Genomic DNA, 130,716 nt, shown 5'->3' on the forward strand with positions numbered 1-130,716 from the left:
TCTACTCCAACCCAAGGACAAAACTCTAGAGAATTCCCCTGTCCTCGAAAACAATGGGCCCACACACACGTCTAGATTCAGAAAATCTCCTTCCCCCTCAAATTTTTGGACGTTCGTAGTTTCTAGCTTTTAATTTTGCCAAGGGAGATCATTTGAAAAACAAGCACCAGCTACCAATGCCACAATACTGAGCCTGTTTTCATAGCTTTAATGATAAATGGACTAGAACTTACAATGTATGAAAGATCTTCCAAGAAAGAACAGTTGGGGGCAACCCTCTTGGGCCCTCTCCCTCTTTGGGAGCTTTGTACTATCGCTCAATAAACATTACTTTGCTGCCCACCAAAAAAAAAAAAAAAAAAGAAAGAAAGTAAGAAAGAAAAAGGACAGTTGGCAAACTTACACCAATGTGGTACATATCTGCACAACTCATTTGTATTTTTGTCAAACTAACGAAAACTTCCTCCGTGCAGGGCAGTGCTATTTACAACGCTGGTGGAGAACACTTCTTTTGGAGTCTAATGCTAGGACTCTCTCAACAATGTTCTATTTTTCTTTGTAAAGTATTTTATTACAGTCCAGAGAATTTGTTTAAAAAGAATCAAAAAATGAAAACGTTTATATCACTTCAAACTCCAGAGAGTTTTCCTTTCTACCTTGAACTGAGATCCCACGAAATGGGCAAAAGGAGCACCAAAGTGAGAAAGTCCCAGTTAAAGCTGGTCCCAGCAACGGTAAATCTTATCCTATGTAGTGAGATAGAATTCACATACCATAAAATTCACCCTTTTAAAAGTGTATAATTCAGTCATTTTCAGTATATTAACAAAGTTGTGCAACCATAAGCTTCATCCAGTTCTAGAACATTTTCATCACCCCAAATGAAGCCCATACCCGTTAGCAGCCACTCCCCCTTTCTCCTCCCCACAACCCCTTGGCAGTCACTAACAAAGTCTCTAAAGATATGTTATTCTGGACTTTTAACAAAAGTGAAATCATACAATAATGTGACCAGTGCTTTCACTTAGAATAATGTTTTCCACGATTCATCCATGTTGTAGCACGCGTTCTTCATTTTATGGCCAAATAATACTCCATTGTATGAATACACCCTATTTTATTTACTCATCAGTTGATGGACGATTGTGTTTCCACTTTTTTTTTAAAGATTTTATTTATGTGACAGACAGCCAGCGAGAGAGGGAACACAAGCAGGGGGAGTGGGAGAGGAAGAAGCAGGCTCCCAGCGGAGGAGCCCAATGTGGGGCTTGATCCCAGAACGCTGGGATCACGCCCTGAGCCGAAGGCAGACGCTTTAACGACTGCGCTACCCAGGCGCCCCTGTGTTTCCACTTTTTAGCTAGTATGAGTAATGCTGCTAGGAACATTCTACGAGTTTTTATGTGGATGCATATTTCATTTCTTTGGGTATATACAGAGATACTTAGGAGGAGTGCCGGGTCAATGGTAACGCTAACCCTTTGAGGAACTGCCAGGCTGTCTTTCACACGAGCTGCCTCATTTTAGAGCCCACCAGCAATGTTCCAATTTCCCCATATCCTCGTCAAAACATACTGGGTTTTCTGCAATCGAGACTCCAGCCTTCAGAAGATCCTGATTCTAGCTACAAGCAAGAAAGGTAGCTTCTAGGACCAAACCCTAAGCGCAAGCGCGCTGGCGGACGGGCTCGGCGCCGGAGGCGGGGCCACGAAGCCGTTAGGGGCAGGGTTGCGCTGCGCGGCTGCGTGCGCGCTCCGGAAGCGGAAGCTAGGGCCCGTTTCCGGGCGGCTGATTCGAGGACTTGTTTTGTCACAAGCAGAGACTCTGAAAAGCTCCCTCAGGTGGGCCATGCCGTCTGAGGGTCGCTGCTGGGAGACTCTGCAGGCGCTGCGCAGTTCCGACAAAGGTCGACTCTGCTACCACCGAGACTGGCTGCTGCGAGGCGAGGTGAGTCCCGGAGTGGGCGGTGCTCTTCCGGCTCCTGTCCGTGGGACCCTGCTGTTCTGTAGCGCGTCCTGCGCTGGGAACACGTGCGTTTTTTCTGACAACCCGCATTTGTTTCTTGCCTCCCGTGTGTGCGTCTCCGTGTCCTAGAGTTTCTGTTCTCTGCTGCCTGTTCTACCCTTTCAGGGAGCTCCTGTTATTTCAAAGGTGCTCCTCTCTCTAAGGGCTTCGTTGCCACCTCCAGAGTTAGGCGTCTCCGCTGTGTTGTCAAAGCAACCCTCTTGGGGTCAGTTATTTACTGCACGTCTCTTGTGCTAGGAGATCCACGTTTAGCGGAAAACGATTGATATGACCTAACCTATTGAAAAGACCAAAATTCTAGATGACATTGGGCAGACTTGGAAAGTTTAATGGGGGTATGGTCCCTGTACCGAGAATTTGCAAACCCAAGCACTAGACTGCAGGGCAGTAGACAAGGTTAAGGCATAGCTCCTGTACCCAAGTTGCTGATAATTAGTTACAGATAGGATGTTGTCCTGTCACTTTAACTTACATGTGGAACAATTCTAAAGCATTTCCCCGTCTTTTAATATCACTGGCAGTTTTAAGGAATACCTACCTTGCATTCGGTAGGATGAATCCCAGCATGGGTTTGTCTGGTGTAGAGTTAAGCTGTGCATTTTTGGCAGGAATACCATAGAAATAATGCTGTGTTCTCAGTCATATCAGGAAGCATACATATGTTGTAACCCACCCCAGTGCTGGGAATCCTAACCTTGATCACCTGGTCACATTGTTACCTGCCAGATAGCCACACTTAAAATGCGTCATTTTTCCTTTTCTAACTGATTAGTATCTCGTGGGGAGGTAATCCAAGATTGCGCCAGTATCCTTTTCCTCGTCAAACCTCCACCGTTGGCATTCATTATTTCTGCCTGAATCAGTCACCCCGTGAGGTAACCATATGGTGTTTCTTTAATGTCCACCATTCCTTCTACGCGTGCTCGTTGGCATTCTGTAAGGAAGAGCGTCCTTTTCTCCCCTGTTTAATGATATTTATATCATCATGTACTCCTGGGTTCCTGTTTTAGTCAGTGAGTTGTAATCCATTTCTTATAACCTTGTGTGTGTGTATTTTCCTTGTGTGGGAAGTGTGTTTTCAGGATAAACTCTGAGACTTGAGATTGCTGGGTCAAAAGTTACACATAGATGTCCCCCACCCCCCATTATGGATGCATCAAATTGCCTTCCAGTCAGCAGTGCAGGATCATGCCTTTTTGCCTGCAGCCTTGCCAACAATGTATTGTTACACTTTTAATTTCTGCTTGTCTAATAGGTAAGAATGAGATCTCAGGGTTGTTTTACAATGCCTTTTTAAATTCAAATTGAACATTTTTTTCATATATTCAGGAGCCAATTTTAATCTTTTTTTTTTGAAAGATTTTATTTATTTGTCAGAGAGCGCGAGCGCACACGCACAAACAGAGGGAGTGGCAGGCAAAGAGTGAAACAGGCTCCCCTCAGAGCAAGGAGCCCGATGCGGGGCTCGATCCCAGGACCCTGAGCTGAAGGCAGACGCTTAACTGACTGAGCCACCCAGGTGCCCCATCGGGAGCCAATTTTATATCTTTATTTGTGAATTGACAGTTTATGTCTTTTGTTCATTTTTCTATTGGAGTTTTTCTTCACCCCAAATTTTACAAGTTCTTTATGTACTAGGGATGACAGTAGCCTTTTATTTGTGCTATATATTGCATATAGTTTTTCTAGTTTGTCAGTTGAAATTTTTTATGTGTATGGTGGTTTTTGTATGTATGGTTTTATTTTTTACATTTGCAACTTTGGCCCTGGAATATATTTTGGTGTAAGGAATGAGGAAAAGGGTGTTGTTTCACCGTTATTTCTATTATGTCTTGAAAATGAGTCTCATCGCTTTATAAAGTGTGCATATAGCCTGTTTGCTTCTGTGTCCGGATTATTCTCCATGGATTGAGTATCTGTTTATTGCACGTGGGATGTGTACCTATGATCTAGGTCAGTATCTCTCAGCTGCAGCACTATTGACACTTTGGGCTGAGCCGGATAATTCCTTGTTGTGAGGGGCTGCTGCTGCTGTGTTGCAACAGCAAGATGTTTAACAGCATCCCTGGCCTCCGCCAACTAGATGCCAATAGCACCCTCCCAGCGATGACAACGAAAAATGTCTCCAGACATTGCCAACTGTCCCCTGGGGGGTAAAATTGATCCTGCTGTAGAACCGCTGATCTAAGTAAAGTAATAACTTGCACTTTTTGAGTAGTTATTACGTGCCAGGTATTCTTCTAAGCCACTTATAGCTATTATTAATCCTCTCCAAATTTTTTGAGGTGGATCCTTTATTATTCCGTTTTAGAACTGATGAAGCTTAGGCACAGAGTGGTTAAGTAACTTGCTCATGGTTATACAGGTAAGTGGAATGCAGGGATGGAACTCAAGCTAAAAAGGCTGGTTCCAAACTCACTGCTCTTAATCACTGTTGTACCATTTTTCCATATTTCCTGGTAGTATTTTCCTGACATTGAGTAAAGTTCTCAGCCAGAATTGCTGTGTATAACTGCGGTGAAATGGTATAAGCTTCTCTGGTCTGAAGCACTGTATGGCAGTTACATAGAGATAATAGTTAACTGGTAGACTTGAATAAGTTGTCCACATGCAAATTAAAGGGTGGCTAGAACTTGTTTTATAGGCTATTATAAATCCCATTTATTTTAAGTCATTGGCCTTTATGTCAGTAACCACTTGTCTATACCTGTTTTTTTTTTTCTTTTTTAAAGATTTTATTTATTTTTGCAACACAGAGAGAGAGCGGTGGGGCTGGGGCAGAGGGAGAAGCAGACTCCCCGTTGAGCAGGTAGCCGATGCAGAACTCCATCCCAGGACTCTGGGATCATGACCTCAGCCGAAGGCAGATGCTTATCCGACTGAGCCACCCAGGCGCCCCCATGCCTCTTTTTATATACTACTTTCACATAAAAAATTATAATTTTCACAATAAAAATTATTTAATTTAAAGATTAAATCTAGGGGATTAGAACAAGGAGAAGTATGTCACTTGTAGCAAATTTCCTTCATGTCTTCCAGTGTATCAGCATTTGTTTTTATTTTATATAATTGTAAGACATTTATTTATACTCTTGGTTTTTCACTTAAAATTGAATCTTGGGGGAGGGGGAAGTGGAGGAAGGTTGTCAAAAGATATGGACTTCCAGGGGCACCTTGGCTGGCTCAGCAGGAAGAGCATGTGACTCTTGATCTCGGGGTTGTTGAGTTTGAGTCCCACATTGGGTGTAGAGATTACTTAAAAAAAAAAAAAACAAAAACTTAAAAAAAAAAAAAAAGACTTCCAGTTACTAGAGATGTAATGTACAACGTGACTATAGCTCACACTGCTGTATGATGTATTGGAAAGTTAAGGGTGAATCCTGAGTTCTTACCACGAGGAGAAAGGGTTTTTTTTTTCCTTTTTCCTTTTCTTCTTTTTGTTGTATCTATAGAAGAAGATGGATGTTAGCGGAACCTATTGTAGTATCATTTAATAGATATGTAAATCAGCCCATCATACTGTCACTTTAAACTTATACGGTGATGTATGGCATCTCTTTTTCAATAAAACTGGGAAAAATTTGAATCTGAAGTATGGTGTTAATGTAGGATTCATAATTAGTACTTTTTTTTTTTAACGTGGGGCTTGAACTCATGACCCTGAGATCAAGACCTGAGCTGAGATTAAGAGTCGGATGCTTAACCGACTGAGCCACCCAGGTGCCCTCACATTCAATACTTTTAAATGACTAATACTCCCAATTGTGTATACTGTAGCTTACGTCAAAATTCCCCGTGTCCTTTTCCGTTCCGATGTTTTAGATTGCTTTCGAGTATGCTTTGATGATCATCTTTGTGTGTCCTTCCTTTTTCTGTGCTTAGAGTTTTTTATTCTGATGCTCTAAAAGGATAGTAGTCGGGGTCATTTTTAAGAAACTACTTTCTCTTCATCTCTGACTGTTAATAGAATTAGATCAGGTCTTTGGTATGTGTGTATGTATGTATTTATTCAGGCCTTCTTGGATTACCAGTAAGGCAAGTAGTGGAAAATAAGGACAAAATTATTTTTGTTTGCTTGAATCAGTTGACATGCAAGTTGGGCTTCACCCTCTTCTTCTCTCTAGGATGTTTTGGAAGAATGTATGTCTCTTCCCAAGCTGTCTTCCTACTCTGGATGGGTGGTGGACCATGTCTTATCCCACACACAAGAGAGCCCACCTTCCTCTGAGACCTCAGCATCTTCTAGAGCCACCTCCGCCCTCGACCAACCTTCCTGTGCTCCCAGACCTCCTGTCAGAACCCCTGCCTTCTCATCGTCGTCCTCAGCAACGCCAGATGGAGCCGAGGTAAGGTTTGTGTTCAGCTTAAGACAGGAGGCAGTGGTGGCCGAAAAGTTGAAGTGTTTAACGTTGTCAGACGACAGTGACCTTACCCTGGGGAAGATCGTGATGGCTCTTTCTTGTCGCTGTTATAGGGACACGGTTCACTACATCACAGTATTGTCTTTACGAGGAACGGAGAGAGATTCCCCTCTGTTCTTAGTACTAAAAATAGTAATACATTTCATGAGCAATTGGTTTGGTTTTTCTCATGAACATTGCAGGAGTTTAACTCATGAGGTCTCTTTTTGTGTTGGCTGCTGGAGGCTTACAGTAAATTTCATACCTGCTCTCCAAATGTATGTACCTTATCATTGGTTCTGTAATTTGTAATACAAAAATTATAATTTGTTAAAAAAAAAAAAAGCGGTTTTACTCTTTTTGACTCTATTTTGTCCCTGCCTTTGTTTCTCCTACTTAACAACTGTTAAATTGTTACTGGTGGTGTTCTGGTCTTTTCTTTATTTTTGGGGGGTGGGGGTGAGGTGGGGATATACTTCCAGAAGTAGTTATTGTATATACAAATACATAGGAGCATACAGTATGATTCCATCTACTTAACATTCTTAAAGTAAGAGTGTTCTAGAGAACAGACGTATGAAGGTAGGTGTGGCTTCGGAAGCTTTATGGTGATGGGACAGTTCTGTACCTTGATTGTGCTGGTAGTTAACAGAAATCTACACATGAGATAAACTTGCACAGAGGGATACACATACACCAATGGGTTCCTTTACAACTGGAGAAGTTTTATGGCTTGTACCAACATCAGTTTACTGTTCTTAATATTTTACCATATTCCTGAATGTTAGGATTGGGGGAGACTAGGCGAAGAGTGCACAAGCCTCCCTGTACCTATTTTTGCAACTTCCTGTGAATTGGAATTATTTTAAAATAAAAAAAAAATTACTGGGGCGCCTGGGCGGCTCAGTTGGTTAAACGTCGGCCTTCGGCTCAGTCATGATCCCAGGGTCCTGGGATTGAGTCTCACGTCGGGTTCCCTGCTCTGCAGGAGTCTGCTTCTCCCTCTGCCCCTCCTCCCACTTGTTCTCCCAATATCTCTCTTTCTCTCTCAAATAAATAAACAAAATCTTCAAAAAATTTTTGTAAAAATGTTTGTTTCTATGAGCACTTCTCAGTTCCGACCCTGCCAATACTGTGGCATGCCGGCAGGCAGGCATCTTCCTCATTCCTCAGCTTCTTCATCTGGGAATCTGGTACTGTGCCAAATTGCTGAGGTCCTCTCCAGATAGAGAGTTCCATCATTCTCGAGGTTCATTTATTTATTTTTATTATTATTTAACAATGTATTTGAGAGCGTGTGCGTGAGCAGGTGGAGAGGCAGAGCGAGAGACTCCTCCAGCAGACTCCCTGCTGAGCGCGGAGCCGACATGGGGCTTGTTCCCAGGACCCTGAGATCATGAGCTGAGCCAAAATCAAGAGTCAGACGCTTAAGCTACTGAGCTACCCAGGTGCCCCCATTCTTCAAGTTTAAGTAAAGTTTTAGATGGCTTCACATAATGGGTTATTGTGTCATTTAGGAACGTTTGGTGTTTAACAGAAACCCAGTTTAAACTAGCTTAAGCAAAACAAGAGGGAGAAAAAGGAATTAATTAATTCGCTTATATAACCATGAAGTCTACGAATGCATTCAGAATTGGTTCGATCCAGGCAATCCTTTCTGCTTGTCTCTGCTTTACATTATTTCTGACTTGATCCAGTGACCCGTATACGGGGCTTTGCCTCTCCTCTCTGTTTAACTCTTTGTAGTTTCATTGTTCATATAGACTCCCTGTGGCAAGATGGCCATTAGTAACCCTAGATGCGCATCTTAGGCTAGCATCCCCAAAAGTATTAAGCCTTCCCAGATAACTCCATCAGAAAAGCTCAGAGATGGGGTCTGGCTTAGCTTGGGGCATAAGCCTCATTCTTGAAGTAGATGCTGGGACACGGGGCGGGGGTGGGGGGTGGATGGAGTACTTTGATTGGTAGGCTCATCACATGATTATCTCTGACAGAGGAGGGTGGAAGAACGGCCTGTGGGTTGGGATTGCTCCATCCAAACCACCTCAGCACAAATGGACACTATCAGAAGAAAGGGGAAAAATCTGGGTAGATCAAATAGACAAGCGAACCAAAAGCCAAAGCAAAATTTAAAAAAAAAAACAAAACAAAAAACCTCCAAAGCAACAAACCATTTATTGGCTTGTATATTATTATATAAACATAATGTATATTATTATTTCCTTTACTAAGGAAAACAGTTAGAACAAGGTCAACATCATGAAGAGCACACTGGTTCTAACCTAAATTGTTTATTGTTGTTCTTAGAGTTACTGCTCGTAAGTAGGGATGGGGTTTTCGTCTAGAAGGGATAACACCAAGTTTAGCATCTTGAATGCCTGATTTTTCCATTTTTGTCTCTGTAGGGCAAACATGAGTCCCAGCATACAGAATCTATGGTCCTTCAGTCCTCCCGGGGGATCAAAGTGGAAGGCTGCATCCGAATGTATGAGCTGGTGCACAGGATGAGAGGAACAGTAAGTGACCCAGGAAGTAAGGCAGGCTTGGCCCGAGGGAGCCACATGCAAACGCAGTTCTTCAGGCATTGCGGATGTCCACCTCATGCTAATCGTCACGACCCCCGTGCCAGTAGCTCCCCATTCATTTGGGGAGATTGTGTAACGTAGCAGTCTCCAGTGAGCGCTCTGAAGGGAGATCTGGGTTCAGATCCTAGCTCTTCTGTTTTACATATTTGAAGATGATCTGGGGCTGTCAGATAAGGTTATACTGAGAAGATGGATCTTAACTGCCTCCTGAGGAAAGAATAACACTATCTTAATAATTCCTTTGACTTTATTATTTTTTCGTGCTTTTCCAATAAAAACTAGAAGGGTTTTAACTCCCAGGTCTCTTGAGAAAACAAAATTAAGACAACAGAAATTGGAACACCTAATTCATAAATTTAACAACAAACCAATGTAATTTTGTTACATAAAGGAACCCATTTATTAGAGGCTAGCAGTGTTTCAAATGCTTTAGGTCCGGCCCCCACCAGCTGCCGTTTTCATGCAGGAACCACAGTGCCGGCTCCCCACAGCTCGTCTTTTTATCTTGGTTTTGCCACAGAAGGAGGACACGTACTTGGCGTGCTGGTTTATTTTCATCTTCTCCATTTTCCTGAGGGAGGCACCATAACCGCTCCTGTATTTACAGAAGATTCCAGCCCTCTGGGTGCCTTTCGCCATGTCACCAGCAACTAGATCTGAGCCCAAAGAGCTGACTTGATTATTTTTTAATTAGAAAAACAATGCATGATTTTGTAAACATTTCCACGGATTATGTGAGTTTATAAAGTGAAAGTCTTCTGGTGTTTACCCTCATTCATTCATTCACTGAGTCAACCAATAGTCGTCAAGCTCTCATGTCCTTATGGAGCCCTTAGATGCTGTTCCAGGTCTAGAGAAAATAGGGAGCAAAGCAGACACGAATCCAGGCCCTCATGGGGCTTCGGCACTGGTGAGGAGAGAGAGGAGTAAAAAAGAGAAATAAGTACAATGTAGGTAGAAACCAGCAATGTGCCCGGTGAGGACTGATCAGATCCTGGATAGGTGGGGCCCTTTCAGCTGACGACTTAGTCCTTCATCTCTGGGAACGTTTTTTTTCCCACTGATTAGTTTCTCTTCCTCTCCATTTCCTTGTTTCTGTCTTTCTGGGAACTTTTATTAATCAGAGATGGGATCTCCTAGATTAATTCCCTATTTCTCTTAGTCTTTCTCTCATTGTCCTTTTGTCTTTCTCTGTTTTCCAGAAGATTTCTTTATTTTATCCCTCCATTGTTGTTTGAAAAAATACGTATATATGTATTTTTTAAATGATAGGTCTAATTTTCGTGAGCTTTTTCTTATTCTTCACTTGTTCTTTTTTTAGAGCATTTTGTTCTCATATCATACTAGAGTCCTTTTTTTCAGATTTAATTGTGTTCCTTGAAATATCTGTTTCTTCTAGATTCATTATTTTCCACTTGCTCACCTTGATCTCCTAGGGTACAGAGTTTCCTCAAATAGCTAATGACCTTTCTTTGCCAGTGGTTGGACCAAGGCTTCCAGGTGCATAGTCCGGAACAAGATTATTATGCTTTTGGACTTCCTGAGTGTCAGCATTCCTAGGGTATTGTTCTGGAATACCAGCCTCCATGCTAGCCGATCCAGTTATCTCCAGTTTGTTTACATTCTTTTCTTTTTTTTTTTTTAAGATTTTATTTATTTATTTATTTGACAGAGCGCGCGCGCACGTGTGTGCACAAGACGGGGAGGGGCAGAGGGTGAGGGAGAAGCAGTCTCCCCGCCGAGCAGGAAGCCTGACTTGGGGCTCAATCTCAGGACCCCAGGATCATGACCTGTGCTGAAGGCAGCTGCCTAACCAACTGAGCCACTCAGGCACCCCCTATTCATTTTCTTACAGGGAAGAATTCTCCGTTTTTTTGGCTGGAAGTATGCGTGATCGTGTAATAAATTGCCCCCAAACTTGTGGCTTATAACCACCACTGGCATTTCATTACTGTCTTTCATGTTTCTGGAGGTCAACCCGCTCAACTAGGTGGTTCTCACTTAGGGGCCATGTGGTTGTGGTGACTGGGGCTGGAATTCTTTCAAAGGCTTCCTCCGGGGGCACCTGGGTGGCTTAGTCTTTAAGCATCTGCCTTCGGCTCAGGTCATGATCCCAGGGTCCTGGGATTGAGCCCTGCCTCGGGCTCCTTGCTCAGCAGGCAGCCTGCCTCTCCCTCTCCCTCTGCCTGCTGCTCCCCCTACTTGTGCTCTCTCTCTCTGTGTCAAATAAATAAAATCTTAAACAAACAAACCAAAAAAACTTACCTTTAAAAACAAAACAAAGGCTTCTTCTATCACCTGGGTAGTGGTTGAAGTTAGCTGCTGGCTGGAACATCTGCCCTGCCCTTTCCACATGGCCGGGCTTCCTCATAGCGTGAAGGTCAGGTTCCGAGAGCAGCATCCTAAGAAATACTGGCCAAGCCGTGTGGCCTTTTATAACCTAGTCTCGGAAGTTGTGTAACATTATTCTCTTTCCCGAGTTCTCTTGGTCAGGGCAGTCTTGAAGCCCTGCTCAGGTTGAAGTGGAGGAGATGGGAGGGTTTCAGAGAATGTGCAGATCTCTTTTTAAATCATTACACAGTATGCAACAGTAAAAACAAATCAAGTACAAAATGGGCCAAAGTAGAGGTATTTTACCAAAGATACAGGCAAGGAAGCAGGTGAAAAGATATTTTTAAAAAATCATTATAGCACACGTGCCTGACTGTTGGCTGTTCTGATCTCATGATTTCGGGGTGGGGGCAAGGGTTGACTATTTTGTCCACAAGCATTCAGCTGATGTTTTTGTTTTCAGCCCCGTGAACCCCACCTGATTTCAGACCTGGCATTTCCCAGTCTGGAGCCTCTTTGAGGTTCTGCTGGGTTGGCTCTCTCCCTGAGAGGCGTAATCTGCTCGTGTGTGTGCACGCGTGTGCATGCGTGCGTGCGTCCTCACGGTTTCTCACCCCTGCTCTGTCAGTCCACAGTCCTGCACAGAAACTTTCTATCTTCCAGAAGTGTGTTGAAAGTTTTTCCCTGCTGAGGATCCCATGTGCTCTGTGTTGTTGAGTCTTTTTTTTCCTTCCCAACTCTATTTAAACAGAGGCTCAGGGGAGAGGTTATATATGCTTGTGGTCACTTTGCCTTCTTGCACTGGAAGCTTTAAAATAGAATCACATAGTGTCTTCACAATATATTTTGCTATATCTTTCATGCCAGTATATATAGCGTCTCATCCTGCTTAAGGCTGCAAGGTGCTCTCCGGTCTGACCCACTGCAATATGTTTAGTCAATCCCCAGATTTTTTAATTGTTTTAAATTTATTCCCATCATCAGCAGGGCTGCTGTAAGCATCCTTGTACATATATCTTTGGACATGCTTTTGCAAATATTTCCTCAGGATAAATTCCTAAAATTAAACTAGTGTCAAAGGATACATACACTTTAAATTTTGATAGTTAATCACATCACCCTTAAAAACCACATGAGAGTTCTCTGGTGAACAATAAATGGAATACCTGATACCCTTCGGAATACAGGAAGGGGGCTTTCCTAAGTGGAGGTGGGGGAGGAGATGGAGGCAGAGATGGTAAGATGAGGAAAGGAGTGAGATAGGAATGTGCATAGCATGTCTATGGAATTCGAGTGAGGATTTCTGTTGGTTATCTGAAACCCTCATCAGAATACCCAGGATGGAGGCTTATAAGCCCAGGGCTGTTGGGCACTATGTCGGTAAATACCGGTGCTTCCCAGCTGATACTGGAGTGACATGAACCGAATGGGGCAGATTGGAAGGGCTTTCCAAAACAGCTGGGTTTAAACATCCACCCAAAGGGGAGACGCAACTCGAGTGTAGCTTCTGAGAAGTAAGCAGCTGGTTGGTGCCCTTGCGTATCTCTGGAGCTAAGGACCGACGGGAGGGTGTTCCCACGGGGAAGGAGCAAGGCGCTAATGGAGCAGCAGAGAGCAGGTGCTGATCCTTTCCAGGAGGGCCTGAGGCAGTGGCAAGAGGAGCAGGAGAGGAAGGTGCGAGCCCTCTCCGAGATGGCCTCTGAACAACTGAAGCGCTTTGATGAACGGAAGGAGCTGAAACATCATAAAGAATTCCAGGACTTACGGGAAGTGATGGAGAAGAGGTGAGTGGGACCGTCCGTCAGTGTGCTCGGCGGCACCTCTTTCCCCACATGGAACCCAAAGCGAAAGAGTTGGACTTCTTCTGAGGCCTTAAATGTCAAAATAAAATAGCCAGAGAAGCTTATAACCTAGAAAGCTGACCAGTGTATCACAAAGAGAAGGGAGGCTTTTAGGAGAGGTAAGGTAAGACATTTTAGGAAGCACGCCTGACTGCCATTCCTTGCCGTTTCTCACGCAGCTCCAGAGAAGCCCTGGGGCACCAAGAGAAGCTAAAAGCTGAGCATCGTCACAGAGCAAAGGTCAGAGCCTGGGGGACTCCATATGGGTGTTTCTGTGCCTGGCTCTAACCCGCCCAGGGTGGGGTGTTGGCCCACGGTGTGGAGGACCCTGCCCAGATCGTGCCTGCATGGGACTCTCCTTGGGCTGTCCTCTTCCTGCCCTGGGCCCATCTGAAAATACGGAGCCCACGCAAGGCTTGGGGGATGTAGAAAGAGAAGGGCCAGGGGCGGCTCGGAGAGAAGTCACCGGACCGCCCTGTCTGTAGATTCTCAACCTGAAGCTGCGGGAGGCCGAGCAGCAGCGCCTGAAGCAGGCGGAGCAGGAGCGGCTGCGCAAGGAAGAAGGCCAGGTCCGCCTGCGGAGCCTCTACGCCCTGCAGGAGGAGGTGCTGCACCTCAACCAGCAGCTGGATGCCTCCGAGCAGCGCAGAGACGGGCCGAAGCCTGACCTGTCTGCCTTCCGGACCCGAGGCAACCAGCTGTGCGGCCTCGTCTCGGGGATCATTCGGGCCACGTCTGAGGTGAGGGGTTTTCGGAGGGACCTTGAAGGGAGAATCCCTGTGAGCATTTCATCTTTCTTCCCTGACAGCGTGTGAGGGTGGGGGAGGGCAGTTATCCCCAAGCCAAACTGGACTCCTACATACCGAGTTTCCTATGTAGGTTACACAAATAGTTGTTTATTCCGATTGCAAAATAGTTGTGGTTATTCAATAATATCTTCTTGAGCACCTGCAATGCTATGTTAAAAGTTAAAACCTAAACAGCAGTGTGCATTGCTTTTTTCAGTTGATGTTGTATTTTGAGTGCATGATTACTATAACCATTAAAAATATTTTGATGCTTTTAATTAAAGCAGTGTTAAAAACTGTAAGTATCGCCGTGACACATAGCAGATATTATTTGCTGAACTTGTTGGAATTGGATACTTTCCACATATAATCATAGCAGAATCCCTCGAAAAAAATGCCTGCTGTTGAACATTTAAGTTTCTGTATTTTCACTACCATGCATAACGCTGTAGTGATATCAACGTAACCAGAATACTAATATCACACCGAAAAATACTGATAATTTAATATGACCAAATATCTAATCAGTGTTCAAATTTTTCCACTTGTCTAAAACTTTTTTTTTAAGATTTTATTTATTTGAAAGAGGGAGAGAGAGCATGTGTACGAGCAGGGGGAGGGGCAGAGGGACAAGCCGACTCCCTGCTAAGCACGGAGCCCCGAGGTCATGACCTGAGCAGAAGTCAGACGCTTCCCCAACTGAGCCACCCAGGCGCTCCTGTCTAAAAACTTTTTTTACCAGTTGGGACATTAACATCTACACAAGGTTCAACCTTTTGGTTTATGTCTCTTAGTTAAGTCGTTTAATCTCAAGACTCTACATCCCTTATTTTTTTTTTCCTTGCCATTTAATAATCAGAGAGTCTGGATCGTTGGTTCTATAAAATTTCCTACACTCTGGAAAGCTGCAGAATGCAATTGCTAACCCTAATCCTGTGGTATATTATATTAGGTTTCTTTATTACCTGTATTTCCTATGAACTGGTAACTTGAGGACAGTGCTGTCCAGCAGAACTCTCTGCGGTGATGGAAATGTTCCATATTTATGCTCTGCAAGACAGTAGCCATTAGCTATGTGTAGCTGTCGAGGACTTAAAATACGGCTACTGTGACTGAAGAATTGATTTTTTTTTTTTTAAGATTTTATTTGAGAGAGCAAGAAAGAGAGAGAGCATGAGAGGGGGGAGGGTCAGAGGGAGAAGCAAACTCCCTGCTGAGCAGGGAGCCCCAAACAGGGCTCAGTCCTGGGACTCCAGGATCATGACCTGAGCCAAAGGCAGTCGCTTAGCCAACTGAATCACCCAGGTGCCCCGAAGAACTGAATTTTAAATTTAAAAATTTTGTAAATTAGGAGTACCTGGCTGGCTCAATCTGTACAGCGTGTGACTCTTGATCTCAGGGTTGTGAGTGCAAGCCCCACGTTGGGTGCAGATATTACTTAAAAATAAAATCTTAAAAAAAAAAAAAAAAGTAAATACATGGGGCCCCATGGCTGACTCAGTCAAAAAAGCATGCTACTGTTGATCTGGCCAGGGGGGCTCAGTCAGTTAAGCGTCTGCCTTCAGCTCAGGTCATGATCCCAGGGTCCTAGGATCAAGTCCTGCATCGGGCTCCCTGCTCAGTGAGGAAGGAGCCTGCTTCTCCCTCTGCTGCTCCCCACTGCTTGTGCGCTCGCTCTCTCTCTCTCTCTGTCAGATAAATAAAATTTTTTTAAAAAGTAAAGATTAAATTCGTACCATTATTTCATCTGATTAGCTCCATAATCTTTGTGAAAGAGACAAATCATATTCAGTGAAAAAATTCTAGGTGAATATTTGAATTATGTTAAGGTGTGGAGGCAGAGCAATGAAAGCAGAAGTCCTAATGGGAAGGATCGATAGATATGAGTACACAAAACCGAAAGACACATTATAACTTAGGAAAACATATTTGTAATACCTACAGCAGACCAAAATTTAATATCCTTGCTACAGAGAGAGCTCTTATGATCTGTGGGAAAAAGGATAAATAAATCACTCTATCTCCATCTCACTAAGAGAAAGATGAGCAAAGGACAGGACAGGCAGCTGTAAGAGGAGAAATATAATTGGTAAATTTGAAACTTCAAGGGTTTTTTTTGTTTTGTTTTGTTTTGTTTTAAGATTTTATCTATTCATTTGACAGAGAGAGAGAGAGAGAACACAAGCAGGGGGAGCAGCAGGCTCCCTGCCGAGCAGAGAGCCAGACATGGGACTTGATCCCAGGACCCTGAGATCACAACCCGAGCCAAAGGCAGATGCTCAATCAACTGAGCCACCCAGGCGTCCCCTAAAATTAAGTTTAAAGTCACCATTAGGGGCGCCTGGGTAGCACAGCGGTTAAGCATCTGCCTTCGGCTCAGGGCGTGATCCTGGCGTTATGGGATCAAGCCTCACATCAGGCTCCTCCGCTATGAGCCTGCTTCTTCCTCTCCCACTCTCCCTGCTTGTGTTCTCTCTCTCGCTGGCTGTCTCTATCTCTGTCGAATAAATAAATAAAATCTTTAAAAAAAAAAAATAAAGTCACCATTAATATATGGAATGTGATTTAAAACACAGCATCGTTTTTATCTAGACTGTTGTCATAAACTTAAAAAATTATCCCAGCCAGTGTTGGTGAGAGCATGGAAGAATCCATCCTCAGGTCTGTCTGTGGTTGTGATGATAAATCAGGATTACCTTTCAGAGAACAAGAAGCAGTGGGTAGCAACATGTTGAACGTTCCAGTTTAGAAATTGTTGGCTTGAGTGTGAGCTGTCATTCGGCTTCACAGGAGCCTAGGGAACAGACCTAAGCTCTGTCTCTGTCCCCCCGACAGAACGGCTTTCCCACAGCAGAGGACCAGGCTGTGGCGGAGAGAGCCCTGCAGGAAATGCGGGACCTCCTTACAGGCTTGCAGCAGGAGATCGCCAGGGCCTGTGAAGACAAGAGGAGGCAGGATGAGGAGGCGGCCCAAGAAAAACAGCAGGAGTCAAAGATGCAGCAGGGGCCGGAGGTCCCCAGAGAGACCCCAGCTCCCAGCCAGGGCCCAGGAGGGAAACAGAATGAAGGTGGGTATTGACGTAGATACTGTCATTCAACCCAGAATGTGAAAGGAAACCAGAATGTGTTTAAATACAGTGTTAAGTTTCAGGACAATATAGCAGAATTTTTACATAAGGTAAAATTCAGTACTGAAGTTTTACTGAACTTACATTCAGTTTGGTTGATGCCGAGCCAGAGATTTGCCACGAGGACTTGAAATTCTGTATCATTCTAGTAGATGTATTATCCCGAGTTTTGCTGCTCTGAAGTTTTGGGGGTTTTTTTGTTGTTTTTTTTTAAGATTTTATTTATCTGAGAGAGAGCTCACAAGCAGGGAGAGCGGCAGGCAGAGAGAGAGGGAACACAAGCAGGGAGAGTGGAAGAGGGAGAAGCAGGCTCCCCACTGAGCAGGGAGCCCGATGTGAGACTCGATCCCAGGACCCCAAGATCATGACCTGAGCTGAAGGCAGACGCTTAACCGACTGAGCCACCCAGGTGCCCCAACTGCTCTGAGTTTTTTAAATAAATAACAGTTGCTTTGCAGCCGTTTGGCTAAGATCAAGTGTAAAATAAATATGTACACAATAGTCTCACTTACTGCATCAGAGAGTCAGAATAGCGTAATGCTTGAGAGCGCTGGCTCTGCAGCCAGGTCCGTGGGAATGTAGTTTTTCTACTTCCTGGGGATGTGACATTGGCAAATTAACCTTTCCATGCCTATTTCCTCATCTAGAAAATGAAGATAATAATGGTATCTACTCCGTAGGGTTGTTGTGACGGTGAAAGCATTAATACCTGTATCAGTTGATTAGAACAGCGCCTGGCCCATAGTAAGTGTTCAGTGAAGGGGCTGGGCTGGCTCAGTCGGAAGAGCGTGTATGTGGCTCTCGATCTCTGGGTCGTGGGTTCGAGCCCTATGTTGGAGGTAGAGATTACTTAAATAAATATATATTTTTTAAAAGCATTCAGTGAATTCTAGCTATTACGAAAGCCTCTCTTTTCTCCTCAGACCTGCAGGTGAAGGTACAAGACAGTACGATGCAGTGGTACCAACAGCTTCAGGACGCTTCCAGTCAGTGCGTGTTGGCCTTTGAGGAGCTGACCAACAGCAAAGACAGTCAGGTAGGGAGGGCTGTAGGTCGGGAACCCTTCGGGCCTGGTAGTGCTCTGAACAGCCTCGTGTCCCAAAGGAATGTCACTAGCATGTCACATTCCCTAATCCTACTGGCATCTACTCAGCCCTTCTAAACACCGCCTACCCTCTCACTCTTCTCTCCTGGCAGGCCAAAAAGATAAAGATGGACCTCCAGAAGGCTGCCACCATCCCTGTGAGCCAAATCTCCACCATTGCAGGTTAGTCAGAGGAGTTAAGAACGTGGCCCTTCGCTTCATTTGGTATTTTTTTTAAAACTCCGGATCTGCTCATCTGTAAGGTTCCTGTAGACAGAGTCTGTTCAGACAAGTGACATTGGATCAGGCATGTATAAGTTATGTCTTACTCTTCTTTGTTTCTTCTTCAGCACGTAGAAGGTAATCATTATGTGTGGGTTGACTCGCTTTTCATAAATAAGCTGCATATTAACAGTAAATTCTTTAGGAAGGCTCTTACCTGAAGTTGAAAATCCCTGCTGAAAACATCGCTCCGGGGACCTAGGATGTGACTCAAGTTCTTTGTTTTGTCCTATATTAGTTTGTCCAAGCTCGAAACCTGCTTTAATACTTTATTTTTATTTATTTATTTATTTATTTATTTATTTATTTATTTATTTTTAAGATTTTATTTATTTATTTGACAGAGAGAGAGACAGCCAGTGAGAGAGGGAACACAAGCAGGGGGAGTGGGAGAGGAAGAAGCAGGCTCCAATGGCAGGAGCCTGATGTGGGGCTCGATCCCAGAACGCCGGGATCACGCCCTGAGCCGAAGGCAGACACTTAACAACTAAGCCACCCAGGCGCCCCTGCTTTAATACTTTAGAATGTCTTCCTGTTCTCTCCAGAGACTGAGCTATAGAGAGTGAGAACCAGACAGGGGAAAAACCCTTCTTTTTCTCGTTCGGAAACAGTGGTTCGTTTTCATAGAGCTCTGGCTGTGGAAGCTCCAGGTTACAAGCCGTGCTGCCCGGTGGCTGGTGAGCGTGAACAGCTGGAAAGCTGCTCTGACTTAGCATGGGTCCCGGTTCCCCTGACTCACTCGTTGCCTAGAGAGTGTAGACAAGGTGCACCTGTTGCCCATGAGAGGTGCTGTGACAGAACTTACATATCACTCTGCTGCCTGAAGTCCTCTCTGGATCAGGACAAGGTATAAATAAATAAACACGAATCACCTTCTGGACTTTAATAAAGTGCATTTCCTTTGCTCCCAACAGCAGTGGGGGACCTGACAGCAGTTGACCTGATGGCCACGCCACCCCCTCACTGCTCTCCTCGGGCTCCCCAGTCCTCCGTTTTATTCTTCACTTCTGATCAGGCTCTAGTTTTGCTGTCCTGCACTCTACTGCAAATTTCCTATGTTCCCTCTGTCCACACCATCACGGTTACTTCTTTGAAGAGCCAGATACAGACATGCTCTGGAGTCAGTGCTCAGTACGTGCTGAGTACGGAGAAAGAGATGGTCTAATTCCTGCCTCTTGAAAGGCAGACCTCCATGAGTGGTTAGATTTGGAGCAGAATAAATCTCTCTGGTGCTGGTATGGCATATGGAGTGTGGGAGGCCATGCCCGGTAGAGGGTTGGGAGCTGACTTTCCTAACTGGAGCAGCACAGAGCAAGGCTGATAGGAAATTTGGTCCTTTGAAACCATTGGTAAAGCAGTACTGAAGTGAGACTTAGCAGGAGTGGGAGCTACTATTTTGGTATCTCAGTAAGGTTTGAGTAATGGAGACCAATTTAGATCTGCTTAGGCCCAAAAAAAGGGCATTTATTCTAAAGCTACAGGGGTGTTTCTCAGAACCTACTGGCAGAAATGGGGCTAGGTCTCAGGAGCAAGAAACCTTAGGAACCTTTTCTCTCGTCTTCCCTCTGCATCTCTCTGATCTAATTAGGTAGACCACTGTTCTTCGGACCACTTGGCAGGTGCAGGGCCCTCGTGTTCGTGAGCACGTGTGTCACTGGGCCAGCCACTTCCAGTCACTGAGGTGACTCAGTCAGCTGCCTGATTGGCTCAGCTGGTCACTCCTCATCAAACCGTAGCCCACGCGGGGCTGGGGCACACAGGATCTGGAATACAAATATAGCCATCACGAGCCCACCTCGGTGTGTCGGAGAATGGAGGAAGGCAGGTCCCAGAGAAGGGGGAATCGTTGAGAGCTGGGAAGATCCTTTAGAAGGGTTTTCCCAGAGATGCAAATGACTCCTCTAGGGTCGGCCACAGCCCATGGGATCTGTAGCCATTCCACTCCTGTTCGTACTGTTTTCCCCTGTTTGGTGTGTCAGTTTCAGAATGTGTTCATTCCCAAACAAGAAATTCCTTTGAAATAGTACCATGTCTCATGTACTTCTGCATCCCAGATGACACATATTTTATTTGCGTGTCATATATTTTTCTGCAACGGTATTTTGCTTTAAGTTCTGACCTTGTGTAAGGCTGCGTGGCTAGATTTCTGTAGAGGCCTTCTTACTGCAATGATGAGAAGCAGAGTGGTCTGCAGTTGAGTCTTTTAACCAACTTTATCTCCGTCCCACCCAGGCTCAAAGCTGAAGGAGGTCTTTGACAAGATCCACAGCCTGCTCTCTGGAAAACCCGTTCAGTGTGGCGGGCGCTCCGTGTCTGTCACTCTGAACCCACAGGGCCTGGACTTTGTCCAGTACAAGCTGGCAGAGAAGTTTGTGGTGAGAAACCTTGTTGCCAGAGGTATGGAGAGAGGCTGGTGCGCAGCCTTTAAGCTTTTCTCCATAGTAACTACAGTGGTCCTGTCTCCGCTCCCCCAGAAACAAGGAGAGGAGGAGGTGGCCTCTCACCATGAAGCAGCGTTCCCCATCGCGGTTGTGGCGTCCGGCATCTGGGAGCTCCACCCCAGAGTGGGCGACCTCATTCTTGCTCACCTCCACAGGAAGTGCCCCTACTCTGTCCCCTTCTACCCGGCTTTCAAGGAGGGAATGGCGTTGGAAGACTATCAGAGGTGAGGTCGTTTCTCTCCTCACTCTCCTCAGGGGCTGAATGAAATACAAATCGAACTAGGGTTCAGGGGCACCTGGGTGGCACAGTCGGTTAAGCATCTGACTCTTGTTTCAGCTCAGGTCACCATCTCAGGGTTGTGGGATCAAGCCCCAAGTTGGGCTCTGCATTGGGCGCCGAGTCTGCTTGAGATTCTCTCTCTCTCCCTCTGCCCTTCCCCTTGCTCGCACACACACTCTTCTGTGTGTGTGTGTGTCTCTCTCTCTCTCTAAAATAAATAAATAAATCTTAAGGGGGTAAAAAAGAGAACTAGGGTTCATTCTCCCTCCTTTCACAGCACCTCATACATACCTGGAACGTTCTATCAGAGAATCCAGTGTCTTTCATACAGACTGGCTGCTTTGGGATTTGTGGGTTCAATTGCAGTAGTTAATATAGTTTAGGGAAAAGAATACTGGATCTAGAATCCGGGGGTTTTAGAATTGTGTCCTGCTTCATCATCTAATGATTTGCAAAATAAGCTCTTTGAGCATCGTTTCCCTTGTTTGCAAATGGGGTAATGATATCCATCAGTCCTGTGACTTCGGGGAGCCTGGCTCGCTCCGTCAGTGGAGTGTGCGACTCTTGATCTTGGGGTCGCGAGTTCGAGCCCCACGTAGGGCCTAGAGCTTCCTTTAAAAAGAAAAAATAGAGGCACGTGTTTGGCTCAGTTGTAGATTATGCAGCTCTCAGTCACGAGGTGGTGAGTTCAAGCTCCACATTGGGCGTGGTGCCTACTTTAAAAGAATAATAATGATAATAATAACAATGTAATAGTACTAGATTGTTCCTTTAAGCCACAAAAAGTCAGTGATTTGTCACCCTCACTTGGGCCTTTGTCACACTGAGTTTTTTCTTCCCACACAGGATGCTTGGCTACCAAGTGAAGGACTCCAAAGTGGAACAGCAGGACAACTTTCTAAAACGCATGTCTGGTATGATCCGGCTGTACGCTGCCATCATCCAGCTACAGTGGCCGTATGGAAGCCGCCAAGAGGTAGTAGAAGAGGCTGCTACCGGTAGTGAGCGATCACGCCGTATTGGTGTATTTTGTCCACGGGGACTGTTGCCCTTCTTGCCGCGGGAGCAGGCTCGTTACACGAGAGCTTAGTGTGTGTCACTGCTCCCTCGGTGTGCTTTAGAGAAGTTGATGTTGGAAACTGGGATCAGCAAAGCTATTTGTTTGAAGATTGACTTAGTTGAGCCTTTAAAGAACTAGGTTTGGCGCCACCTGGGTGGCTCAGTTGGTGAAGCGTCTGCCTTCAGCTCAGGTCATGATCCCAGGGTCCTGGAATCCAGGCCCGCATCGGGCTCCCTGCTCATCGGGAAGGCTGCTTCTCCCTCTCCCTCTGCCTCCTGCTCTCCCTGCTTGTGCGCGCTCTCTCTCTTTCTCTGTCAAATAAATAAATAAAATCTTTAAAAAATAGATAAAGAACTGGGTTTGTAAGAGGGTCTACCAGATGAGAGTCTGTTGTAAACCAGTCATTAAGGTTAAAAGATTCTATTAGAAGAGGAGCGATCATGGGGCGCCTGGGTGGCTCAGTCGTTAAGCATCTGCCTTCGGCTCAGGGCATGATCCCAGAGTCCTGGGATCGAGCCCCACATCAGGCTCCTCCGCTGGGAGCCTGCTTCTTCCTCTCCCACTCCCCTCTGCTTGTGTTCCCTCTCTCGCTGGCTGTCTCTCTCTCTGTCAAATAAATAAATAAAATTAAAAAAAAAGATTAGAAGAGGAGTGATCAAAATGATACAGTATCAGGTGGTCGTGGTGGTGGTGGTGGTGTTGGTCGTGGTCGTGGTGGTGTTGGTCATGGTGGTGGTGGTGGTCGTGGTCGTGGTGGTGGTGGTGGTGGTGGTCGTGGTCGTGGTGGTCGTGGTGGTGGTCGTGGTCGTGGTGGTGGTCGTGGTGGTGGTGGTGGTATTAAAGTAAGTTCTAGGCCCAGTGTGGGGCTCTATCTCATGACCCGGAGGTCAAGAGTCGCATGCTCTATTGACTGAGACAGCCAGGTGCCCCAACTCAGTGTAATTTTAGGCCTGGTTGGTGCCTCGTGTCACATGAGCAGATGGAGTCTCAGCGAGCTATAGTGACACACACTGTCGGTGACAAAGCCACAGCGGGGAGGTGGGGGGGCGGGGCTTTGACCTGCCAGCCCAGTGCTTTTCTCAAAGGATACAGATTAGAGAGATGGAGAAGTTAGCATACCTGGGGACCTAAAGAGAAGGGGCCGTAGTGGATCAAATCCAAGTTTTTATCGTGTACCTGCTGTGTCCCAGGTTCTGTGCTAAAGGTACCAAGAATAATAAATAAAATATCTATACGAGTAGCTGTTGGAACCCCTGAAACCAAAGCTGCCACATGTGGACTAGGGGTTCCTGTAAAGAATGTGTGGGTTCCAGTGTGTTGGGACATTTGAAAACAGAATTTGTTCATCTTGTGGTGTTTCTGCCCTGCGGCATGTGCTTGATTTCGGTGATCTGGTGGTTCATGTCACTTAGTAATGGCTAGAGGATAACCTTGGGGGTTTAGGTCTCTGGATACAATGAGATCAAATCCTGACCAAGTGTCTCCCTTCCCAGATTCATCCTCATGGCTTAAATCATGGCTGGCGCTGGTTGGCACAAATCTTAAATATGGAGCCCCTGTCAGATGTGACAGCCACTCTCCTCTTTGACTTCTTGGAGGTACGTAATGCAGTTCTCACATGAGAGAGACCGTGGTTGAAGCGGCCTTCGGTCACCGCGTGACCTGGACTGGGAGGCAGTAGAGAGGCTGATGGTGAGCAGCATTAGGGTCCAGTGTCACACATTTTTTTCCCCGAGTGCTAAAGAGACACCTGCCTTCTGGGTTTTCTTCCCACTGTGCTGCTTTCTCTGTGTGCTTGTCTTCTTATTGTGAAGAAGAAGAAAACTACATCCCAGCACAAGCTGAAAGGGACGTTTGTTTTAGGGATAGCGAATTGACGCCCAGAGCCAAGGGTAGAATGTACAGTCAACTGTCATGTGGGCCTGGAACGAGGAACTAGAATGTCACCAGGTACCAAGAGTCTCTCTGGAGCCACATGGTCCTACCTGTGCTCTTCCTGCAGGCTGCCTCATTCTCGCTCCATAGGCCAACTTTCTCTAGTTCTCTGTAGACAGTGGAAAAGTTGGCCATCCTGGGCTATGGCCCTCTGCCTCAGTGTGGCCCCCCAGTGTAGTGGACCTGGCATCCCCTCTTTGTGATCCCTCATTCCTGGGAGAACAAATACGATCGGCTAGTTTGGGTCAGTTATCTCCCTCGTCCAGAAGGTTCTTTACAGTCCTGTCTGCCTGTGAGGGGCCACCACTATAGGATGAGGGTCAGGGTTTCTGTGGAAAGGAGTCATTTCTTAAAGGTTAAAGGCTTGGGGCACATACCATAACAGATTCGGGCTCTCGAACCTAGAATGCCAAATGCTTCCATTCACCCTAGAGTTCCTGAAGTCACATGACATGAGCAGAGATCACGAATGAATTTGAGAACATGGTGATGTTCTGTGTGCTCTGTTTACTATGGTTGGGAGGAGTGCCATGCCTTCAGAAAGGTTTCCATTTAGTAGAATCAAAGAAGAATAAGTTTGATTCACATTTTGTAGTTGGCTAATATATCTGGTTTTTGGCAGTTTGGTTTAATGAAGGTATTATCATACACAGAGAAATGCTTCAGAAAAAGGTTGGATCTTTGCATTTACTCCCTTGCAGAGCTAGCTAAGTGCCACTGTGGCTGAAATTCTTGGTAGGAGTAAGAGGCAAAGGGCCGTGTGCTTTATGGATCTCTCGCATGAGCGTGAACTTGCTTTCTCAGCTCTGACGGTGCCTGTCTTTCCCTGTAGGTGTGTGGGAATGCCCTCATGAAGCAGTACCAGGTACAGTTCTGGAAGATGATACTTCTTATCAAAGAAGACTACTTCCCCAGGTATGTGGCATATTGAATAGACAACATGGGATTCAGTGGGTGAAACACATGGCATCAGAGGCCCTTGTGTCCCGTGACATACTGGGTTTGACTCAGTTAAAAGCACCTGTATTAAGTGTGACATCTTCTCTTATCCTTCTCATCTTTGATATTTGAATAAATGCTTTTGATCTGTAATGAGAGTCTCTTAAATATCGTTGGCTAAATGAAAAAATGAATTAAGAAGATCCTGGATTCAGATAGCTGACATTTCTTTAACTCTGTTTTCCAAACTCCCCCAGCTAATCTGAGATGGTGATTACGTGCAGGCATGAATTAACCCAGAGAGTCAAACTCCTTTAATCAATCCATTTCTCCAGCTGTTTGCTTGACTCTGTCATACGCCTTTAGGTGCCCTTCTCATTCCTCTCAACACCCCGGCATTTCAGCTGGGGGAGAGGCCTTGGCAGCACCCATCCTGCCTGATCGCAAAGACCTTGGAAAGGAATGTCCTCTCTTCTCCTTTATCGCCTGGTTTGAAAAGAAGTCTGAGACCATTTGTAAGAATGACAGCATCCTTAGTCCAGAAGACCTCTCTCCAAGGCATTCGATCTGCCCCTTCCTCTAGATCAGCAATGTCCCGAACTCCTCTCCAAGGGAGAGGTGGGACTCACAGCTGCGACCCGTCTTCTTCCTCTCCCTGCAGGATTGAAGCTGTCACAAGCTCAGGACAGATGGGTTCCTTCATACGCCTCAAGCAGTTCTTAGAGGTAAGATGTCCTTAGGCCAACACATTCTGAGTTGTTGGTGACCTCGAGGGCACCCGTGTCTCACAAGTCGTGGACCTCTAGGCTCTCGGATTGCAGTCTTCCTCTTGATTTTTTAATTTTATTTACGTCATCTCTACACCCCACATGGGGCTCAAACTCACAACGCTGAGATCAGTGTCACCTGCTCTTGTGACTGAACCGGCTAGTCACTCCCCTTCTTGATTTTTTTGAACTTTGTCTGTGATTCCTCCTTCACCTTAAGGGGTGGCATTCCATCTTCTTATGCGCCATCGTCCATGCTGCCTGAGGGGAACTGCCTTAGAGATGAATAAAATATACTTAATGAGTCTGGTGTCACTAATACATTTCTTGCTTGCTGGCTGAGTTTCTTTCCTCGGTGTCAGGTCAGGGGAACTGGGAAATTTGGTCCCTCTTGTCCATGAGAACAAACTTCACTTTGAGCCAGACTCCTCCCCTATTTCTCAGTGCTGCAAACCAGAGGCTAAGAGTGACCAACAGCCTGGAAGTCTGTGGTAGGTCTGCCAGGATGGCCCCCTGACTTCCACTTTGCAGTGGCCCGAGTGAGCAGAAGGCAATGGAGAAGGATGAGACGGGGCTGTGGAGATGGGGCCCGGGCAGCATAAGCAGCAGCCTGGCCTTGGTCCTCTGCTGCAGTTCACGTGGAAGCGGAAGTCTCCTGTGCTGCCATTGGCCTCAATCTTCCCACTGTTGACCGCTGTTTGGAGCGCTGAAGCTTGCTGTCCCTCAAAGCTTCTTCCAAATGTTAGATGTTGGAAGGAGCGTTGCCGGAAAATCATTCTGTTTTCTTCATCTTTCCCTGACCAGAAATGTTTGCAGCGCAAGGAGATTCCTGTCCCCAAGGGCTTTCTGACTTCCTCCTTCTGGCGTTCCTGATGGCCCTCCATCGCCCACTGTCACCGTTGTGTTGCAGATGGACAGTAATAAAGCAACTGAAAACAGCTGAATTTGGGAGAAGTCGTGTCAGATTTAGAAACCTACCAACAGATTTTTGTATCTTGCGACTAAGAGAGGAGACTTTTCGGGGGTCTCAGAACCTAGGGGGTCTCTTCGAAGTCTAGAGGCTCCTTAAGGGGTCCACGTGGCAGAGTAGATGGTATCGGCTTTTCTCATTTCTGCAAATATGGTGAGAAGAGCGGTTTAGTACTTGGTCTCATCGTTCATTTCCGTGTGTCTGGTGTCTTTCAGAAAGTATGCACTACCTTAACCATTTCCCTCTGAGCTGAAGTGAGCCCACCACTTCCACTCATCCTCTCCCACCCCCACCCCCAAGCCATGCTGCCCCTGGTCAGAGTACGGGTTAATAGTTGAGGCCCAAATCGTTAACACGCAAGTTTGGGTTATGGTGGTTTTGTCTTTTTCAGCTTGTGAAGTCATTATGAATTCAGAGGAAATGCCTGATGTAGACATGGACTAAGTCCCAAATTGCATCAGAGAGAGTTTAGCATCTGGGACTAGGACTGCTAATACATGTTATGTTGAACAGGACGTACTGTTGGTCCTTTTAATTTGGAATTCGGCCCCCCTGGATGACTAGGGGTGCATGAACCAGGGATGGTGCGGGGGTTGTTTGGTTTTGAATTTGGATGAAGATGGGCTGAGATGGGCTTGTGACATCACACATGAACCGCGCATCTACAAGCAATGTGTCGGGTTAAATAAAATAAAAGTGTTCAGGAGGAATTGGAACTGCTTTAAGAATTGTCAACATGTCCTTACTAAAAAGTGATGATAGATTCGCCTGACTAAAGTCACTACAGAAATTCAGAGATTGGCTGTTCAGATAAGAATTGAAGCTTGTTTTAGGAAAGACTCATCGTCTTTTGTACTACAGGCTGCAGCCATGGGTCTACTCTGTACTATGTGTCATCTGCGGGGACGTGTGTTGGGGGGTGGGGGTATCCCCTGGTACTCTTGAGTGGCTTGAAGTGGCACGTTCTATCAGTCGTTAGCTCTGATGCCAAAAAACAAGGAATAAAGCTTAATTTTTAAAAACCCATTGCTAGTATCTAGTTGGTTGATGTGACCAATTTCCTGTACCTGAGCTGCGTACGTCACTGGGGGGACAATCATGCACCAGCCTGGCTCTCGAATGGTATGTGTGTCTCCCTATTTTGTCTTCTTGACCTTCTCCTTGGGAAAACTGTTGTTTTTCGGTCATTCCTTTTCTGGAATTATGTACCAATAACTGACCTGGTTTTAGCAGGAATGGAAAAGTACTGAAGTCTTTTCAAGTGGATGCAGCAGAGTGAACTCTGGGGAAGGTGGCAGGAGACTTGGTGCAATTCACTTTTAGGTTTTGTGGCCTCGGGTGGGTCATTCACCTCCCCTGAGCCTCAGTTTCCCCTCTCCCTGCAAAAACACCAGTATTGGATTCGTCGGGAGCATGGTCGTTTTCAGGGCTCCATAGCAGCGCCTTAGGGCAGAGCTTCCCAGCAGAGGTGTCAGGGCACAGACCCCGTTAGCCGGCAGGGCCTGCAGTGACTGCGGCCCCCAAGGCCAGTTGCTGTTTGCACTTCCCCCCTTACCTGTATTTTCTGCTCATTGTGACCAGGAACGGGTTGGGAAGCCCTGACTTCAGGATGTTGAGTGGATGGGGCCCAGCCGTAGAGTCAGGGTCGACAAATGGAGGCTTTGTGCAGATTTTCAAAAGGCATGCCTTCCTTCAAGATACTGCTGCCATCTGCAGGAACAGAACTGTGAAGATCTGCGATCGCCTGAGGTGCCCGGGGCCTACTAGAGTTCGCAGCTTACGTTTTGCCCAGCCGTACGTGGGGCCCTAGGGGAACCCTGGGATCCTCTCTCTGCCACGGCCATTTTGCCACGAGTGCTGTATAGATAGATTGTGGTTCTATGTAAGATGATATATGGGAATGTTCCTCCAAAAATGAAATGTGAAAAATCACTGGGCAAAATGATCTCTGAGGTCTATTCCACTTTGAATCTATCTGGGCTCCTCTGTAGAAAACACCTCTCCTGATATGTGAATGTTCTTTCTCCAGACATACTTAACAGTCTTGGAACACGTCACTCGATGCTTAGAATTCCTAATAGGTTCTCAATGGTCAACCAAGAAAGAAGAGCACTGGGGAAGGCAGGTTTTTGATACTCGCTGATAGTGTTGTCTTGAGAGAATGATTGCTGTCCAGTAGGTACACCCCTGATGACTAGCGGCATCAGATTCCTTAAAGTGGAATACTAAGGCCGGCATCCAGTTTTTAAATTCAAGTACTCACTTGCCTGCTTGCTTCCTTTCAAGCCTGACCTCATTTCTCTGGCTGAGGGCCCATATTTTTGTTCTATCATTGTCCTGCATCATTTTAAAGCAAATCTGATGATGAGATGAAAATTCCAACAGAGAAACCCTGCACATCCCTTGGATAGAAGAATAGTTCTGGAGAGTTCCTTCCCCTACTTCTCAAGCTTCCTGTGATGAAAGCAGTGACCTAACTAGGTTTGGCTGTTTTCTGTCTCCGTGCCAGGACAGCCAGGGGAGCTGTAGAGCCTTATTACAGATTCCTTATCAGGCCTAGCCTCTTATTTCCCTTTTCTCTGTCCCACCAAATGAGTTCCTGACACTAGATTTCCTGTGGACCTGCACAAAGCAGGTGAGAGCGGTGGTGAATTAACAGTAACACCCATTATAAGGGAATTTAGGGGTGCCTGACTGGCTCGGTTAGTAGAGCATATCCCTTGATCTCAGGGTTGTGAGTTCAAGCCCCACATTTGGTGTGGAGCCTATGTAAGAGAAAAAAGAAAAAGGAACTTATTCTCTAGTTTATATCTGGGCTCCATTAAAAAAAATACGAATTTAAACATGATGCATCAAGAAACATTTTTCTTTTAGCTTCTTCGGGATGCTTACACTAAGTGTAGTACATGACCCTGAATTAGAACCTATACCAGAAAAAATGATTTTTGTATGTTTGTCTTATAAAGGACATTGGGACAATTGGTAAAACTTGAGTAACCCTGTACGTTAGATAATAGTATTACTCGGGATTACTTTCCTGACTTTTATCATCGTACTGTAGTCATAAAAATGAATATCCTTTATTTATTTATTTATTTTTTTAAAGATTCTATTTATTTGAGAGAGAGAGAGAGCATGAGCAGGGCGGAAGGCAGAGGGAGAGGGAGAAGCAGACTCGCTGCTGAGAAAGGATCCCGATGCAGGACTCAATCCCAGGACCCTGGGATGCTTAACCGACTGAGCCACCCAGGTGCCCCAGTTACATGCACTCTTACACGAGCATAGTTCTTAAGCAAATAGACTTGGTACCCATGCTGTTCTGTAACCTGCTGTCACTGAGTAATATCTCAAATATTTCTCAAGTCCATCAGTGTGAAGTATATCACCATTATGGTCTGTTGGATTTATGAATCATAATTAACCATTTTTCAGTTGATGGCTAGTTGTGGGTTTTTTTGTTTTGTTTTTTTACAATATTAGCATTCTTTTTTTTTTTTTTTTTTAAGAGAGGGAAGGGCGGAGGGGCAGAGAGAGCGGGAATCCCAAATAGGCTCTGTGCTCTCACAACCCTGAGATCACCACCCGAGGGGTATCAAGAGTGGGTTGCCTAACCGCTAAACTGACAGAGCCACCCAGGTGCCCCAACATTCTTTTTTTTCTTTTTTCTTTTTAAGGGAGGAAATGTTTATTTACTTATTTCTTTAAATTTTTAAAGTAATCTCTACACCCAAGTCAAACTCATGACCCTGACGGGCGCTCTACCAACTGAGCCAGCAAGGGGCCCCTGCTTTGTTTATTAACTGCGGTAAAATATACATCACTCAAAATTCCCATTTCAGCCATTTGTAAGTATATGGTTCTGTGGCATGAAGTGCATTCCCATTGTTGTACAGCCATCACCATCCATGCCCGGAACTTTTTCCTCTTGCAAAACTGAAACCCTGTCCCAGTTAAACACTCACAGCCCATCCTCCTCTCACCCTAGCCCCTGGCAAGCTCTGCGCTACTTTGTGTCTATAAAGGGGAACTCAAGTGAGTAGAATGGTGCAGTCTTTGTGCTTTTGTGTCTGGTTTATGTCACTTAGCATAACATTCTCGGGGTTCATCCAGTCACTGTGTTCCTTGCCAGCTCTGACACTGCAAAATGTCATCTGGGAAGAAATACAGTCCGCTTGCCAGGGTAACTTCTCAATCAGCTCCTTTACAGGGAGGAAAAACGTGGAAGGGCTTGGTGCTTGTTAACTGCTGTGCACGTGGAGGGGGAGGGAGGTCGGGAGGGAGAGGAAGATTCTCCAGGGAAAGCCAGTGGGTAATTTTCCTTGGCCGGCACAGGTGAAAACATCCTTATATTTTGTGTATTTCCAATCAGTTGACCTCTTGAACTTGAAAAGGTACTGGGACTACCTGGATGCCTAAATTTAGGGTGCATATCAAACCTTCAGAGAACTGGGGGAATAGAAAAAGCCTGGAATTCAATCCCACCCCCTGCTGTTCCGGAGGACGCAGGGAACTGGGAGTTGATTGCTATACTGTCCTGTGCTTTTTTAGCCCCCCCCCCCCACAGTTTCTCTCCAAAACAAAGAGGGCCATTATCTGCTTTGTCATCTCTCCCTACACCTAGCAGTGCGCTAGGCATACAGTGAAATTGGTGGGAGGTGAGGTAGGCACACAATAGAACACATGAAGAAAGGCTTTTTCAAAGTCTCCTTTCCAGTGCCACGTGCAGAATGGGGTGGGTGAGTGAGTGGGAGGTGTAGAGGGCCAGAGATAATGGGTTTTGGCCTTGTCTTAGATCAGACAAAGGATCAACAAGTAAGATTTTAGTTTCTGTACCAATACCAAAGCTCTCAAATCTGTTTTGCATCTGGTAAGAGCAACAAAACCCCCATTTCACCAGGAGACTATAGTGATTTAAAAGAAAGATCTTTCCTTTTTACAGCCTGTGCCCAGGCCCTTGAGACCCATTCCTTGCTGGAGCAGGTCTTAGAAATTTTGGAGAGCTATGATTGTGTAAGCCATTTTGTACCCAGAGCTGAATATATGATTAAACATTTTGCTGCTCCCCAGTGCAGAAGAGGCTGTCGACGCCATCAAGTGTTCCAGAAATGCACACCCCAGGGAGGAGTTATCCAGTCCTGTTTTCTCTATATAGAAGATTGCAGGAAATGCCTCTTAGCTCCTACGTTTTTCCTCCAGATTCTACAAAGCTGCTTCTGGGGTGTGGCCATTCCTTTTCTCTGCACTCCCATGGGTTGAGGGAATAGGAGAATTTTTCCTTAGAAAAGGGCAGCTTAGAAACCAGACTGTGGATCCCAGGCACAGGGGAAGGCGGCCAAACTGCAGAGGACCAGGAAGCTCAGGGCTGGGCCTAGGCCCAAGTTCTGGTGCAGTGCCCAGGGCTGCTTGGTAACCAGGAGGCTGAGGCCTTCCGAGCTGCAGAGCTCCTGGTCTGCCTGACTGCACAGGAATGATCTGGGTGTTACTCCCAATGGCTGCGGCCCAGCTGTCTCAGAAGCCGGGGTGGGGGTGGGGTGGGGGGAAAGGGCTTCCCAACGGAGGGCTTTGGGCTACACTACAGAGTTTAGAGCCAGGCCCTTAAACTACTAAGTTTGTAAGGAACAGAAACTCCAGAAATCCTGCCCCCCCCCAGCACTCCAGCATCCACCATTGCAGTGCCTCCCTTTCCTAGAGGAAGGCAGCAGAACATACTATTTAAGAGAAGGTTCTGACTGCTTAGATCCAAATCCTAGACTTCCGTCGTCTTCTTTGCCTTTTTTTTTTTTTTTTAATCCTAGGTTTTCTTCTTGATAGCTGCCTAACCTAGGGCAAGAGACCTAGCTTCCATGTCAGAGTGCTCATTTCTAAAATGGGGGAATATACCTACCTTGTAAAATTATTGCACAGATTTGAAAAAAAAAAAAGTAACACATGAAAATGCTTAGCACAGTTCCTGGTACATAAGGAAAGTTCGATTAATTGTGGGCTGAAGAACTTTAATGTCTTGTTTATATACTACAACTAATGCATCCTATTCCCCGGCGACCTGTCAGAAAGCTTTTGCTATAAGAATATAAGAATTTCACTCTCCAAATCCCAAATGACAGACTTCAACTCCAAATTAGTCTTTATTTTTGGGTATCGGATTTGGCCTTTTCTTACCACCACCTCAAATCTGGAGCCCCAAATCATCCTCGGGTTCAAGACCCCAACCCCCACCAGCGTAGGCTGATTTGGGTCTCGGCCACAGCCATCCCCCGGGGAAAGGGGGCAGGAAGAAGAAAAGCCTAGGAGTGATCTCACCCTTTGGGACTGGGCGTTTTACAGACGTGGGTGCGTAGCATCCCCGGCCAGACTGCGGCGACGGCCCCTGCCCCGCCCTTCGCTGCAGTACTGGAAGGGCTCCCAGGGGCGGAGGGGCGGGGTGGGGTACTGAAGATTCTCTGCAGGGCGGGGAGGGGCAGGATTGGAGGATCCGAGGTGCGGGGAGGGCGGGGCGGCTGCCGCATCTCGGCCCGCCCGGGCGGAGGCAGTGACTCCACTGCACCATCGCCCCCCACCCCTGACGCGCGCCCTCCTTTCCCATCCTCCCGCCTCGCTCTCCCGACTCGGCTCTTTCCCCGCAGTGGCGCTTCGGCTCTTTCCGGGAGCGTTCGGCCCTTTCCGTCACGCGATCGGGAAGGGAGCCGGCGGGAGCTCCGCCCCCTTAGCTCGGCCGGCGCTCGCTCCCGCCCCTCGCGCCGCACCCCGGCGCTTCCCCCGCGCTCGCGCCCGCCCGCCGCCGGAACGCGCGTGGCCGCCTATAAAAGAGGCGAGACGCGCGCGTCGCCGCCACTACCCGCTGCGGAGCGAACGGCGAGGCGGGAGGCCGCGGAGGCGAGTCGGTCCCTCAGCAACCCCCCCCCCCCACACAGCCCGGCGCACCCACCGACCTCACCCCGCAGGAGCCGGTGAGAGGGGGAGCAGGGGAGTTTGGGGAGGGAGCGGGGCCCGAGGGTCGTCGACCGCTGGGCGGGGAGCCGCGCAACCCCTGGGGCGGGGCGGGGCCAGCGCGCGGACAGGTGAGCCCGGCCTGCCTCGCCGCTCCCTCCGACGGGCGGGGACCCGGCGGGCGGGCCGCCGCCCGCCGGTGGAGCGTGGGCTGCGGAGGAGCCGCCCGGCCCAGCCTGGGCGCCGGCCGCTGGAATGTCATTGACTGGGCGGAGGGGGGGAGGCGAGGCCGCCGGGTCCGTCCCGCTCCCCCACCCCCAAGCCTGGCTGCCGCCCCACCCTGCCCCATCCGGCTGCGGCAGGTGGGGCAGGGGCCCCTGGCGGGATCGTCACCATCCCCCTTCCTGCGGAGCGCTCCCCCAGCGCCCCTGGTCCCTTGCCTCGGTGAGGAGCGACTTCTGCAGCTCCTCTTCCCCAGTCCCCACAGCAGTACCGGCCCGACCCTTGAGGGAGGCAGAGCCGAGAGCTTAGAGGAAAGGGCTCTTTGACCTTAATTTCATCCAGTGTGGCGATTCTTGGCCTTTCTTTAGATGCAGAAAGGTCTGAGACTGGCCATCTCCTTTTCCTTCCTCGTAATAAACATGTCTTTCCTACCCAGTTGTGATTTGCTTGTAAATAACAGGTAGATGCGGCGCTTCTTTGTATGAGACTCAGATCCAATAACTTAATAGCTTACGAGTTATTCCCCTCCCCCCCCGCCCCACCCGAGATGAGACGGCGGTCTTTCGATTCGAGGACATTATATTATTTGTCAAAAATTCTACAGCCACTCCAGTGTTGAATGATAGAGCAGCCTTTTGTTCGAAAGCTAGCCCTGCGAATTTGACAAGGTGCTTCCTAAAGAAAATTGCCTTTAAGAGTCTCTTTGATGCATTGGGACAGAATATTTTAAATAAGGTGCTTGTTAAGGTTAAGGGTTGCATATGTTTTAAATTAAAAGCCTCAATAGCCCAGAAAGCTGGATTGAGATGATTGAATTGCCCCAACACCTTGTCAGATCTCTTTTATATAATAGATTCTAAAATATGTAGGCCCTTTGTTCTGTATTCATCATGGTAGTTTAGAGAAACTCACCATCATGGCTGTTAGGGAAGAATAGAAGAGAGACCATTTGAAGTATTTTAATGTGTGGAGAAATTGCGGAGTCATAGCAATTGGACCTAAGTAAAACAGAATGTATCAAAGATGGAAGGGTGGGGGTGTCTTGCAGCCAGGAAACAGAAAATCTTAAGAATAGCGGTGGGAACACTCAGCTGTATGAAGCTATTGAGCCAAGGTTCCAACTCCTAAACTAGTCTTTTCCCTTTTGTTGCAGCTAATGTCTTAGATTTTCAAAGGTCAAATTGAAGTCAAAGTTTAAAAATGTGCTGTAGGGGAAAAAAAATGTGCTGCAGTCAGGGCCTCTGCAGGAAATTAACAATAAGCCTTTTTTAGTAACTGGGCCAATAATGACTCCAGGGGACCCTCAAAGTGTGTTAGCTGTTATTTAGGGACCTCCACAGAGAGACGAGCCCCAAAAGGAGGATTTGCCCTGTGCTGGACAGGTGTGAAGCACTTCTTAGAGTAATCCATCAGCTGCGTAACATACTCGGATATGCTTTTGGTCTCTGCAGTGGGTTTTGTAGCGATCTAGCAATTGGAGAAATCTGATATGTCACAGGCTCTAATATGAGCTTGTCAAATAATCTGATGAATGGGTTTAGGTGGCGAGAGCTGATTTTTAATACACCTTTCTTTTGGTTCCCTGGGTTAGAATTTGTTCTATTTTTCCCTACCTACCTTCATCCCAAAGGGAGGGGCCGACTGCAGATCCTGTCAGTTGCAGCCCACAGTCCTGTCATTGCTGAACCTGGACGAAGGATAGCGGGCACGAGGCCGGCCTCGTAATCAATCCTCTGTGGGCTATGCGAGGACTCCGCTAGCTATGCGGTCCAGGCTGCCACAGCTGTGGTCAGAGTAGGTAGAAGAATGCATGGCCCTGATGGCAAGTGCTGACACTGGGAATGCCAAGGAGGAGGGAATGCAGAGGGGGAGTGCAGAGCCATCACTTGGGGCCTCGGAGCAGCTGTGCTTGTTACCTCCCTTCCACCTTTTTTGCATATTCCTCTTGTAGGGGTTTTGAACAGGAAACAGTATTTTGTAAAGGAAGTGTACCAGTAAACGAGGCCCAAGTCAGATCTCTATAGCTTGAGTTCTTTCTTGTTTCTCCTGACGTCTTGCTATTCTATTGCTGAATGGAAGGGGATTTAGGTATCGGCCGGCTGATTCCTAAATTTATTGGACTGTGAATCTGGGGAGGGCATGTTTTGTGTTAAAAGCATATTCAGTGTTCTTTATTTGAAAAACGGAGAAACTGAGACCCAAAGGGGGTATAAGCTGTCCAGGGTAGCGCATCTAGATAAATAGGAACTGCTAAGGGACCAGAGAACTTCGGTTCTCTTTCCACATTTTAAATCCCTCGTGGAATTCAGAAGCTCTACAGAAAAAGAAAGGCGCGGGGAGAACACCAGGAATTTGGTTTTTACTTGTATTCATATATTCCTAATGGTCTGTTTTCTTCATTTTGAAAATTATTTTGTTCAGTTTGCCCTTAGAAGCTTGTTATCTTGCTCTTCCCCCTCCCTCTTTAGACTCCACATTCCTCCATCATGTTGTCATCGTTTCGTAAACGCAGAGTCCAGGTATTTGACCCGCATGCAGGAAACGGGTGGCCTTTTCGGGTTTTGCCTGGCTTGCAGTGAAGACACATTTGTGGCAGAGGGTGAATGATCCAAAGAGGGGGGGAGAAAACCCTGCCTGCATGACCTTTCTGTTAAGCCAGTTGGTTAGGGTTGGGGTTTTTCGCTATTGTTTTTTTGGTGTTACATGAATAGAAGTCTTAGTAAATTTATTCTAAAATCTCCAAAGCCTCCTGTTTTTTGCCTTCCTCTTTTTCGGGCATGAATATATTAATTTCTTCTCACCCTACTGGTGTTTGCATGTAGTGTTTGCTGATCTCTTTATTGATGGTTACTTGGTTCTTGAGAACCAAGGGACTAAACAGATTATCTTAGATATTTGGAAAAAATAATCTGAAAATGTGTCGTAAAAGTAGTATTTTTAAATTTGACAAATATCATAAACTTGGGTTTGTTTCCTGTTGCTATCGACTTATTTTTTTCTGCCACAATCCTTGTAATGAAATGGAGCTTGCATTTTCGTGGCTTAAAAAAAGCTCACTATGTATATTTTATTTGTGTACAGGTTTTGAATATTTGCTAAATTGGACCTTTTTCAAAAAGAAAAATGCTTCAAATTAATGTCTTGGTATCCCATAAGAAGAAATACAAACTTTGCAAATTTCTAGTGATTATGGGTGATAAATCCAAGGCGGGCCCTTTTATAAATCAGAGTGGTGAATTGGCTGAAACGAGGTTTATAAAAATGGGCCACATTATAACCTTTTCCTGTTTTTTGAATGTCAGTAACGATATTTTGCGCTTAAATACCTCTCATCTGAATTTCACAGGTTAAGAGGTAAGTAGCGGCAAGATAGTATTTGGGAAGCATTCAGAAGTAAGTTTTCTCAACGTTGCTCTGCGTTTCTGGGATTTTGATGCAATGCAGTATGAATCTTTTGCTTTTCAAAGCTAAGTCCCTGCTCCCCTCTGCAGAAACGGGTTAATGAGTCTAAATGAATTTATCAGTCTGAAGGCTGTGACATGCGGGTCCACAGAAGCAAAAATATTTGTTGTTTTTATTCATGGTTACAACTCTTAATTTCTGTATTACTTACCTCTCTGCTTATCATCAGAGCCGCCACGAAAGTCTGCAGCTGAGCTGGTTGGGAGGCCATTTGCTTGCTCTGAGAATCCGTTGGTATAAGGTGTTGATGGGCGCTAAACCAGTTCTTTGGTGGTTTTTTTCTCTGGAGAAGTCCTTCCATGTGTGTGGAGGTAGTTCTCCTGCTTTGCGCGTGTAAAATTTGGTAATAGGTTGGCTTTCTGAGCCAGGGAAAAAAAACCTGCGTGGTCAGTCCTGCACCTCTGAACTCTGACTAAGCAACCAGAGTAAATCTGAGGGATGGTTTTTCTGACCTTTTGCTTTGGGCGATGTGTATGAATTTTTCCATAGAGCCAAATGCCCTGTTTATCCCTTTAGTCCCCTTCCAAATCCCTTTCCTTGCAAAAGGGTGTATCTGGTGAAATTGGAGTTCATTGTGTAGTTTTCCACATGCCTCTCACATCCAGCACGTTCCATGGCGCATTTGTGTCAGTGACTCCTTCATCCTCACTACAAGTGGATTCACTTGTAGGCTTCCACAGGGAAATTGTGCTGAATTCTTCCACTCTCCTAAGGCCTGCGTGAGGGAGTCCTAAACTACTCACTTCAGGTGCCAGGGTCCCGGAGTTGGATGTCTGACCTTTGGTCTGAGAACGATTGCTATCCGCAGTCTTTTCTGTTGCCTAATGCGGAGTCTTATGTCCTGTCTCTCCCACCTTCCAGAGATGGATCCCTTCGCACAGCAGGGCAGCTAGCTTCCGTAGGTGAGGCCAAGGCATTTCAAAATGCCCTCAATACCAAGAACTGGCTCAGACAGCTGTCTCTGGGCATTTGCAAGAAGACAGTTATTAATTAGTGTCTAGGCTCTTCTGTAGGAATCCATTTTCCGTTGATAATATGTGTGAATTTGTGTCAGATACGAGGAGTCCTTCTCAGGTGTGTTGTATCTTTGGATTAAACTAGAACTTTCTACCCGAGGTTCACATCTTTAGACTCCCGTCTTTCTTCCCAGAGATCTGGCAGTATTGTAAGAACGCTGACAAGGTCTTTTTATTTATTACAATAGAGGACATAGTTGTAATTCCTGTTTTATCCCCCGAGATCAATTCATGTTACTTGCTGAATGATGCAGCTAACATTTTGACTGCTGCATTGCACCATTTATAAATAGCCTGCATCTTCAGTCTTCTTGAAAAATATTTGTAAAAATACGACCCTTTTCTTCAGTTACCTTCAATGGGAAGCTGTCCTTAAACATACAGAGAATATATTTAGCACTTCATTTCCCCTCCTTTATTCTCCGTGGACAGACAGAGACCTGATTGGCAAAATCAGAGTTGACGGGCTCCTTTGAGATAAACAGTCGACTGCAATCCTAGGAATCAATTCCTAGTTCCTCTGTGGGTTTTTAGGCAGTTAGTGAAATAGATCGATAGGCTAGTGTGGTTGGAGATTGTTTTTTAATGGCACATTTCCCAAAGTCTTCCTTTCTAGCTCTCAAAAGGCGTTAATCCCATTAAGGCTGGGAACAGCCTGGAACATTCTCTGTGCAGCCTGCCTTATCAGTCAGCTGCATATTTCAGGGCAGGGGTGGAGATCTTGCAGCCTCAGTCCTGGGGGGAATGTTGCGCACCCAGGCAGAGTCTGAGAAATTCCACCAGCTCCCTCACGTAGCCTTGGGTGGGAGGCTAGCACATCTTCTGGTGGCAGAAGTTCTTGGTGATACGAACATTTTCCCTATTTTTAATATAATCAATGGAAATGACCCGTTTCGGAGCAAAGAAACTGGAGCCTCTATAGATAAATTTAGAGACAGCTCCCTATCAGGTTAAGGGGTGGGGAATTCTTATTAACCCATCCTCTTAGGCTCCTGTAACCATGCAAATGAGGTTCCTGAATGGCCACAGCAGTGGGAGAGCTTTGATGACTTTCAGATGCCCAGGGACAGCCAGTGGTGGCTTGGCAGAGCTCCCACCTACTGACGTCAGCTGATCTGCAGGAAAGAAAAGTCCATTATTGCCTGACCAAAGCACTTGGTATAGAATTGACTTGTTCTACTTCACTGGGGTGACAAAGAGGGCCTTTTAGGTTGGTTAATTTCAGCAGGGCCTCGCTGGACTGTCTCCCTGGATTGGTAGGGTCAAACCCACGAGCAGGACCCAAGCAGGGGGACTTGCTAAGGCGGTGCCCTTGCCGCATTATGTTGGGGATTCTTGGCTTCGTCATGAAGGGCCTGCCCGCGCCCCCCCACCCCCCGTGTGATTTCTTAGAAATTTCCATAGCAGCTAAAGGATTTTAGAAATGCAGGGAATCCTGTGTATGAAGAGGCAGAACGGATGCCCTAGGCATTAGTCTAAGGACTCCGACATCTTGCAGGATCATGTGCGCTGAGGCGGTTTCATACGGAACTAGACCTTCCTTGGCAAATTTCCTTGCCAGAAAATTTTGTGAGCGAGCAAATTAGACACAATTTCCTGCTGTTTTTTCATCTTCAACGGTTTCCCAAGGGTTAAGAACAAAGGAGGTATATAATTTCTTAACCCTGATTGTTTACTAATTTAAGACTCAGTCTTATAAAAACAAAATCAATTTTTATTTCTTGATTAAGTTTTTAAGTCATCTCTGCCCCCAGTGTGGGCCTCAAACTCACGACCCTGAGAGTCGCATGCTGCACCAGCTGAGCCAGGCACCCGGTTTTTATTTTTTGAATAATTAATATATCCGCCTCCCCCTTTCTTCCCTCCAAAGTGGTGATGGGAAAGATAAGAGGTAGTGAATGAGTAAGCAAACAGCCATCAATAAAGAGTACGCCAGCTGCCGTCATGTGCGGAATCATGGGTTCTGGCATCCTAGTCTGGGACCCAGAGGATCCCAGCTCACCCCAGGTAGGCTCTGCGACTCGGTTAGTAGATTACCTTGTGTCCTCTGCCTACTTAGTAATGAAGTGACAGCATTGTCTCTGTTTCCAAGGTCAGAATGTAATTGACTCTACTGTGTGCTGGGTTCTACGGTCAGAGAGGAAGAGGAAGATAAGGTCTTTTTTATATAGTCTCTTAGGAACTCTTCATTTACTAAAGAATTTCAAAAACGGCAGGGAGGAAACCTGGCAGAATGCATTGGAGCTCTGAAGTGGAGCGTGGGGGGGGCTGAAGACTTCTGAGTTAGGACTGCAGAGAGGACAAGGTAGTTGCTTTAGACTTGGAGGGGTTTGTATGGTATTCAGTGGTGGAGCTGGGAATGGGAGAGAACATTCCTGCCCAAGGGGACTTTCTGAGCTGGGAAATGGGCCCTGCCAGGGCCTGTAGCTTGGCGTTGGTGTGGGAGTTTGATAAGAGATATGGCAGGAGCAGACAGTGAGGTGAGTGAAGTCACATTTATATTCTAGTAAATGTGGCTGGTGGTGGTAGTGATCCTTGTCAAGATCCCTGCCAGAAGTCAGCCTTCACCCAAAGAGGCTGAGATTCTTAGGGCAGCAGCGTGAGCCAGAACTGCCCTGTTGTAATGAAGTGTTGTTATAGAAACTCCACTCCACTGTGAACAGATGTTTACTTTAAAATATATATATATATACACATATTTATTTATTTATTTGAGGGAGGGAGGGAGCGGGGGGGAGGGGCAAAGGGAGGGAAGAGGGAGAATCTCAAGCAGACTCCTTGCGGAGCGCAGAGCCTGACTCGGGGACTCAGTCCCATGACCCTGAGATCATGACGTGAGCCAAAACCAAGAGTTGGGACACTTAACCGACTGAGACACCCAGGCGCCCCCAGACCTTTAATTTTTTAAATGTTATTTAAGGTTACCCTCAGTTTTTGGTTTTAAGGATAGAAGATACTTTTTCCAGGCACAGCTGTCTCTTGATCACAGAACTACCTTCTTGAGCTCTGTTTCACCAAGGGCCCACCCTCCCGGAATGAAAAGGCCAACTCATTTCTCAAAATGTACTGCCATGTGCTCAGACCAAAATTAGTAATTCCCATTTGTTCAGTAGGTTGAAACCTAGTTGGAGAGGTGCATTCTCCATTTGCTGTTCTTGTCACAAATCTGGCTTTTACCTGGGTGGAATTCCAGTTTGACAATATGGAAAATGTAACTTGGGTGGGTGATGGAGCTCTGTCCCCGCCTTTTACAGATGAATTCAGATCTGCGTAGCAGCTACCGCACTCAGCATATACTTGCTTATTTGTCAACACACATTTCTTAATGGCCCGGGTATGCCAGAAATCGGGGATACAAAGATGGGGTTGCTCAGTCTCATTATACCCTTGGAGGTATATACAAGTGCTTTGTAAATCTGCAGAAAAGTGTGATTAAATCTGAGATGGAGGGAAGGAAGGAACATGGATTACAGCTTGGGGAGGAGGCAAGATCATACAGCTTACTCCTCTCAGCTGGGCACTGAGGTATAAATAGGAGTTGTCTAGGCAGAGGAGAGGTAGAACATTCTACACACGGGAGCCTGGGCAAATAGCTTAGAGTCGTTTTGTTGCTGTTTTTAAAGATTTTATTTATTTGTTGAGGGGTAGAGAGAGCGAGTGCACACACAAGCAAGGGGAGTGGGAGCAGCAGGCAGAGGGAGAAGCAGGCTCCTGGCTGAGCAAGGAGCCCGACATGGGACTCGATCCCAGAACCCTGGGATCATGACCTGAGCTGAAGGCAGACACTTAACCCACCCGGCGTCCCTAGCTTGGAGTCTTCAAAGAGAATTCTGTATTTGGAGGAGAAAGAATATTTCAATATTCCTAGAGGGTAGGGGACATGGGTGAGAGATGATACCAGTCACATGTGTTGGGCCAGATCACAAGGTCCTGCTAAAGAGCTGGATCCTTTGCTCCCTCAGAAGGGAGCCATAAAAGGTCTTAAAGCACAGGAGCAATGTGGCCAAGAACATGTTTCTTTTTATAGTAAAATCAATCAGACTTTGTGGGGAAACAATAATACAACAAAAATAAGTGGTCAGTACTTGGAGAATAATTTGGAAGGAATGGTGGTAGGGCTATCACCTCGTGTCCTCTCCATGAGGAAGGTGGTGGCTTCTAGAAAGGTAGTCCTCAGAGTTGATCAGGTGCAGAGGATGCTTTCTTGCTGCCTCTTGAAGCTGCTTTAATCCCGAAAGACTTACAAACTGTGACCTCACCTGGATCCCACCAATGCTGTTTACCTCCCAGCTGGATGCTGGGGGCAACTCTCGAGATTTCCCTGCCTGGTCCTTAGCCTGCTGATCCTCTCCTGTGAGCTTGACCAGGTGAACAAGAAGGGCTCTCAAATGTCTCCTGGGTGACAGGGTTTTTATACCGTGTATAAATTATGGGATAATATCCAGAGAGTCTAGAAAACTTACCTCTTCTGCTTTCCTACCAAATTTATGAATCTTCTGTAGAATGTAATTTGACATTTGGAAGGGTCCTAAAAATTTCACCTGCAATTTTTAGCCATTGTAGGAAACCGAGGCACAGGAAAGTGGCCCGTGCAAGGTCATGTGTACTCACACATTTAGGGGCTCTTCGTCGTCAGTCTGCACCTCTTTCCGGTGTGCTCCGTAGGTTAGAGGAGTCAGCCTCACTCCTGATGAGTGTGGGTACCATCTTCTGGGTTTTGCCCAACATCAATAGGTCACATTTTCTTTTTGACGTGAAAATTTGGTGGAAATGTCCAGAAATCTGCGGATTTCAAGTTGGGGCCCACGGAGTGCTGAGGGGAGTGCTGCCTCCTCCGTCAGCCTGCGGTTGTGGCGAACTTGAGAATTAGGCTCAATTACGCTGAACAGTCCGCCGTCCACAGTAGGAGGTGGGCGGGAAGCAGGGCAGACCTTGCACCACACCTTCTCGTCCTTGGGTTTAGATTTCTCATTTGTAGTATTACATCAGATTCAGCTTTCGATGCACGACTACCTGTTTACTGTTTAATAATCGCTGCTGATCTTTTTTATGTAAAGCATCCATTACTTTAAAATTTATGGAATGCATGTATTTGTGACATAAACCTGAATTTTTTCTAAACTGAAGTGTAGTCGACATACTATTTTTATTAGTTTCAGGTGTACAACTCACCAAACTTTTTTTTTTTTTTTAATTGCACTGTGATTTTTCTTTTGTGCACGTTCACGGGAAACACAGCCCGTTGGCGCAGGCGCTCTGGTAGCCTGAGGAAGACTTGTAGGATTGATGTTGCCCAGTAACTGGCAACTCAGGGGCTCTGACAAGGTCAGTTCTTACCGCTGTTAAGGACTCTGTTATTTGTAATCATCCCCTTTTCTTCACTGGATAACGGGCTGAGATCTGGAAAGATAGAAAAACTGATTTAAGTAAAAGTAAATTCTTTCTAATCTCCACACAATGGAATGCAGAGACCAGGTGAAAGGACTTCTTTTTTTTTTTTTTTTTTTTTTTAAGATTTTATTTATTTATTCGACAGAGATAGAGACAGCCAGCGAGAGAGGGAACACAAGCAGGGGGAGTGGGAGAGGAAGAAGCAGGCTCCCAGCAGAGGAGCCCGATGTGGGGCTCGATCCCAGAACGCTGGGATCACGCCCTGAGCCGAAGGCAGACTCCCAACCGCTGTGCCACCCAGGCGTCCCAAGGTGAAAGGACTTCTGAATGGATTTTTCAGTAATTCTTTGAGTACCAATTTGGCATTTCCTTTGACTCCGTAAGCCTGCGTAGACTTGCTGGTAAACTCTAGTTCTCCCGGTTTCGCTGGGTTTCGCTGTGGTGTTGGTTCGGCGTCCTCTGAGGGACCCACGCAGGCAGGTGTCGCAGCGAGCGGATGGCTATTTTTCACAAAGGAATGGGATCAAGGCTCATTGTTCTGTCCTGAGAAGGGACTGCCTTCTTTCATTTGTCCGCCAGGGCTGTGTGCTAATTCTTTCCTTCAGAGAGGCTGATTCCGTGGAGTCCGCTTTGGTCTCGTGCTCATTTCAGGGCATTCTGTCTTTTCAGAAAATGGACCCCAGTGGGGTCAAAGTGCTGGAAACAGCAGAGGACATCCAGGAGAGGCGGCAGCAGGTCCTAGACAGATACCACCGCTTCAAGGAGCTCTCAACCCTTCGGCGCCAGAAGCTTGAAGACTCCTATCGATTCCAGTTTTTCCAGAGAGATGCTGAGGAGCTGGAGAAATGGATTCAGGAGAAACTACAGATCGCATCCGATGAGAACTACAAAGACCCAACCAACTTGCAGGTGCGTCTCATCTCCCCGAGGTTCCTGCCAGAACTCAGGAGCTCAAATGTTTTTGCCCCCAAATCACACAAAGTCATTTAGTTATGACCTTGAGCAAGAAGAATGTAGATCAGACATAAGGCAGGACCGACTCCCTCTTCTGAGAAGCCCTTGGTGTGTGCATCATACTATACTTACTAAGGATGTGTGTGAAATCTTGCAGGTATTTTTTCTGAATGCTTCAAGCTGATGGTTCTCAAACCTCTGCCTTGCCACCATCGGTGGTCCTTCGGCATGTTCCGGGGCGGGGGAGGGTCTGGGTTGGGCTCTTGGAATATGAGTTTTCGAGAAAGGCACGCCAGCAGTGTTGCTGGTGGAAATTTATAGTTAGGCTTCTCTTGAAGCAACTCACTGGTAAGTCTTACCAAAAGCAAGCCTTTAAAAATCGTTGAATTGTAACTGAAGTTAATTTTGTGGTATAATTTATGTCTCGGTAAAGTTTTTTTTAAAAAAGGACAAAGCCTTTCTTCTCATTGATTTTGGTGAAAGACTTTTTTTTAGCAAGTGGAACACATGGTTCTCTTACTATACCAGAGTCGTCCGAGAAAAAAGTGTCACATAATGAGTGAATGTGGATGGGTTATTATCCCAGAATAAATTGTACATGCTAAGAAAATTGTTGGTGTGGCTCCGTATTTCCAGAGGGGATTGGATGTCCACATAAAAGCTAATTTCCCAGTAGTAAAGTTAGACAGTGCAACGGTGGTGGTCCTCAGTGGCCAAGCTTCCAGAAGCCAGTGTAGATGGCGGTCAGAATATTTGAGTAATTGAGCAGGGGTGGGGTTGGGTGGGATGCTGAATGTCCCCAATTAGAGGGAACGGGATTCAAGAGGGGAGAAATCACAGGACCTGAGGGGGGCGCGGAATGGTGAATGCCTGGCGGTTGCAGCTATGACTCACTTCCTGGTCCACCAACAGGGCAAGCTCCAGAAGCATCAGGCCTTCGAAGCTGAAGTGCAGGCCAACTCAGGAGCCATTGTTAAACTGGATGAAACTGGAAACCTGATGATCTCAGAAGGGCATTTTGCATCTGAAACCATAAGGGTGAGTAGGAGTAGTGCCTGGTACCGGAGGCCATCTGGTCTGGTACGGGTGGCCGACTGGTTGATGGAGGAATGTGGATTAAATGCCAATTAGGATTTCTAAAAAAGACTTTGCTCGCTTTTTTTTTGAGATTTGATTTTAGAGCGAGAGAGGAGGGTGGGGGGGGCAGAGGGAGAGAGAGCATCTCAAGCAGATTCCCCACCAAGTGCAGAGCCCGATGTAGGGCTCAATCCCACGAACCATGAGATCATGACCTGAGCCAAAATCACTAGTCAGCCGCTTAACCGACTGAGCCACCCAGACACCCCACTTTTCTAGCCTTTTAAGAGAATTTGTGAAGTCTTCTAAAGGAGTTACCCGCATATTGCCTTTGTAATATGATGATTCAGTATGAATATAAACAAGTATGTGTCTGCTCAGTGGGGAAATTAATATTCTTTTTGTAAAACAAATTAGAGTGTGATTATACTTTAAAGAAGATTACATAAATGAAACCTAAATTTATAGATGGTAATTTGAGGGGAGAGCATATTAGTGAAATTGGTGAATTTGGGGATCAGGACACAAAGATCAATAGGAGTGATCTCAGGCACTGTAAAGTTCTCTGTTGAAAACTCGAGGTCTGGATCTTGGTGGCTTGCCCTAGGAGGTGTTTTGCTGAGGTCGAGTCTCCAAGCCAGTGAAGGGTCCAGCTGTGAGCAGTAACTTGTGGCACCTGTTGTTGGTCGGTGACCATAGTGATGGATACAGCCAGCTTTGAAGCAGACGTCCTTACATTCTTTGATTTGGCTTGTTTGGTGCCATTTCGCTGATGATGGATCTTTCTCTGCTTTAACATTTCCAGTACCAAGATATTAAGGGAAAGCAAACCGCTTTAGGATGAAGTATGTACACTTAGTTTCTCGTAACCGGATGCTCTTACCTGTTTCTGCTGTACCTCATTCCTATCTGTGTGTCTTGTTCTTTGTCATCCAAAGTCACGTTCCTTTGAGGGACTGGCCTTTTCTGTCCCTTACCAGTCAAGGCAATTGTGGAGAGTTAGATGAAAGCTGCGTTCATAAGCCCCAGCTAGAAACGTCCCCACCCCCTGCTGTTCCCTGACACCCTTGTGGGGCTTTCGTCCCCGTAGGATCTGGTCTAGTGGTTTTCAACAATAAATACTTGTTGTCTCTCTTTTGCACTAATACACTCTGCAGTCTCATTTTTGAAGACTTGTAATCAGCCCTAAGCTTATTATTAATAATTAACCATTACTAGTAATGATTGTGAGTTGGAAATAAGGGTAAATTCTGAATGCCATATGACCAGCTATTTAATTACGTTCCACGCATTTGGGTAATGTAACATGTATCTCTGCAATTAAATATGTACCATGTGTCTCTGCAATTAAATATAAATATCTTTCTGCTCATTTTCCCGCTGTTCTATATATAGTCTTAAAGTAAATGAAAGCAGCATGCCTTATTATTTGCTTGATAGAAGTTGTTTTCCCAGAGTGCATGGCGCTGTGGTAGTAGTATAACCGGGCTACAGATGGGGAACAAGAGAAACAGATCAGGTGTTTGACTTTAGTGATTAAGCTGGAGAAGAAGAGACCCAACACTCACTTCATTCGGCTCTGTTAGTACTGGAGATCTTATCAAAGCAACATTTAAAAGGACTGTCAGCCACTGTCTGTAGAGTAGCTATTTATGTGCAGACACTTAGCCACTGTGACACAGGTAGTCTCTGATCTTCACTAGAAGCTCGCTAGGGACCCCTCATCCCCATAGTATGGAAGGGAAGAAACCAAAGCTCAGAGAAATTTGAGTAACTTCTCCAAATCCCACAGTTAGTAGATGGCAATTGGAATTCCAGTCCACGTCACTCTTTGCTGACAATTATTAGCTGTATTTTTCCAAGCTACATGTCATTCCTGTCGGCTTTCCTTACCTTCCCGGCCGGCTGCTTCTCTGAAAGCTCCTGCTGGGTGCTCATGCCCCTATTGAGAAATCTACCTGAGTCAGAACCAGGACTTTGTCTCCACCCCGTCAGCTTTCGGTACGTTTCCCAAGTGCACTGGCCTGCCTGCCCCCCTCACGCTCTCGAGCAGCAGAGCGCTTGGGAAACTGGACACTCTAACCTGCTGCGTTTACGAGATCAGATGCACCAGGAATGGGAGGGTTGTTCCAATACTGGAGTGGGCTTTGCCCTCGTTCTTTACCTGCGGGTGTGAAAATGAACTTTGTGGGAGACTGACCATGGACTCGAGGGTGGGGTTTTTTGTGACTCTTCGGTGGTCTCGTTTTTAATTTGAACAAAGGGCTTTCGTTTAATCGTTATTGTCATGCTCACAGTTCCCATTGTGATCCTGGCTTGGTGCTTTATCTGGCCCCATAACTCAGTAACAGCGTTCAGCAGGCAGGTTAACATGGGGCCAGGGGGGTGGAAGGTGAAGGTTGCTTCTATGTCCTGGATAACCTGTCTGTTGCCGGTTTAGACTTTCACACCGTACCGGACGGCGTGGCGTCCCATAGTCACCGCCACCCACATCGGGTCCCACATCCGAGTAGGTGGAGTATTGAGCTGCTGCTGCTTGCCTTTCCTTTCCCCCTGCCTTGGAGTGCCTTTCACTTTCTTCCCATGGGCAGGCTGCTTTGCAACCTGCAGTGCTGGAAGTGAATTGTGTGAGCATTTATTTCCCCTGCTGTTTCTGCTTTCAAGTGAAACATACACCCTTGTTTCTAAGAGGATCCACCCCATGTTGGCTGTCCCTTGGCTTTCAAGTTTTCAGCTGGCTGGGAGGGGCGTCTCAACCATGGGTGGATCCCAGACTTCTTTTCTGTGAGTGTTTCAGCCTTGTCGTGTGTTTTACTTTGGTCTGCCAGTGTTACATGAAAACTCCCAGTATCTTGGGTAGGCATAGGCAGCACACTGAGATTGGATTAGAGACCAGAAAGCATCCCGCAAGCTTGAATCGATGATCGGTTCCCCTCAGTTGTGGACAGGTCCTTACCAGGACTGTGCCATGGGAACCTAAAGATGCTGGGAAGTGAGTATGTTTGGTCCTGGGGCTGCCACCTGGGTGAAGTTGGAAATAAACCCAACCTGAGGTATATTGAACCACAAACTATCTTTTCATAGAAATTCCAAAACTTTTTTTGCCAAGAATCCTTTTCAATCGCTGATTATGTTTCAGGACCCCATCTCTTCTACTTTTATTTTATTTTATTTTTTTATTTAAAGATGTTAATTATTCATGAAAGACAGAGAGAGAGAGGCAAAGGGAAAAGCAGGCTCCCCCTTGAGAAGGGAGCCCCATGTGGGACTCGATCCCAGGGCCCCAGGCTCACGACCGGAGCCTAAGGCAGATGCTTAACCGACTGAGCCACCCAGGGGCCCTTTTCTACTTTTATATGAAGGTGTTCCTATTGACTTGGGCCCCATCGTCATTTCTTTGCATTCACGATGCCCATAGGATCTCTTGTTTTATTGTTCCCCTCCATGAATTCAGAACACACCCTTCAGGAATTTCTGCTCAGTTTCCATGTCGGTTCCTCCTCTCTCCTTCCCTAGTAGTCTAAGGACGCAGGAATCCCACTTAATGATTTAATTACTAAGCACATTAATTATAAATAATATAATATTGATAATAGTCGAATATAATTCCCCTAAAGTGAACTAGAAAAAAATCCACCTGCGAAAGGTCAGTTATTTTGTTCTCTAAGACCCACCGAACTACGGTGAGGTGTCTGCTGTTTCCTATTCTCAGACTTGTGGTTTCCTCTCCAGTTCGGGATTATCTTTAAAAAGACTTGTTCTGAGTTCTGACTTGTGGGGTTTCTGACGAGTGGGAAGTCTGTGGAGGAGCCGGGTCCCGTAGAAAGGGCTGTGATCTCTGGGGCTGACTTTTAACCTGCAGACGCGTTTGATGGAGCTGCACCGCCAGTGGGAGCTGCTTTTGGAGAAGATGCGGGAGAAGGGAGTCAAACTGCTGCAGGCCCAGAAGCTGGTGCAGTATCTGCGAGAGTGTGAGGACGTGATGGACTGGATCAATGACAAGGTGTGTGTCCGGGGGAGGGGGGGGGCTGGTGGAGTACGCCGTAGTGAGAGCGAGGGAAGGGCCCCAGGCAGCCGCGAGCCTGTGAGCGCAGCGGAAGGCGCACAGTGGGATTGCTCCGGCTCCGGCTGCTCTTCGGGGGTGCTCTCCTAGAACTCCGAAACCCGGAGTCTCACACCGGCACGCCCGGAGCTCAGCCTTTGAAGGAGGAGGGGAGCTAAGATCACACGGGACACAGGATCCACTAGCATCCACTAAAGTTAACGTGGCCCATCCCGGTGGGCCTCGTTCCCGCTGCGTTTCTGGGAGCCGTGGTTTCCACGTGTTGGTTGGTGACTCTGGCTCTGTTATGGTCCCCGAATAGGAAGCGATCGTGACTTCTGAGGAGCTGGGCCAGGACCTGGAGCATGTGGAGGTTTTACAGAAGAAATTTGAAGAGTTTCAAACAGATATGGCTGCCCATGAAGAAAGAGTTAATGAAGTGAACCAGTTTGCTGCCAAGCTCATTCAGGTGGGTGGCAGTGTGCTGTGTGCTTCTTCCTACATCATCCTATGAACTGGTGTTTTCGGAAGAAAATTCTGATGATCGGTTCCCTAGTTTCTGAGTGAGCAGTGTTTGGTAAGCATGTCTAAGAGTTTTGCTTTAGCTCTAAGGCAGCAGGCTGGTCACTCCGAAGGTGGAAGCTGCTCTCCAGCTTGTGGCCACGGGCAGGAAGGGCAGAGTTCATCTCATCTGCTTCCTCCACCCACTTTCGGGCAGGGCGTGGCCATGCTTTTACTGGGTTCTGCAGCTGGGCGTCGGGTTCCCAGATGAGGGTGTGGTGGCGAATGCTTCTTCGGGTTGGCAGGCAGCCACTGACGCCGGACTGCTCTCTCGGGAGCCTGGGGAACCTTGTAATGAATGGGCTCTCCACTAGCGGCTCGGAGCCAGTAAGGGGATGGTGTACCCTCTCCCCATTGCCGACGCACCCGGTCCCCGTAAGCTGCTGCTTTATCCTCAGCCGCCTCTACAGGGCTCAGAGCGCTCCCCACATGCCCAGCGGCAGGAACTAGAGTTTTTGCTTTCCGGGAAATTTGATTTTGGGGGTCTAAATCGTAAATTTTTGGATCTGCTTCGGGGCTGATACTTGTTCCGTTTCTGGCCAGTGATAAAAGAAGAGCCAGCATTCCTTAGAAATACCTCACCTTCCACAGTGAGCCCCCACCCCCTGCCCCAGGATCTTGGGGCATCCCCAGGTTATGCTGAGGAGAGCAGTCAGGCCAAGCCTGAGATCTCGCAGATGGGTCCCAGAACACTGAAATGCTTCATTTGTTACTTTACGTGTTATTTTTATTAAAACAAAAACCAAAATGTGGTTGGTGGGGAAGGATACTTGTAAAGAAAGAGCTCCAGTCTGAAGTGAGGAGCAGACCCTGAAGATCATGTCTATGGGCGGAAATGCTCGATAGGCTCATGAATGTTTGAAATAACAGATTTCCCAGCGCTTGGGACCGACGCGGGTGCATTGGTGACGCTCCCACACAGTTGCCCCGGAAGTGTTGTTAAAACATAAAGGTTTTGGGTACTGATACCCGCCGCTGCTTTATGGCCTCACCATCTACTCCAGGGGATAGATAATGACTCTCCCCTTTTTGTGTAAGAGGAAATGGAAGCTAGCTTTAGTTATTTGAGAGAGAGAGAGCAAGGGCGGAGGGAGGATGAGGGGAAGAGGGAGAGAGAGAATCTTAAGCAGGCTCCACATACAGTGTGGAGCCTGACGTGGGGCTCGATCTCAGCACTCCCAGATCACAACCTGAGCGGAAATCAAGAGTCAGACACTTAACCCACTGAGCCACCCAGGCATCCTAGAAGCTAGTTTTAAACAAGCTTGGCTTCATTTCACACACAAAACCAGTATTTCTTCAGAAAGATGAAGGTTTGCTGCAGCAGAGCCTTGGAGGAGGCAGGGGCTCAGGACCCAAGGCGGCCTCTCTCTTCCTCATGTAGGAGCAGCACCCCGAGGAGGACACCATCAAGACCAAGCAGGACGAAGTGAACGCGGCCTGGCAGCGGCTGAAGGGACTGGCCCTGCAGAGACAGGGGAAGCTCTTTGGGGCGGCCGAGGTGCAGCGTTTCAACAGGTACCGAGCCAGAGCGGGCTGCTGGGCGGGGGCACGTGCCAGGAAGACACGGGAGCCGCCCGGGGCCGGGCCCGCTGCGGCGCCCCCAGCTCTAGACAGTTGCCGTAAGCGGCTGCCTGGCTGTCTCCGTCCCGTAGGGACGTGGACGAGACTATCAGCTGGATTAAGGAAAAGGAGCAGTTAATGGCCTCTGACGATTTTGGCCGCGACCTGGCAAGCGTTCAGGCTCTGCTGCGGAAGCACGAGGGTTTGGAGAGAGATCTCGCTGCTTTGGAGGACAAGGTGGGTTTGGGAACCAGCCGCTTCCATCCTGAGTTAGCAGGGGGCACGAGCACGGTCTGACTGAGGGCGTTTCCAGGTCAAAGCCCTGTGTGCCGAGGCCGACCGCCTGCAGCAGTCCCACCCTCTGAGCGCCGCGCAGATCCAGGTGAAGCGAGAGGAGCTCATTGCCAACTGGGAGCAGATCCGGACTCTGGCGGCCGAGAGACACGCCCGCCTCAACGACTCCTACAGGTGGGAATCCTCTCCCGAGGCTCAGCGGACCGTGCCGTTGGACCTCTCTTAGAGAAGCGGGGAGGCGGGCTTTGGGGTCTCTTGTGCATACTGACAGCGCTGCCGTGCACCTGCCAGGTTCCCGTACTAAGGAGGTGCAGGTGGCTCTTTCCTACTTATGTCATATTTATTTGGAGACGGGCCACTTTGTGTGTGTGTGTACATCGTATTTATGACTTTATGAATATCCTTCCATCCTGTATTGCTGCGTTATGACCAGGAGAAGTAGAAATCTTTTCTTAGCGATCAGAGCCCCAGTGGAATATACCATTAAAATTCAGTAAATCAAGAACTGGGAAATGAAAGAATGCTAATTACTAACCAGAGCTGGAACCGGGGAATTGGAGTTGGAGAGAAGGGACCAGATTGGGGAATTACAGTGATGGACACAATGCAGATTTTAAAGGATTGATTTCAGCCTTCTCTTGCTTTCCTCTACAGTCAGACTGAAGAATCCTTTGTGTCCCAGGACTAGAGTTGGCATGGCCTGAGGATAGAATTCGGAGCTTCAGGAAGGCATTTTTCATCTGGGCTTTCCATTGGGAACATCTAATGGCTTATCTTGGTTTTCTCTAGACTTCAACGCTTCCTTGCTGACTTCCGCGACCTCACCAGCTGGGTGACTGAGATGAAAGCCCTCATCAATGCAGATGAGCTCGCCAATGACGTGGCCGGGGCTGAAGCCCTGCTGGACAGGCATCAGGAGCACAAGGTAGCGTCTCCAACATCTTCCAGAAGAAAAGGCCTTCACTTGTAACACATTGGGGTGGGACTCTTATAGCCAGAGCGGCTGAAACTTTGTTCACAGGCAGCTCTCACCACGGGATTGTTGTTGGTTTTGCCTTGGGAAGACTGGCTCTGCCTGCTTCTCATAGATGGTGAAGTGGGTTAAATGTCAGGAGATTAAGTGTGGTCCGTAAAAGTGAGGGGCCACGCCCTGGCATGATGGAGGTACTGGTGTTTTGTGCATCAGTCATGTGTCATCTTAAACAATGTTTTCATTTAAATGCTGAATTTCATATTTGGTGTAATTAAATTTCTTATCCTGGGTTTTCCCAAAACTGTGTTCCACAGAAAACTAGTTTTATGAGCTGTTAATAGGCTTTACCTTAAAAAGAAGGCTTTTCTATGGCCAAGTCATTTTGGAAAACCCTGTGAAACAGGAATGTAAAAATCATTATTACTATAAAACTTCTGAGAGGCTTTAATGTGGTAGATGTAAAGAAAGTCAGTGTATGGATGTCACACACACCAGCAACAGAAACATCGTTTTTTAAAACTGCTACTTATAATTGTATCAGAAACTATAATGTACCTGGAAATACAACTTAACAATTGTGTAAGACATTTGTGGAGAAAGCAGTTAGGCTTTGTTGAAAGAGTGAAGAAATAAAGACTAAAGGGGAACGTCTTATCTCGTGCATGGCTGGAACGATCTTTTGTAGAGGTAGGAAAATTTTCCCCAGGATCTTCACACTCCGTGCCGTCCCACCCAGAAACCTGGCAGCTCTTTCTTTGTTTCTGGAATGAGACAAGCTCATTCTAAACTTGATTTGAAAGGGAAAAAAAATTCAAAACCAGCTGAGGCAATTTTGAAGAACAGGGTGGGACCAGGGGAAGCACCTCCCCTACCCGGTCTGTAAAATCCTACACCCACCCATGTGGCTCGCGGCAGGCGAAGAGACCCCAGCGGAACAGAAGCCGGGCTCAGACCCTTGAACGTGTGGAGACGCGACAGGCTCTGACAGAGGTGGCCTGAAGAGCCAGTGGCAAAGAGACTTGCCAGTAAATGGTGCCCTTGTGATTGGGAGCCTGGCCGCCTCGTTGATCCTGCTCCTGGTTGGAGATGGGATATTCTGATTTGTAACGATTGTGTGAAATTCAACATCTCTGGAGTTTTTTTTTCTAAGTTGCGGGGCATCCGTTGTGCCTTTTCTTGCCGCAGGGTGAAATCGATGCTCACGAGGACAGCTTTAAATCTGCGGATGAGTCTGGACAGGCCCTGCTTGCCGCCGGGCATTATGCCTCAGATGAAGTGAGAGAGAAGGTAAGAGAGGAGAGGTTCTTTAACTGAAAGTCTCTGAAAACTGCTATCCATCCTTAAGTATCCAGGCTGCATTTGCTGTGGTATGCGGGAAACTTCCACAGAGCTTGCGCCCAGGAAGTTCAGGGGCAGCTTCTTGAGCGACCGAAAAAGAAGACCTATGTGTAGTATGGTGATTGATCAGAGGGAGGAAGTTCCATTCAGTTGGGACGCTGGTGACCCATTTCCTGCTTAAAGGGGACTTTGCAGCGAGTTGAGTCCTGCATTGGTAGGTGGAGCCAGGAGGAAACTGCTTTCTTTCAGATTACATGTATAAGTGTATACAGTTTTCAAGTTCCACAGGATCTGAGTGTAAAGATACCTGAGGAACATTGGAGAATGATGTTTTAATATTGTGTAAACTCGGAAGAGACATTGCACAGACACACTTGTTGTCAACTGTGGAGCCTAAATTGACGTCTGGGGCATTTGTGAACTTACCATGCTTTATGGAACACCCACCCAGCGACATTTCTCCGCTGAGGCTCCTTACTCCATTTGTACTGCCCCCATTTTAGAAAGATGCCCTTTTTCTTCTACCGAAAGTTTACTTAGCATTTTGACCTAAAGTCTTTCGATAACGTGGCAGTGAATTAATTCTAGATAAACGAGAGTTCCCTCTCCTCCTTCGCATAAACGTACAAGCCGCTCAGGATTGGCAGGGTCCCTGTGACTTGGCTGACACAAGTGAATGTGATTCGCCCCCTTTTGCCAACCAGAAAACAGGCCCGAAGAGGAGCGTGAGGATTAGAAATTCCAGGGCAGCCTTTCCGTTTGCCTGGGGGTGGGCAGCAGATGTGCCCTGCCCTCACGGCCCTCGTGTCCCCCTCCTCCCAGCTGAGCGTCCTGGCCGAGGAGCGGGCCGCCCTGCTGGAGCTGTGGGAGCTGCGGCGGCAGCAGTACGAGCAGTGCATGGACCTGCAGCTCTTCTACCGCGACACGGAGCAGGTGGACAACTGGATGAGCAAGCAGGAGGTATCCGTCTTCTTTCTCGCTTGTCTGCAGTGCAGACGGCTGGCTTAATTCGGGCAGGAAGTTACCAGCACTGCGGTCGTGAATCGGGTGAAGAGGGCTCGGTGAGCGGCTCCCGGCGGCTCTGCCTGCCGTCCTCCCGCCGCTGGGATTGGAGGCCCCTGGGACGGGCCCCGGGCTTAGAGATGAGTGCGCTGGTGTGGGATTGCTTCTTCCTGAAGAGCACTTTTGGGTGGTTTTGGTCTGGAACCTAGCACTTCACCCTGTTATTAGGTTAGTATTGAGTGAATCTAAAGGACGTCAGGCTTTCCGGAAGAGATCTTGGAAGTTTAATAGCTGTCGAATCTCTTTGCTGCTTTTCGTGTTTTGGCGTCCCTCCGAGCGCTCTGTGTCCTTTCTCCAGGCCTTCCTGCTCAATGAAGACTTGGGCGACTCCTTGGATAGCGTGGAGGCGCTCCTCAAGAAGCACGAGGACTTCGAGAAATCCCTCAGTGCCCAGGAGGAAAAAATCACAGTAAGACCCCTTCTTGGCGTACCTTTGGGTGATCCTTAGATTCAGTCCGGAGTCCTTTCTTCTCAAGGGTTTCTGAGCAGACGTGATAGAGGGTCTCCGTGAGAGGTGCTCCCGTGGGGGCTTCAGATCTCACAGTGGCGGCAGAGCACGGCCTTGCGAGAGGCCATAGCTCACGGGATGAGATCTTCTCCTGATGTCAGCCTCCACACTGACATGTCCCTTTCGCTAAAAGCAGAGTTCAGGGCGCCTGGCTGGCTCAGTCCGCGGACCGTGCGACTCTTGATCTCAGGGTCGTAAGTTCGAATCCCACGTTGGGTGTAGGGATTACTTAAAATCTTCAAAAAATAAAATTGAAAAGTAAAAATGGCTATAGTTCCTGAAAGAGGTATTTTCGCCCTTGAAAACAGTTCTTAGAGGCAGGAACTGGAAGGCTGCTAACCTGTTGTGATCGCTGTCTGATCCTATCGGATGTGTCATGACATCAGCTGCAGCAAACATCTCCCGTCCTGAAGGGAGCTAGCGTAATACTGTTGTCTCGGACTAATAACGTCAAGCAAACGCTCAAAAGTGAAGAGGGAAACATCGACCTGTGTTATGGTTTAGTGTTTTGTGATCTGTCAGTAATTACTTTGCTCTGGAGGCCATGCTGTGTGACCGTGTGCTTAGCAGTGAAGGACCCCGACTTTTCCCTCGTAGGCACTGGATGAATTTGCAACCAAGCTGATTCAGAACAACCACTACGCCATGGACGACGTGGCCACACGCCGAGATGCGGTACGTTTCTGGGTTCTCCACATGCCTTCCCTTCAGGCCCCGGCTCTCCCTTCTGAGACGCCTGTTGCCATGTAGCCTCTTGAGCCAGAAATCCCTGGGGAGTAACAGCCCGAGATTCACGTGGCTCCTTGTCTTTCAGCTGCTGAGCCGCCGCAACGCCCTTCACGAGAGAGCCATGGGTCGCCGGGCCCAGCTGGCAGACTCTTTCCACCTGCAACAGTTTTTCCGAGACTCTGATGAGCTCAAGAGCTGGGTCAACGAGAAGATGAAAACCGCCACAGATGAAGCTTATAAAGTAAAGTCCTGCTAGCATCGCCGTGTAGCGTTTGGCTAGGAAGCTAAAGGCAGCTCTCACAGAGCAATTGTAGCTAAAGAAAGAAATAGGGAATTCCAAAAACTGCACTATTTCATGTAGGTGGGCAGTTTTCTACCCCCGTCCCCTGCCAATAAAGAGAAGTACGAAGGTAACGCGGGGTAGTTGGACAATGCTCAGATTCAAGGTAGAATCCCTTCTTCCTTTTATTGGCAGGACCCATCCAACCTACAAGGAAAAGTACAGAAGCATCAGGCTTTTGAGGCTGAGCTCTCGGCCAACCAGAGCCGCATCGACGCCCTGGAGAAAGCAGGACAAAAGCTGATTGACGTCAACCACTATGCCAAGGATGAGGTAGCAGCTCGTATGAATGAGGTCATTAGTTTGTGGAAGAAGTTGCTGGAAGCCACGGAACTGAAAGGTAAGAGAAGGTGTCTCCCTGGATTGGGAGAGGAATACTGGGGGATTCCGTGTCCCTTCCCAGTTAAGTGTAGGGACATACATCACCCCAGTAAGGTGGGCCTGGAGACCGTGGGCGTGTGAGCTCAGCTCCCACCTGGGAGTGAATTGCCTAGCATCCTCGATGCTTTGCTGACGTGGGGTGGATGTGGTTGACGTTGCTGGTGAGCAGGGGAGCCTGAGTGAAAAGGGGGAGATCGGTCACCTGGCCGTGACTGAACTGGGCCCCGTCACCGAAAATCCAAGCTCCGCTGAGAGCCGAGGGCGTTCGGTAATTCTCAGACGTTCTCTAACGGGGCTCAGAACGGTTTTTACAGAACATCCAAGTCAACATCTTGTCGTCTTCACCTTCGTGGAAGAGGTGGAGCAGTGACGACAGGCCTGAGCCCTAGTCCTTACGGAGATGCCATTGTCGATGAGCGGTACTGGCAGAAGGGTAGGGTAGCAAGTCGATCACCCCTGTTCCCCCGACCAGGGATAAAGCTTCGCGAGGCGAACCAGCAACAGCAGTTCAACCGCAACGTGGAGGATATTGAGCTGTGGCTGTACGAAGTGGAGGGGCATCTGGCTTCAGACGACTACGGCAAAGATCTCACCAACGTCCAGAACCTCCAGAAGAAGCATGCGCTGCTGGAGGCCGACGTGGCCGCTCACCAGGTACGGCGGGCTCGGGGGCGGGAGCGAAGGATGGCAAGGGACGTCCAGACCACCCTTGTCTGCGGAAGGGTAAAGGTGCCGATTTGCTTAGGTAGCTGTATGTGTTCCCAGTTCTTCTCCAATTAAACTCCTCCTTCGGAGCTTTCTGGGAGCCCAAGGTGAGGGAAAGAGATGACAGAAAAAAATACTCTCTGGGTTGGGAAGACAACCGTGTGACTTCTTCTTTGTTTATGATCAAACCACCCTTGAGGTAGGATCAGTCCAGAACCTGGTTGCTGATGCTGGTCCATGCTTTCAAGCCTTTGTCCTTTCCCATCCATCCCCAGGATCGAATTGACGGCATCACCATTCAGGCCCGCCAGTTCCAGGATGCTGGCCATTTTGACGCTGAAAACATCAAGAAGAAGCAGGAAGCCCTGGTGGCGCGCTACGAGGCTCTCAAGGAACCCATGATTGCCCGAAAGCAGAAGCTGGCTGATTCTTTGCGTTTGCAGCAGCTCTTCCGTGACGTTGAGGATGAGGAGACGTGGATCCGGGAGAAGGAGCCCATCGCTGCATCCACCAACAGAGGTCCGTCTCCTTCTATCAGATGAGAATCAAGTCTGAGAAAGGGCTCTACCCTTGTAGCATGAAGGAGGTGCATGTCAGAACAAGCAAGGTCAAGTTTAAGTTAAACTGGAACCCCAGTAGAATCTTAGGAACGACAGGGCTGACCTTTCCCTTGATGGCGTGGATGACCAGGGCGCGGTTTCTGCTTTTAGGCAAAGATTTGATTGGAGTCCAAAATCTGCTGAAGAAGCACCAAGCCCTCCAAGCAGAAATTGCCGGGCATGAGCCCCGCATCAAAGCCGTTACACAGAAGGGAAACGCCATGGTGGAGGAAGGTGAGTGGTTACCCTCCGGGGAGTGGCTTTACTATGGCTCTCCTCATGTCCTGTCTTTGGTCAAGTGCATGGACTTGAGTCCGGCTGGGCTGTAAGGTTGAGTACCTTCCCCATTCTCTCCTCACTGTGTGACCTTGACTAGACCCTAGCCTCTTGATCGGAACGTCTTACCTGTGAGATGTGGGTAATAACGCCTACTCCTGACGTAGTTGTGAGGGTCAAGTGAGATCAAGCAGGGGACAGAGTGTGGAATAGGCTGGCGCGTGTCTCAGTGAGCGAGGACTGAGGGTGGCACTGTCAGGCTTTTATTATGTTGTTATGGTCCAGTCCCTGGTGCCAGTTGGGGTATCTGCTTCGTAGGGTCCAGATAGAGATCGTGGCTTGAGGAGGCAAAAATTGAGCTGATACTTAAAAGGTTGGGACCCGAGCCTTTTCTAAAACTGGGGATTAAGAGGGGCCGGGGGGTGCCTGGGTGGCTGTCATTAGGTGTCTGCCTTCGGCTCGGGTCATGGTCCCAGGGTCCTGGGATCGAGAACCACATCAGGCTCCCTGCTCAAGGAGAAGCCTGCCTCCCCCTCTCCCACTCCCCCTGCTTGTGTTCTCTCTCATCCTTTGTCTCTCTCTGTCAAATAAATAAAATCTTTTTCAAAAGAATAAAATAAGGGGGGCCTGGCTCGCCTGGTGGCGTAGCAGCGGTGCCGTGGATACCTGGAAGACCTGTCCGTCCAGCGACTTGGCAGCCTCCTTTGCATTGTCCTCCCTTTCCTCACGCACCTTCCAGGCCACTTTGCTGCAGAGGATGTGAAGGCCAAGCTCAGCGAACTGAACCAGAAGTGGGAGTCCCTCAAGTCCAAGGCCTCCCAGCGGCGGCAGGACCTAGAAGACTCCCTGCAGGCCCAGCAGTACTTCGCCGACGCCAACGAGGCTGAGTCCTGGATGCGGGAGAAGGAGCCCATCGTGGGCAGCACCGACTATGGGAAGGACGAGGACTCCGCAGAGGTGAGCGAGCGTGGGGATCCTGCCGGGGTCCCCGTGTGTGGCAGATGCGGCCTCTGCGTTGTCGGTTTCTCAGGGTGCTTTAGAACCTGGTGTTTACTTTGCGTTGTGGAAACTCATTTGTGCCAGGAGAGAGGAGACTACCTGTCACTGCTTTCTGTCCCGAGTGTTTTTGCCATTCTTGTCCTGTTCCCTCCGCATACATGTGTCCACGAGCGCATGTTTTTGCCAGGAATTGGTGTTCTTGAGTGAAACCCTGACGTTTTATTCATGAATGTCTCGGTGCAGCCCCTGTACTGATCTCTTCGCTTACCGGTCTGCACTGAAACCAGAGTAGCTGAATGTGGACATGCAGCCTATGGGATTCTCCCAAAAGACGGGGCGGGGAGAACTGAAAAAAAGCTCGGGCAGCGGTGGTGGAGGGTAATGGTGAAGCCCCACGTGTGGCGAGGGAGAGCAGTAGCCACAGGCAGGGCAGCGTACCGGCTCGCTTTGGTTTGCTGATGATGTTGATTTCTTACGAAGGGTGGGGGGTTCACCACTCGTGTGATTCTGTGCCTTCTGTCTCCGTGTCTGTTTCCAGCCCCACACAGGCACGTACGGGCAGGGAGAAAAGACAATATTATAAATCGCAAAGAATCCGTCCTCCAAATTTGATGTTTATCAGAAATGGGGAGAGAGCGTGGAGTGGGAGGTGATCAAATCAGCGTGTCACTGAGCACATCTCGGGAGGGTGGCGGGTCGTGAGGCAGCATGGCCGGGGCACCCCCACTCCTTGCGCCGGGGTCACTGTGTGTGGTTTTGTTTCAGGCTCTCCTGAAGAAACATGAAGCTTTGATGTCGGATCTCAGCGCCTACGGCAGCAGCATCCAAGCTCTGCGGGACCAGGCTCAGTCATGCCGGGTGAGCTGGGCTTCTGCTAAACTGTTGCGCACTGGGGGTGCGGGAAGCTGCAGGGCTCGGGCACTTCCGGCAGGTGTGACAGTCGTAAGCAATGTTCTAGTGGCCTCACTGCGACGTCCTGTGACACAAAGATGTGTAAACAGTTTAAAATGAGGTTTTTTTGGGGGGGGTTAAGATTCAGAACAGTTCAAGTTCTAGAATCAGATTTTACTGATAGCTTCAGAGGTGATCTCTCATAATATGTATTTGGTAGGTTTGGTACAGTTGTTGAAATTGGAGTCTGTCGTGTGCTCGGGTGACACACCATGGACATCCTTTAACTGGGTTTGCCCTTCCTTGGGATTTTTAGCAACAAGTGGCCCCCATGGATGATGAGACCGGGAAGGAGCTGGTCTTGGCTCTCTACGACTATCAGGAGAAGAGTCCTCGAGAGGTCACCATGAAGAAAGGGGATATTCTCACCTTACTCAACAGCACCAACAAGGCAAGGCGTCGGAAGTGGGCGTGGGTCTCTCCGTCAGCACCACCAGTTTTGCTCCGTGCGGTGTCTGTGGGTCGTGGCGTCTGAAATGAGGCTGGGTTAGAGTTGGAGGAGAGACCAGAGTCGCCCAGTCAGTCTCCCCCTTGATACGGGTCTGTCTCATGGGAGATGCAGAAAGTAACCCGTCCGCCTTCCCGGAAGCCTGGAGGCAGCGTGCTGGCTCACGCTCTCGAGGTAGCTTCTTTTCATGATTACGCACCTCGTGGTGGCATTCCTTTTCTTTAGACCAAAGTCTGCTTTTCTGGAACTCGTAGCTGTTGGTTCTTAACCTAGACCGTGTGGCCACAGCAGATAGTTGAAGATGGCTCTGATGTCACCCCTTAGGCTCTCGAAGTTAAATGCTTCCCGGTTCATCAGCCTGCCTTCCTTGACATATGCTGGTTTGACAGTGACTTTGCAGTGAGCTGCTTGCTACTCCACACGTCCGATAAATCACAAAAGACAGTACTTAAGGCTGGAGAAATGTTCACAGCCGTCGTTAAGGACCCTTACTCTTACACCCCCAGGTTATCCTCATCACGAGCGTTTAAGAAAACCTGTGATTTGTATTTTCCGTTGACTCTCAGCACCTTCCGGTCTCATTCTGGTTGACTCAACAGCATTGTCCCATGGAACTTCCTGTGATGGTGGACATTTCCTGTGTGTGCTGGCTCTGCGGTAGCCAGCACCACAAGTGATTATTTAAGCATTGGAAATGTGACTGGTTAACTGAGTTTTTAAATTTAATTTTATTCTCACTTATTTAAATTTACGTAGCCACATCTGGCTCGTGGCCACACTCTTAGTGTGGTTCTGGGGTGTCTCCCTTTCTGGCCTTTCAGTTGTCCGTTTGTCTCCGTAGGACTGGTGGAAGGTGGAAGTGAACGACCGGCAGGGCTTCGTGCCAGCCGCGTACGTGAAGAAGCTGGACCCCGCCCAGTCGGCCTCCCGCGAGAATCTCCTAGAGGAGCAGGGCAGCATAGCCGTGCGGCAGGAGCAGATTGACCACCAGTAAGGGCCATACTGGCGACCAGAAAGGTCCAGGTGTCCCTCGGGGTTTACTTTACATCCCACGGAGGCCAAGGTTGAGGCAGTGTCCGGAGGCTTCGGCGTGACTGTTGTGGTACCCGTGTGCACTCCGGACACCCTCTTCCCTCTTTGCGCCAAGTCCCTTTTAACCCACAGTCTTCTGTTTGGACCTAAAACCTTTGACCGATACCTTTATTTTCCTTATTTTGTTTCTTCCCCTAAAGTGAGTTTCTCTTCCTCAACAGCGTTTTCTAAACATCACCCTCTGCACCTTTGTCTTTCAGTTAGGGAGAAGCTCTGGGATTGGTATTTAGAGGTTCCGCACCCCTACAGATCTGCCCCATTTAAAAGGCTGTGGAGCGTGGCTCTCGCCCACTTTCTGCTCTGAAGCAGAGGTGGTTTTTTATGAAATGCCTCTGTCCTCTGTCCCCTGTCCTCTAGCTAATAAGCTCCCGTATTGACCTATGTCCCTCCTGTAGGGTGTCTTGCTCTGTTAATGAGCAAAAGTTTTGGACACTTGAAAAATATCCACACTAGACTTTAGTATAATAGCACTTTTGTGACCCTGATGATTCCTGAAAAGATCAGTTATTTGTCCACATCCAGACCTTTTCCGTTCCTGCTGAGGCAGGAGAATGGTTTGGGCCGGGGTCATAACTGTGGGAGCAAAGCCACCAGCCCGACATGTGACTGGAGTCCGGTCCCTTTCTCAGGGCTGCCCTTCCTCCCCTGGCCTTGCTCTGTGAAGTTCCAGTGTTGCCAGTACAAGGACAATTGTCTGCCTTAAATGTGGCAGGCCGTTGAGGAAGAGGAAGGTGAACTAACCCCTCTAATTTACTTTCCCGGCTATTTCTGTACTGATTTCCTCTGTGGCCTGGCCTGCTTCCGAGAGCTTTTGAATGACGCCTCAGTTGCCCCCACTTGAAGCATCCAGCCTCCCGGCGCCCGTCGGAGCTGCCGCTCTCCTTTCCTGAGGATTAATCCCACTAACTCGTGCATGCTTTTGCTGTGCCCCCCGTGCAGGACGCGCGTAACTAAGGAGGCCGGCAGCGTGTCTCTGCGTATGAAACAGGTGGAGGAACTGTGAGTAGGCGGCGGCCTTGCCGAGCGCCCGTGTCCGTTCTCCCTCTGCCGCTTCTCTCCAAGGCACTTGTGCATCCAGAAAGACGAGGTGGGGGGGACTGTGCCGCCATGCGGCAGCTTCGCTCACCAGGGAAGAGGTTTCGGTGGTGCCGTGGCAGTCAATGGCCGCTTATCTCTGGGGTCGCTTCCATGTGCGGTTGTGCGTTCAGAGTGTTGGTCGTTCCCCGACCCCCGTTGGCTTTGGTGGTGGGCCAGCCACTCTCAGCAGCGACCCCGAGGCCTGGGTCCGTAGTGTTCCTCAGTAGGATGAAAACGAAATGCCTCCCTTTAAAGTGCTCTGAGTCTTGGTACCTCGTTGCTTTTTTTAAATCTCACTTTGAAAAGCTTAGATTGGATCGTGATGGTGGGTTTTTTTTTAGTCTTTAACTTAGTTTTACTAAGTTTGTCACGTTCACATCTCCACCGATAGTATAAGTAGTTCAGCCTTTTGTATGTTAGCTCCCAAGAGCTCGAATATTCTTTGATACTTCTTAAGAAGTCTTCCAGCTACCGGAGTGGTGCAGATACTCTGTACTTGACCTGATTTTTTCTTCTGAAGTTGCCAAAACTTCCTTAAAAAAGAACGTATCCCTCACCTACTGTTCAGAGAGGCTAACGTCCCGTACGAGGCCGTTGTAAAGCGGGGCCTGCTTTCCCCCAGCGCCTGGGGCGGCTCAGAGACTTGCGAGCGTGGAGCGGGACCTCTGTCTGCATTGTGCCCGGCACACTCATCTCGTCTCAGCTGTGCTCGCATGAACCCCGTGTTCCTGTGCTAGACGCTTGGTTCCAGTCATTTGTGGTTGTGATGTTCTGAGTGCAAAATGGGCCCGGGGTGCGTGCGCCTGGCTGTCTGAGCCACCCAGTGGCGAGCAGCGCAGTGCGTACTTATCCCCGAGGCCGTAGTGCGGGCCCGTAGGAGCTTCACCTTCATCTGTGTTCCGACGCCTTGTCACCCGGGCACCATCATGACACACTCATGGCCTTGGACCCCATCTCGGAGACACCGGTGGTTTGCCCTTAGGTTAGCGTCCGTAGGAAGCTAACCGCCTGCCCGCCCCCTCTTGTCACCCTCTTGCCCGGCCCAGGTACCACTCCCTGCTGGAGCTGGGCGAGAAGCGCAAGGGCATGCTGGAGAAGAGCTGTAAGCGGTTCATGCTGTTCCGAGAGGCGAACGAGCTGCAGCAGTGGATCAATGAGAAGGAGGCGGCCCTGACCAGCGAGGAGGTGGGCGCCGACCTGGAGCAGGTCGAGGTGCTGCAGAAGAAGTTCGATGACTTCCAGAAGGTACGGGGGGTCTTGCTTCCAAGCTGAAAAGCGGCCCAAAGACTTGGTTGTGTGGACTCGTGACTGTGGTTGATTAGAACAGACACGGCATAGATTGCGCTCCGCTCGCTGAGGAGCCATTTCTCAGTGACGCGAATCCAGACTTTTCGGTGACCAGTGTAGCTTCAAGGAAATAGGGGTGGTTTTCTTTCCTTGTTTTAAGAACTTTTGAATTTAAAATACAAAAACGTGTTAAAGTATTTTTTTTTTTTATGGGGGTAAAGTTGACATAATATACAGTTAAGCATTTTAACGTGTGCAGTTCGGAAGCACTTACACAGCACGGGCCATGCTGCCACCAACCTCTGTCTGGTCCTGAAACGTTTCCCCGTCACAAGGAGGCTGCACACCCACTGGAGCGTCCTTCCCCGGGACCCCCGGCCCTTTGTCCTGCTTTTGTCCCCGGATTGACGTATTCTGGACGTTTCATGCATGTGGAATCCTGTATTATGTGACTTTTTACCACTGACCGCTTTCACGGAACATGCAGTTCGTTCTTGTCCTCGTGGGTTTAGGGACTCCACGACTTTTTATGGCCAAATAGAATTCCGTCGCCTGCAAAAACCACATCTTATTTGTCGTTCCCACTTCGGTAGTTTTATAACCAGTTAATGTGGGTGAGAGGCTCTTTTCCCATAGGGCCTGGCATTAGAATTTCAGCACATTTTAAAAACATCCCCTCCTCCAAAGAAAGATGAAAGCAAATTTTCATCCCACCAGAATGATGGTTTATGAACCCCAGTTAATTAAGCGAATCCGAGACCGACTGTTGTCAGACTGTGCCCTGTTATTCCCTTGCTTCCTTGATAGCCGCAGTCAGGGCCTCCTGATTGAGGTGACTGCCACGGAGTAGAACACCTGGTTCACAGGATAGCTGTTGAGCAGAAATGTATGAGTTCAAATCACAGTTTGGGAACATCTGTTGCCTGCCTTCTCCTTCGTGTTACGCTCGGAGTCTTAGTTATTTTGGCTTTTGCTTTAAAGGACCTGAAGGCCAATGAGTCACGGCTGAAGGACATTAACAAGGTGGCGGAAGACCTGGAGTCCGAAGGTCTGATGGCTGAGGAGGTGCAGGCCGTACAACAGCAGGTGAGCAGCTGGGGCTCGCGTGGGGGCCGTGAGACCGGGAGCAAGCAGCGTCCCATCACGCAGAGCGGTGGCCAGGGCGGTCAGGTCCCCTCCGTCACCATTTCCTTTGCCTCCCGTCTTCTCCATGTGCCTGTTTCATATGGTGAAAGTTGTTTACTGTTTATATGGCCCTTAATTAGGAGTAAACTCACCCATTTCTTCAAGGTTTCACATATAAACACTTGATCTGTTAGACTCTTAAGACGTTTTTCCGGCCAGTTAGTCTGTCTGGTTGTAATTCTGTCCCTGTGTCTGGGTTTGACAGTAACAAGTGTCACAGAGAGCTGTGTGTTTGCTCTAATAATGAAACTGGTTTCCCTCTGTCCTTGTAGGAGGTGTATGGCATGATGCCCAGGGTAAGTCCGTGTGGAACTTGAACGTGAGGGGGAGTAGGTCTTGGGAAGAATTTAAAGTCATGAGCCTCTTAAGAATTCTGTCCCCAAACCTCAGAGATGCCTTTTGTTAGTAAAAATCTGTGGAGAAGAAATATTAGCAGAAATAGGTTTTGATTTGCCATTCTCCAGAAGACAAAAAAAAAAAGTTGTCTCTTCAGTTTTTTAAAACTTTTTCCACAGTAATTGTTTATGTTTATTATCCTTTTCCAATAATGCTCTGAGTGGGACAGAGACAAAAGTTGGTGGTTTTTGTACTAAATTTCTTCATTCTCTTCATTTTTGTCCACTCCATAAAAAACTGGAATTTTCCTCGCCTGTTTGTTGGCTTCACTTCCCTCAAGTGGCCTGGTGGCGTGCTCTGGGCCAGCAATCAGTCGTAGATCTCAGGGAAATGCCACTGTGGCCGATGGTGCTGGGGACCCCCCCATGGACGGGAGAGGGTGGGGGCTGCGTTGCTGTGCCCCGCGTGGCCGCCTAAACCCTGCCTCCTCCCCTGAACAGGATGAAGCGGATTCCAAGACCGCGTCCCCGTGGAAGGTAGGAGCTCGTTTGCCCAATTATTGTTTCCAAAGGTTTTTAGGACTAGACATATTTTATGTTTTTCTGGTGTATCTGTTTCTGAGTATCGGGGCTTGTCAGGAGTCTTTGGTCATTTCTGGAGTTGTTGGGGCTCGTTTCTTTTTGACCCTGGCATTCTCTTCTTTGACTCTGTCATGTCTTACGTCGCGGTCCTTCAAGTAGAGAAGCAAGGCCTTCCCCATGCAAGCACTCAGAAGGAGTTCAGTTCGATGGCATTTAATACCCACATCGTTGCCAGAACAAAGCTTGCACAGGTGGCCCCGTGTAGTCAGGCATGGTCGCGCCCATGGGATTGCAGTCCCGAAGGACAGGACAGGATGAAGAAAATGACCTCTGCCTAGCCACTTTCCCCGGTGGCCTAAGAACTGCTTCTTCGAAGAGACCAGATCCTGCAGAGAGATGTAGAAGGAGGAACAAAGAGATGTCCCTGCTATGACAGACACTGTTCCACACAGACCCAGGGAGGGCGCTTGGCTAGGGTCCGCTGCTTCTGGCCTCCTCACCCCTCCTGGCCCTGGTGACTCTGCTCATTAAAGCAGCTCCACGTTGGGGGGAGCGTGGCTTTTCCCTTTGAGTCAGCTTTTCTCCCTGTTCGCAATCTTACCTGTTCTCATACAGCAATATATATGATCACTGGTGGTGTGAGCGGGCAACATCCTTACCTGTCTAACCTCCCGGCAGGGCTTTTCTGGTGACAAGTATGTTTTCGGGAATATATTTCAGGTGGCTTTATAAATACCAATATCCCCAAATAAAGAAACTTCTAGTATTTTTTTTTAATTATTTCTGGAACGGATTTGAGACAAAGGTGTGTACTTCTTGAACCTTGTACACACCCACACTGGTTGAAAATGTCACCTGGGTGTGTCACAGGAGCACTGATGAGCCCAGCTTCCCCACATCCCAGCTTAGCCCCTCATTTTCCTAACATATTTGAAGATTACGGGCATTGGAATGTGGGGTTTCTTTCAGATAAAACTGGGAGGGCTCTGCGATCCCAAGGGACGTCTGATTTGTACACTGATGAGAAGAAAGCTAATTCACTGGTTTTTGTGGTGTTGTTTTTTCCCCAGCCTGGTCAGGCTGTTGCCCTTAGTTCAAAGGAGACACTGTTGAAACGAGCAGCCCATAGCCAAGAAAAGATATGAAGTTCTTGGTATATATATTCAAACTGTTTCAGTTGCCAGCATTTGTTAAATTGGGTGTTTTCTGGACTGTTCTATAGTATGAACAAGAAGACACTAATATTTAATCTTTGAGCTGTTTGTTCTGTCAGCCAGCTGGGGGTGGGGGTTGTGTGTGTAAGATTTTATTTTTAAGCAATCTCTGTACCCAACGTGGGGCTCGAACTCATGATCCTGAAATCAGGAATCACATGCTCCACCAACGGAGCCAGCCGGGCGTCCCCCCAGCCAGCTGTTTTAATTGTGGTTGTCCCCACTCTCTCTTGACTGTTCATCGAGTGAACTGAGTTGTGCACTTGGGTGCTTTGTGCCTTTCCACTGGTTGATCCTTTATTTGTGGCTCTGCTCAGAATTTTGACCGTGTCCCCTTAAGATAATTTTGGTTGACAATTGGGACCTAATGAATGGCACTTGCTCCTCAAAATTATCTCTTAATTGGCAGACACTTGATTAGTGTTGCTCTTCTGCTTTCCTCCCTCACATAGTCTGCTCGTCTGATGGTTCACACCGTGGCCACCTTTAATTCCATCAAGGTAAGAAACTGTGGCCAGCCCCCTCGTCTCCCGGTGTCCCTCACTGTCTTCCTTCTCCTGACTATAGCAGAGCTCTTGTCCTAAGTAGTCGCACGAGCTGTTGCACTTGTCACTGTCCTGGGCCCAAGGGTTTCCTGTGGACGTGTCACCCTCCGGCAGCAGGGTGGCAGGGTTTGCCTTTCCCGGTCAAGAACTCCCCAGGTCTTAGCAGTAACGTGAGCTTCTAGCAAGGCCGGGGGGCTGCAAGAAGTGTAGGGTCCGGAAGGCGGGGAAGGCCTCTCTTGCCGCCTCACAGGAGAGGTTTGGCCTCTTTCTGGTCCCCACAGTGTTTTGTCTCCTCAAGCACAAGGGCCTGCTTGGCCTGCTGTGGCCTGGGGTGCAGCTGCGTTCAGGACTGGGGGGCAGGAGGCTCTGGGATTTATCCACATGGTAGTTACTTATTTTTTATTTAAGATTTTATCCATTTATTTGAGGGAGTACAGGAGGGAGAGAGGATGAGTGAGGAGCAGAGTCCCCACCGAGCAGGGAGCCCGACGCAGGCCAGTCCCAGGACCCTGAGATCCTGCGTGACCTGAGCCAAAGTCAGACACCCCCCCCCCCCCGACGGTGGTTATTTATGAAGCCGTTGCTCTGTGGGAGGCACCCGGCTAGGAGCAGAGAGTGAGGATAAGTCGGCTGCACATCTCTGCAGCTTTCGGGGTGATTCCAGGTCAGATATTCATGGAGCATTCACACCGTCAGATGTGGCTAACTTTGGTGAGCTCCCTACCTGCTGGACTTCTGCCGTCGTGTCCGTACTCCTTTATTCAGCGAGGAAGGTTGGAGCCAGGAAATGGTCTGTGCTCCAGTCTTTCCTTGCAAGCTGAGCGCCAGTCCTGTGGCTCTTTGCCCGTTGTCCGAGGCCGGCATGGGCGCGAGCTGACGGCTGTCCTTCCGCAGGAGCTGAACGAACGCTGGCGGTCCCTCCAGCAGCTGGCCGAGGAGCGGAGCCAGCTCTTGGGCAGCGCGCACGAGGTGCAGAGGTTCCACAGGTGAGGGGCGGCTCGGGGCTACGGGGGCTTGACCTTGGCGGTCCCCGAACGTGCTCCGATGTGGTGGTATCTGTGCTCTGGCATCTGGGACCGTAGCTGTCACGGGGTAGATTGCTCGGGAAAGAGTGAGTGAGTGAACGTGTGTGCTTTTGCTTCTTGGAGCTTCTAGCGGTAACCGCTGACAGACGTACGAGTGCCAGCCAAACACCTTAGTCGTGCTTGTCCTGGACGCAAGGCAGCTGTGCGTTACAGTCGTTAACCGCCTGTGTCTTCCCGTAGAGATGCCGACGAAACCAAAGAGTGGATTGAAGAGAAGAATCAGGCGCTCAACACAGACAATTACGGCCACGATCTGGCCAGTGTCCAAGCCCTGCAGCGCAAGCACGAGGGCTTTGAGAGGGATCTTGCGGCTCTTGGCGACAAGGTGAGAGGTGGCAGTGCCATCGACAGTTTGGCCCCGGGCAGAGCAAATCTTCCCCTTGGCAGAGCGCAGCTCCCTTACTTGCTCTCTCGCCCCCTTGCTCCCGTAGGTCAACTCCCTGGGGGAGACAGCCGAGCGCCTGATCCAGTCCCACCCCGAGTCGGCCGAGGACCTGCAGGAGAAGTGCACGGAGCTGGACCAGGCGTGGGGCAGCCTGGGGAAGCGCGCGGACCAGCGCAAAGCCAAGCTGGGTGACTCCCACGACCTGCAGCGCTTCCTCAGCGATTTCCGGTACGCTCTTCTAGAAGACTTCGTGTGGTCATTCTCGGGAAAGTCACGTGTGGCCCATGTGAACCCCTTTGGCCACCAACTGCCAGCAAGTGAAGAATAAGTCTCCGCTTGCCTGTCCACGGATGTGCACCCACATGCACACCAGCTCCCCCACTTCCCGCCAGATGGCATTCGGTTTCTTCCTCAGACATATCTCTCACTCAGTAGACATGTACTTTAGTCTCATCCACAGACCTGTTTTAGAGAAATTTCATGGCTGCAGAAAAGTAGGATGAAACAGTGACCCCGGATGACACCCTTTGCCGATCGTCACCAGTCAGCTTTACCTCTGAGTACACGCGTCTGTGTTGCTGACCCACCTGTCAGTCCTTTGCGTACACGCGGCCATTTACCTCTGAATACTCAGGCCCGTGCGTCCCATGCGCCTTGCGTTCTGTCCTCCGCCCCTAGGTCTAAGGCCGATACAGCAGTAGTGTATCTAGTCCCTGTTCGGTTTCTCCAGTTGTCGCAAATGTGTCTTCACTCGTCCAGGTTTGCGTTTTGGCCCAGGAGCCAGTGGGAGAATTCCCGCTGCGGTGGTGCTGTTGTCTCCTTACCCCTCCCCGCTCTGCATAGTGTCTTTCACGACACTGACAGTTTTGAAGAGTCTGGGCCAGTTTTCTAGCAGAATGTCCTGTGACCTGGGACCGCAGTCTGTTTTAAGGCTACGTAGTGCACCAGCAGTGGGGGATTTGGAACTCAGTCCCTGGCACCCGTCCAGGACGGGGTTTAGCACTTCATGCTAACAAGGGTTTCCCCCGTGTGTACACATGCAGGGACATGTGTACGTGTGTGTTTCATCCAGACGTTTCCTCTGTGGGGATGGGACTAGGCAGGTGATGCGCTTCCCCTTCCCCGACCTCTAGTAGGAGGTCCCAGGTGGGTGGTTTTGGTTTTTTGGTTTTCGTTTTTTTTTTTTTTTTTTTAAAGTAAGGATCAAGTAACATAACAGTTATGTATCTTGAAGTATGTAGTTCATTGGTAATTAGCGTGCTTACAGCGTTCTACAGCTAGCACTTGTCTGTGGTTCTGAAACTTTTCACCACCCCAGGAGAGCACCCCGAACCCCATGAGGAGTCACTCCCCTTCCCCCTTCCTCATCGAGTCCGCTTTCCGTCTCTGTGGATTTGCCTGTTCCGGGTGTATTTTATCAGAGGAAGCGTAGGACCTGTGACTTCACACGTTGATTTGTGGGCCCTTACGAACATCAGTGAGAAGCTGGGTCCGGCGCACGCAGAGGCCTAGGCCTGCCCAAGCTCAAGGGAAGTGATCTCCTCTGAGGCTCTGGCAAACTTAACCACGGTTGCTGTTTGTTTGAACCTGCTGTTCTTCAGGGTCAGGAGACCTTAGTTACAAGCTTAGTTCATTGTCTTCTGAGGGATGCTCGGTTTTTTGTTGTTGTCGCTGTTTTTTCATATTTTTAACACCTCAGTGAGATGAACAAGAGGCTCTGAGATATTTTGCCCAGAGGTGTAGATTATAACTAGTTAACCATTCAGTAGATTAACTGGTAGGTAGATTAACTAGTTGACCCTGAATAATCATTTAGTAGATAACTACTTGACCCCAAAGAATCTTCCGAGACAAGAATTGTGTAGTTCTCTTTTCCTGGGCGGAAAGCCTACCTGCCAGGCAATGTAACAGCCATTCCTCTGTGCGTCTGCTTGCCAGGGACCTCATGTCTTGGATCAATGGAATTCGAGGGTTGGTGTCCTCAGACGAGCTAGCCAAGGACGTCACCGGAGCCGAGGCTCTGCTGGAGCGACACCAGGTAGCTAGGGCTGCCTGCTGAGCAGCAGAAGGGGGGTTCCGCTGCTGGGCTAGGAAGACCCGCCCCTCCCAAACTGCCGTCAGCAGCACCCTCGCTGCGAGTCGGTGGTTGACACACAGTGGACAGGTAGTGCTAGTTACCTCACGCCTTCCCTCCTCTTGGCAGGAGCACCGGACAGAAATCGATGCCAGGGCTGGCACTTTCCAGGCCTTTGAGCAGTTTGGGCAGCAGCTGCTGGCCCACGGGCACTACGCCAGCCCAGAGGTCAAGGAGAAACTAGATATTCTAGATCGGGAGCGCGCGGGTCTGGAGAAGGCCTGGGCTCAGCGCAGGATGATGCTGGATCAGTGCCTCGAACTGCAGGTGTGTGCGCGGGGCATCGCCTCCTGTTTGCCGCAGGCTTTCTGACGGTGAGTTTCGTGGCCAAACCCCCATCTTCCCACCTGCCTCCCTTTCTTTAGCTGTTTCATCGGGACTGTGAGCAAGCTGAAAACTGGATGGCTGCCCGGGAGGCCTTCTTGAATACTGAGGACAAAGGAGACTCGTTGGACAGCGTGGAGGCTCTGATCAAAAAACACGAGGACTTCGACAAAGCGATCAATGTCCAGGTGAGGCCTTTTTACCTTCAGGTCTCCAGGTACATTTGCCCAGGCAGACGGCTCTCTCTGCGGGCTGCTGCTCCTTTCCGTCTCAGCTACGAGAATAAAACTTGTTGACATGCTTAACTCCACTTTGGCCTCTCCCTGAAATGAAAAGACTTGCCATTGACCACACAAAGGCAGAACGGTCCCCTTTACACCCGCAGCGAGTACCTGTGCAAACTGGGAAAAACGATAAGGATATGAGTGCTTTTTAAAACTTCTGATACTTCAGAGGTTTTAATAACGGGGATGCCACGCAGAAAAAAAGTATTGTCAAAGCAGAAACACAAACGTGTCGGTAAGGAAAGCGAACCCTTGAACACTAACAACGCAGGAAGATGGGCACCTCTTTGATTTCTAACTCGTTTTGTTGAAAATCGGACACCCTTTTCACCATCAGCTTGATTTTGTGTGTGACAACTCCTGGTGTCATAGCCCCTGTCCCCAGTGTGACCTGGAGTCCTCTCGAGTTAAACTCTACTCTCCCAGTGGTCGAAATCAAGCTTTGCTCTGGCCTCTGCTCTCCCGCTTCTAAAGTGTCAGTGTATTCTGATCCCGCCACCAGCTAGTTCCTGGCCAGTCAGAATAACCACTCCCTTCACGAGACCTGCGGTCCACGCAAGGCCGGGCCGGGCCGCCCACCTCGGCCTCACTCCTTTGTTTGCCCGACAGGAGGAGAAGATCGCTGCCCTGCAATCCTTTGCTGACCAGCTTGTCGCCGCCGGTCACTATGCCAAGGGCGACATCTGCAGCCGCCGCAATGAGGTTTTGGACAGGTGGGTGTTGCGTGGTGCTGAGCACGCTTCCAGCCCCGCATGGGAGCTCCAGCCTGCCTTCTTCTCAGGGAGGGTCACGCTCGGGCTCCCTTGTGCTTTCGCAGGTGGCGACGCCTGAAAGCCCAGATGATTGAGAAGAGGTCGAAGCTGGGAGAATCGCAAACCCTCCAGCAGTTCAGCCGGGACGTGGATGAGATCGAGGCCTGGATCAGTGAGAAATTACAGACCGCGAGTGATGAATCGTACAAGGACCCCACCAACATCCAGGTGAGCTGAGCCGAGGGGCTACTTGTCTCCGAGGCGGCCTTGATTACGGGGTAGGTTTTGGTAAGAAGGCATCTTTGGAGGGGGGGGCTCTTCCTAGAGAACCATTTCCTTGTGTCCATGCTGAAGCCAGCGAAAGTTATTCTAAGAAGCTGAACCCATGGAAAAGTGTCGCTAAATGATCCGACATGGGAGAGTGCTTTCCTCGGCTGTCTCCGCGGAAGCCGTGTCTGCCAGGGAAAGTCTGTAGCGTCCCCTCTAGCAGCTCTCCCCCCACGCCGAGCTTCCCAGGGGACGTAGGACAGCTGAATGAGCTGCTGTTTAGGAGCCGATATGTGCGTTCACCTCAGTGTACTGAACTCTTGTTATCTTAATCTATTTTTGTAGCTTTCCAAGCTGCTGGTAAGTTTCTAATTTTCTTAGAGTTTTAGTGAAATGCGCTCCCATGTCTGTGTTCCTCTGCATAGACGTTGTCGTGGCCTCGTGCGGTCAGCTGGTGTCTCCTCACCCGTGCTTCTCATTTCTAATGACCCATCACATTCCATTCAAGTGTCCCTGTGGGATGTGGCTTTCTCTGTCGTAATGAGCCTGCAGCCCTGCGTCCTCTCCCTTCTCCCCATGTGTCACTTAGGCAAGCTCTGTATGATGTTTGATTTGGGGGCAGTCGGGAGCTGCTGTCTTCTCAGAGGCGCTTCTTTTAGCAAATGAAATGATCAGGCTTTTCTGTGTGGGGTTGTGCTCACAGTTCTCGGTGGCCGAGGACAAGGAATCTCGGGCAGTGCGAGAGTCTTATGACGCACCCAGAGGTGCTGCTCCCTGGAGAGGGACCGTTAGGTTGCCTTAGAGAAGCAGACGATCGCTTCCAAATCTGACAGGAACCAGGGGTGAGAGGTTAAGGAAGAAGGGGGACGTTATTATTCAAGGGGTAGCATCAGTGAAAATGTAGCTCAGCTGTTGCTTTAAACGGATGGAAGAAATGAAGAAACAGAATAGGTGGGGTTTGAACCAAAACGTGATCAGAGCAAGAAACAGAAGCGGGGAATTGGACTTAGGTCAGGATACGTGGGTATTTGAGAGCCTGCTCGGACTCGGGCAGCGGAGCCCGGAAGGATGACACCCGACGTGAGCGCCATGCTCCTCCAGCTTGGCGGCTCCGTCCTTTGACAGTTGCTGCCCCTGAAATGAAACATTGGATGCAGAATCCTTCCCCAACTGTACTGGGTTTGTGGTTTTGTTTTTTTTTTTCTTTTAGTCCTTTTTCCCTCAAATAATTTCCCTTGAGACCCTGCCTTTCTCACCCAGAATTGTGCCGCAGCTGTGTCCTTGCATTGTCTCTCGTAGTGTTTCCTGTACCTTCTGTTTCTTCGTGGATTCTTAAAATCCCCTTCAGCCCCAGCGTCAGGAGCCCGGCATTCTCCCAGCCCTCTCTTTCCCTAGCAAAAATAATTTCCTACCTATCATCAAGCTTGGATTTTGACGGTATCCGTGAGTTTTGGTTAATGACAGCTACTAAAGGAGAGGGCAGCAAGGTCAAGGTCAAGGTCAAGGTCTGCGGCAGCCGTGGATTCTCCTCCGTCGGCGGAGGGTCCGCCGGGCAGCTGCGGTGATTGTGGCCTTGTATGTGTGACGAGCGAGCCAGATGTGTGTTACCTGTTAGATCTTCTGTCCACGGAGGAGAAGGTCCGTGGATGGAAACTGACGCCCACGTAGACTGGGCACTGCACTTGGCTGCTGGCTTCTTCTGCAAATGCTAGAAAGTACACAGTTCTCGGACTTCGCTCCTGGCCGAAGAATTGACTCTGTCCCCCTGCTCCTGAGCTGGTCCATCGCCTTTCTGCGGCCCCGTCCCCACAGCCTGAGCCCTAAACTCTTTCACACATCCCGTGACTGCCTTCTGTAAGAAACGTTGACCCTTGTCCCCAGGTCTTTAAGTTTCCTACCACTTACCCTTCCTCCTGAGAATCCCTCCTCCCTAAAGAGAGGTAACCTCGCAGAACCTGGTTTTGAACGGTCATCTTTCTGGGACTTTAGAGCAAGCACCAGAAGCACCAGGCCTTCGAAGCGGAACTGCACGCCAACGCCGACCGGATCCGCGGCGTCATCGACACGGGCAACTCCCTCATCGAGCGCGGGGCCTGTGCGGGCAGCGAGGATGCTGTCAAGGTACAGTCTGCACAGTCACGACTTAAAATGCAGCTTCCGGCACATAAGCAGGGGGGGCGTCTGGCTGGCTCGGTCTGAGAAGCGTCCGCCTTCGGCTCAGGTCGCGATCCCAGGGTCTCGGGATTGAGCCCCGTATCAGGCTCCCTGCTCAGCGGGAGAGTCTGCTTCTCCCTCTGCCTCTGCCCCTCCTTCTGCTTGTGTGCACGCACGTGCTCTCTCTCAAATAATTAAATAGAATCTTTAATTAAAAAAAAAAAACGTAAGCAGATTAGAAGACTTGTGCCTACCTTGCAGATGGGGAGCGTTAGTGGGAAGGCTCCCGTGAGGCTTTCTGTTCTCTCTGCCCGCTAATCACTTGGCTTTAGGAAAAGGGGCTCTTCAAGGATTGCACCACCTCCAGTGTCCCGCTTCTCTTCCCCAGGCCCGGCTGGCGGCCTTAGCTGACCAGTGGCAGTTCCTGGTGCAGAAGTCGGCCGAAAAGAGCCAGAAACTGAAAGAAGCCAACAAGCAGCAGAACTTCAACACCGGCATCAAGGACTTTGACTTCTGGCTCTCTGAGGTAATGGCAGGTTTTCCCTGCCCCCGGTGGAGGATTTCTGGTCATTTGGGATAACAGGACGGTCAGCCAGCCCCAAACCGTGAAAAATGAGGCCACCCCTAATGCCCCTTTCCACAGAAATCTTGCTTATCACAGAGTCTTGTGCTGTAAAGGGTTTGTTAGCAGAGGGAATGAATGTTTCGAGAAGAGAGCGCTTAGAGATGGGGATTAGGCTGTGGCTCCCCCCTCCCCAGTGGGAACGCAGATAAGCAAGCGGGGTCTGTGTGGCTGGCAGCTCTGGCGAGTCTGCCCAGATAGAAACCAAAATAGTTAAGTCAGGAAGCCAGAGTTAGTAGAAAATTCAGGGGTGCAGAAAGCGGAAAGAAACAGAAATTTTTAGAGAGCGCTATTAATGTTTCTGTCCAGTCTACACGTATTTCCATCAACGGTAGTGTAGCTGTACTTTTATACATAGTTGAGCTCAGAATGTAATTCTTCATGAGTACGTATTGGGAGTGTTATTCTAAGCCATTAAGAATTGTTCCTAAACGTTGAGTTTGAAGAGCTGCGTAAGTCCGTCCTAGTTACGCCATGGTTTAACCACTCCATGGTGTTGGACATTGAGGTGTCCCAGCTTTCTGGTGGGACATCCGTACTGAGCGTCTTCGCGTATCGATCGTTGCTCCTGCTGCCAGTTCTTTCCCTTGGCGGGGGTTCCTTGAAGTGAGATTGCCGTGCGGTTTGCCCCCGTACGTCCGTGAAGGCTCCGGGAGCCCGCCTTGAGCTGTAGAATGTCAGGTCCTGGGTTCTCAAGTCTGCATTTGCTTGACAGGAAGGGAGAAGGACTCGGGCCACACGGGCTGATACAGGCTGAGTCACTGTAACAACATAGCTTCTGATTGACAAGGTTGCAGCTGCCCAAAGACCTGGCCAAACAACGGCATCCTGGGCTTTCCAGAACGCCCACTATGCGTCGTACACACTGTGCACCACGCGGTAACCTTTCCCCCTTTCTGTTTCACTACCAGGTGGAGGCCCTTCTGGCATCTGAGGATTACGGCAAAGACCTGGCTTCTGTGAACAACTTGCTGAAGAAACATCAGCTGCTGGAGGCGGACATATCTGCCCATGAGGTGATCAGAGTGGGGTGGCCAGGCTCCGTCCGGGACCTCAAGCCACGTTCTCAAATACTGTGGCCACGGGGCCATTTTATACCCTGCACTATTATCAAAGGCCCCTGAGGGAGTTTGTTTATGTGGGTTTTATCTATCAGAATTTACCATTATTAAAAAATTACATTTTAAAAGTTAAATTTTAAAAACACAATATCCAGGGCTTTTTGTCATTCTTAAAATGACAAAATTACAGAGTTGGAGAATAGACCAGTGGTCGCCAGGAGTTAGGCACAGGGGTGGGGCGCAACGAGGAAGGGACGGTACACTGTGCTCACGGAACAGTGTATCTTGGTTTGGGTTACGTGAATCTACATGTAGGGGAAAATTGTGGGGAACTGCACACCCATGCAGACACAGATGGAGGCACCTAAAGTTGGTGAAGTCTGTGATTTTGCACCAGTGTCCGCGGCCTGGTCTTGCTAATGCGCCGTGGAAGCTGCCAGTGTGGGGAGAAGCTGGAGGAAGGGCACACGGGAGCTGTGCTGTTTGTTTTTGAAGCTGTGCTGTTTTTACAACTTCTTGTGAGTTCATAATTATTTCAAAATGAAAAATTAAGAGTAAATCTGAGAAAAAAATTATTTATTGAAAGTCATAAGCCCATTACAAGTTAACATGAGTAGCACTTTTTATGAACGATAACTCTATTTTTTCCAAAACCAAAACAAGGGAGAGTAAGAAGAGTGGCGTGGGCTGTGTTTTGCAAATCTCTTAAGTCTGGTTTGATAGGACACAGCTGGATTCTCGTAGCTGCTTCTGCATTTGGTCTGTGGGGGTGTGTCGGATGCAATGCAAACCCCGCCTCCCACAGGGCGTTAGAGGAGGGAGCGGTGTTTTCATTCCGATGATTCTGGATACTCTGACACCAAAGTCAGTACGTGGTAGCTGCTTAAAGGTTAGTTGCAAAGTGGACTCTGAAATCCTATCAGTCAGTTTTTCGTACCATTTAATTTTAAAATCCACGGGTCCATCTCAGACATGGAATGGTTTTTCACCCGCGCATGACGCTATAAAGTCATTTGGAAAACATTCTGAGTTACGCAGAACTACCTCTACGTGAACTCCCGCGTCACATTTGCTGACGTCACAGCCGGTCTCGACAGGAAAATCTTCACAAATCGAGCGGCTATCACGCTCATGGAGGTGGACGCTATCATTCCAGAATTCTCATTTTCGCCTGAGAGTTCCGGTTTTAGCAGCAGCAGCAAACTCTGCCTTCCTGAACGTGATGGGTTGACTTCATTCGTTCTGAACCCTGAGTGTGTGTCAGACTCTGAATGGCCGTGGTCTGGTCACTGTTCCCTCCGGGAGCAGGACAGCCCGCGAACAAGCGGCTAGTTCCGCTCGGGACCGTCCTCGAACTTGAGTTGGCGCCGAAGTTGTGTGCATTTCCCATTTCGTCGCCCAGAATATTGACGTCAACATGTTCTCGAAGATGGAGACTTAAGAAAATGAACAACTTGTGCTTTTATAAGGATGTCCGTTAAGTGAGGCGCGTTTCACCGCAGCTCGGAGTCCGGCCTCGGCAGTGTGTCGCTGTCTTGAGCGGGGGGCCTCGGCACCCCCGGCACGGCTGTCATGCTATGTGCTCGCGTCTGCACGGTGAAAAAGGCAGATGATATGATGTCTTTGTGTCGTTAGCAAAATAATTTTGATCTCTAAGAACCCCAGGGATCCACATACGACACTTTGAGAGAACATCAGCACTCCACAAAGCCAGCTTGTCCGTGAAGAATTCCAGAGTTCTGATTTGCAAGCAGATATTCATGGGAGACCCAGGTTTCTCACCACCTCACCCCACCCCCGTTGTGTCCCCTGCCCCAGGATCGCCTGAAGGACCTGAACAGCCAAGCAGACAGCCTGATGACCAGCAGTGCCTTCGACACCTCCCAAGTGAAGGACAAGCGGGACACCATCAATGGTCGTTTCCAGAAGATCAAGACCATGGCAGCCTCCCGGCGAGCCAAGCTGAACGAATCACATCGCCTGCACCAGTTCTTCCGGGACATGGATGACGAGGAGTCCTGGATCAAGTACGTGTCCTCGGGGCTTCGCATTCTGGGTCCTCTGGGGTGCCTGTCGAGCCTCTGGTGGCAGGTGCTGGGAGCCACAGGCTGAGTGGGGGTCCGGAGCTCTGGGCTGCCTGGCCGGGAGGTTTGGCTCTCTCCCGGAGTGTGACAGAACCTGCTGGGCTGACTCTCTGCTCTGCCACACAATTACCGTGGGGCACCTCAGCTCTTCTGTCGCTCCGGTGTGCAGTGATAGGGCCATCGGTGGCTTCTAGACGGTAGCAGTACGTGATGACTGACGTAGGTTTTGCGTAGACCCTGCCCTGGGATCCCTGGGGAGATTAGCGAATGCCCGTCTGGAAGAGACAGCCTGATATCCTGGGCACAATCAGTCCTTGAAGGAAGAAGAGTTGTTTTTAATTCCTCCCCCATTGCCGTCAAAGGTGATGTAGCATTTTGTAAACACACCATTTTTAAGGACCAAATTCTGTCTCCTATTCCTTATTTCCTTAAAAAATTCCGTCCATGTGTTTATATATTTTTACACGCGGCGTCTGTACGCGTGGTGAAGTAAGGCTGGCGGGGCGGCACCACCAGCCCTCCCTGTTCCCCAGCGCACCCTGACCCTGGCAGGGGCTCCTGGACACCTACATCCGTGTTCGTTGGGAAGTAGAAACTTTTGTTTTCCAGAAGGCTAGCAAAGATTTCGCGGCGAGGTTGGTAGGTGGAGGTGGAGGACATCACGGGGTCCGGAGACTCCACGGGTCTTGACCAAACCTGTCCAGTTGAAATCACGGGGCTGCACGGGGCCTGCCTTTGCTGTGCAGGGAGAAGAAGCTGCTGGTGAGCTCGGAGGACTACGGCCGGGACTTAACGGGCGTCCAGAACCTGAGGAAGAAGCACAAGCGGCTGGAGGCGGAACTGGCTGCCCACGAGCCGGCAATCCAGGTGAGAGGCCTCTTCGGGCCGAGGGGGTGCGACGTGACGTACAGGGAGACCCTTTGCCCTCGTTCGTTCCACTGAGGTCTGCGGTGTCTACACCCCTCATTCAGACCCGGAAGGAAGAAGTCCTGGGTTCGATGCTGAGGCCTGTTTCTGGACGCATCCAGAAGCGGGTGATAGCTGTTGTTCTAATTTTTCCTGCCTGTCAGGGTGTCCTGGACACTGGGAAGAAGCTGTCTGATGACAACACCATTGGCAAGGAGGAGATCCAGCAGCGTCTGGCCCAGTTCGTGGAGCACTGGAAGGAGCTGAAGCAGCTGGCGACAGCGCGGTGAGCGGCCAGAGGAGGGAGTGCGCGCTGCGCATGGGAGGCCGGGCTCGGGGCTCCCGGGCCCTCCTGCCACCCCGGTTCCCTTATCCGAGGCGGGCCGGGATCGCAGTCAGCTTGTTTCACAGCTGCTCTGACAGGCCCGGGCTGAGCCGGTCCCCTTAGGTGGCTCTGAACCCAGCTTGTGGTTCCAGAATTGCACGTTTGAACAGTGCTATGTCTGCTTCGTGTTACACAGAAGGCTCGATGGAACCTCTCACGTCCCATGTTTGTCAGGAACATTTTTAAACACACGGCCATCAGAATTAACGTTGGACGATATTAACGGCTGGTGTGTTGTGTGTGTGTCCTGGAATTAGGGGCCAGCGGCTGGAGGAGTCCTTGGAGTATCAGCAGTTTGTGGCCAACGTGGAAGAGGAAGAAGCCTGGATCAACGAGAAGATGACCCTGGTAGCCAGTGAGGATTACGGAGACACGCTGGCCGCCATCCAGGTCAGAGCAGCTGGCGCGGCCGCCTGCCGCTTGGTTCGGTGGCTGCATTCATGCCCGGAGAGCTCCCGGCCCGCAGCCTCGGTCTCCCTGGTTGGTCGCAGTCCCCCAGACCTCACGCTGGAGACGCAGCCCCGAGGCCTAGAGCCTGCGATCGGTCAGGTGGCCCCAGGGTTCAGGGGGCTGCTGCCACAGAGTTGCTGTCCTGTCGCTCTGGAGGCCGGGGGTCTGAGGTCAAGGTGCAGGCATGGCCTCGCCCTCCGAGGCTTCCATGGGAAGCGCGTTGCTGTCTTCCAGCTTCTCGCTGGCGTTGCTCGGCTTGTGGTAGCTTAACCGCAGCCCCTGCCTCTGCTCTTCACGGCTCTTCCCTCTGTGTCTGTCTGCCCGCCACCTGCTCTCTGGGTTGGTCTGTGTCCAGAGTCCCTCTCAGAAGGACACAGGTCATCTTGGATTAGGTCCCACCCCAGTGACCTCATCTGAACATCTTACCTTGATTATGTCTGCATCTCCCACATTCGTAGGTGCCAGGGGTTAGGATGTCGTTCTTTTTGGGGGACACATTTCAGCCTCTGCCCTAAGTACACAGGGTGGCTGTGACTGTGTGACAGCCTGACAGGCAGGAACGGCTCGTTCCCCGAGGTGGTGCTGCTTCTGAGGGGGGCCCCTCACCTGCGCCGAGGTACGGCCGTGGGCTGAGAGAGTCACAATCGTGTCCCTGGCGGCTGGCAGGCCTCCGTTCCCCTCCTCCTCCCTCCCTTCTAGCAGTGGCCCTGCCCCGTTTCCATAGGTAGCATTCAAAATGGCAGAGACAGAAGCTTCCAGGCCCAGCCTCAGATGTCACACGACATCGTCTGTGCTGCGTTGCGCTGGTCGGAGTGGCCGCAAGCAGCCCGGAGCCATGGGCTAGTGGAACAGCCTCCCCTCTTGCTGGGAGGAGCCACACTTGACGGCCGAACGTTCCTGGATCTGGGCCACTGGCCGTGGAGGCAGACTTGGCATTCCTCAGAGTCTGGGTAGCCCCTGAGCCACGTGCTCAGAGTAGGTGTCCTGTTTGGCTGGCCCGGGTGCTTCAGGTGGCCTAGACGGAGGCAGGGATTTCCCATCCTCCGCGTGGCCCGTTCCCGGGAAGCCGGCACAGGGCCGTCCTCTCCAGTCCTTCGGTGTACTGAGCACAGGGACACTCGGAAGGTCCAGTAGGAGCTGTGCTCGGGAAACCGTCTGTTGGGCTCTGTCTTAAGCTTGCACGGTGTCTGGTGTTTTCTGTGCGGCCTTCCAGAGGGGAGGAGGGGCCGATGAGCAAGAGCTTACCCCTTCTCAAGCTCAGCCCGCTGCCAGTTACTCCTGCCGCATCCGGCTCTTACCACCTTCCTGATTACCTGTCGATGTCGCTCCTGGTGGTCTCAGTCCCAACTAGACCGGCCACCTGGGAGCGCAGGCGCCTTGGCGCTCTGGTTCCCTCTGCCCCGCAACCGGGCCCCCTCCCGCCCCCGGCCCATGCCACGCGCTCAGCTGCTGGCCTTTCTGCTCCACTGCAGGGCTTGCTGAAGAAGCATGAAGCTTTTGAGACAGACTTCACAGTGCACAAGGACCGCGTGAATGACGTCTGCAGCAACGGACAGGACCTCATCAAGAAGGTGAGCCTGGCCTGCTGGGGAGACGCTCCCTTCCCATGCCCGACGCCGCCATGCTGGGGCCACCGTAGCCCCCAAAGCCCAGCCGCCTGGAATAGTCACCCAAGAAAGGTTTGCGCGGAAACCAGGAGCAATTCCACTGCCATATTTCGTACCAATGGAAGAGCCTGTGGTTGGCTGGGCGTCTTCCCCGTTTCTGAAGCGAGTTAGCGAAGGGACTCGGCAGCACGTCCACTCTCTGCGGGAACGAAGCAGAGACGCATCCCTTGAGTGACAGCGGCGCTCCCACAGAGCTGTTCTCTTAGTTTATTTCTCGGGCAGTACAGGCTCTCGACAGAATTGGTTGAAGATACAAAAAAAAACGTAAGAGCCACCCCTACGTAGGGTAGATCCTGTTTCATCCGTTTACATTGCTCCGCAAAGCCTGGCTGCTGTCCAGGGTGGTTTAGAAAGGAGTGTGTTAAAATCACAAGGTTTGGGTTTCGTTCAAACGAGAGCGCAGATGGGAGGGCGTCACTGGCATATTGGCATTCCAGACTAAACGTGGTGCTGCCGATGGTCCCCGTTCGTCCCCGCCGATCACTTAGGGGTGGTGATGGGCATTCAGTACCACAAGAAAAGCAACTTTTTTTTTTAAAGATTTTATTTATTTGACACAGAGCACAAGTGGTGGGGAGGAAGCCCAATGCGAGGCTCGATCCCAGGACCCCAAGATCACCATCTGAGCTGAAAGCAGATAGCTTAACCGAGTGAGCCACCCAGGCGCCCCAAGACAGGCAACTTTTAACAACTATAATCTCTTGTTGCAGATGTAACTAGTAGATAAGATTTTTCATCACCGGATTTGCTCCAATAAGCATGGCCTTGAGACTAGAGATTTGGTTCGTGGGAGGTAACAGTGTGTTCAAATCCGTGTTCCCTAGAGAGCTTTTTTCCCTTGCTCTATGGGCGAGTAAAGTAACATGAAGCTGATTTCCGGTCCAGACCGTGTACAGGTCGAGAGGAGGCCTGTGTACGATCGGTACCCCCACGCAGCTCTGCTCTTTCTACCTGTGCAGGGCCGGTCTGTGACTGTTCTGCGCCCTTCCCGCAAAGAGCCCAGTGCTTTACCGTCAGCAGTGATCTGTTTCCTCCTCGAGTTTCTCTCTCAATTTTATGCTGACTTGTATGTTTTCAAATTCAGTTATTCCAAGACTGAACCCGAGTGTTTGGGGCTTAAGAATTTTCCGCTTTTTCTGAACCATTGTGTTTATTGCTTATGTGTAGGGACCGTTGTTTGGATATATCACGTTTTATTTATTTATTTGTTTTTAAGATTTTATTTATTTATTTATTTATCTGACAGAGAGGCAGTGAGAGAGGGAACACAAGCAGGGGGAGAGGGAGAGGGAGAAGCAGGCTTCCTGCTGAGCAGGGAGCCCAGCATGGGGCTCGATCCCAGGACCCTGGGATCATGACCTGAGCCGAAGGCAGCTGCTTAACGACTGAGCCTCCCACGCACCCCTGGATATATCACGTTTTATTTAAGTCTTCACTATTTATGCTTTTTCAAATTTTTTGCTATCAGACATACTAATAAGCATGTCGTTGAAATGTCTCAGCTCATTCCTCATATTTTCAGGATTTGTTCCTATGCGTGAAATTGCCAGCATTCATCCTCGTGTGCTCTTAGAAGGGCCTTACCTGTCCTTGCCCTGGTGGTGCTGGGTGGTCAGCCGGGGGCGCAGGGCCCGCCTTCCCGCGCTGGAGAACCTTCCCCGGCAGGGCGGCCGTGGATCATCTGGCCACGGCGAGAGGTGAGGCTGACCAGAGTGCGTCTTCCCTTTGTGGCCTAGAACAACCACCATGAGGAGAACATCTCTTCAAAGATGAAGGGCTTAAACGGGAAGGTGTCTGACTTGGAGAAAGCTGCTGCCCAGAGGAAGGCCAAGCTTGAGGAGAACTCGGCCTTCCTTCAGTTCAACTGGAAGGCTGACGTGGTGGAGTCCTGGATCGGTGAGCGCCGTCCCGCCCGGCCCTGCCTCTCTTCCTCCCCGGGCTCGGGAGATTGTTCCAGAGCCATAGCTCGACTGTTACCTAAGTAGTTGGTCTTCTCCAGAGGAGAAACGGATCTGATGCGGGCATTTCGGAGAACACGAGACCATGTCCTGCAACCGAGAGCCGGGGGCCCCCAAGGTGCTCGGCGTTGGGCCAGCACAGGCCCCCGGCTGCACTGTCCCCTAGCTGTCCCCTAGCTGCGGGGCGCAGTCGGGCTCCCAAGCGAGAGGGAGCTAGACTCTGATTTCAGGACCCCTGTGACCCTGGTGATGCCTGTCACATAAGTAGCAATTGAACCACATCTGGGATGAGCTGGAAGGATCTCTTCCTGGCACAGCTGGCCAGCGGGGCCCAGGCTGCAGGGAGGACGGAGCCAGCCAGCGCGGGGTCAGAGCCTGCTGTTAGGAATCCTGGGCTTTCAACGTCAACAGGGAGACAGTGCGCCTCGGTTTGCTTTTTTTGCCTTCTTCGCTCACCTCCATGTACCAAGAAGGCTGGCCTGTGTCCTATGCTTGGTTTCCTAGGTGAGAAGGAGAACAGCCTGAAGACAGACGATTATGGCCGAGACCTGTCTTCCGTCCAGACTCTGCTTACCAAACAGGTCAGTCGGAGCCGCGTTGTTGACAGACTGAAACGTACGCGGACAGTACTTCCTGGTAGACGAACGGTGGCTGGCGTCTGTCGCTGGGAAAGGCCCTAAGGACTCGGCAGTGAACAGGATCGTCTGGTCCTCGGGGAGCTTCCTGACCAGGCATCTGGGCTGCAGCCCGACGGCGCTCACGGGGGGGAGGGCAGCAGGATGTGCTGTGGACTGAGCCCCCAGGAGCGGTCTGACTCGGTTTCCGGCAAGCAGGGGCTGATGGGAAGGTGTTGCCAGAGGAGAGGGATCTAAGCTGGGTCATGATGGGCAAACTACAGGTGGGCAGAGGGGAGGCAGGCGTTCGTTCCAGGGAGAGGTAATGGGGAGAGCGTGGCACATTTAGGGGACCCCCGAACCTCCGTCTGCCTGGGGTGGGGGGGGGCAGGAGGATGTCAGGAGAAGGTGGGGACTCGGGGCTGACAGTGTGGCCTGGGCAGCTGGCCAGACACTGGCACCATCAAGCTCAGACGCCCGGAAAGGGCGGCTTATGGCATCCCTGGCGACCCTGCGGATTGGCGCTCTGCTCTTTGTTCCAGGAAACGTTTGACGCGGGCCTGCAGGCCTTCCAGCAGGAGGGCATCGCCAACATCACCGCCCTCAAGGATCAGCTGCTGGCCGCCAAGCACATCCAGTCCAAGGCCATCGAGGCCCGGCACGCCTCCCTCATGAAGAGATGGAGCCAGCTTCTGGCCAACTCGGCCACGCGGAAGAAGAAGCTTCTGGAGGCACAGAGCCACTTCCGCAAGGTAAGGGCGGGCCCCTGCAGCGCTACCCCGGCCCGGCTGCGGGAGGCTCTGCACGGGGCAGGGAGGCCGCTGGAAGCCAGCAGAGGGCCCTCGGACAGACGGAGGGGAAAGGGGAGCGAGGGAAGAAAGAGTCGGAGGCCTTTTGAAACGTGGAGGTTGGGAGCACCTCAGCTTGCCCCGGGGGCCCGGGAACTACCGCGGCCTTTCCAAGCCGGCCTCCCGGCCTCCCGCCCGAGCGTGGCGCCGCGGCCCTAGCGGCGGCCCTGACACAGGCTGCTCCGCTTGCAGGTGGAGGACCTCTTCCTGACCTTCGCCAAAAAGGCCTCCGCCTTCAACAGCTGGTTCGAAAACGCCGAGGAGGATCTGACTGATCCCGTGCGTTGCAACTCCCTGGAGGAGATCAGAGCTCTGCGCGAGGCCCACGACGCCTTCCGCTCGTCCCTCAGCTCTGCCCAGGCCGACTTCAGCCAGCTGGCCGAGCTGGACCGCCAGATCAAGAGCTTCCGTGTGGCCTCCAACCCCTACACCTGGTTCACCATGGAGGCCCTGGAGGAGACGTGGAGGAACCTGCAGAAGATCATCAAGGTGCCCGTTGCCCCGCGCATGCCGCCGGCCCGAGCTCAGGGGCAGGGGGTGCTCGCAGGGGCCACCACGGGTACCGGCCAGCAGCCCCCACGGACGATCAATCGGTCACTTCCCCTCGCCTCTTACCAGAGTTCTTGGGGGGCCCGTCGTGAGCAGCCGGGGAACGGAGGGTTCTGAGCTCCCCCGCGTCTCCCAGGCTCCTCCTCCGGGTGACATCAACATCCGGGTCCCCCTGCCCCACAAAGCGGTGGTTTGTGGTCACGTTCAGCGTCCAGAAACTGAAATTGTAAGGCCGGTGGTCCATCCCGAGGGTGGTCCGGCCGGAAGGACAGGCCCCGGTGACACGGCCTCTCCTCCCTTTGGGCGCTAGGAGCGGGAGCTGGAGCTGCAGAAGGAGCAGCGCCGGCAGGAGGAGAACGACAAGCTGCGCCAGGAGTTCGCCCAGCACGCCAACGCCTTCCACCAGTGGATCCAGGAGACCAGGTGCCCGCCCGCCCCCGGGGCGCAGTCCCGTCCCCCCCGCCCCCCGCTCTGCTCTCAGGCTTCCGGCTCTCTTGGGGGGGGGGGGTTCTGCTCACAGTAAGGAGAGAAGGGTCAGGGGCGCACCCTGGTCTGGCTCGAGCCGGAGGACTGGGCACAGTTCTCGAAGGTACTTTTCCCGAAGATCAAGTTGCTAGGTGTCCTGGATTGGGTGGGACCGGGTGGGACCGTGCGGACCGGTGGTCAGTCCCAGACAGCACCTCGGTGACACACGGCACAGAGTTGAATACAATGTGGGTACTGATGTTCTTGGTTTTGTTTTTTTTTTCTCTCTCGTGTCTCTCTCTGTCCCCCACTTCCTGACTGCTGCTGTCTGGACTCCACCTTGTCTTGCGGCTGCTTGGATCCCATCTGCACAGGACGTATCTCCTCGATGGGTTAATATTGTCTTCTTGTTTCTCCGGGCTCGTGGTGTGGTGGTGTCTCGTGTGCTTGTCCCCTGCCCTCTGTCCCCCTGTGGCCTGGCTTGCAGAGGATCCCAGGATGGGCCTTCCTGCCCCAGGCAGGCTGCACTTCCCCTGGTCCACCTGCGCCCCACCTCCGTCCCCATCACCCTACAAGGAGTGCGTGCCTTGCCCCACAGCACAGTGTCCTTGACAGCCTGCGGTCTGGGGAGGGGAGCCACCCCCACCTTCCTGTTCAGATTCCAAGGGCTCTGTCAGCTCGGGGATGTGACCAAGCCAGAGGGCCAGAGCTGGAGTCCAAAGCCTCTGAGAATTCCCATGCTGGTTCAGCCGTTGGGATTTCACTGGGCTTCTCTTCTGCCTCTTTCCCCATGTGTCCTGTGGGACCATACTTAGCTCCTGAAGGAGGAGGAGATTCAGCGGGTACAGTGAGTCCCTGGCTGTGCAGTGACCCCTCCCCCAGGGCTCCACGCCCCCCCCCCCCCCCCCGTGTTCCCAGGGGAAGGGGAAGAGCATCGTTTGCCCTAATAGAAGGCAGCAGTGCCTGGAGTTTCGAGCGATGGAGAGACGAGGCTGGGAGGAGCCCCCCGGGAGAAGCAGGGCGGCCCTGCCCAGTCCAGTTCCGGAACAGCCTCTCCTTGAGGCTTTGGCCTCTGCCGCGCCCCCGTAAAGCCAGAGTGGGGGGAACCTCTGGCCGAGACTAGCGCTCCTGGGGTTCCGCAGATGGGTAGGTGGGACTACCGAGCGTGGCAGTGGGAGAAACCGGCACGTGCGGACTCGACCACCTGTGCCGAAGGCAGAAGGGGGTGGGATTTAGGGGTCTCAGTTTCCAGCTTGAGTTCAGCCACCTGGCCTCCACTACCCTCCCCAGCCCTGTGGCTGCGTCTGCCAATCTGGTCTTGTCTCCATGGGTGCCATGCTCCCCTTCCCATGTGGCTCCTCCCTAGCCCTGTCCCGTCTTGCTTGGTCCCCCTGTGAGCTGCCCCGAGGCCGCCTGTCCTCCCTGCGGCTGGCGGCCCAGCCCCACCAGGTCCCTGCCTGGGCGCCAGGTTGCCCCGCCTGTGCACTGCCAGCTTGGGCCTTGTGGCGCGTGTCTGTCTCGGTCTGCTCTTGCCTGCCCGTGCCTTCGGTGTATTCATTTGGTTTCTTTTCTTTGACTAGCATAGCGTATCGTCGGGTCATTCGTGTCTATCAGTATGAAGTTGGGGATGATCTGTCTGGAAGGTTTTTCTCCTCTTATTTCTCTTCTTCCCTCACTGTGGTTTTACCAATGCACTCTTGACTTCCCCAGGCGGCTCCGCTTTCTGACTAACCCACCGCCCTCGGCCGCTTGGGAAGGAGGGGTCTGTCCTCCTCCCACTGCACCGGCACCCAGCCTCCTGCCCCCGGGTCCGGGGGGTGTTGCTTTTCCCTGGGGGACATGGCGTGACTGTGAGTCTGATCTGCGGGGGTAGGAGGAAGCCTGGTGCCTTGCCTTGCTTGAGCACTTTGAACTTGGGGAAATTTCAGAGCTAACCCTGGCTCGCTGGGTGTCGAAAGGGTAGGTTGGGGCATACATGGGTGCAGGGGAGGCCGGGCTGAAAGCCCACCAAGGACACGCACACAGTGTGACTCGTCCCTGCACGTAACCCCGACCCGTTTGTTGTCTTCGTTCACCGGTGGCCTTCCGTGACCTCACACTGTGTAACGTCGGGGGGGTGGAGGCTCCCTGGGGCGCCCCTGCTCTTCAGAACTCGGCCCTGGGAGCCTCTGGCCCGGACGGTCTCATGGAGCCTGAGTCTGGGGCTTAATCGCAGCCACCTCCCTCCTTTGGGCAGAGTTAGAATCACTTTCAAAACCCAAATCTGGTCACGATCTCTTAGCACCCTGGCTTCGTGTCTGAGGGGTCTTCTGACTGTGTCTCCTGCACGACTGTCCCACCCTCCAGTGTGGCTCCCCTCCTCAGGAACGTGCAGGAGACTCCAGGGATTTCTGGGGGGTGGCTCTCCATGTGTCCGCCGCTCCCGCAAGGTCTCCGGGGGGCAGGTGGCAGGGTTGTCCCGAGCAGCTTGCTCCCCCGTGGCTGCGGAGGGGCCGTGCCGTCAGGCCCGTGGCCCCTCTGTCATCCCACGGAGAACTTCGGCTCAGTTCCTCAGGCACCCCTTGAGGGCCTAGCTTGAATGAGGGGCCAGGTCCCAGCCTGGCTGGGCTGGAGGAGCCACACGAGAAAGGGTCCTGGTCTGGCAGCAGGCTGGGTGGGGCTCGGCGCTGGCCCCCCAGTTGGCCTGGGGCGGGTGGCACACCCCCTGGGGTGGCCGCGTCCGGTCTCTGAAGCAGGAGAAAGACTCCCTGCCCTCCCCGGCTCCCAGGGCCACTTAGGAAAAGATGGCCAATAGCAGATAGCTTTCTTTTTCTTGGTAAGAGATTTAAAAAAAAAAAAAGACAGCAGGCCCTGTTATCTGGGGATAGTTAATTTTGAGCTCACGCTCAGGCCCTCCTGCCTCACCGTGCTTCTGTGTTTAGGTCCTGCATGGTGGAAGAATCTGGGACCCTGGAATCCCAGCTTGAAGCCACCAAAGTAAGTGCCCCCCGGTCGAAACTCAGGCAGGAAGTAGGCTGGGTGGGTGCTCTTGTTCCCTTTGCATAGAGTGGCACAGGACCCCACCATTTAAAGAAAAGGCTTTTCTGTCTCTAACAGTCGCCACACAGAGTCTTACTTGAAAAGAGGAGCCTTTGGTTCTTAGTATAGAGTTTTCCTGGCAACCTGCCCCTGGCTGGTCCCTCCCCGGACGGAGGCTGCTGGATTTCCCCTCACGCCGTCCCACGCAGCCCTGGAGGCTGCGGGCCGGGAGAACCCTTCCATGGGCTCTCGGGCCCGGTGACCGAGGCAAGAGCCCCCGTGCCCTACACCCTCGCTCCCCCGCCCCCCCCCTGCCCTGCAGCGCAAGCACCAGGAGATTCGAGCCATGAGAAGTCAGCTCAAGAAGATCGAGGACCTGGGGGCGGCCATGGAGGAGGCCCTGATCCTGGACAACAAGTACACGGAGCACAGCACCGTGGGCCTGGCCCAGCAGTGGGACCAGCTCGACCAGCTGGGCATGCGCATGCAGCACAACCTGGAGCAGCAGATCCAGGCCAGGTACCTGCCCCCCGCGTGGCCACCACCTGAGCCCGGCCCCCAGGGCCCCGCACTCCCTTTCCTGGCCTGGAACAGAGGCGCCACCTGCTAACTCCATCCCGTTCTTTCAGAAACACAACTGGAGTGACCGAGGAGGCCCTCAAGGAATTCAGCATGATGTTTAAGTGAGTTCAGTCTTCCTGGGGTGGGGGCGGGGGCGGTGGGCTCAGCCCCGGGCTGTGCTGAGCAGCCCTCCATCTGTGCGGCAGACACTTCGACAAGGACAAGTCCGGCCGGCTGAACCACCAGGAGTTCAAGTCCTGCCTGCGCTCCCTGGGTTATGACCTGCCCATGGTGGAGGAAGGGGAGCCCGACCCCGAGTTCGAGGCCATCCTAGACACCGTGGATCCAAACAGGTGAGCTGGAGGGAGGGCCGTGGAGGCGGCTCGGGGTCTGGCTCCTCCCGCATCCTGCTCACTCACCGCACTTGCCCTTTCCAGGGATGGCCACGTCTCCCTGCAAGAATACATGGCCTTCATGATCAGCCGCGAGACGGAGAATGTCAAATCCAGCGAGGAGATCGAGAGCGCCTTCCGGGCCCTGAGCTCCGAGGGAAAGCCCTACGTTACCAAGGAGGAGCTGTACCAGGTCGGGCCTCTGCTTTGCCCTGGGGATGGGGCTGGAGGGTTCCTTTGAAAAGTAAAGCTCGAGGCTGCCCCAGGGGCGGAACGGAGTCTAAGTGAACAGACCTCCGTCTGGAGCGGTCTGGAGCTCCCCGTGGGGCCCAGACCTCTCCTCCCTGTTCACCACTGCCACTCCGCCCGGCTCTGGGGGTTCCAGCTCCCCACCCCCACCCCTCACCCCCAGGGGCAGCGGGGCTGGGCTGACGGGCGGCCTCTTCCCTCCAGAACCTGACTCGGGAACAAGCCGACTACTGCGTCTCCCACATGAAGCCCTACGTGGACGGCAAGGGCCGCGAGCTCCCCACCGCCTTCGACTACGTGGAGTTCACCCGCTCGCTCTTCGTGAACTGATCCCACTCCCAGCCTCGCCTGGCCCACACTGCCTGCCCCGCTGTCGCCTTGCTGCATGTCACCTCCTCTCTGTGCTCCTCGAGTATTCCAGTGTCACTTTCCACTGTAAGCTCACGTCTGCTTCGCTTGGGGATATGACTTAGTAGAAACAGTGCTTCACGAAGCCGCTTCCAGTCCAGTGGCACTCGCCCCGTTGCTGTGGGGACCCGGATTCTTTTGTTGTGAAGCCAGCTGCCCGCATTCCGACGCGAGAAATCTAAGCAGCTGGCTCGTTCCCTCCTTGTTCTCCCCCCATTTTGTTTTCACGTAACAGACAAATAAACGAGTCTCCCCCAGATGCTTGTGTTGTCTTCATTCAGCTTCCGCGAGAGAGCCACAGCTCAGCACAGGTGTGGCCTCGCCCCACCTGCCCCCGGATTTGGGGACAGTCCGCCCCCACCCACAGGGCCCTGCTGTCGCCTCATGGTCCTCAGGTGGCCACCTCGGCGGCCAGCTGCTCCAAGTCCTCGGTCTCCCGGGGCCCTTGTTCCGTGAACTCGGTGCTCAGCTGCCACACCTTTACCGTGCCCTCGGCGTCGCCGGCGGCCAGGAGCTGAGTCTGCTGGCGATTAAATTCCAGACAGTAGACCGGACTTTCATCCTGGGTTTGCTTGATTGAAACTGTGGGTTTCTGGGAGCTTTTCTGGAGATCAAACAGCTGCACGTCACCTGCAGGGGGAGAGATTCGTGGAAGAGGAGCAGCGGCTCTCGCCCCCAAGTCCCCTGCACACCGGGGCAGAGAAACTCAACAGGCTACGGCAGAAAATAAAGCTACAGCCTGCGACAGCAATCCCTCCCGCACGAGGAAAGTCCTCCCCCCGCGTGTTCTTTCCCCAGCTCAGAATTCCAGATACGTGCCGGGCCCACGTGGCTTAAGCGGATCTGAGTCTGGCGTCCTCTTTCCTACCTTCCCCGGAAGCAGCCGCAAACACCAACGGGCGCACTGGGGACCAGCGCACAGCGAACAGGTACTTGTGGGACAGCTGCAGGGAGGCCAGGGGCTGGGCCTGCAACATGGAGTACAGGTGGATGTGGCCGTCGGTCCCCGCGCTCAGGAAGAGATTCCTAGACAGGACGCAGGGGAGGAGTGCTGGGTGGCCTGGTCCACTGGGCCTCCCTGAACCCCAAAACCAGGGAGCGAGGGGCCGACCACCAGCACTCTGGACACAAGGGCTCCCGTGGGGAAGAGCTGGGCCCAGTCCCGCAGTTCTATGGGACCCCCTCGCCCCCCGTGCCAGGTGCGCTGGAGCCTTCTCTACCTGTGGAAGGGGGAACAGCTCACGGAGTAGATGGGCCCGCCGTGCGGAGAGAAGGTCAGCTGTGCCGGGGCCCGCAGGGGCACAGAGCTAGGCATCCGGGTGAGGGCGGCCTCTTCCGCTGCCAGGGAACACTTGAGTGGGAAGCCGCCTTCCGTGCCCAGAACAAAAAGCCTGGGGTCAAAGCTAGAGAAGGCCACCGCCGTGGCACCCACCTCGGTCTCTCCCCGGGGAGGCTGTGGAGAAATGAACGGCGGGCAGAGCCAAGGGATCTGGTCACACAGTGTCCCAAAGGAGCCCGGTCACTCAAGCAGGCGCTGTGGCCCAAGGAGGTCAGGCGGCAGGTCCTCCGCTGGTAGCGCGGGTGCCGGTGCCGCCTTCCCCCTCCCACCCGGGGCTCCTCACGGAGCTCCTACGGGGTCCAGGGGGGCAGCTGGGACCCCACGTACCTTCTTCAGCTTGGCATTCCTCGGGAGCTGCTGCACGACCAGGGCGAAGCCGTCCGTGAGCTGCAGCTGGCCCGCCCCGACCCCCTGCCACAGCAGCACCTTCCCGTCCGTGGCCACGCTCAGCACCTGGAAGCGGTGGCTGTGCCGGGGCTCGGGCAGCCAAACCACCTGGGGTGACGGGGTGCAGCGCCGAGGTTGGGAAAGCTCTGCTTGCTCCCCAGCCTGCCCCCACCTTCCAGCAAGCCCAACGGTCACCCTCCCTCCCCACCCACCCCTTCTAGAAAAACAAGAGGGAGAATTCTGGGGGAGGCCTGGAGCCACCTCACACACCAGGGGGCAGTCCCGACGGTTCTGAGCTCCTTCCCTGAGCCCGGGACAGCTGGGAGCCTCTGCTGGCAGCTTGGGGGGCAGGGGGGCCGCTGGGCATGGCCCAGGGCCCTGGGGGTGGCTCCTGCCGGGGGCAGGAGGTGACTCATGCCCTGGGAGCTCTGAGAACGCTGAAGGCAGCTGTCCGACTGCCAGCTCCCCGGTGACCTCCTGCCATGGCTGTGCCGAGTGGGCACCCGATCTCCTGCTTGGCCTCAGGGAGCAGGCCCGTGCCAGCCCCGCCCAGCTCAGGGAGAAGGGGATGGTTTCCCAACCCAGCCAGCAGCCCACGCTCTGACCTGGTACACGGGGTCGGTGTGCGTGTCGTCTGTCAGGCCCGTTCGCCAGAGCAGCGGGTCCTCGGGATTGCTCACGTCCCACACCAACACCTCGCCACTGTACAGCCCGCCTGCGGGACCAAGCGGACTCACAGCCAGCACCCCAGCCTCCTGGCCAAGTCCCAGCTCTTCACACCCAACAGAGGCAGGACGTGGAGCCACTTCCCCAAAACCACCTCGAGGAGGAAAAGTCCTGGCCCGCTGCACACCCCCCCCCGCCACACCCCTGGAAGCTTCGCCCACCGCCAGGCTGACCTCCCCGGCCCGGCACCCTGCCACTCGCTCCAGCACAACCCCCTTTCCCCACACGTGGGGCTCCTATCACTGCTAACAGCTCCCCAAGGGTGCCCACGTTGCCCGGCCTCCGGTCCTGACCAGGCCGTGCCCTTCCATGGCCCACATCCCGACAAGACTCAGCAATGACCCACCTTCTCCTGTCGTCCTCCTCCTCCAAGCTCCATACCGGGCATCCTCACCTGAGCCCAGGGATCAGGGCTGCCCACGGTCTCTCCCCCCCCCACGCAGACCTGCCCTAGCCCTGCGGGGGGCTGAAGGCCCACCTCCAGCCGCCCTCTGCAGGGTGGGAAGCAGAAGCGAGGCGGGCTGAAGGCTCACCTGCGACGTGGGACGGCTGCGTGGGGTGGAAGGCCAGGCACATGACGGCGCTGGGCACTTCCACCACTGCCGACGGCTGCTGGGGGTTCAGGCCTCGCCTGTCCAGGTTCCAGGCACACACGAAGGACTTCAGCGTGCTCCAGTCCCCGTCGTCCAACCTGCACAGGGACGAGCCTGGGCTGGCTCTGCCTCGAGGCCGGGGGCCTCTTCCCCGCCTTGTTCGTATCACCCGACCCACCACTCCCCCAACCAACCCCAAACCGATTAGCCTCCGGATCGCACGTCAGCCAGACTGTACTGGGTACTGAAGTGGCAGAGGCATCTCCGGGACACTAAAGGGCATGACCTCTAGAAAAGGGTTCCCGGGAACCAAGGATGGGTCCACGTAATGGCAGGGTGGGGGAACCGTGGCCCATCAGGAGACAGCTCGTGGAGCAGAGGCGGCCGGCCCAGGCTTACTGCCCTGTGCTGACAGGTGGGCACCGGGACTCTGGGCTCTAAGCCCCTCCCTCCTCTGCTCTTTCCAGACAACTTGGTGCCCAGGCAGCCTTGAGAATAAAAAGACTCCCAGAATGGCCAAGCTCCAGGCCAAGCCTTCACCACACAGACAGGGAAAAAGAGGCTTAGATCAGGGTCCGAGGGCTTCCCAGTGCCCCGCAGCCACCCTGGCTGCCACTCACCGGCCATAGGCACAGGCCACCACAGACCCGGTGGTGTTCCAGGAGACACTGGTCACATGCAGACCCTGCCCTTGGGCTGGGGGGTAGCCCAGGGTGTGCAGACAGGTCACCTGCAAGAGACAGACCATCACGACCCTAAGCCCAGAGCCACCCAACAGGTGGTCTTATAGCCACCTAAAAAAAACTACACGTAGGCTTGGACCTCCCGAGCCAACCAGGTCCACTGCCCAGTCCTGGAGGGAAATCTGGAGGCTTCATCCAAACACCACTCCTCAGAGGACACTTCCAAACACCCAGCAGATAGGCTCTTCCAAACCAAGACGGATGCCAGGTTCGGGATCGGAGTTAGACCCTGTTCTACACGCCTTTCAAAAGCTTCGGCTTCTGGGACCCCTGGATGGCACAGTCAGTTAAGTGCCCAACTATTAGTTTTGGCTCAGGTCGTGATCTCAGGGTCGTGAGATCGAGCCTCGTGTCAGGCTCTGCACTCAGTGGAGGCTGCTTAAGATTCTCCCTCTCCCTCTGCCCCTCCGCCCCCTCTAAAAAAAAATAGCTTTGGCTTCTGGAACGGGATGGTAGCGATGGCTGCACAATGTGACTGTACTCAGTCACAGGGCTTTACATGTAAAGGTCTGGAATCTTCTTTCTCAGCCCACAGGAGGCCGGCACAGCAACTGAGAAGGCTGGCCGTGGGGGCCACCACGAGCGATCAGACCGCGGTTTCCGGGACAGGATTTGCAGCACAGATCAAAACTCCTGAGAAAAGCTGCATACCCCTTGACCTCCTGACCCCATAGAAAGAAACTATCCAATGAAAAGAACCTAAAATGTGTAAAGAGCTGTACACTGGGAACCCTCACAGGCCGTTCGCAAGAATGCAGAATGGCACGGCCGCCGTGGGGAAACAATCTGGTGATTCTTCAAAAGGTTAAACAGAGAGGCACCGTATGACCCAGCAAGTCCGCTCCTAGCTCCACACCCAGAGATCTGAAAACACACGTTATCCAGAAACTTGTACACAGATGTTCACAGCATTATTCTCGGCAGCCAAGATGCCCACCAACTGATCGATGGGGTACATCCCTCCAGTGCAGGAAGGACTGCGGAGCCACAGCAAGGAGAGAGGTGCTGGCACACGCCACCGTCAGCCGCACGGACATTCTGACGTGCAAGAAGCCCGTCACTGAGACCGCTTCGTATAGGATTCCATCTCTGAAATGTCCACAACAGACAACGTATAGAGACAGAAAGAGGAGTAGCGGCCAGGGATTTGGGGGGAAATGAGGAGTGACTGCTAGTGGGTATGGGGTTTCTTTGGGGGTAATGAAAATGTTCTGAAATCGTGCCAGTGTCGCACAACTCTAGGAACGTGAAAAATAAAGTGTACAGTTCAGTAAGTTTTTAGGATTTTATCTATCTATCGACAGAGCGAGTGAGAGAGCACAGCAGGGGGAGCAGCAGAGACAGAGGGAGAAGCAGGCTCCCCGCTGAGCAGGGAGCCCGAAGCGGGGCTCCATCCCAGGACCCCGGGATCATGGCTGAGCTGAAGGCAGCTGCTTAACCGACTGAGCCACCCAGGCGCCCCTACGCTTTTTTTTTTTTACGATTTTTTTATTTATATTTGAGAGAGAGTACACGAGTGAGGGGGAGGGGCAGAGGGAGAAGCAGACTCCCCACTGAGCGGGGAACCCGATGTGAAGCTCGATCCCAGGACCCCAAGATCATGACCTGAGCCGAAGGCCTCTGAGGCTTACCCATCTGAGCCACCCAGGCGCCCCTGAACTGTACACTTTTAACGGGTGAATTATATGGGATGTGACCGATATTCCAATCAATCTGTTATTTAAAACCAAGCCGTATAGGGGCGCCTGGCTGGCCCAGACAGCAGAGCACACAACCCTTGATTTCAGGCTCGTAAGTTCGAGCCCCACACTGGGTGTAGAGATTACTTAAAAATAAATAAAACTAAAAAAAAAAAAAAAGAAAAGCTGCGCGGTGAGGTAGGAGGTGGAGGGAACTCAAGAAGACCTCTGGGGTCTCACCACATTCGGTTTCCTGATCTGGGTTCTGGTTCCACAAGTATTTTCACTTTGAAAAGCCACGGGCCTGAAGTGGCAGTTTGTGTTTTTATGTCCCATTCAACCTAAGTTTACATGAGAAATAAGCCGTATATGTTATTCGTCATAACACTACTTAAAACTGCAACACCCAGGAGGAGACGAGGCTGCACAGTGGGCGACGCCGGGGATGACGGGCCGCTCCACACCGTCACTGCGGCGGGCGCAGAACAGCGCAAGGGCGAACGGCCCTGCGTGGGGAACACACCTTGATACACCGGGCACAGAAAAACACGGTGTACAGATGGAACATTCGGTGGTGTTTTCAAAGGACAAGCGTGAAGGCTCTGTAGCCCCCTGACAACACAGAACGGGCTTTGCTCCCGACCAGAAAAGACCCAAGACCGGTCACAGTGACACACAGCTGTCCACACACGTGTGCGAAGCAAGAGGAAGGGAACAACAGAGCCAGGAGATCAGAAGTTCCGGTGGGAGCCCCCGTCTCTTATCTCTGATTTCTAAGTGTTCCCCAGGTTGTCACACTGTTTTTGGAAATCTGAAAGCAGGGTTTCTCTCTGAGCGTGGCATCCCAGCCTTTCCGGAGCCGCAACAGCTGTGCCAAGGACAGCGATGAAATGTCAAGGCCAATACCTTGACAGCAGGAGAGACAGAAAAACCCCACATCAGCCAAAATAATAATTCCATTATGAGGAAATCAACAAAAAACTGATGCAAAAGAAGAAGTGAGAGAGAGAGATTCGCTGACATTGTTAATATAAGAGCAAACTCGGGAAGTTCTCCTCTGCCGGGCATTCCGGGAACCGCGAAGACACGCGGCCGGCGCACTGCGCTCGGAGGGTGCCGCCCGATCTCCCGCCTGTCCGCACGTTTCCGGGGGAGACCTGAGTCCCACAGGGGACTCAGATAGAGGATGGCATGTCCGTGCAGTGGGACATAGCCTGGGGCACCTTGATAGGAACTGACATGGAAAGCTCTGGCACGTGAGAAAAGTGATTAATAATATGTAGAGTGCTTTCCATTTTTTGTTTAAAATGTTCTCGGGGGGGAGGGGGGCTCAGTCGGTTAAGTGTCTGCCTTCGGCTCAGGTGATGATCGCAGGGTCCTGGGATCGAGCCCAGCGTCAGGCTCCCTGCTCAGCGGGGAGTCTGCTTCTCCCTCTCCCTCTGCCTGCTGCTCCCCCTACCTGCGCTCTGTCAAATAAATAATAAGTAAAATCCTTAAAAAGAAACAACTGTGCTTAAGGACAACACTAGTAACAGTGCTGTGTTAGTGTAGCCCAGGGAGGAGCTAAAGGCCTGGGAGCAGCTGTCCCCAGCCGCTGTCTACATGGCATGTGCTCTGTTTCTGCAACGCCCGGGTTTGTTAGAATGAGCATATGTTTCTGTAGTCAGAAAACAGATATTTTGTAAAGGGGGAGAGAGTAATACACACTTGGACCAAATTAATCCATAGAAATGGGGGGAAGCACTACTGATAAAGAACAAAAGCTTAACCTCTCGAAATGCAACTGTAAAATGGGGGGGGGTGCACATCGGCCAGGGCAAGAGAACACGCTGAGCTCTTCCCGGCCGCCGAGCCCCTCTGGTGCGGGGCCGCACGGAGATTCAGGGCCTGCGTGCCCGGGCGCGGCCTCGGCACCTGCTCTTCGGAGCGATTTTGAGAATTTCTCTCAAACAAACCGACTCTCCCGTGCCTTCCAATGACTTGGTGGAAGAGGGCAGAGGAGGAGGGGAGGGGCTAGAGCAGGGCTTATGACCTCTGAATACACAGTTACTCACCTCGGTTTCCCGGGGAAGAAAGCATTGTATACAAAAAAGTTTGGCCAGAACTCTAAGGCTCTGCGGTCAGTCGGTCGGTCGAGGGCATGCAGCACTGAGCAAGCAGTCTGTCCACAGGGGAGGCTGAGGCCCAGCATGGAGCCAAAGCCAAGAGCCCCCCACTCGCTCAGAGGCTCCCTCATCTCAAAGGCTGGGCTGTCTGTGCAGCTGGACACTTGAGTATACAGCGTGACAGCTCTGAACTGAGCCTGGGAAACACTGAAGTCACCGGAGCACGGTAGCGAAACCAGACAAGGGCTCACATCCCAGCTTGGCCTGTGACAGCTGTGTGACCTCGGACAAGTCACTTAGCCTCTCTGGGCCTCCTGTATAAAATGGCGATCATCCTAGTACTGCCTCACACAGTCACGCCGAATGAGATGGCGCAGAGAGCCCTCACCGCGTGCGGCCTGGGGAGACACAGCCGAGCGGAGAATTCGGTCCAGAGTCCGACTCCCCGGGTTCAAACTTCGCCTCTACTGCTGACTAGCTCTGTGTGATCCTGGAAAAGTCACTTCGGCTCGCAGTCTCCCGCCTGTACCTCCCAGTACCTCCCAGCTGTAAATGGAGGTAACTACACACCTACTTTCTGACACCAGGGGAGGCCTGATGACTTACTCTTTTCTTTCTTTTTTTTTTTTTTAAGATTTTATTCATTTATTTGAGATAGAGTGTAAGAGAGAGAGCATGAGCAGGGGGGAGGGGCAGAGGGAGAGGCAGAAGCAGGCTCCTCACTGAGCAGGGAGCCCAATGTGGGGCTCGATCCCAGGACCCCGAGAGCATGACCTGAGCTGAAGGCAGAGACTTAACCAGCTGAGCCCCCCAGGCGCCCCTGACGACTTACTCTCATAAAACTATACACCCGGCAGAATGTTAGAGCTCTGTGAACGCTGTTATTATTAGCGCTATTATCAGTATCTGGGCGGCATAAAGAAGGACTGGAAATGGGGCTCGAGCTGCGGCAGAGTTGGGGGGCGTCCCAGGCCTCACCAGCCCATTCCCTACCGTCGGCTGCTGCTCGGTCCAGTTCACCTCGAAGCCGTCAAAAGCGTGGCTCTGCCAGTTCTTGTTCAGCTCTCGAATAACCATGGCCTCCACCCTCCGAAGAAAGGCTGCGAGCCGGGGGTCGTCGTGCGGGGACGTGGGCGGCACGCTGACCGGCACAGGGGCCTCCGTCTGCACCTCGGCGTCCACGTGCTTCCGCGTCTGGGCAGCCTTCTCGGCGGTGGCAATGCTCGCTGTCTGGCAACTTCTCTGCAGAAGATCACAGCCCAGCGGTCACCACCCAGCCTCACCTGCCCGCGCACTCCCCTCCCCTGCTGCCGCTTCCCCTCAGGCCTCTGGGCCTCCGGTCACCCTGTCTGCCCCAGTCTGTTGCCTTCCCTTGTAACTGGCCCATCTTCCAAAGGACGAGCCCGATCTCTGTGCCATGGGTGGGGATGACCCCTCGACCTTCCTATGTACCCTGGGTCACAGTGAGAGGTTCAGGGGTAGTCAACGTGACCCAATAAGGGCCTGACCCAGGACTTTTGGTGACATTATGACACTATTTGGAGGGGATGCGGGAATATCTTTTTTTTTTTTTTTTTCAGGAGTGCCGTCTTGAAGATACTGACAATAGTAAGAATCATGTCATAGGAGAGCCAGCAGTGGTCACCTAAGCCAGTACATGGAAGCACCTCAAAGCCGGCCACCAGCAGAATGCCCCACGGCATCTCTCTCTTGGCAGGCACCTTCCAAGGTGCCCCCGTGATCAAAGGAAGCGAGTGTGTCTGTGATGAGCTAGTTGGTAGAAGGCAGGCTTCTCCCCAGCTGCCCCTTTTCTCCACCTGGCCATTTGCCTCCAATCCCTTGTCCCCTGTTTAGCCGGGCACAGGGACAGACAACAGATCAGCCTCTTTCTTATACGGACATGACCCATCATTTACCAAGTTAGGGACCCTCTATCGCACATCGTCGTCTTACAAGAGGCTCTGCTCATGCGGCCCCTCGCCAGGCACCTGAATGCATGGGGCAATGATGAGGCCCAGACCCCGTGCCCCCGCCCCGGCTCAGGCTTAGGGGACAGCGCTGGGCAGCAGGCCAGCACTAGTAAGCCTGAAGGAAGGGAGCTGGCCCCACACAGGGCAGCTCTTGCTAGAACATGAAATACGTGTCCCCACGTTCCCCTTCACATTCCACAAAATTCTCCCATTAAGCTGTGAGTTCCTCCAGCTTCAGACCCTGTCTGATCTCTCTTTGTATCCGCAGCACTTTGCAAGGTGTTTGGTACAGGGCACAAGCTCATTTATGCCATACACACACACACACGCACACACACACACGCCATATACCTCACTCTGCATATGTTATATAGACACCGTATGTGCGATGTGCCATAGAGAACATATTACACACGCTGCATGTTATTTATCTAGACCTCCGTTATGCCACACACGTTACGGTTTGGGTGCTATGGATACAGCAGAAAACAAAGTGTGTGAGATTCCTGTGCCTAAAGAGCTTCCACGGGGGCGGGGGTACACAGACAAGGGAACCCTTCAACTAGCACAGTGCTGCAGAGGCGTGGGAGAGAACGGAACAGCTGGGGGGGCCCAGGAGAAATGGCACTGGAGCTGAGGTGTGAAGGACAAGCAGAGAGCTGCAGGAGAGGGGCCTGGACAGGCATGGGGGGGCAGCAGGGAGGCAAGAACAAAACCTGCCCGTAGAAAAGGTCCCACGCTCAGGGACTGGACAGCAGGCGGCGCGCCCCGCCGCAGTGGGTGAGGAGGGCGGCACGCGAGCAAGGGCAAGGGAGGCGTCTGAGAGCCAGGACGAGTGGGACTCTCCCTCTAGGTGTGAGCCCCGGGGTGGCCGAAAGCAGGGCCATGCCTCTCTGGCTGCTCAGGGAGGAGTGAGGAGCGGAGAGCAGGTGACCACCAGATTCTGGGAGAAGAGAACACAGAAGCGGTTCCGCCGGGCCTCCTCTAGACTGAGATGCCTCCCGCCGCCCGCACGGACGCGTCAAGGATTCCCGAGAGCAGTCACACGGCACGAGGCTCTGGACAGCATCCAACAGAGACGCGACCCGAAGCCACAGCACTGGAGAAGCCCCGGTGCCAGTGGAGTGCGCGCACTGAGGAATTCCTGGATGGGCACGGCGGCCAGAAAGTACACAGGCCGAGCCAATTCCAAGAGACTGGGTGAAAATCAAAGTTCCAGAAAGCCACACGATGGTAAGAGTGCCAGTCACTAAGTGCTCACTCAGGCACTGTCCCCAAAGCTCTTCCCGTTTCTTACTCCTGCTTACAACCACCCTGTGAAGAAAACCCTATCTTTGCATTACTGCTGGTGGCGCTGAGGCACAGAGAAGTAACTCACCCAAGGTCACACAGCACGGAGGTGATCGCAGGGGAGCCTGAATCCAGGTAGCCTGGCCCGTGACAGCAAACTGTGTCTCAGTCATGGTGTTCTCACCCACACAGTCCAACGTCCTGGCCACTGATCACAGCAGATGAACTCAGAAAAACGTTTCTAAAAGAATGTTACCCCAGTGTCTTACGGTCAGATAAAAATGTCCACAACAGACAGCGAGCTGTCACCTTTCCAGCTATCTCTATTAATATTTCTCTGCTGCTTGCTTATTCAAGCAAATAACAAATGTCAAAACACTAGGGAAAATTAGGGAGAGAAAAAAACCTGAAAACCAATGATACTGTACCCGCAATTTTTCCCCCTGTGAACCAGCAGGAAACTACCATTACTCTCTTTTCCCTCTGGGACACCGAAGTAGGTTCCCATAGTCCAAGATCCGAGTAGCTGGTCTGACCCTGATTGTCTGAGGATGGAGCCCCAAACCTCCAGAAGAGAAGGGCTCGATCAAGGCCACCCCATATATAAGTGGATGCCTTCCGTGCCAGGCAGCGTGTGGCTGGGCTGAGGCTCCCATCTGAGATGTCAGGGAAGAAGTCAGGGCCGAGTGGGATCCTTGCTTCCTAGGCCTCGGCAGGGCCGGGAAGGAGAGTATTAGGGATGCAGGGCTGCAGCCTGCCTCCCACACCTCAGAGGCAGAGATGCTGCAGGGGAAACAGGGGCTGGGGCCAGACTTTAATCACACTGGGAGGTGTGGACTAGGGAAACAACAACTCTCAAACCAAAATCACCAAGCTCTAGGCTCTGGAGTGTGAGGCCCCGGCAAACCCCAGCAGAGAGGAAGGCAATGAGACTCAGGGAGCAGAGCCCAGGATGGGAGCTCAGCTGACCTGCCCCGAGAGCCTGCAGATACCCGGAATGTCAGGACTCCTACCCAAGCCATAAAACGTGCCCCAACACCAGGACTGCAGCTTCTGACTGGATGGGAAGTGGACATTAACCTAGGCTGGGCCAATCGTGCTCTCTCTGGGCAACTCACAACGGAGACAAAGATTTCACAAGTTAGACAGCACAGGCCTGGAACTGAAACTTGGTAACTCTGGGCCCCCACACTCAGCCACAGTGCGACCAGGAGACAAGCAGACAGGCCTCAGGGGATACATGGCAACAGCCCAGCTGAGAGGTGGAGAGCCCCCAAAGCCTCCTGGGTTCCTCGGGACCAGCTGCACCTCCATGCAGAGGCCCAGGAGACCCCTGCATCCTAAAGAGAAGCGCCTGGTTTGGGCCAGTTTCTGTCACTTGCTATCACACTGACCCCTAGGAGGGCTCCCTGACCCCTAGACCGCCACCCCTCGAGGCCTCACTTCTGAAATAAGGGGTCTCTGGCTGGCATCTAGGACTGGCTGTTCAATTTCAGGAACACTCACCATGACAGAGGAAACGGCCCCACTGGGTCCAGTGACCGGCCCCCACCCCAGGCCCCGAGGGGTGTACTGACAGAATACTGGGCTCTGCCCTGCCTTCAGGGTCAAAGACTGATCAGTGCCGGTGTTAATTGTGCCGATGTGTGACTCAGTCATTCAGAAACTGGCCAGCTAGAGAAATCCATGCGGGGGATATCAATATGGGGCAGGCCAACTTCAAAGTCATGAGTAGAACAGTCACTTTCTTATTAAAAGTATACACTCTAGGGACACATGGCTGGCTCAGTCAGTAGAGCATGCAACTCGATCTTGGGGTCATGAGTTCAAGCCCCACGGTGGGTATAGAGATAGATCGATATGGGGCGCCTGGGTGGCTCGGTCGGTTAAGCATCTGACTCTTGATTTCAGCTCAGGTCATGATCTCAGGGTCGTGAAATCAAGCCCCCCACCTAGCTCCGTGCCGGGCATGGAGGCCGCTTAAGATTCTCTCTCCCTCTGCCCCTCCCCCTCCCTCTCAAGGGAAAAAAAAAAGAGACAAAATATATACATTCTAGATCTCCTTGACTCTAGGATGTATCGATTATTAAACATTCTAATTATTTAAAAGTAGCTCTTCAGGGGGAAACTATATTAAATACACAGGTCATTTGTGAGACATACCGAATTTTAAGATTTGTTAAAAAGGTTGGGGGTGGGGGGGTGTCCTCTAATTGAGGAAATACATCACCATAGAAAGAATGTGTGTTTGAAGGTCTGGGCTGATGTGCAGTGAGAGGCCGAGCCCCCATGACTCCCCTGGGTAGTAACCACCACCAGCAAATACTAGAAGCACACAGCTTCTCCTTCAGCCTCCCAACCAGCCTGAGCCAGCACATCTGACTCCAGGGTGGAAATGGACCTCAAAGACCATTCTGGACCTGCATTCTCAATCGGTGGGCCCCAGAATCACCTGGAAGCTTGCTAGAACACAAGCTGCCACCACCCGGAGCGGGGCTGAGTGTGCTGTGCTAACAAGCCCCCGGGGGGTGCTGATGCGGGGGGAGGGGGGGAGGGAGGGGCTGTCACTCAGACCCCACGTGTGGGCCTCACCCATCTGTATGCTTCCCAGGTCCACAGCCCAAGGTCCATCACCTTTTACCCAGCCCCCCCAAATATAGACCGTGCTCACATTCCCCCCCTTTCTGACTATCTCTGCTACTGCGAGGGCTGGGGCTTCACCTGGGGTCGGGTAGCACATGGCTCACCCCCAGAGGCTAAAGAATGTTGTCAAGCCCACCTGAGGGATGCTGTTGGGCACGTGTGGTGGGAGTGGCTTGTCGTTGTCACCTCACCACTTCCAGCAGGCCCACTTCCACTCGTCCTCCCCAGAGTCTCCCTTTCCCCAGGTTGCTGTCACCCCCAAGGCCTCCCTTCTTCCACCTCCTTCCCCATCGGGTCCTGCACACCTGAGAAGGCGGGTGTGACGGCAGCAGAGAGGACCCGGCCCAGGTCAGTGGCCCCCGTGCACATGCTGCAAAGCCCACGCACGAGCGCGAGCCCCACCTCGATCTGACCCAGGTGTGAGGCCCAATTTGCCGCTGACGAGCAGACAAGGTGCGGCGGGCATGTTTAGGGTGCCGAGCGGGTTTCGTGATGCAGTGTGGACACCTGTGAGGCCTCCGAGAGCATGGAGGAACTGAGCCCGGGACCGACATCAAGGCACAACCTCCGGTTCAGGTGGACTTGCCTCTTGAGTCTATCAGGGCAACAAACAGCTGTTCGAAGGATGACGTGGAGCCCGGGGCCAGCCTCGTGCGGAGGGCAAGAGCAGACGTCTCCGTGGAAGCCGGGAGCCGCCGAGGCGCTAGACCACCTCTGAGCTACAGTTACTGCAGACTATCTTGGTGTCATCTTAGCCTCTTAATCTCTTCTCATGCTCTTGGGGGAAAAAAAAATCCAGCATCGACGCTGTCTAGCAAACTCAAAGGTAGAGAACCACAGATCGAATTCTTGAAAATCTGTAAGAGGCCAGACCCCAGGTCAAAGACAAACACCCTCCAGCAGGGGGTGACATACACTACCGAAGTCACCAAGGCGCTGAAGTGGCGGCCGGTCAGGGAAGGAGGAAGAGCCCCGCGGGGAGGCAGCTAATTGAATTGCAAGTGGGAGAGGAGAGAGGTACCCCGTGTGGGCTGACCGCACACAGGAAAATTATTCAATCCAGTATTTCCTGGGGGCCTTTGGGTGGTGCAGAAATACACAGGACTCACTCCCCTGCCCTCTGGGAGCTCACAGTCCAAGAAGACAGATCTGAATGTCCAAAATGCACCCCAGGGATGAAAAAGTTCTGGAACTAGAGCGTGGTGATTGTTTCGCACCTTGTCAATGTACTCAACACCACTCAACTGTACACCTGAAAACAGTAAAATTCCTATTATACGTCTCTCACCACAACTTTATTTATTTACGTAATCTCTACGCCCAACATGGAGCTCGAACTCACAGCCTGAGATCAAGAGTCACACGCTCTGTCGGCTGAGCCAGGCCGGCGCCCCACCACCATTTTTTAAAAGAGGGAAAAAAACACACCGCACATTTTTCTAGGATCAGAACTGGGTTCCAGAAAGATTATGCTGTTGGAAAGTGAGATACATTCAGTTGGGGGTCTCGAATCTTGCTACCCATTAGAATGACCTAGGAAGCTTTAATAAAACCGATTCCCATCTCACGCCACATACCAATTAAGCAGATTCGCTGAAGGTAGGACCCAGACATCCATATTTTTCAAGAGTCTCCAGGACAGTCCAGTGTCAGCCAAGTTCGAGAAACAGCGGATGAGCAAGGAGGGATAATTACGTACCCTTCATCTCAGGCACCTGGACAGGCGCCTGACACTCCCGTCCTACCCACCTGAGCAGCCCCAGGCTTTCAAACCGCTTTCTTACCCACAGTCTCATTTAACCCCTCAGGAAGTATTCTCACAAGGACCCACTTTGCAGAAAAAGAGATCATGTGATCGGCCCAAAGCCCTAAAGAGCATGTGCACCCCGGTCTCAAACCAAAGTCCAGTACACTATCTCTCTGTGAACAGACTGGAATATGACAAGAAAAGTCAAGTCAGGCCAAAGGCCATTAATATTCAAACAGAAAAGGGGCACCTGGCTCGTGAGTTCAAGCCCCACATTGGGTGTAGAGATTACTTAAAAAATAAAATCTTGGGGTGCCTGAGTGGCACAGCGGTTAAGCGTCTGCCTTCAGCTCAGGGCATGATCCCGGCGTTATGGAATCGAGCCCCACATCGGGCTCCTCCGCTGGGAGCCTGCTTCTTCCTCTCCCACTCCCCCTGCTTGTGTTCCCTCTCTCGCTGGCTGTCTCTATCTCTGTCAAATAAATAAATAAAATCTTTAAAAAATAAATAAATTAAATTAAATTAAATCTTTTAAAAAATTTTTCAAAAGGGGTGCTTGGGTGGCTTAGTCGGTTCAGTGTCTGACTCTTGGTTTCCACTCAGGTCATGATCTCAGGGGCATGGGGTCAGGCCCCGCACTCAGTGGGGAGTCTGCTGGAGATTCTCTCTCCTTCCCACCCTCTCTCTCTAGAATAAATAAATCTTTAAAAAAAATTTTTTTTAAAGAAAAAAGAATTCATCACTGGAACGTGGAAGTACATTCGAATACCGCACCACTACATGGGCCAAGCAGAGACCAATGTTCAACTTTTCCAAACAAACTTTTTAAAAATTAAGGAATTGTATTTAAAAATTAGCTTAGGGGCGCCTGGGTGGCACAGCAGTTAAGCATCTGCCTTAGGCTCAGGGCGTGATCCCGGCGTTATGGGATCGAGCCCCACATCAGGCTCCTCTGTTGGGAGCCTGCTTCTTCCTCTCCCACTCCCCCTGCTTGTGTTCCCTCTCTCGCTGACTGTCTCTATCTCTGTCAAATAAATAAATAAAATATTTAAAAAATAAAAATAAAAATTAGCTTAAAAATTTTTAAAGTAAATAAATAAAAATTAGCTAAAACACTCACCATGGGGTTTACTGATAAAAGAAAAATTGGAAACTGCCTAACCATCAAAAGAGACTGGTTAAATAAAAATTATTAAAAAAAATTTTAAACGTAGAAATTTGTTGTGGATGTATTAAATGAAAAACCTGGGTCTACAAGATGTTGTGCACAGTGTGATTCCATTTTTATTTTTTTAAAAATGGGGCAAAACAGACAACACAGTTGTGACAGGTACAAACCAAGTGGCTGGGAAACTGGGTGATTTTTCTTTTTCTTTTTCTTTCTTTTCTTTTTTTTTTTTTTTTTTTTGCATATCCAGGTTTTTTCTACATTTTGGATACATTAACTTCTATAAAGAGAAAAAAGTTAATTTGGAAAAAGCAATTTACTTCCTTCTTCCGACCCCTCCAACATTCTTACAACTTAATCAAAAATCTCCTTCCACAAGACGGGTGCTAGTCTAAGGAAATCATCCTCACAGATGAAAGCTCTTACACTTCAAGTGTTCAAATCCGTTTGTAGAATCCTACAGGTTAAAACTATAGTCCAATGAACCTGCCTCCATTTCATTCTCTCTAAGAAGAAAAAAAAGTTAGACTGAATGGTGGTTTCCAACCTAAAGTCTTCTAGAATCTGGGTGTTTGGCAAACAAGAGCTATTTCAAGTGTTCTTAAAGGACAGTAAATGTGAATTATACGTTTACCTGTGATAAGGATGGAGAGATTTAACTAAAATATCCACTTGGCTTTGCACTAGAACCATTTCTAGGCAGCACGGTTAAGTGGGGAGTGCTTTGAAGCCACCTCAAATCCTGGCTTGAGACCTGCATGCAGACTGTTGGCCTGAGGCAAGAAACGGGTTTTCAAGACTAAGACTTCACGGGAAGTTCATTGGTGTTGGTGAGGACCTAAGCTCTGCAGGTTTGGCCACTCCTATGGCAAGCTAAGTTTTCTCTTCTGGGAAATGTGCAGCAGGCTATAATGCCCCCCATTTTCACCGAGGAAAAACCAACATCCTTACAATGATCTGCAAGACCCTACCTGACCTGCCTCTGCTTCCCCACTCTGACTTCAACTGGGACCATTTCCCCTTCTCTCATTCCTCTTCGAACCGGCTGCCTCCTCAAACAAGCAAGAACTGCTCCAACCCCAGGGCCTTTGCACTTGCAGTCTGCCCTGCCTGGCCGCTCTATGGCAGGTATCCACTTGGCTAACTCTCTCACTTCTCAAATGTCACCTTCTCAATGAGGACCCCTCACCCCCTCACTCTCCAACCCAGTCCCTCCAATCCCTCACCCTTCTTTTGCTTTCCTCCATGGCACTACTCACCAACTAAAGAACACCCAGCGGAATTTACTTATTACATAAGTTGCCTATTGGCTGTGCCCTGCGAACGGCCCCACGTCGGCTCCAGGAGGGAAGAGCTCTTGGCACACAGCAGGCCCTCCAAGTCTGCACAAAGACGCCCGAGGAGGCCTGGCGCCCAGGAGCCCTGCCCCTCACTTCCTCAAAACACCTCGCCTTGTGTGCTTTGGATTACGCTGCCAGAAAACTGGCGTCTCTCGACCTCGACATGCAATCTGGTCTTTTTAAAGAGAAGTTAGTTTGAAATGCCTAAAAACGGCGCTTCACACAAAATCCTTCAAAACACGGAGTCTTCAGAAGGCTTAAGGAAAAGACCCTTCTGTGGTTGTTCAGAGTCTGAGGAAACGCACGAGAATACCGCAAGGGCTAGCCTCTGTGGGTGACGATACAAAAATAACCCGGTGGCACGCCAGAACCTGGCCCGGAGACCGCGCGCGGACCCTCGCCCTCCTGCCGGCGTCGCCCCGAGCCGGGCCCGCGCCCTCACCGTCTCCCGGCGGATGCCCTGGACGCCCCTCCACTGCGAGGGCACAGACGCCACGCCCAGGGTCTCGTCCTGCAGCGGCCCGGGCCGCCCGGGCCCCTCGGCGCTCGCAGCCCCGCCTGTCGCCAGCGCTTCAGCTCCCGCACTTCCCGCCCGGCAGAGCTGCCTGGGCTGCACGCGGGTTGCCATGGAGATAGCTCCGCCCTGTCGCGCCTGTGCACTCCGAGGCGACCTTCGCCCCTGCGCCTCCAAAGCGGAAGACAGGGGAGGTGAGGCTATCCCCACCATTTTTTAATTGGTCAGACCGCTTCCTCCAGATCTGAGAGGACGAAATAAATTATTATTTGGGGCCAGTATGAGACAAGCCTGGCCAGTTTTGGATACTTCATCCCAGTAGGGGCACGCTTGGGCACGCGCGGCTACCCCTGGGTGGGGGAGGGAAGTGCGGAAGTACGGCACCGTGCCAGGCTCAAAGATGGCGCTGAGCGGCCAGACGCAGAGGCGAGGACGGGAGGCTGCGACGGAGGCAGGTGACGAGTTGTAGGGCCAACGGGTTGCAGAGCCCGCTGAGAAGTTGGGTGCTTTCAGGGGAGTCGGCTCCAGTTGGCGGCCACCTCGAGTCCAAGCGCTCGCCTTCTGATCCTCAGTCTCTACCGGGATAAAATGATTTAAAATATCCATCTGCGGAGGTAGAGTTTGGTTGGATAGTTGGAAGGCCCAAATAAAGTCGAATATAGAAAAATCCTTGTTAAATCGAAATTAAAGGCCCAAATAACTACCACTCATTGAGTATCTATATCGTGTGTCAGGCAGAGCCCAGAGATGTATGTATGTATGTATGTTGAACTTATTAAATTCTCAATTCTAGGAAGAAGCAATTGCTCAATGTCACATGAGGGTACCGGTGGTCTGAGAAGTAACTGCCCAGCTCACCCAGGAAAGCCCACAGTACATTTGCCCAAGGCCCTGCAGATTGCTGCTTGGCCCCAAAGCCCCGTTCTGGGCTTCTTGGCAGGTATCCTTCCCCCAGGTCCTCTGGGCTTTCTTTCTATCCCTTAACTCTCATGGATGGAAAGCTGCCCAGTTAGGGGCCCTTCTGCACCACAGCACAACTGAGTCCTCATTAGAACTCTGTTCCAGCCAAGGCCATGAAGACTGATTAGATTAGCAGCACAGGAAAAAAATGAAATATAATAAAAATTTCTTACAAAAAGTAGAACCAGTTAAAATTCTCCTTGTGAGGCCCTCTTAACACTAAAGAATTTGCAAACATCACCAAGGATTCCAAAAATCTCGCTCAGAAAAAAAGCTCAAGACTGAGAGTCAAGAGGCTAGATTTGAACCCTGCGCACTGCTATGTCTTCTTTCATAGACTGGGTACCTCTTCAGGCCTTGGTTTCCTAGGTGTAAAATGAAGCTAGTAAGACTGGATCTGCTTTACCTGACCAAGGAAGGTAAATATTTCAGGAAGAGAAGAGTGGTCAGAGGTATTAAATGGCCCAAACAGGTCAATGAAGATAAGGCCCGAAAATAGATCAATCACTGAAAGGGACACTCTGGATGATGTCTGGTCACCTCAGAACAATTTCAGTGGAGTAGGGGGAACAAAAGTCAGCCTGCAGTGGGTTTAAGAATGAAAGGAGGAAGTAGAAAAAGTAATGGATATTATCAAGCAGTTAAACACAGGAAGTGGGTGTGAGTGTAAATTGGTAAAACCTAATTGGAGGGTAATTTGACCTTAAAGTTTCCTCTTGAATCTAGAAATTCTACTTCTGGGAATTTTTCATGTGTCAACAATTACAGATCTGCCCAGATGTTGAGCCCCAAGGAAATTCACTAGCACATCATTTATGATAATAGCAGGATCTTGCCGTCAACCTAAATTTCCAAGCAAAGTCCTGCCACACAACAGGTGCTCACTAAATATTTGAGAAAGAGGGGCGCCTGGGTGGCTCAGTCAGTTAAGCATCTGCCTTCAGTTCAGGTCATGATCCCGGGGTCCTGGGATCGAGCCTCACATCGGGCTCCCTGCTCAGTGGAGAGCCTGCTCAGTGGAGAGCCTGCTTCTCCCTCTGCCTCTCCTGCTCCCCCTGCTCATGTTCTCTCTCACTCACTCTCTTTCAAATAAATAAATAAAATCTTAAAAATAAATAAAATATTTGAGAAAGAATGTATAGTAGGCCTTTAACTGAGTATTTCTGACACATGGCATAAATCTCAGGTAGCCATTGAGTGTTGTTATATAGATATTTAAATGTGGCAAAATGTGCAGCATATTAAAATTTTTATAAAACTCAATTTATGCACAGTGTATCCTGTTTTTATATTATATATCATATAATATATCATTATAATATATATTTCTAACAAAACCTAGGAGTATAGATCCAAATATTGATAGCAGTTGCCTCTGGGTGATTTAAATTTCATTTTTTTTCTCTTTGTGGCATTCAAGTTTTATGTGGCTTATTTGTAAAAAGAAAGCCAGGAATGAATGAATGAATGAATGAATGAATGAATGAACGAACGAACGAATAAACGAAGGATCAGACTATGCTTAGCTATGCTAGAGAGAGAGTATTATACCTTGGGCAAGCAGAACACTTGGGGTAATGTATCCAGGGTGGGAAAGTCTTGATCAGGGACATGTGCCAGAAAAGAGGAGGCTGAAAGGGGGAGCACTGGATGAGAAGTGGAGGGGCCAAGGAGAAGAGCAGTGGCCCTGTGGTGTCTGTCCAGCCCTCATCCTGAAGCAGCAAGCACTCTGGACCACCCTCTGTTACCCTGACAGCAACTCAAACTCCTCGGCCCAGCCTCTGGGATACTCCTCCCTGCTCTCCTAATCTTCGGCCTCCCTGGAAGTATTACTTGCTAAAGGGACTAGATCCCAAACCCCTGTTATTGGCTTTCAGGAACCAAATTTCTCTCCTCTGGAGCACTCCTCAAACACGTAATTAGGTAACAAGGTACTAATGCCTATCTTTGCCCCAATGAGTCATCTCCACTAACATAGGGACCACAGGTGTCCCCAGAGCCCAGCACTGTGCCTGGCATACAACAAAGACTGATAATCGAATGCCTCACCATTGGTAAGTACAGTTTTCAGCCTTATAGGAGGACAGAGCCCCTCTTAAATGTCAGATGGACTATCAGGCCATTTCCAGGAAGCTTCCTTCTTCCTACCTCTACTCCTTGCTGCACAAAAAGTTCAGTAAATGTATGTTCAGAGAACCTTACAATGCATTCAAAGAGGCCCTTGCAAAGAGTCAAAAAAGAAGTCATCCCCATTTCATTCATTTATTTTTTAAAGATTTTATTTTATTTGTGAGAGAGCAAGTGAGAGCATGCATAAGCGGGGGGGAGGGAAGAGAGGGAGGCAGAAGCAGGCTCCCCACTGAGCAGGGAGCTCCATGCGTGGCTTGATCCCTGGACCCCGAGATCATGACCTGAGCCAAGGCAGACGCTCAACCAACCTAGCCACACAGGCGCTCCAGGCATCTCTATTTTAAAACCCTGTTGGCAATTATTTCAGGAATATTCAGTTCTATTTAGTAAACAACTCAAACTTTGTCTATACCATGCATCAAGGATGAAACAACAAATAGAATAACACCTCCTCGTGTATGGAGTTCTCACCATATATTAAACACTTTGCATAAATTCTCACAACATCCTGATAGGTCACGTATTACTCTGACCCCCATTTCACAGAGGTAAGAAAGAACAAAGGCTCAGAGAACCTTATGACTTGCCCAGGGTCATGCGCAGCTGGTGAGATGGAGGTTGGATTAACACCTTGAACTGCCTGTTCAAAACTCCATGCTCCTTCCTGTAATTCACTCTGTGCCTTGGGGTGCCTGAGTGGCTCAGTGAGTTAAGCATCCAACGCTTGATTTCAGTTCAGGTCATAATCTCAGGGTCATGAGATTGAGCCCCGCGTCAGGCTGTGTGTTCGGTGGGGAGTCTGCTTGAGATTCTATCTCACCCTCTCCCTACCCGCACCTCATGCTCTCTCTGTCTCTCTCTCTTTCTCTCTCTCTCTAAAATAAATAAATAGGGGCACCTGGGTGGCACAGTCAGTAAAGCACCTGACTCGGTTTCAGCTCAGGTTGTGATCTCAGGGTTGTAAGATCGAGCCCCATGTCAGGCTCCACACTCATCATGGAGTCTGCTTGGGATTCTCTCTCCCTCTCCCTCTGCCCCTCCCACTTCTGCTCTCTCTCTCTCTCCAATAAATAAATAAATCTTTAAAAATAAATAAACAGGGGCGCCTAGGTGGCTCAGTCATTAAGCGTCGGCCTTCGGCTCAGGGCGTGATCCCGGAGTCCTGGGATCGAGCCCCACATCAGGCTCCATGCTCCACTGGGAGCCTGCTTCTTCCTCTCCCACTCCCCCTGCTTGTGTTCCCTCTCTCGCTGACTGTCTCTCTGTGTCAAATAAATAAATAAAATCTTAAAATAAATAAATAAATAAATCTTTATAAATAAATAAATAAATCACTCTGTGCCTCAACTATCTTGTCTGTAAAACTCGGGCACCAGGGTCTATCTCATCAGGGTTGAAATAAGATTGAATGAGTTAAGACTTGGAGAGCAAGCACACAAAGCAGTGGCTATATGTTATCAGTACTTAATACTTCTTAAATATTTTTAAAATTTATTTATTTAAGTAATCTCTACACCTGACATGGGGCTCGAACTCACCACCGTGAAATCAAGAGTCACATGCTCCTCTGACTGGGCTAGCCAGGCACCCCACTACTCCTTAATTATTAACATTATTTGTTTTAAGATTTCATTTATTTATTTGAGAGAGAGAGCAAGCAGGAGCACAGGGGATGGGTAAAGAGAGAGAGAGAGAGAATCTCCAGCAGAATCTGTGCTGAGCATGAAGTCCCATGTGGAGCCCCACAGGGCTCCATCTCATGACCGCAGGTCACAATCTGAGCCGAAACCAAGAGTCTGACGCTCAACCGACTGAGCCACCCAGGTGCCCCTTAACTAGTAACATTATTACCACCAAGCCATATGAGATCAGGGAGGCCACACAAAGGGAGGCTGGGTGTTAAAAAATGGGCGAGATTCGTCCTGAGTAACATTGGGCCCAGGGTAGGTTCTCAGCATGTGTGTGCACACACGTTTGGGTTTGGCCTTCCAAATAAGTGCTGTCTTCTCCATGTTGCCACCAATTATGTGGCAGGTACCGCACTAGGTTCTGGGGACCGTGTTTCTGCCTTCAACAAGCTTACAGATATGCAAGAGAGACAGTACCAGTACTCTGTGAGTCAACCCCGGTGATGGCCAGGGATGTGTGGTCAGCAAAGGAGCTTCATGAAATTGGGGATCATGAAGGGCCTCTGCAAGGAGAGGGCTTCTAGGCTGTCTAAAGAAAAAGAAGTCATCCAGGCAAGAACAACTTGAAGGTGAAAATAGAAGTGAGAACAGGGAGAGAGTTTTCCGGCTAGAAGGAATAGCTCCTCAAAGAAAGTCCCCAAGACAAGAGGGAACTTGGTGCCTTGATGTGGCAGGTGGACCTGGGCTGGATCACACAGATATTAAAGGTGCGGGGAGTTTGGACACCAGAAAGCCACTGATGGGTTTCAGGAAGAGAGTGCCTGAATTGGATTTACGTATTTTAAGAAGATGCCTGGCGGATGGCAGAATGGAGCATGGATTGTGAACACCTACAGCCCATTCGCCCAGGACAGCCCCACTAATTCATTATCTTTAAGGTGGGTTCTAGGACTTCCCTTGGTCATTCTCCAGGGCGCTGAAGTTTAAGACCTATTTCCTCAAGAGGAATTCCAGAACCATTTAGAGTAAATGTGGGGTCCGTGAAGTAGGAGCTGCTCAGAAGAGGAAAAATCCCACGGAGTTTTGAGCAGTGGACATTACCTCCAAGTCACGCACGCAGGCTTCCCAGCTCAGCCCTTTCCGGCCGCTCATCCCTTCGTTCATTCACTCACTTAGCAAATGACTGTCCAGCCCCTCCTGTGTGTCGGGCACGGTACTTGGGAGCAAGCAACACCACCAAGAAGTCCTGTTTTCTTGGAATTTCCACTTTGTGCATCAACACTGGACACATAAGGGTAAAAAGTGCTTGGAAGAGGCACCAGGTCATTATGGTGAGGAGGTGGGGAGATGGAGGGTGGGGTGGGAAGGAAGTGGTAGAAAAAGCCACACCCCATTCCTCTCCCATGGAGGAACACAAATAACTGTTTTATTCAACAAATATTAATGGGATGCCTACGATAAGCCAAGTGCTGGAAGAGGAATGAAGCAGGGGAAGGGAACAGAGAAGGACAGAAACCATTTTATCCAGGGCAGACAAGGATGGCCTCCCGGAGGAGGTGCCGTTTGAGAAGTGAATTTAATCCCTGCTCGCCCAGCCTCCTCTCTGCCTCTCAGCCTTTTCACCTCCATGCAGCTCAGGCCCCAACTCACCCAACCCTGGAGAGGCCCCAGCTCAAAGGTGCTCAGAAGACAAAGGAGCCTTAATAAACTCATTAAAACAGCTTTGTCGGAGCTGGAGTTGGGGAACAGGAAGGAAGAGAAGGACAATGGGGTAAAACTCCCACCCCCTTTCCCAGCTGAGGCCCAGGACAGTCAGTCCTCCCCATACTCACAAGCATAGATATAAGTTGAGCCCCAGCCTTGATCCATCACCCAGGATCAAGCAAGGGTGATTTTTCTTAGGATCTGCTGTAGTTGAGCCCCCACATGTGGCCAGTTAATGGCTGGTTATTAGAACGTCATAGAGGGGAATTTGGCATCTGGCAGTAGGGTTTCAATTTTTTTTTTTTTAAGATTTTTATTTACTTATTTGAGCGAGAGAAGGAGCTGGAGGGAGGGGCAGAGGGAGAAAGAGAGAGAGAGAGAGGCAGACTCCCTGCTTAGCAGGAAGCTCATCAGAGGGCTGGATTCCAGGACCTGAAGATCTCGACCTGAGCCTAAGGCAGATGCTTAACTTACTGAGCCACCCAGGCGCCCCGTCGAATCTTTTTATTTTTTTAAGATTTTATTTACTTATTTGAGAGAGAGACAGAGAGCACGGGGTGGGGGGGTATGGGAGGGGCAGAGGGAGAGGGAAAAGCAGACTCCCCACTGAGCAGGGAGCCTGACACAGTCTGGATCCCAGGACCCTGGGATCAGGACTTGAGCCAAAGGCAGACGTTTAACCGACTGAGCCATCCAAGTGCCCCTCAAATCTTGATTCTTCAGTGTAGTTACTGTGTTATCCCTTGCCTTTCCTGACCCTCTCTGTGCCCCAGTATCCTCTGCGTGGAATGCTTATCTCCCAGCTCTATGAAGTGTTGACTCCTTTTTATTTTCTTATGTTTTAAGTCTGAGAGTGAAGATTTTCTTCTTAGGCTGAACTTCCCTGAAGATGTGATTGAAAAAGGCCTCCCTCGTTATTCCCCATTTCACCCCTTCTTGGCTGCCTTCTCTGCTTGGTTTTACGCATTCGCTGTTTGTTTCCACTTTGCCATGTGTGTTTTCCCACTCCGCCATGTGCTGCAGCCATTGTCCCCTTGGCCTCAGCTTTACCCGTGCCAGGTCAGCGCTCACCCATAGCAGGTCATCAATAAACATGTGCCCACCTTAAATGAACACACATAAAGTGGGAGGATAATGATGCTTGCTGTACCTGGTCATTGTGAAAGCTAAGTGCATCTGGCACCTGAAAGGGCTTAATAAACAGTAGCTAAGGGGTGGTGGGTGGCACAGTTGGTTAAGTGTCTGACTCTTGATTTTGGCTCAAGTCATGATCTCAGAGTCATGAGATCAAGCCCTGTGTAGGGCTCTGCTGTCAGTGCGGAGTCTGCTTCTTGCTCACCCTGCTTTGGGTGCACGCTCTCTCTCAAATAAATAAATAAATAAATACTTCTAAAAATTACTTTAAACAAACCCAGTAGCTATAATTAAAGTGCCTGTTCTGCACATGCTCTTTGGGTTTGGGGACTGCTGTGACTCTACGGATAGAGTGGCGGTAGAGCAAGTGGGTATTCATGGTTCCAAGATGTAGGTGGTACAGTCCCCATTATAAAGATTACAAACCAGCCAACAGCTGATGTTCAGAAAGAAAGAATGATTGGCCACACAGCTGAGGATACAGATTTGTTTTGTTTTTAGGAAGCAAACCAGAACTCACCCACGAAGTGACCTTCCATCAGTTACCTTGTAAGGTTATAATATATTTATTCTGGGCTACAGTTTAACTCTGTATAATAATTTCTGGAACTATTTTTTTTAGTGTCATAGTGTCATTGATAAAAATCAGCCTCTCTTTGGGGTGCCTTGGTGGCTCAGTTGGTTAAGCATCAGACTCTTGATTTCAGCTCAGGTCATGATCCCGGGGTCCTGGGATCGAGTCCCATGACAGGCTCCATGCTCAGCACAGAGGTTGCTTGAGGATTCCCTCTCCCTCTCGCTCTGCCCCTCCCCTGGCTCATGCTTTTGCTGTCTAAAATAAATAAATAAATAAATCTTAAAAAAAAAAATCAAACTATCCCCTATCCTTTGAAGATGGGTTTGATTTTTTTTTTAAGATTTTATTTTTTTAAGTAATCTCTACACCCAATGTGGGCCTCAAACTCACAATCCCAAGATTAAGAGTCACATGCTCTACCAACAGAACCAGCCAGGGACTCCAAAGATGGACCTGATTTTTAGAGTCAAGATTTAGTCAGACACAAAATAAATGATTACGTTGGGACCTAGCAAAGTGATCTGTTTTGATCTATGAAATAGATTGTGAACATGATTTCTGTTCCAGTTCATTGGGAATAATAAACCCATAAGAATGCCCAATAAATTTCCTAAAATTAAAGAATAGTGAAGGAAGCCAGGCCCCACCACATAGTAAGAAATAGACAAAGTAAAGCCAGATGTAAAAGACAACATATTGTATGATTCCATTTATATGAACTGTCCAGGAAAGGCAAATTTATAGAGACAGAAAGTAGATTAGTGGTTGCCTGGGGCTGGGGGTGGGAATGGGCATGAGGTTTCTTTTAGGGGTAATGCAAATATTCTAAATCAGATTGCGGTAATGGTTCTACAGTTTTGTAAACTTACTAACAACCATCGAATTGTATGCTTAAAATGAGTGAAATATGTGGCATGTAAATTATACTTCAATAAAGCTGTTAATTCAGGGAGGGAGAGAGAGAAATAGTCCAAGAAAAATAATATAAAGGACATGGAATTGATACTGGAATAATCATAGATATCTATTCAATGGAATAGCAAACCCAGAACCAGATATATGTAAGTATATATTTAATATATGTCAGAGGTGACATTTCAGAGTGGGATGGAATACTTGTATTGTACAGTAAATGACGTTATTTATCTTCATAACCCTGCAAGCACACATACACTCCACTCATCTATGAGATATGAATGATGGGGCTACATTGTTTTAATCTTTGCAACTCTGAGGTCTAACTCAGTGCCTGGAAATACATAATACCCATTCTAGGGATGCCTGGGTGGCTCAGTAGGTTAAGCGTCTGCCTTTGGCTCAGGTCATGATCCCAGGGTTCTGGGATCGAGTCCCGCATTGGGCTCCTTGCTTAGTGGGGAGCCTGCTTCTCCCTCTGCCTGCTGCTTCCCCTGCTTGTGCTCTCTCGAACTCTCCCTCTCTGAGAGATAAATAAAATCTTTTAAAAAAATAATATCCACTCTATAAAAGGCTGAGCTGTCAATTCCTTGCAATTTTCAAAGGTTCAGAACAAGAATTCTCATTTTTTAAGAGAGTTTATCTGTTTGAGAGAGAGAGAGAGACAGCACAAGCAGGGGAAGGGGCAGAGGAAGAAGGAGAAGTAGGCTCCCCACTGAGCAGGGAGCACAAAACTAGGCTTGATCCCAGGATCCTGAGATCATGACCCGAGCTTCTGAAGGCAGATGCTTAACCTACTGATCCACCCAGGTGCGCCTTGAACTAAATTTATTTAAACTCTAACAACTTTGGTGCGCCTGGGTGGCTGAGTCAGTTAAGCATCCAACTCTTGATTTCAGCTCTGATCGTGATCTCAGGAGCATGGGATCAAGCCCTCTGTCGGGCTCTGCATTTAGCGCCAAGCCTACTTGAGATTCTCTCTCCCTCTCCATGTGGTCCTCCTCCCACTTGTGTGCTTTCTGTCTCTAAATAAATAAACAAAATCTTCAAAAATAAATAAATAAATTCGAACAACTTGATTGAGCTATAGTTCATATTCCATACAATTCAGCCATTTAAAGTGTGCAATTCAATAATTTTCTGTATATTCAAAGAAACGTGCAACTAATCATCAAAATCAATTTTAGAAAAAAATATTTTTAAATTTTATTTATTTATTTGAGAGAGAGAGAGAGAGAGAGAGCAAGAAGCAGGGGGAGGAGCAGAGGGAGAGGGACAACCAGACTCTGTGTTGAACAGAGAGCCCATCGCAGGGCTTGATATCACGACCCCGAGATCATGACCTAAGCCGAAACCAAGAGTCAGACACTCAACTGACTGAGCCACCCAGGTGGCCCCATAATCAATTTTTTTTCTAAAGATTTCATTTATTTATTTGACAGAGAGAGACAGCCAGCGAGAGAGGGAACACAAGCAGGGGGAGTGGGAGAGGAAGAAGCAGGCTCCCAGCGGAAGAGCCCGACATGGGGCTCAATCCCAGAACTCCGGGATCACGCCCTGAGCCAAAGGCAGACGCCCAACAACTGAGCCACCCAGGCGCCCCCCCATAATCAATTTTAAAACATCTTCATCACCCCAAAAGAAATCCCTTGCCGCCCATTCATTCTTACTGACCCAGCTTAAACTTCGCCTTTGGTTTCTGCCGATGGATTTATTTGTTCTATTTTCTCTAATCCTATAGAATTCTGTTCATATCTATTACAGTTTTTGACAAGAACTCTGGATACTCAGGACACAGGCATATCTTAATCAGCTTTGAATTTTGTATGCCCAATATAGAAAAATGTAGAGGCCCTGACACGGCCTATAAGCCCTACACAGCCCACAAGCCCCAGAAGCCTCCAACACTCCCTAAGCCCATCTCCCACCATTTACGCCATTCCAACAACCTGACTTCCTTGGTTCTCCTGGAACTTGCTCCTGCCTTGGGGGTTAGACCTTCTAATGTTATTCCCCTAATGACCACAATGCCCATTCTGTACTTCCTTGAGGTCTTTGTCCAAATGCTAGCTCATTAAGAAGGCCTTACCTTATTTTTAAAAAGATTTTATTTATTCACTTGAGAGAGAGGGAGATGGACAAGAAGACTCCCTGCCGAATGGGGAACCTGTTGTGGGGCTCCATCCCAGGACCCTGAGATCATGACTTGAGCTAAAGTCAGATGCTTAACTGACTGAGCCACCCAGGCGCCCCAAGAAGACCTTACCTTATTATCTGTCTTTTGTTCATAGAACTTGTAGTCATTGCTACCTGGCATATATTAGACACTCAAGAAGTATTGACTGAGTGAATGAGTGAGTGTGATTCTATAGAAGCAAATTTTCTTCCAAATATGGTAATTCCAGTATTTCTTTTGTCAACATTACGAATTATAGCACAAGTTCTATTGAAAGAAATGTGTCATATAAACAGTTATTTGGGCAAAATCAAATCTATGAACCTCAAAGTTATTTGGTGAGGGATGACGTGTGTTATATCCATCTTTATGTTTGCCATCACTTTTTTAAAATAAAAAAAAAAAAACAATTTAAGTAGGCTCTATGCCCAGCCTGGGGTTTGAACTTACAACCTCAAGATTGGGAGTTGTATGCTCTACCAACTGAGCCAGCCAGGTGCCGCTACCATTGCTTTCGACTGGAGCTTTCTCATAAAAAATAGTTACTTGATATGTATTGAATAGAAAGAAAAATGTGTTGGATCAACTGATCAATCATTTGGGAAAAAAAGATCTAATTATGTCTTTGCTTCACATGATATTCCAGAATGAATTCAGATAGGTTATAACTTGTAGCATTGAAAAGGAAGATATACCAATACAAGAAGAAAACACAGGTGATTATTTGCAATATCTTGGGATGGAGGAGTCTCTCTAAGCATCTCCAAAGGCAGAAACCATTGGAGGAAGAAGAAAAAGAAGGAGGAGGAGGAGGAGGAGGAGGAGGAGGAGGAGGAGGAGGAGGAGAAGGAGGAGGGGGAGGGGTGAGGAAGGAGGAAAAGAAGGAGGAGGAAGAGAGGAGGACAAGAAGAAAAGAAAAAATTGAGAGCCTCGATTACATAAAAATAAAATACATATTGAGTCTTCCCCAGAATTAAAAAGTCACTAAAAATACAGTAAGTAGCAAATAACCTAGGGAAAAATATTTCACTCTATATAAGAGAGAAGGTTTATATACTTAAAACATAAAATACACTTATAAATTAACAAAGAAAAGAGAAACATCCCAATAGGAAATTGGACCAATTGCTATGAAGGTACCATTTCCAAAAGAAGAAATATCATCAGAAAAGAAGCATAAGAAAAACTGTTCTGTCTCACTAAGGATACCAACTCCAAGATAAAATTTTTCACCTCCCAAATCCGACTTCGGAGAATGAGGCAGAGTTCAGAGAATCATACAAACACCGCAGCCCAGCGGCTGGACAATTGGGCAACAAGTTAAAAGCTCTTACTATTTTATGTACTTTTTTACTCAACAATTGTAGTTCTAGGAATGTATTCTAAGGAAATCATCATGGACGTGCGCCAAGATTTCACCGCTAGGACGTTCGTCACAGCTTACTTAGGACAAAAGAGTAAAGCACATCTTAAAATTTCCATTGCTGCCATTTTAATAAATCATAGCACATTTAGGGGCACCTGGCCGGCTCATTTGGTGGAGCATGTGACTCTTGATCTTGGGGTTGTGAGTTTGAGCCCCACGTTGGGCTTAGAAATTACCTAAACATAAAATCTAAACATAAAGAAAAATGCACAAGACTGTATGTTATGTGAAATAAATGTTATCTTATGTAGGTAGGTTATATTAGTAGTTGCTATATCTTGGTGTAGAACTTTGCCTTATTTTAATTTTCTAAATTTTAATAAAAATACTATTATGATCACTTTTTAATGAGTCCCAAGGAGCCAAAGCACAGCATGGCTGTGGGGTGGGGGGCAATGAAAGAGGAACCAGGTGACCTTCAGGCCCTGGCACTCAGTTAAGAAAAAAGATTGTCCAAGTGCCCCCTCTGTGCTGAGAAGTATGAAGGAAAATCTACCAGAAGACGGCCAGAGATGATCTCCTGAGGTTCTGTGAGTCTCAGAGTCAATTCTTGGTGTGTTTTGGGCTTACCTGGCAATCAGGCTCTGGGTAGCGATTCGTTTGCATCCCATTAGTACCAAAAGTGGTACCGAGGAGTCAGAAAGACAGAGGTTCAAATCTTGACTCTTCCACCCCTTTAGTTTTGGGACCAGATTCTTTGAGTATTGATTCTTCATTTTGGTTTGATTCTCCCATCTGCAAAATAAGGACATGATACTGTCCTGGGAAGGATGATGGAGGGTTCAAAAGGATAATGTTTAGTGAATACCTCTCATACCGCTAATGCTCAATAAATGGTAGCTATTTATAGCTATCCTGTGGTGTGCACAGATAACTAAACAATAGGGAGTTCTGGATATTTTGGAAACTCCTGGTTCCCAGAAGGAGCCTGGCCTCAGGGTTACAGAACATCGCGAGCCTGTCAACCTTTGGGTGGGTTGGAGGGAGGCCATTTGCCTTTCCCCCACCTTGCCTACAGCTGTCCTGGAACGAAGCAGAGTTGCACAGTTGCCTAGTAACACCTCTGGAAATCCAGGAAATTAGAATTTTGGAAGCTGTAGAGGAAAGGAAAGGTGGGGTCATGCATGTTTGAATGTAAGCTGACATGTACCAAGTGGGTGCTGTATTTAGGTGATTTAAGTGACTCTAAGTATTGGAGCTCAGGTAATCTTTGGTTGTTGTTATTGTTTTTAAAAAATATATATTTGTTTTTAATTTTTAACTAATCTCTACATTGAACGTGGGGCTCGAACTCACAACCCCAAGATCAAGAGTCTCCTGCTCTACCGACTGAGTTAGTCAGGTGGCCCCTGTTATTTTTATTTTATTTTATTTTATTTTTAAAAAAGATTTTATTCATTTGAGAGGGAGCGAGCGAGCTATGCACACAAATGGGGGGGATAGCGAGGGAGAGGGAGAGGGAGAAGCAGACTCCCTGCTGAGCTCAGAACCCAATTCAAGGCTCGATCCCAGGACCCCTGAGATCATGACGCAAACTGAAGTCAGACACTTAATGGACTGAGAAACCCGGGCACCTGTTTTGTTTTTTGTTTTGTTTTGTTTTTAAAGATTTTATTTATTTATTTGACAGAGACAGCCAGCGAGAGAGGGAACACAAGCAGGGGGAGTGGGAGAGGAAGAAGCAGGCTCCCAGAGGAGGAGCCCGATGTGGGACTCGATCCCGGAACGCCGGGATCACGCCCTGAGCCGAAGGCAGACGCTTAATGACTGCGCTACCCAGGCGCCCCCTGTTTTTGTTTTTTAATATAATATATTCAGAAGGTACAAAGTTCAAAATGTACCACAAAGTAAAGGGTGAAGCATTTCCCTCTTATCCCTGTCCTCTCATCTGTCACCACCCAGTCCTCTCCTCAAGGTTGGTGGGTTATGGCCTTCCTAGGAGTCCTTCAAGGGCTGTATCATAGGCATACAGGCAAATAAGTGAATATGTATTTTTTTCTACCCCCCTTAACACAAATGGTAACATACTAACTACTTGGTTTAGGCTTTTGCTTATTTCACTTAGCCATGGCTCTGGTTCCCTATTTGGTTTGATGGTTGTAAGGCATTCTCCATGGTTTGGATGTATCCTTTGGTCCCCAGGAGCCTAAAGAAGCTGTTAGGTTGTTTCCAATATTTTGCTTTTACAATGTTGCAAATGAGGGGCACCTGGCTGGCTCAGTCTTGAAGCCAGGGACTCTTGATTTCCGTTCAGGTCATGATCTCAGGCTCTGTGCTGAGTGTGCCCGCTGCTTTAGATTCTCTTTCTTGCTCTCCCTCTGTGCCCCCCCCCCACCTCCTGCTAGCAAGGGTGTGTGTAGGTGTGTGTGCCCCCCCAAAATAAATAAATAAGTAATGTTGCAAGTAAATTGCTTCATACAGTTGCCATCTCCCTGCAATACAATGAATCAGTAGGATAAATTCCTAGAAGGAGAATTTCTGGGTCAAGGGTAGGTACTTTTGCACTTTGCATAGATATTCTGATGGTTAAATTGCCCTCCAAAGGAGCTATATCTCTTTAAGCTTCCACTAATAAGGAGAGCACCTACTTAGGTGTTTCTAAACTTCTGGATCTCAGGTTGGTGAGTTAAAAAAAAAAAAAAAAGAATCTCAAAGAAATTCCAATTTGTGTTGGTCTTAGGCACCTCTGGGCTACTCTTCATTTAGCCCCTTCTTTGTTCTAGGAACCCATCCAGTGCAGCATCCTGTCAGTACACCCCGTTGTGGCTGCTATAAGCAAGGGATTTTGAGTTTGCCCCTCAGCTTCCAGAACTATCCTTTGCTGATACTCCCAGAGTCTGTAGCCAAGGCGCCTTGTCCTTTCTTCCTGCACACATCCTGTTTCTTTTCCACTGCTTTGGCTGGCCAGCCACCTATTCTGTGGTTTGGGGTTTAGCTGACTCCCAATTTCATCGAAAGATAGTTTTCCTTTTTTTCCCCCCTTACTGTTTTTGGACAATTTCTGCAGTAAAAACAGTGAAAAGATGATCCTTTGTCCTCAAATCAAAAATCCTAAACCAAGAGGCAGCCATCATTATCACCCAATTTACAGGTATAAACAGCAAGACTGAGGCTGGTTAAAAGGTGCATCCCTGTGATCAAGTGACCCCAAGCCCCTGGTTCTAGCTATAACTCGGTTATTCTCCTCATGACTTTAGGCAAATCACTTCTTTCAGGTCTTAGCTTGCTTATCTGTAAATCAACATACTTGTGACTTTCAAAACGTCTTAGAAGGAGCCCAGAGTTCCTCAGAAACTATCAAAGAATGGAGGGATGGAGGGGAACGAGAGGTGGTGGTGGTGGTGGGGGGGGGTCTTCTTCCAGAAAGAGCTGAGCTTTTTATCAATATTAACATCATAGACATGCCTAAGATTTCTTTTGTTAAGAGATTACTTGATGGGGAAAAAACAAACCCTTTTTTTAAAGATGGAAAATCACTGCACCATCTCAGAGGTTACAAACTCATGGCTTATAGAATGAAAGTAGCCTGGCCAACATGTTTGATCTGGTCCACAAAGGGCGTTTTTAAAATATTTAATTCATTGCTAATTTTTAAAAAATCCAGAGAGTTCACAAAAAAATATATACCTCTGGCTTCTCTTTAGAAAGACCAGGGGGGCGCCTGGGTGGCACAGCGGTTAAACGTCTGCCTTGGGCTCAGGGCGTGATCCTGGCGTTATGGGATCGAGCCCCACATCAGGCTCCTCTGCTATGAGCCTGCTTCTTCCTCTTCCACTCCCCCTGCTTGTGTTCCCTCTCTCACTGGCTGTCTCTATCTCTGTCAAATAAATAAATAAAATCTTAAAAAAAAAAAAATAGAAAGACCAGGGACCTGGCAACAAAGACATCATGAATCAGTGTAGTGAGCCCGAGATCCAGAAACCAGGCTTCAGGAGGACTCCAGAGGCCCCTTGTTCCCCCTTTCGGTGACATCGCTCCTCAAGGCTAGGTTAACCACACTCTGGACTTCTCCTTCGCAGAGATCAGTTTTGCCTGTTTCTGTACTTTATATAAATGAGATCGCACAGCCTATCCTATCTTGTGTCTTGTGTCTTTTCACTCAATGCTACGTCTGTAGGCTGCAATCACATCACCGCACGCACTTGTGTTTCGTTCATTTTCATTGCTTCATCATACTCCACTGTGTGACTATTTCACAATGTATGCATTCCAGCACTGACATTTTCGTTTTCAGATTTTTACTATTATGGATCTCGCTGTGACCATTCTTGTACACATCTATCACACATAGCAGAGTACACGGGTAAGCATTTCTGCCGGGAATATAACCAGGAGCAGAAGTGCTGAACACAAGTTCAGTTTGGGTGGAGTTGGCAGTTTTCCAGAGTGGTTGTACCACTCCGCCTTCCACTAGCTGTGGTGAAATCCAGTTGCTGGCTTATTCATAGTTATTACCCGACAGGCTGCAAGAGGCGCTGAAGTATGTGACCCCCCCCTCATCCCCCCAGACAAGATGCCTTCTTAAGATTTTTCAAACTCGACCTTCTTTTTCCAGAATGAGTGTAGAATGAAATGCTCCAGGTCTTCTCAAAGGCCCCTTCTTTTCCCTCTTCCTTTGTAATTCTTGCCTGGGAATCCCGTATTTCAGTGTTCATTTAGGTCTCCAAGCTGAGGCCTGGAGTTTGGGTGGGAGTTAGCCAGACAGAGATGGGGGTGAAGGTAATGGCCCTGAAGAATGTCCCAGGCTGAGGTGAGGCAAGGGCACGTTTAAATCTAGAGGCCAAAGGAAAAAAAAAAATAAAGAAAGAAGAAGAAGAAGTGGACAAGTTCTCAGTGGGGGCAGGTCCGCCTATCTAGAGGATTTAGGAAAGGCTGCTGGTGTTTCCAGACACTACCAAGAGGGCCCTAGAGAGCAGAGAACTTCTCCCACAGGAAACATCTCCTCCTGCCCACCCAGCGCCGAGAATGACCCTTAGGGACCTGCAGAGAGCAACTAAAAGAAGTTGATCTTGATTGGAGGGTGGGAGGGAAGGGATGAGGCTGGGGGAGGGGATGGGGTGGGTGTCCCACTGTCATGTAAATAAACCTTCCTGGCCAGGGCTCTGGTAGATTTAAACCTCCGCCACCTGGGGCAGCTCCAGTCCTCAGAGCTTCTTCCAGACGTGCCTCTCTCCTGGGTCTGTGGAGTTTCCTGACAGCATGGCCCCCAAACGCCAGTCTTCGCTCCTGCCTCAAACGAAGAAACCGAGACTGCCTCCTGCCTCCACGTCGGAGGAGACGTCGAGATCTCAGCACTTGCCTAAGGGAGGTATGTTCCTACACTACAGTTTATCGGAGACTTAAGGGATTCCCCCCCCCCCGTGCTTTTTGAGATATGACCCCAAACACCATGAAGGGTTTCAGCACAGGGTGGGTGAGCGGATTAGGCTGATGTGAAGAAAAAACTAGAAGGGGCAAAATTGAGAGACTTGGAGCACGTGGGAGCTCATCCCTGCCCCCAACCCAACACCTAAGCTGAGCTGTCTCCCAGCACCCAAACGCACTCCTCCTGGGTCCCCTGTCTTGGTAGGTGGCACCACCAGCCAGCCTGAGGCTGGGTGATGCGCGACCCCTGTCCTCTCTTTCACCCCTCCACATCAGACAAATCCCCAAGTCCTGCTGGTTCTACCGCTTCGGTACCTCTCGTATCCATCCACTTCCTTCCTGTGGCTGCTGACTGCCCTCGACTCTGGCCGGATTACTGCCACTCCTCTTGCTTCCAGCTTCCTCCTCGTCGTCCTCCTCCTCCACCCGCCCCCCCCCCCCCACCCCACATCCAGCCAAGCAAAGCCAATCACGTGACTCCCTGGTTTAAAACCCTTGCCTCCCCATTGCCCTCGAGCTATCAACTAAGTGACTTGCCCGCGTCCGCCTGGCTCCTGTCCACCTCTGCAGGTTCCTGCTCCCTCTGGCACCTTTCACGGCTCTTCTTTTTCTCACCTCAGGTCCCAGAAGCCTGCTTTTCCTCTGTCTGGATCACTCTTGTCTCCCTACCTGTGCTCCTCTTCTCCTCCTGCAGCTTTCTGCTGCTAAGTCACTCCTTGCAGGCGTTCTTTGAGCCACAGCTGCTGGGTGTTAGGAGCCCCCTTCTGCCCTTGTAGTGCCCAGAGTCCCCCCAGCCTGGCCCTTACCTCATTACATTGCAATTGTCTGTTTCACGTCTGCCCCCCCCCCTTAACTGTTAACTTGGAGGTGAGGGCTGTGTTTTCCAGACACACTGCTTGGAGCCAGTCACACCGTGGTCTGTTCGTGTGATTAGGCCTCTCTGATGGAGTGGGGATATGGTGGGGCCTTCGAGGGAGCTGGGTCTCGATAAGTAGAAGACAGGAAAGCGCTGCCCTTGGAAAATGTGACAGCAGGCTGTCTAAGTGCAGAGAGGAGCGGCTCGGAGCCCATCAATCTTTCTAATTTGCTGACATGGCTTGTGGAAGGAGCACTGGGTGAGGAGTCCACATGGTGGTGCGCCAGGGGGTCTGCTGGGTGACCTGGCAAGTTTGACTTGAAGGAGTCCCAGTCCATCCCCTTCCAAATGAGAGGCAAAAGACCTGCCCAGCTGATGCCCCCCTGTGGTAAAGCGGGACAGCCAGGGTTCGAAACCTGGCTCTGGCTGACTGTGTGACCTTGTTGGGCAAGTGACATAACCTGTGCTTCCTTCTTCTGTAAGATGTTCGGTTTAAATAGATACGAAACACTCGAGACATCGAATGGCTCATGATCAGTGCTCTTGATGGACAGTAAATTTCTTGTGAGCAGTAAAATGTGAATGAGTCCTCCCGGTCACCTTCTGTTTAGCTCCTTGGGAGAATCAACAGGACTTGGAGGGATTAGAGGTACAACCATAGCTCCTCCAGGAGGATTCATCTAAATCCAGAGGACAGCTCATGCCACGCACTCCTTGGGCACTGGTCAGCCAGGCACGGTGCTAAACACTTCTCTATCCATCAGCTCTCAAAACGGAAGCCGTGAATAATCCCATTTTACAGATCAGAAAAAAGAGGCTCAGAGAGGTGGAGGGGATAGATATTTTTAAGGCCATCCTAGCTAAGAATTTCTGGTCATCTTGGGACACTGCTGTGTTGTAGGGAATGCCCACATCTCTCCTCCAATCTTTAAGCTGCAGGGCTCTCTTCCTTCAAAGGAAGCTGGGGAGGAGAGGAGAGGGAGGAATTCC

The 130,716-nt window shown here is 50.1% G+C and overlaps 3 protein-coding genes across 20 annotated transcripts; 2 read left to right on the top strand and 1 right to left on the bottom strand.

The window, feature by feature from the left end:
- Nucleotides 1–1,762: 1,762 nt before the first annotated feature.
- Nucleotides 1,763–27,881, top strand: GLE1 (GLE1 RNA export mediator). The gene is made up of 16 exons (XM_026514092.4): nucleotides 1,763–1,947; nucleotides 6,150–6,371; nucleotides 8,831–8,941; nucleotides 12,977–13,125; nucleotides 13,362–13,422; nucleotides 13,668–13,922; nucleotides 16,806–17,037; nucleotides 18,021–18,133; nucleotides 18,295–18,364; nucleotides 20,696–20,838; nucleotides 20,938–21,128; nucleotides 22,031–22,160; nucleotides 23,738–23,842; nucleotides 25,012–25,094; nucleotides 25,780–25,843; nucleotides 26,690–27,881. Exons 1-16 carry the CDS (start codon nucleotides 1,849–1,851, stop codon nucleotides 26,756–26,758), a joined length of 2,097 nt encoding a protein of 698 aa, XP_026369877.1. The 5' UTR covers nucleotides 1,763–1,848; the 3' UTR covers nucleotides 26,759–27,881.
- Nucleotides 27,882–33,664: 5,783 nt separating this feature from the next.
- SPTAN1 (spectrin alpha, non-erythrocytic 1) lies at nucleotides 33,665–92,869 on the top strand. Of its 18 annotated transcripts, none has more exons than XM_057313791.1 (57): nucleotides 33,686–33,802; nucleotides 44,543–44,782; nucleotides 45,740–45,865; nucleotides 49,767–49,907; nucleotides 50,269–50,415; nucleotides 51,892–52,025; nucleotides 52,163–52,307; nucleotides 52,384–52,538; nucleotides 53,154–53,289; nucleotides 54,523–54,624; nucleotides 55,498–55,635; nucleotides 56,036–56,146; nucleotides 56,843–56,920; nucleotides 57,060–57,215; nucleotides 57,450–57,654; nucleotides 58,168–58,349; nucleotides 58,676–58,919; nucleotides 59,111–59,233; nucleotides 60,015–60,232; nucleotides 61,040–61,132; nucleotides 61,482–61,616; nucleotides 62,515–62,663; nucleotides 63,705–63,764; nucleotides 64,889–65,087; nucleotides 66,111–66,215; nucleotides 66,587–66,610; nucleotides 67,151–67,186; nucleotides 68,898–68,945; nucleotides 69,885–69,976; nucleotides 70,256–70,400; nucleotides 70,507–70,688; nucleotides 72,399–72,498; nucleotides 72,664–72,861; nucleotides 72,960–73,106; nucleotides 73,812–73,915; nucleotides 74,020–74,182; nucleotides 76,211–76,342; nucleotides 76,764–76,901; nucleotides 77,909–78,013; nucleotides 79,877–80,085; nucleotides 80,889–81,009; nucleotides 81,213–81,334; nucleotides 81,691–81,823; nucleotides 83,356–83,454; nucleotides 85,287–85,446; nucleotides 86,013–86,089; nucleotides 86,665–86,874; nucleotides 87,163–87,459; nucleotides 87,830–87,942; nucleotides 88,359–88,376; nucleotides 89,565–89,627; nucleotides 90,906–90,960; nucleotides 91,325–91,521; nucleotides 91,632–91,685; nucleotides 91,770–91,916; nucleotides 92,001–92,148; nucleotides 92,409–92,869. In XM_057313791.1, the coding sequence occupies exons 2-57, from the start codon at nucleotides 44,546–44,548 to the stop codon at nucleotides 92,532–92,534; spliced, it is 7,482 nt and encodes a 2,493-aa protein (XP_057169774.1). In that variant the 5' UTR covers nucleotides 33,686–33,802; nucleotides 44,543–44,545; the 3' UTR covers nucleotides 92,535–92,869. The 18 variants fall into 18 exon arrangements, with proteins under 18 accessions (XP_048078912.1, XP_057169774.1, XP_048078917.1 ...); XM_057313790.1 differs by lacking the exon at nucleotides 33,686–33,802 and adding an exon at nucleotides 36,476–36,523; XM_048222960.2 differs by lacking the exon at nucleotides 89,565–89,627.
- On the bottom strand, nucleotides 92,870–110,970 carry DYNC2I2 (dynein 2 intermediate chain 2). Its single transcript, XM_026514099.4, has 9 exons — nucleotides 110,785–110,970; nucleotides 101,178–101,426; nucleotides 96,278–96,387; nucleotides 95,598–95,755; nucleotides 94,944–95,053; nucleotides 94,279–94,446; nucleotides 93,833–94,065; nucleotides 93,481–93,638; nucleotides 92,870–93,242 (listed from the first exon to the last, which is right to left on the bottom strand). The coding sequence occupies exons 1-9, from the start codon at nucleotides 110,968–110,970 to the stop codon at nucleotides 93,004–93,006; spliced, it is 1,611 nt and encodes a 536-aa protein (XP_026369884.1). The 3' UTR covers nucleotides 92,870–93,003.
- Nucleotides 110,971–130,716: the final 19,746 nt, after the last annotated feature.

Source organism: Ursus arctos, unplaced genomic scaffold, assembly GCF_023065955.2.
Source record: "Ursus arctos isolate Adak ecotype North America unplaced genomic scaffold, UrsArc2.0 scaffold_18, whole genome shotgun sequence".
NCBI lineage: Eukaryota > Metazoa > Chordata > Mammalia > Carnivora > Ursidae > Ursus > Ursus arctos.

What these genes read in the sequence shown, in the direction of transcription:
- GLE1 (XM_026514092.4), top strand. Translation starts at nt 1,849, where the DNA reads ATGCCGTCTGAGGGTCGCTGCTGGGAGACTCTGCAGGCGCTGCGCAGT. An exon ending in TGCACAGGATGAGAGGAACA is followed by an intron (nt 8,942 to 12,976) that starts GTAAGTGACCCA and finishes GATCCTTTCCAG; the next exon opens with GAGGGCCTGAGGCAGTGGCA. An exon ending in TCATTCGGGCCACGTCTGAG is followed by an intron (nt 13,923 to 16,805) that starts GTGAGGGGTTTT and finishes TCCCCCCGACAG; the next exon opens with AACGGCTTTCCCACAGCAGA.
- SPTAN1 (XM_057313790.1), top strand. Translation starts at nt 36,491, where the DNA reads ATGTTGTCATCGTTTCGTAAACGCAGAGTCCAG. An exon ending in TTGCTGCCAAGCTCATTCAG is followed by an intron (nt 50,416 to 51,891) that starts GTGGGTGGCAGT and finishes TTCCTCATGTAG; the next exon opens with GAGCAGCACCCCGAGGAGGA. An exon ending in CCCAGGAGGAAAAAATCACA is followed by an intron (nt 56,147 to 56,842) that starts GTAAGACCCCTT and finishes TTTCCCTCGTAG; the next exon opens with GCACTGGATGAATTTGCAAC.
- DYNC2I2 (XM_026514099.4), bottom strand. Translation starts at nt 110,970, where the DNA reads ATGGCAACCCGCGTGCAGCCCAGGCAGCTCTGCCGGGCGGGAAGTGCG. An exon ending in GGACCGAGCAGCAGCCGACG is followed by an intron (nt 96,388 to 101,177) that starts GTAGGGAATGGG and finishes TGTCTCTTGCAG; the next exon opens with GTGACCTGTCTGCACACCCT. An exon ending in GGAATGCCAAGCTGAAGAAG is followed by an intron (nt 94,066 to 94,278) that starts GTACGTGGGGTC and finishes ATTTCTCCACAG; the next exon opens with CCTCCCCGGGGAGAGACCGA.